The 130,830-nt window shown below is 47.1% G+C and overlaps 1 protein-coding gene across 2 annotated transcripts; it reads left to right on the forward strand.

Annotated features, from left to right (window-relative positions):
* The first annotated feature begins 10,347 nt into the window (after positions 1-10,347).
* Positions 10,348-89,253, forward strand: LOC144172789 (cytochrome P450 3A31-like). 2 transcript variants are annotated; one of them, XM_077701393.1, is made up of 14 exons: positions 10,348-10,552; positions 59,651-59,750; positions 60,003-60,055; positions 61,222-61,318; positions 64,583-64,708; positions 65,624-65,861; positions 72,466-72,596; positions 74,459-74,552; positions 79,120-79,183; positions 84,047-84,155; positions 85,867-85,958; positions 87,710-87,850; positions 88,572-88,734; positions 89,150-89,253. In XM_077701393.1, exons 1-14 carry the CDS (start codon positions 10,473-10,475, stop codon positions 89,237-89,239), a joined length of 1,578 nt encoding a protein of 525 aa, XP_077557519.1. In that variant the 5' UTR covers positions 10,348-10,472; the 3' UTR covers positions 89,240-89,253. The 2 variants fall into 2 exon arrangements, with proteins under 2 accessions (XP_077557519.1, XP_077557520.1); XM_077701394.1 differs by lacking the exon at positions 10,348-10,552 and adding an exon at positions 53,645-53,866.
* Positions 89,254-130,830: the final 41,577 nt, after the last annotated feature.

Genomic DNA, 130,830 nt, shown 5'->3' on the forward strand with positions numbered 1-130,830 from the left:
TGGCGGCTTGTAAATAGTTCGACTCATTACGTAAATATATCGGTTATCACTTGATGGTAATGTCATCTTTTCTTCATTTACGTCAATATGTTATTGAACGTGCGCATCGCCTGGCGAGCTATGTGATGGATAAATTACGTCATACTGGAGCGAAATATATTTCTTCTAAAAAGACCAAATTCCTTTTAAACAATCTCAATAAAAATTCGACTGGAATTAGTAATAAGTTTATGCAGCCAAAGTCACGCCTGGCGAACAGCTTAGTCATCAAAAATAGACGCAAAGCTGCACAGTTTAGGCGGAATCAAACAGAAAATTGCCCTCAATTGAAGGCAATACATGTATGATCCAGAAAGCAGCACCAGAGGATAGAATAAACGGCAAGAGACATCTGATGAGAATCAGCCGGGCTGCAAGATGCACGAAGGCTAGTGGCCAACCGCACTTCTTGTATTTCTCGTTTTACTAATATTCAAAGTATGATAAAAGAACGTCATCCTAATAGCATTGTTATTTCGAACTTGTACTGTCGATATATTATACAAACATGAACTTTGCTGCACCCACAAATGCACAATTGAGAAAGAACAGTCACTCTAGATACCACGCGCTAACACTGCAACCAGACAAAACAAACGCGAGATCCTTATAAAAAATACTACACTTTTAAAGACGACAGTTTTTCGTAGGCTACTCCAACCTGGAAACTTGGATCTCTCTGTCTGTCTGTCTGTCTGTCTGAATGGTCTCGATTCAAGCACGTCATCAATAGGTTTAAGAAATATTGAACAAGACATTTATATAGGCGGCACATCTAAAAAAACTGAGGCCTTTGGAAATTTTTATAATAGTCAGCATAGTTGAGCACGAAGACAACATTACGCATATTTCAGGCGAAACTTCAACAGGTAAGTGATGTTTCCACTGCTCTTTTAATACAAAATACATGGCTCTGATTTCTGCTATACCAAAAAAAAACACGTGTTAAAGAACAGTTTACTGAGAAATACAAAACGCGCTCCAAGCACCTGCCCGGGGCGGCAATCCAGGAAAACCAACAGTAACAAAAGGTTTCATTAGATAACGCATGAGTGCTCCAATGTACTAAAAGTAAACTGAATTGAGCAAACCACCCAAGTTTTATCCTGAGAGGAGCGAGGAAGGAGGCTAAAAGCCTGAGATGCGGGCGGGAAAGGAAAGACAGGCATGTACGTGGTAGCGGTGTATATATATATTGAGAGACGACGGTTGGCGTGGCCGTTTATTCCAACGCCCGGGCCAGGGAAGAAAATCAAGCGGTGATGATGATTATTTACAGGTGATGATGATGCCGAGCCCATCGTGGCTAGCACCCATGATAGTGGGTGATTACGACGAAGAGCCGGTAACATAACCCAAAGTACTGGGAGTGTAGTCACTGGGTCTAACATAATTTCCCCTCCGCGAGCGGAAGCGGCCTGCTGGCCGCGAGTCAGTCGGTGGTACGGCGGTTGAATGGCTTCAGCCGGGATACATGAACGATTTCAGTACCACGGCGACGGCGGTCTGTAGGCGGAGTTACCGGCGTGATGCGATAATTGACAGGAGAAGTCTCTTCTTAGATTTGGTATGGGCCAAGAAAACGGTGGAGGAACTTCTCGCACAGTCCGGGGACGCGAACGGGTGTCCATAGCAACACCTCATTCCCGGGGCGGAACCGCACAGAGCGATGCTTCACGTCGTAGCGGGTTTTCCGTTCGTGCTGCCGTCGCGCGAGGTCTCGACAGTGGGCGAGCCGCGAAACGTACTGCTCATTCGATGGTGCATCGAATGCGACAGGAGCGTAGAAAAAACTGGATTCAAAAGTAATCGATGGGGAGCGGCCAAAGACGAGAAAGAACGGTGAATAGCCGGTAGTCTTTTGCTTTGCGGAGTTGTAAGCGAAGGTTACAAAGGGTAGGATAACGTTCCAGTTGCGATGATCAGGACTAATATACATGGAGAGCATGTCCGTCAGTGTTCGATGAAATCGCTTAGTCAGACCATTCGTCTGGGGATGGTAGCTGGACGTTGTTTTGTGGGCCGTGTTCGAAGCACGCAGAAGCTCTTCAACAACGGTTGAGAGAAAAACCCTGCCGCGGTCGCTCAGAAGGACGCGTGGAGCTCCATGGCGCAAAATACTGTTGTGCAGAATGAAGTCTGCCACTTCTGCGGCGGTGCCAGAGCGAATAGGCGCAGTTTCGGCGTACCTAGTCAAATGATCTACGGCCGTAACTATACATCGGTACCCACATTGGGTCGCAGGTAGCGGTCCATACAAGTCGATGCCCATGGTCTCAAAGGGAGCCGAAGAACAAGGAAGAGGCTGCAGTAGTCCGGTCGGAGGAGTAGTCGAACGTTTGCGGTGCTGGCAAGAGGCGCACGAGCGGACGTACTTGGCCACAGCTGCAGAAAGGCCAGGCCAAAAGTAGCGGCTACGTATTCGCTCGTATGTTTCCCAGCGGTTGGCGCATCGTGATATTCTTCGAGGATACGACGTCGAAGTGGACCAGGTACTACAGGGACCCATTTGTTGCCATTGGGATGGTAATTTTGGCTGTAAAGGACACCATGGAGGAGTTGAAACTTGGCGAGTTGACGACGTGCACGGCTGGTCGGAGGTGGCACACGGCCGTCGAGGTAGTCCATGATGGGGCGGCAGTATGCGTCTGCTCGCTGTAGCGAGGGCAAGTCACCGTGTCCAGCAGAGCTAGGGAAAGTGATGGGTGCCAAAGGGACATCGTGGTCGAGGCTTTCCTGGAGAGCAGTCGACGGAGAAGACAATGGGCAACGAGACAGAGCGTCTGCGTCCGTATGCTTCTTTCCGGACCTATACGTCACGGAAAAATCATATTGTTGGAGGCGGAGAACCCAGCGACCAAGGCGCCCAGACAAGTTTTTCATGAAAGATAACCAGCATAGTCACGGCCATGGAGGTAAGGCCGGAATTTTTGAACAGCCCAAACGATGGCAAGGCATTCCTGTTCTGTAATGGAGTAATTCTTCTCTGCGGGTGTCAATGAACGACTAGCATAGGAAACGACCCTCTCCCGGAGCTGAGCATCACTTTGAAGAAGAACAGCGCCGATTCCGTGGCCACTTGCGTCTGTGTGGAGGATAGCGGGCTTGCTTTCATCAAAGTGGCAGAGTACCGGGCTAGACGTTAAGGCGGCTTTCAATGCCTCAAAGGCTTGTTGGCACTCATTCGACCAAACGTAAGCTACGCCGGACTGTAGGAGCTGGTTGAGGGGTGCCGCAATGGTGGTAAAGTTCCGGACAAAGCGACGGAAATATGAGGCCAACCCGAGAAAACTGCGCAGATCTTTTTGTTGGCATGGACGCGGAAATCTGACAACGGCAGCGATTTTGTCGGGGTCGGGTCGTATCCGGTCCTTGCTAACGACATGGCCGAGTACCTTGATAGTTTTGGTCGCAAAACGACATTTTTTTTAGTTGAGCTGAAGTCCAGCATTGGCGATGCACGTAAACACTTCGTCCAAGCGTTGGAGATGCTCAGCAAATGTCGAGGAAAAGACAACCACGTCGTCCAGATAGCAGAAACAGGTCTTCCATTTTAGTCCTCTGAGCACTGAGTCCATCATCTGCTCAAAAGTTGCCGGGGCATTGCACAAGCCGAACGGCATGACATTAAATTCATATAGGCCGTCGGGATTAGCAAACGCCGTCTCGTGCATCGGTATCTGCCAGTAACCAGAACGCAAGTCAAGGCTCAAAAAGTATTCGGCTCCTTGAAGGCAGTCCAGGGCGTCGTCGATCCGGGGCATAGGATACAGATCCTTTTGGGTAATTTTGTTGAGGGCCCGATATTCTACACAAAAACGCACGGAACCATCCTTTTTCTCCACCAGGACGACTAGGGAAGACCAAGGACTGGATGAGGGCCGAATTACGTTACGCTGCAGCATGTCGTTCACGTTCTCCTCAATTACTTGCCGTTCTGATGGGGAGACCCGGTACGGGCGGCGGTGAGCAATAGTTGATCCATCAGTTTTGATGCGATGCGTAGCTGCAGGGGTGCGAGGAAGCAGCTTTGAATGGGTATCGAACGAGGCACGGTGCTTGTGTAAAAGTTCCAGTACTGAGGATTTCTGTGATGGGGTAAGGTCCGGACCGATGGGGGGGCTGTTGGGGGGGGGGGGGTGTTGAAGAAATATCCCTGAGTTTAAACTTTACAATGATCCAATCGGAATTTGAGTATTTGAAGACAGCTGCTGATGGGACATGCTTAATCTATAAAAGATCTGGGGTGAAGCTACAAACTGGTAAACATAACAAGATGGGGCTAGCCATACCTTCAGCTTTTTTTTCAATGAAGGGTACCATGTACAGCAAAACTGTTCGCTGTGAAGTATTTTTTTCCGTATAACCGCACTTTACGCCGCATCCAGCAAAACAGTGTGACAGACGCTATACGTGCAAATTTGAGTGCTGACTGTCCACACTGCCTTTTCCGTTCTTTAGGTAACAGTCAGAAGCCCTACCCAATAATGATGTAAAGATATGCTCTGGCTCATACCAAGGCAAGCACAGTTTGTTGCTGCAGCCTTGGTTGCTTTTCGTTAGCGACAAATTCAATCGGCTGTACAGATGTATTTGATTGCGTGTAACCAGGAATTCTATCTTCTATTCGTACATGGGCCGCTGGGAGCGGCCTGTAACAATTTTACCGCTCGTCGCTGCCACCGAGAGTACTTGTCTGCTGTACCCATTACGTTTCCCGCGTCGTTCGTCCCTTCGGTTGCTTTCTAATCTTGCCTTGCACTGTCCCCACGTAGTTTTACAACTTCAGAGGTTTTCGCTGCTGTCAGCAGTCGTTTTACACAACGGGGTTTCTGTCATCAATTGTCGTATTAGCGGGATGTGGTTTGTCGAAAAGATCGGCGGGTGACAAACAAGCGTTACCAAACTAGCGGCGTATTTCATTTCTTTCGTGGCTACTGTGGCTTGCGTAGAAGAGTTAGGGGAGGATCTGCGATAGCTTTCCTTGAGTCAAATAGGGTAGCTTTGGCTGAATCGCTTGTAGCACTAGCATATTTGGCCATGTCAGCCAGATCGGTGCATGAGAAACAAGCGCTATAACTGCCGGAGTGTCTAAAATACCATAGCTTGAAATGGCACTTGTTGGTTTTTTACTTCTGCGTGTAAATCATCTTCCTTGTCCCGCCTAGAGCTACCAATGTTCCGGGTCTAAAATACGACCAAAACAAGACACAAGCAACAATATTCGTTGACACCGTGCACGTTAGCCTCGTAAAAGAGCGATTTTTCTCTCCCTGACGCGGATGCCTTGCCCAGACACCGGCTTTTCGCCCAATCGATCATTTAGTGCTCACGCGTTGAAATAGCCCTTACGCTAGAGATCGAACCCACGTCCTTGTGCTGGGCAGTGTATGGGTTGTAGAGTTTAATGCGCCGACGCTGCACCTTGGCTACAAGTCGCGCCGTAATGGGTTAATGTTGACCCGCTGGGGATCATTCACGTGTGCCAAATCTCGAACACACGGGCGTTTGTGAATTTCTCCTCCATCAGAAAAGCGGCCGCCGCAGCTGGGAATCGAACTCGCGTCCGTGGGTTCAGCAGCACAACACCTTAGCCACTGAGCCACCGCAGCGGTTGTGCGGCCCGGTGTAACGACCTAGCCCCTTCTGTGAGTGGCAAGGCATACGGTCGTTGTCGCTTCTGTTTGGAATTTACTTCTCGTCGACATTGGTTCGATGGAATGGTATGGTTTACACTCAGCGATCTGGAATTTACATTGGGTCCAGAGTGGCCCCTGTGCCAAGCAACATTTTCTTAAGCAGTGTGAGGGGGGTTTTGAAAGCTGAATTGTATGAGTGTAGTCTGTTGCGTAGATAATTGTTTAATTTTATTAAAAGGTAGTGATGTCGTGAATAACATGGTTGATATTTTCAAATGCTCCAGGAAAACAGGGTATGGGTTGTGTTTCACTTGCGAAGTGTCTGCGAGTGGGCAAATTCAATTTTTGGATTTTTCCCTTTCGTTCAAAGATGACCACATGTGCTGGGAGTTCGCTCTCCAGTCAAAAATATCCTTTCTTTGGGTCATTCTAAAATTATAAATTCTGGCAGAGCAGTCCCCATTCATAGCTAATGGTTGACAGGCGCAGACGGAGCACGCACTGGAGAAACGAGTAAACACCGAACAGGTCCCAAGTGTGTGCCAAACACAAGAAAGTGGGGAGACCTAAGAAATTGTAGAACTTAAAGCAAAAGCGGACAGTTCTACAGCAGCATGTCACCACTCGCGATCACCCTACTGATACCATCTGTATACAAGAAACCCACGCCGTAGCAAAACCGCCCGGATACGTTGCTCAGATCGCGAACGACTTCCGCGACGGCGTTGCACATATTAGGGGAGGTATCGTCGCGATGCGACACATCCTCACAGTGGTTGAGAACGATTATGTCCTGATGGAGGTTATTCCGCTAGAGACTAATAACGATCGCAGTATATTCGTGTTAGACGTGTTCTCCCGCTCGTGCTGGCGAACCTCCTCCGTCAAGCTACCGCAAAATCGGCTTCTTATCCCCTCGTCATGACAGGGTATTTAAATACGGTTCACTTCAGGGGGGTGGAGCGGGGGGCACGCGTAGTCGAGCAAATCGGTGACGGAGCTCGCCGTTTGAATTGAGGAGGAAAGCCTCACCTTTCTTACTAAACCGCACGAGCCCACAATCATCTGAAACAGTGTGTCGATAGATACATGCCCGGACGTAATTTTTGACAAAAAGTATGCTGCCCACAGCTTATGATGGAATTTATTGAAGAACCTTGGAAGCGGTCGTGTGCGCATAGAAACTGAACTAGGCAGTTCCTCGTACACGAAATACCTCGGTACAGCACGCATCGCGGACTGAAACCAACCCACAGATAATAGGAAACTGACTCCCGCGAACCTCATCGCAGACATCGGGAGCTCGAACCAGACTTAGAAACGACATCATGCATCAAACTGCAATCATTCAGACCTTCTATCAAACCCACCTAATGGGCACTCGACTCCTACATGTATGGGACGCCGGTCACAGGCTCAGTTAGAGAAGGAAGAGGCAAAAGCAAAATCGGAAACTCAAACTGCATTTTGCCGCCCTGACAACGCAGGTGATGACATGAACTGCAGAACTGTGCAGATAGCTTGCTGAGTAAATGTGACAACATCATGGGAACATTTTGTACATCCCAAAAGCAAGACAGAAACGAACAAGGCACTAAAGTGGATCTTTCGTCAACATCCGGGTAGCAAGAAGTCCTATTACAGGAACTCGGGGTCATTACCAGCGTGCCTCCTGTTCACCCACTGTTATATGAGGGACAACCCGATTCTACCCTGAACTGTCCAATCTTAGAGGCCGAGGTGCGAGCCACCCCACAGCAATCGACGAAAAAATACAACCCCAGGAATGGGACTTAAACCAATCAGACCCTAAAAACCCTCGGCCAATATTTAGTTGCCTAACTGAAAGACTACGTGAGCACGTGCTGGGAACGAGGTTTCCGTGCGTAAATGCATGCCGTGGAAAGAAAGAGAAGGTAGTGTGATTACAAAACCAGGCAAAAAACGTAGTATAAAACCCTGAGCTCCATTTGTCTTACATTATGCACAGGAAAACTTATTGGCCGCGTTGCCTTAAAAGATTGCAAAGATACTTCGATAAAGGAGATTGTATACCCCATACCATGTTCAGCTTGAGGTCATACTTTTAGACGCAGGACATAACCTCCTCCAGATAAAAGATGTCTTCAAAAAAGCAGGCACGTCCCATGGGCCATCCTAGTGCATAACCCGAACAGGCCTTTGTTAATATCAGCCATGCAGCTGTCTTAGACCCTTTCAGCCCCGGAATTTCGATTTTGATGAAAAACTGCTTTTACGCGTGTTTTCAAACAGTCGTGGAGATCACATTCGTAGACAATTAAAGTGAGCTGATAGTGCAAGTATCCAATAATTTAGAGGTATGTACCTAACTAAGTTATATGGCAAATAAAGCTTTTCTGTAAAGTAAAAAGAAAACTTTTGCTTCCCTAATGGCTACAGCATCCTGAGCCAACATGACAAAAAAATAGAGCTGGTTGTGCCAATATTTATATATTTATGGACGTTTGGACAAACCAGGATTTTAGTTGCCTTATTCACCCGTCGTCATTGTCGGTGTCCACTGGTACTTCTTTTTCATGGCATCCAGCTCCACGAGAAGGCAAAATGGTGATGTCTATCGCAAGAGGTATCCGTAAGAACTCTGGCCCAGAAAACAAAAATTTTGGTTTTAGTTTCAAGCCAATAGAGAATATTAGTGTGGTGTCTTCAGATGAAGACCCACGGCCGAAAGGGGTATGCGACCTGGTCACAATCGCATGCGGTAAACGGATGCACGCGTATATCCGAGACTTACTAACGGGGTGTAAAGCAACAATTAGGATTGGGGACGTGACATCACAGCCCATGACTATTGGCATCAACGTCACTGCTCAAGGGGCAATGCTTGCTCCGCTTCTGTTCAATACTGCTTTCATTTACTAACGTGATTTCTGGGCCAAATAACAGATCTCCAACACGAACTCTATGCTGACAACAGCACGCTGTGGACTGGCAACGCATGCATAGTTGAGATGCATGGCATATTGGAACAGTCCTTAGAAATAGTACGCGCATACGCTGCCAAGTGAGGATTGTGGTACCCCAGAAACATCTGAGCTCGTTCTAGTTAGAAGAGGGCCATGATTGAATAACTTCTCTGAAGGACAATCGAAATTGTGTGAGATGGTGTCACCATCCGGCTCCCCCCTTCCGTAAAAATCTTGGGTATGACTTCCCAGATGACCGCAGCAATTCAAAACTACAAAAACTAGACTTCACAACCACCCAGATCACCCGCAAGCTCCGTAGAACGAGCAGACTGCACGGAATGAAAGACCATGACACGGTACGGCTGCTAAAATGATCTTTCGCATTGGGTACGTCGCTACATACGCCGTACTGCAGCCAACAGAAGCAGTAAGCTTCTGGAAAGCGTTCAGGCGACCCTTCGCTCTACCGATGAGCGCGTTCACAGAAAAAGTACTCCCGTTAGGACTCGGAATTTTAGTGAATGAGCTCATCGAGGCCGATTTTCCAGCGCAACAAAAAGGCCTTGCCACAAGCATGACCGGTCCGAAATCGCTCATTCAAGTTGGTTACTTGAACCCGCCACAGTAATGATCTAAGATGGAAGACATGCCAAGCAATAGCCGAGACAAAATACGAGTGGCACTTTTTTCCCTTAACATGCGCCCGCGGTATCCCGAGGGCAGAAGAGGAGCCAGAGCCAATGTAAGTGGTACAACGAATGTCAACCAACCTTGAAAACGCCGTAGCGAGTCTGACACTCCGACTCGCGACAACGTTGCAGTCAGAGGAAGCGGCCATAGCACCGATAATTGCGCACGCCGACGCAACTACCATACTCACATATTTCGAAGCGGCGTCCAGATCATCCATGATTGGAAGAGCGCACTGAAGCTGCTCCGGCAACGGCCACCCAGGTGAACAGTCACAATTGTTTCGAAACCCGGTCACCCCGTTCTCCGTGGGAACATCGTCGCACATACAAGTGTTAGCTGGCGGGGCCCCACGGGACGACCAGCAGAGGGGGAACGAACCGCTACGTACAGATCAGGCAATCAGCCAACTCTTTCCGATCTCCCGTGGGGTGTACCGATCAGGCCACGCTTGACTCACGAAAGAGCAAGAAACAATGCTCAGACAGATATAAAGAAACACGTTTCTTCCTCCCACCCCCTCACACGCCGTTTCTCGCTCTCTTTAATCGTTCACGTGCCCTCGATCTATAGAGCCTTCTCCACTTCACCAGTTTTGGCCAGCACTTGCATATGGCATTTTGTTTGTTACTTTAGGCTTTTCTTCGGCGCCCGTTGAACTAAAAGCCTTTGCGCAAATAAACCCAGCCATCATCACATCAGCTGCCCTTCCTTGGCAGCGCTTAGATAGCTGCGACTAATTTACAGGTAAGGGCTTCTACGACGTTATGTAAACGATACATGTGCAGGTGCTTAGTCGACCCATCTGCAATAGGTGCCAAAACACGTCGTACTCAAAAGGAAGTCGCAATCAGCTCATCTCAGGCCTTCTTACAAGGGGATGATGACACGATAGAAGGAAAAAGAGCCAAGTCCGGCATCGGGCGAAATGCGTTTCGGCAAGGACATATGCAAATAGCGATAAGAGGCGACGATCATTATTCACATTGCGCCAGATATAAGGGCTTGAGGTCTCACATGCGTTTCCGAAAGCATTAGGAAACACGACTGGTTTCGTTAACAGTTCGGGTATATATGCGGACACGTTAAGCATGCTGAGGCTCCACTTCGTCCGCGAAAAGAAGACGACAGGTCGACGTGAAACGCTGTCAAGATGGAATACATTGGCTACTGGGCGTGGATACTAGCCTTAGCCACCTGCGTAATCTACAGCATCAGCTGGTGGGTAATCAGGTGAGAGAGTAATTGACGTTTCGTAGCGGCAAAATGAAATCAGTTTTGAGGCGCATCCGAAGCGGAGATGATTTTGCTTTGTAGTACTCCCTCGTTCTCGAGGATTTCACCAAGACACGACTCACAACGATGCGGAACCGCACTTTTTGCGTGTTACTTCTGTCCGTCGTTTTTTCGGCATCACGTCTATTTCAAGGATCTCCAAAAGCTGAACCAACTTTGGTCACGGAGCTGGTAAGCCGGGATTAACATTTTTTACCATGATCACGTGAACGAGCCAAAATTAATGCATCCCGGGATTGACAAGCTCGCGCAACCGTCGCTTTTCACGTAGCATTGACTTCCGTTCATTTTGGTAAGGAATGGATGTTTGAGCTGTTTGCAAATGCTGTTCTGAAATATTCCAAGTAAAGCACGGAGGTGTAAACATAAAGTGGCATAACCTGACATTGACCCGCCTTTTAGCTTTCCCCTTTGTTATTAATAATAAAAATCAAATTATACGTATTTATATTTACTTGCTAGCTGTCGTACATCTCCAGGACAACTCCTAGGTGAAGTTGCAGGGGGTGTTTAAATAGCGTAAAGAGATATACGCACGTGTTTCTCCCTGAGCCCGACATATCCGTACAGCAACCATTTTTGTTAGCAAACATTTTCATCCCAAAATTTCACCGAACATATTCCGCTCAAGGAAGTGAGAGCTGCCATTTCCCGTTGCACCTAATTGATCTATAGAGACACAGTTTTACTTTTTTAAGTAGAAAAAAACGCGTTGTCCATTTTAGCAGCAAGAATTTTTATCTTGAGTTCTATCCTTGCCGATCTTTAACTATCATCATCAGTGACATGGAGAGGGGGAAATGCTAGCCAAAGACGGGTGAGGGAACGCTATGAGTAGGCTAGGAGCCCACGAGGAGAGTGCGCGCCTCAACAAGCTAAGCTAATGGGTTTTCAGGTGGGGTAGAGGGGGTGAACGGACGTAACTGTCTGGCGTAGGGTGCCGGCACCTTACCAGGACCGTGGGGGTGGGAGGGGAGATAAAGGAGGTGATAGCGGGAAGTGTTAGGAGGAAATTTAACTATACCATGAGGTACAGTTTACGAATGGGGGAGGGCGGCAACTGCATTGCGAGTGCGCGCAGAAAGGACGGCGAGTGAGAGGGGTGCCGGAAAGGCGCAGGAAAGAGCAACGGCGAAAGGGCAACGCCGAATTCCCCCTGCCACTGACCTCGAAAGAGATAGAGGTCAGTGGCAGGGGGAATTCGGAAATAAGTGCTTTTAGGGGTACCTCATCTCCGGTGGTTATGCCGGTGCGCAGGCGACACCGCCGGGGCCCGTAGGGAGGGTGAGAGGAGACATGTTGGCTAGCAGAGTTGGCTGAGTAATAATAAAAACAACCCAAAGATAAAAAAATGGAGAAAGAAGAAAGGAAAAATGAAAATGGTTTGAGCGTCCCGCAGAGGTAAGGGGGGAGAAGGGGGGGGCGCTATAGTGGCGCGCGGCCAGGCCGGTCTCCTAGAGGAAGGAGAGGACGTGGCGGAACGCTTCTACGAGAAGAATGCGGGGAAAGCGGGGGGAGAGGATGACCTCTGCTGTGCTGCATTTCAACCCCGAGGCGACGGTAGGCGCGGGGAAGTTGGTCCCTGTGGGAGTTGTATGCAGCGCAGGTCGTGATGCATTGTCCGGCCGAATCGAAAGCGCCGCATTGTGGGCGGGCCGGGTTGTCATTCTTTTCGTCAAGCTGCAGTCACCCGTTAGTTAGGTCGCAACCTGTACGCATCCTGCTTAGCAGGCAGCATTCCTGTTTGCACAACTTTCTGCAAGGGAGGCGTACGGGTGCGTTGCTGGAAACGACCCGCTCGACCGGGTGGTGTTTGCGCAACGCGTTGTAGATGGTTCTTCGGGCCTCGTCCGGAAGCGTGGCGGCGTTGTAGAAAGCAGCGCCGGCCGAGCGTGCGGACTTGTCTAGCGCGTCCGCGGCCTCGTCGTGCGCGACGCCCACATGTGCGGGAATCCATTGGAGCCGGACGTTGCAGCCCCGGGTGGCGATTCTTGCGAGTTTCGCGTACAGCGTGTTGACGATGGGGGTGGAACAGGCGTTGGAGGGCCGCCATGGTGTCGCAACAAAAGGTGGCCGTGTTGTCTCCCGGCTGCCGCTCCAAAGCCAGTTCCGCCGCCAGGCGCAGGCATGCGAGCTAGTCGGTGGTGTAGCTCGCGGAGAAGGGTAAGCGGCAGCTGCGAGACTTGGTCGCCTGGGGGGCGATGCATGCCGTGGCGGCGCTTGCAGGTGGCCCGGGAAGTATATTGAGCGTCTCAAGGTCCTACGAAAGGAAAGATCCAACGAGACGAAAGGTCCAACCGCGCATATTCTGTCTCTGTGGATATTTCGTCTCGTTGGACATTCAGGCTCTATTGGACCTTCCGGCTCGTGGATCGTTCGTCAGGTTGGACATTCAGGCTCGATTGGACCTCCCGACTCGTGGATCTTTCGTCTGGTTGAACATTCTGGCTCGATTGGACCTTCCGACTCGGTGGATCTTTCGTCTCTTTGGACATTCAGGTTCGATTGTACCGTCCGACTCGGTGGATCTTTCGTCTCCTTGGACATTCAGGCTCGATTGGACTTCCGTCTCGGTGGATCTTTCATATCGGTGGATATTCAGGCAGGCTCTTCCGTATTGTATGATCGTCCAGAGCGCTCTACAATCACCTTCACAACTCAATTGAGCACGTAAAAAGCGAGAACGTCTGCGTTTCAGGTTCCAGTATATAACTTCACGTGAGAAGTACACGATAGTTTAAGTTTAAATGTACTCCCGGCATTCGCCTTTCCACGTTGTCAGGAACGGCATTTCCGAACAACAGCTTCAGGAAGATGAAATGACTAGTTTACGATATATCGACTGAAGAACGCCCACAACAAACAGTTTTGCGGATGCGCTGGGTTCTTCTTTATGCCTGCGTCTGCCTGTGTTCGGGGGTGCGAGATTTATTAAGTTTTCCTTAGCAAAAACGCGCCAGTCTCCTATCTAAAAATGATATCTTTTTACGAACGAACTCAAGTTCTTTCCTGCCGCATGGACACGTGCAGCACTTAAGCAAGCGTATTTGAAATCTGCGAACTTTCACTTCCTCAATTGTGGACTTTGCTATTTTCATTTAAAATTTAGGCGGGTTTGCGGTAGTGCACAAGTCCCCTTTATACCATTCAACCAATCTCCCTGTTTCTATCTTGGAGCCTAAGTATATATAAATATCAGAAATTTCCCCAGTTTATTGCGCCACCTTTCGATCATGCGCAAGACTGTTCGGCCTCACCAGAATGAATGAATAAGGCCTGGAAGTCTAAGTTTGGTTCTTCGGTGATTGTTCAACTGTGTTAAGGAACAGATTAAGTAAAAAAGGGGTGGGATATTGACCCGAAGCGGGACAGTGTAGGGGAATTATGCCGCATTCGTACAAAAGTGTTGCTCTCCGTCCTCAATTTCCCAACCACCAACCCTGCGGTGTTCGGAGGGCGGCTGGGCAAAGCCTGTCGAGTTATTTATCGCAGCTCCTAGACGAAGCTCCGCGATTCATTTTTGTCCGCTTCTTGTAAAAGCCGAAGGCACATATTTGTTGTAGGATTGCGGCGGCACGTTTTAAGCGGTCTGTGGGACGTCTGAGCACGCATTTGACGATTTAGCGGTCGGCAATACCTGCGCGATTTGTGTTGGCCATGGTGTCGGCCGAGGGTTGCGAATACCCGCCAAATTCTTCAAGCTGTGTTCAAAACAGCGCAAAAAGACGGGACATGAAACGACGACGCAAGGCGGTGTTTTTTGCACGTCTTTTTTGCTGTTTTGAATTCAGTTAGTATGCACCAACTAGCCCAAACCACCGTTCTAACGCAGTTCAAATGTGAAGGAGAACGCATCTTTTTCTTTTTTTTTTGGGGGGGGGGGGGGGGGGGGCAGGGGAACGAAAGCTGGAATATGCACCATTAACAACACGATTGACCACAAACATATGAGAACCACGTGTGATGCTGTTCCATACAAATCACCTTGTGTATAGAAGTGAAATTACCTAATGGAACGGTGAAGTGATTCATAAACATGGCGGGATTACTTGCGGAGATTGCAGTCTGGAGTCCCTAGACAAGGTTTCGAGCACTCTGGGACAGGGATATGGACACACAATGCGGTTCTTGCCTTTTCGATATACTACTGCAGTGCCCTAAAATATATTCTTTTTGATGGGGTTGTATAGCTTGCAGGAGTGCCGAATGACTGACCGGGATGCGCTTGAAAATTCCGCTTGAAAAATTTGATCTTGAGAAAATAGGCTACGGTCGAACAGCAGGCGACGAGCGGTAAATGACCGATACACGAGTTACTATGTACGTTACTTGCGCTACTCATGGCGCTACGTGAAGATTGAAACTTTCGCGGATCCCTTATTTCCTGTAACGTTTGGCAAACAAAACAATGAGTAGTACTTCCATAAAAGCCTACCGAACGTCCAGAATAAAAAGAAAATGCGGGCGCGCAAAGCTCGAACGGCAGACTCAAAACTCTACCCGCACGATAAAGTACGAGCTGACCGATGCAGTGCGCCTTAACTATCAGCAGGGAGGAGTGCTCCTCGGCAAATACAGGGCTCACTTTGGGATACAGCTCACTTTGGGACCTTTTTAGTCCTGCATATATTATTCATTTCCTGACTATGCATGCGATCTAGCTATAATATTACTGCGCGAAGGGAAGTCGATACCCGGAAGCGACTTCACGCAGGGCTCGAGTCACGCTTCCGTTGAGAAATAAGAAAAGAAAAAGATGTGTACGCTATTTACGTGGTCGTCGTCGTATCATATTTGAGCACAGCAAGTTACACGGCAGTATTTGGGCATCTTCGACAACGATAAATGCCGGCGTGTGCGTCGGTAACCCCGGGCTATCATGTATACAGCGGTATCCGGAGATCCGGGAATCCCCCAGCATGGCGGAAGCGACCGCGGTTCCCGCAAGAGGGCGCCAGTATTTGCATAAGGTCTATAGGTAATGTTTTCTCTACTGCATTCATCATTTCGCGCTGCAATTATCATTGCATTATGCGGGAGTTTAGAGACTGCGTGCAGACAGACACTGACGGGCCGGCGTATTTTCGTTGGCGGGGTGTTGACATTTCACCGGTAGCTTGCACGCACAGTGCCGAATCCGCTGACTGTAGGCCTCATGCGAGCGCCCTCTTACCACGCACAGACGAGCAAGGCAAGCTCTGAATTTGCGGGAGAAGCGCCTCGCAGTTGAGCATCTCTGGTGGTGCGGAGGGCATGCAGCAGCCACTGCGAACGCCTCTGCCAGTGAAAGTTACGATTTTAATAGTGGCTGGCAGCCTTATGTGACCTATCATGCAGCCTACAACGACATCCAACCAGCGATAATGTTGGACATCAAGCCTGTTGTTGCGGGGAATCAAAACCAAAACTGGTTTGAACAACTCCCCGAAAACAAACTACAACAACTACATTCAGATCCCTGTGCTTGTTGCTAATAGTACTAAAGTTTCTTCTAAAACAATAACACTGCCAAACGTACAAGTGCGTATACATGAAGTTTAAAATCTTGGCCATCGTCCCTCCCAGCACATCGCGTCACATTTACTATGAGGCGAACTTGTCTTCCAACACGATTGAACGATCTTTAGCGTTCTAAATTTCATGGAATCGGCATTGCGCTTTTGTCAATGCTACTTTTCTTTAGGAAAAAGTTGCATTGTAGTTCTGTAGCATTGTAGTAGCATCGTAGTATGAATGTAGTTCTGTGGTTTATTTTTGGGGAGCTCGAGACAGTTTCGGTTTCGGTCCCGCAGTTCAATATGTCCATGGTTTCTGACGTTATCTGTAATCGCGCATTGGTGATACTTCAGAAGTAGTCATGACCCGCTAGTAACCTGTTGTTCACGGCAGGAATGGGCCGCATAAACATCCTTGCGCCGCTTCAAGCTAACAAGTATCGTTTCATGCAGTAAGGAAAGCCGAGCTGAGGTGGACGCAGTGGCTAACTATGGTGCTCCAGTTCATCGGAGATGGTGAACCGCGGGGCGTCTCTCCCGCACCTACGGATCTCACCTACATGTCTTTTATCCGTAGTATCCGACGGGTCGTCGGCAAATAGGCCAATTAAACACTGTCGGACAATAAAAGAAAGGCCTCCAGCATTAGGTTTCAACCCACACAGTGGATGCCAACGCTTTGTGCCTCGTCAAATTAGGCTTTGGTAACACGCAACGAGGCTAACGAATAACAAGTACAAGTACAAAAACATGTGACCAGGGGGTCATGGTGACTCGAGAAGTATGGCTAATGCACGATCACAGATATCGTTGGAAACTATGGGCGTTTTGCACGGCGAAACCGAAACAGAAATTTCTTTGAACTCTCCGAAAATAAACCACAATCCGTTTATTCCGACACATACTTGTTGCGAATCGCCTTAAAGTATTTCCTAAAAACATCCTTTACACGAACGCAGGTGCGCGTGCATAACTCTAAAATCTTGGCCGTCGTCCATTACATCGCAAGATGAGTTTGCGTCATTTCGCGTTACTGCTGTAGTTGTTGCGGCCGCCGCAGAACTCGCAGGGTATGTTTTCTTCTTTTGGGCTTTGAAACTCAAATACGGCATTAGCGACTGCATACACGAATACAATTATGTTTATTTGCACCGTTCTATGCAATGCTAACACAAACACAAGTTAAACAAATGAAAAAAAAAGCGGTTGGTTGCGATTTAGCAACCAGTTAACTAGGGCGGGTAGTGTTCATAAAATTCCAACTCATTTTTTTTCTTGGCGTGTGCAATGTTTACATGACTATTCGTGGCCTCCACGTTCACAAAGTTCAATGGGTGGCGAAAAATGAAGAAAGTCACAGAATGGTGTTACGATTCGGCGCGGAGCTCAGAATAGTGTAACGGTATTACTGCCTTTCCAATCATTGATATTAGAAATACATTTATATAAAAATCTCATTTTAAATCATTTTATCTTTACAATAAGGCAACTCATTGCATGAACCAGGTACTGCGCTAGGGAACGCGAAGTTTGTCTTGATTCCCGGCAACGACAGTCACTTTTTCCAAGCTAAAACAAGGCAGCTGAACGATAAAGTAGCATACGCCGAAACACCTATGTAGCACGAGCGCTGCGCACGTTGAAATCAAGTAGGCGTCATAAATTGGTCCGTAGCCCCTCCTCCCACTCCCACGGTTGCCCGTAAAGCCTCTCGGCTTCTTTTGCACAGACATATCCACTTCAACTTAATTTTAACACTTCGAAAGTGTTTGTCATCTTCGGATCACTTTTCGCCTTCCGCCCATGTAATACAGTAGAAGCGTACAATATTTAACGGCTTGATTTAAAACAACGGTGCGAAAGACATGGCTGGTTGCCGATGGTGAACCGATTCGACTATGCATTCCGCTATCTCTTTAGCTGCTTTTGTCTGCACGTTTATTCCAGCCAATCTTAACCTGAATTAAGTTTTAGTATTGGGCCGGCCAACTCAATTGGATAGATCATGCGTTGATTTCAAAGAAAATGGCAACTGCAAGGAGTTTGTTTTTCTAGCGTACGGGTATTATCTTAATAGGATTTTGCGACGACAATCTTATTTAGTGATGCAACCACACTTTGTGTAAGGAACCCAACGGTTTAGACCCTAACAAATGGTAGTACTCGAAATGAAATTTGTGGTTTGTTTTGTTGACAGACGATATTACTGAAATTGAGCAGAACATTGCGGGATAATACGCTCACGCTTGTGCTGCTGAGCCCAAGGTCGCGGGTTCAATTCCCAGCCGCGGCGGCCGCTTTTTCACATAGAAGCGAAAAGCGGAAACTTCCGTGTGTTTGATATTTCGGAGCACGTTAAAGATCCCCAGGGGGTCAAAATTAATCCGGAGCCCTCCACTACGGCCAGTCTCACCGCCTGTCAAGCGTCGTCGCGTTAAACCCCACAATGAATGAATCAATCAATCAATCATTACGCTCACGTGCAACAGGTTACATGGACGCAAAACTGAGTCCTACATGCATAAGGCTAACAAAATTGTTGAAACGTTGAGTGAAGTTTTACGGGGTAAAAAATTTTACACGACTGATTCAAACCCATCGCTATCCGCTTTATCCGAATGAGCTCAGTAAAGTTATTTTATTGTTGGCCATTTCGTCTCGGTGGATCTTTCATCTCGATGGACATTCAGGCTCGATTGGTCCTTCCGACTCGGTGGATCTTTCGTCTCGTTCAACATTCAGGCTCGTTTGGACCTTCAGTCTCGGTGGATCTTTCGTCTTACCGATCACGGGACGGATTGAACCTTCCGAATCGGTGGATCTTTCGTCTCGTTGTACATTCAGGCCACAAGCGCGGGAAGGACCGAGCCGTCCGAGAACAGGTTTAGCTACATGCCCCCCTTCTCCCCGCCGTCGATCGCTTCGTGCGGCTGTGCCGGAGTCCTTGTGGCGGTTCTCGCTTTTTTCCCCGTAGACCGAGCAGGGTGCTCCGAATTTCGATGGAGGAGGTGCGGTGTGGCGGAAGTAGAGCGGGCGGGAGCGGCGGCCTTGGGTCGCCTACGAGCTCCTTGAAGGCCGCCACAAGCCTGCCGGCCGCAGAGCGGGGTCTTGACTCCAGGCGTTTTATGAGGGCTGCTCCGTCGGGCGCGCGGCATGCGCGGTGCACGCGAAGCTGTGCCAGCCACGCGCCGTCCCCGTCAAGCGTTGCGGCGACGGATGAGTTTTTCGGCAGGCCCAGGCACAGGCAGACGGCGGCCGTATGATCTCGCGCGATCTTCTGCCAGTTGGTTTTATTCAGCGAGACGAAGGAGAGACAGTAGAGCAGTTGCGACAACCCCACTGCGTCGTAGATACGGAGCGCCTACTCTTGGGAACAGCCCCTCCCTTTGGCCGCGAGGGCACGAACCGCGCACTGAACGGCCGTCAGGTGCGCTCTGAGGCCCTGTTCCAGCGGCAGCCATGAGAACCGCTTGTCGAGCGTAATTCTCAGGTAGCGGGCGGTGTTCATCCTGAACAGGGGGGTGTTGTTGATTAGTGGCGGTGCTTGCCGTGCCCGTCTAGCCTTGGGGTGGTAGGACATGGGGGCCGTCTTTCGGAGGACACTTGCCAACGTTCAAGCCAAATCGTGTGAGGCGGTCGACCACGGTGGCCAGGCCAAGTTGTGCGGCCTTTCGAGCTTGGAGCTAGTGCTTCCGGTCGGCGGTCGTCCATATTGCCAGGTCGTCCGCGTAGATGCTTACGTAGACGGCGGTGTCATTGTTGGCAGGTTGGCGGGTAGTAAGGCTGCACTTTTAGGCAAAAAGGACTATAGTAGTGACTAAAATACAGCCGTTAGTCTACGCTGGCGATCGTTCATCTTCAAGGGGAGTATTTGTGACAGAGTATGTGCCGTGTGCACAAATGCGGACTAATTGTTCGTCCCCGCCGATCTATAAGGAGTAATGGGAAGACGAAACGCATAAAGTTAGTCGCTTTGCTGCGTCGTTAATCCGCTGTAATGGCGTCGTCGTGACCCTTTCGTGCCTATGTCTGTGAACAGTTTGAGATTTCTAAAACACAAGTCATTGCAGTCAATGGGTCCTTTAGATGGTGCCACGGGAGAAAATATTGACGTTAAGTATAAGAAAATCGCCTAGGGTTAATAGAGTGGCGGGTAAAGGCAAGGAGCGGCGAAGCGTGATGTCCAGACGCTTCTCGGTGGGGTAATGTTTATACGCTGTGTTGCCTACGAATCGTGCGAGGTAATACCGCCCACTGAAAGATTTCAAGCGCGTCAACAGTAACACAAATAATAATGACAATAGCAAACAGTGATTCCTAAGCGTAATAAATATGTATGTGTTTAATTAACAGACGAGAAAAGCGCATTAGTTGCTGATGACAACTGCAAAATAAAAATGCTCGCTACAAGTAAGCGTCTCCAAGTTATCTTTTGCACTGGGCACATAATTGCCTTGTGCAACAAAGCTATATGACAATGCTGCAACCGCTGTAAAACCCGGTTGTATTTCCCAGTCGCAATCCTCTAGCGACGCGAACTTGAAGAATTCAGGCTAAGCAACACTGAATTTGGTTTTGCGGATGCAGGAAAATATGGTCTGTTTCCCTATTCTGGCACTCACACACACGACCCCTTTCACATACGTTACATAGAGCACTTAAAATATGTATCGAACACTAAGAATACACTTGGTTTGCCCTAATTTGCGCGGAAACAAATGAGTCGTCCGATCCCCCAGCTATCTATCTCAACTAGGCGATGAGTTTATTGTTATTTACGAGAAAAAACTATGGTTGTGAGGCTGTACTTAGAATGGAACTGAGCAATAGTCCCAAAAGTTAGCAATGCGCTTAGCGCAAATCGCGGTCACGTTCGCTTTCACGGATAGAAATTAGGACACCAGTTGCAATGAATCCGTCACGTTGTGCACAGCACTCCACGCTGTACACTTGAATATTATCTACCGCTACTTCCATCCGCCAAGCCTTGGTATTGTCTGTAACCGAGACCTTTTTTTTCCGGTATATATCTATGTGCCTGTGTGTCCATGCGTAACAATAAGCCTTGTGGGCGCTCTTGTACTTTGCCGTCCTATATCTCTTGGCCTCATGTAAACTGTACTCGTATTTATTTCTGTAAATAAAATTATTGTTGAAAAAAAAAAAAATCCGTCGGCGTGGTCCATCGGTAGCGCGTCGGGTTCCTCGAGTCATGGAGTTTCATACAAATAACGGGAGAGGAAACTGGCGCAAGTGTCAACGCGAACATGGCAGCGGCGCTTACGCTTCAATGGGAATGATGGGTAGTTCTGGAACCGGATCGCGTAGAATCGAAGCTGGCCTATGGTTGAGCAAACGGTGTTTTTTGACAAAAAACTCTTATTGCCTGGTTCTCCGTTTGGAAATTACATGACGAACAAGAAAGTTAGTGACCAAAAACTGGTTTTGTACGAAATAAAACCGCGCGTTTAAATAAACAGCAGATGCGGAGTCGAGGAGGTTTGTGGAGCAGGTTTGCCATTTGCCGCCAACTACAGCAGGACGCGGACTTCTTTAAAAACTATTTGTAAAAGTTTCGGCGCTTGTATTTTGTAATACTAAGAAAAGTTTTGTGCTCATAAAGAAAAAACAAACCGATGACTGATTGATTGTAGGGTTTAACGCGCCGACGCGGCGCAGGCGATGAGGCGCGCCGTAGCGGAGGGCTCCGGATTAATTTTGACCACCTGGTGATCTTTAACGTACGCCAATCTCGTACACACGGGAGTTTTTGCTTTTCACTTTTATCAGAAAAGCGGCCACCGCGGCCTGGAATCGAACCCGCGACCTCGTGCTCAGGAGCACAACGCCTTAGCCACTGAGCCACCGCGGCGGGTAAGAAACCGATTGCCTTCGGAGAAGTTATTATTGCCTGAATTAGTGACATTCATCAAGCTGCGTTCCTATCAGCCGCCGGTGCCAGTGCCGGTGCCGCCGGTATCAGCCGCCGTAGGAGCCGATGTTCGCACGAAAGTTGGGGCTGTTCCAGGCGATTCGCAACCCTCGTCAACTTTGACAATACATTGTTCAACCGAATGAGCAGCGCCGCAACTCCTAATTCGCAGACAACTTCGCCGTTCAAAGCGCCGTCATTTGTGTTTTAGGGCTCGCTGTGCGGCAATGAATTGGCAAGCTATCCAATTCGCAACTGTGGGTAATAAAACATTTCTACTCATTGCGGCTTCAGTCAGCTTGCGGCATTCAGTTCAAGGAGAAACCTATTTTTGATCGCTTCTCCCAACACCCCGCGTAGGCAAATGCGTTCGTGTAAATCCAAAACGAAAACGAAACTGCCTGCAATCCTTAGCAACTTCCACAAGCCATCGAGCGCCAATCCGAATTCAGAATTACCCATCACGCCCATTGAGTCGTATGATCGCAGCGCCAGATTCCTCTCTAGTTGTTATTGTATGAAACTCTGTGCCTCGAGTATATCCCGGGCGTCGGTGGTTCGATAGGGCTCCTGCGCTGAAGTTTTGGCGACCTGCAGCGCCCCTAATGGCCGACGCCTCTGGCTAGTACAAAAGCAGACGACCCTCGCAGCCCTTCAGGTATTCTCAATTACAATCCAGAGTGAAAGTTGGTTGTACTTAGTTTAATCGCTTTGTGGCGCGTTTAATTGACTACCGTAATTACCCGATTCTAGCGCGCGCCTTTTTTCGGGAAAAATAGGTCGAAAAATCGCATGCGCGTTAGAATCGGATACGAAACCGAAACTGCCGAAACAACGGGAATTTCTTCCCGGCCATCGCCATCGCCATCTCAAGATGGCGCCAAAGCTTTTAGCAACGATTTTTCGGACGCAGGAAGCATAGGCGCCCAGGCTTTTCTATCGGCCTTCACATAAATCGTCAAATCGTTCCACTTGCGCGCTTGATAACAGCAATGGCAGCAGCGGCTCTCTCGCGTTCAAAACGAGCAGTCGACTGAAGCGTGCGCCTCTGGAGAAGCTCGCGGGATGGGCGTGCGAGGGGTGGGCCACGATCCCATCGACCATGGTTGAACGTTCGTTCAGAAGTGTGGCATCACGAACGCGCTTGACGGCACCGAGAACGAGATGTGGTCAGCGGAGACCGACGAGGAGTGAGATGAGTCGAGATTACTTCGGGAAATAAATCGCCCGTTTCTCTCGCATTCATTTTTCTTGCTCACAGAGTTCCGTGCGCGTTACAATCTGAGGTGCAAGTGTTTTCGGTTTTTTTGCCAGGAAAATCGGGTGCGCGTTAGAATCGGGGGCGCGTTAGAGTCGGGTAATCACGGTACATACTGTATGAAATACAACTTAAAGTATTTGCAGAGGTTAACCAAAATAATATCCGCTAAAACAAGCCGAATTATCGGCTTTCTTTTGAGCGGGCTGTCGCGGTCGTCGCGGCGTGGGACAGTATCGCCAGGTCGGGTGGTCTAACTTTCTGACGACCATTACCGTTCTTTCTTCTTGCGTGGGGCCGACTAAGGAAAGTTCACGAGTAGCATAAACACGGAACGATGCTGCTAACTGCAAAAGGTTGCTTCAGTAGGAGCATGCAAGGGAACGCAAGAATTGCGCAGCCGACTCAGCTGACACTGCTGGCCTCTCACCGCCTTGAAAACGAGTGGAAATTGTGTTTTCTATTTCCGCAAACTAAATGATTTTTGCGTAAAGTTTTACGCCGCATGGTTTACTAACGGCTGGGTGCATGTATACTAGTGAGTAAGTGAGGCAATAGCGTCAAATAAACATATTAAGCGCTATTAAAGGACGCAAAACAAGCACCAAATTGTACGCCCGCTGCCTGCAGAGATGTGCACTTCAATATTTGCCAAACATAACACAGCCGCATACACGGCGCGCAGCCCCGAATTTATATACGATCATCACTGACTCTGTTGGTTATCTTCTAGTGCAGGGGTCGTCACTAACAATCTGAGCGCCGACACACCAGTTTGGCCTCAAATGGAGTTAACAGCGAGACAAGAACAGAAAATGGGTCGCTTCCAGTTGAATTGCTCCCCATCTTTACACTTCCCCAGATTAATGTCAAATATTATTGGCGATTCGCTGAATTTTCTCGCTTTCCATTCAAAGCCCCCTACCTCATCCCACCCGATTTTCCGTCGAGCCCTCCGCCGTGTCGGCTGCATGCAACTCGGCCCTACACTTCAAAACGTTGCTGACCCTCATTCTAGCCTATTAAGTGCGAACTGGGAATATATGATGCAAGAGAGTAATTAAGTAAAGTGAGCGCAAACAAGGAAAGCGAGCGGCCTCTCGGTTCGCATGACGTTTTACGGCCACTAATTCCGGAATCGCAAAACATATTTCATCCTTCTGACGCTCGCTGCATTTTGTCACGGAGACACGCAACAAAACGGCAAGCTGACGCTGCAACATGTATTCGTAACGACGAAGCAAACGACCACTGTTTAATGAAAGTGCACGCATAGTGCGCTGGTACGCAAAAGAGCGGCGCACCGGAGCAGACGAGCCTGCGGTCCGCCGGACTCGCTGGCATTTTAAAGCGCGATCATCGCCGATTGCGTCACAATTCTTTTCTGATCGGCGATGGGTGAAAAGTCCTTTACCTAGAGTATTAGTTTAAACTAGAAGTTTCACTTCAAATTTCACTTCAAAGGACCATAGATCGAAGAACCTGGGAGTAGCAGAGCGCTGTCACCATCCCAGCGCTTTCGTCAGTGCTGTAGACGTATTTAGCGCTGCAAAGCTTTTTCCCCTAATGCCAAGTTGATCGGCAGAAGAGATCGAACTCGTCGCGGATGGGCTGGTGGCCACGTCGAAAAACACTCTGGAGCATCGATCTCATTTGCTTCTGTCAACGCGAGATCCTATGGGACCCGCGCAGCTTTGTACTACCCGGAAGTACTGCCCGGAAGCCGCTTGCGCAACGCCCCCTGGGCAGTGAAGGAGGCCTATTGGCGGTGAGCGCGAACACAGGCGGCGCTGCGAAGCGCGCCTCCGTGACGTCAGCTTAGGGATTCTCGCATGTGTCGTCTGCTTCACTCAGGATCGCTCTCCCTGCTGTTTCTTTGCGCTCGGTCAACATCTGATGCTTGTCCGCACCAGAATTGGCGTGTGGGTAGCTTTTTATCATAATAGTAGGCTTAAAATCGCATACACTAGCTCATGGTGTCAAAGTATAGTTTTGGATACCGCTACGGGAGAAACATTGCCGGCGCCACCCCATTCCTTGCGAAGCCGGTCCTGTGCGGAGCGTGAAGAGTCGGAGCTAGGCGTCAGGTTCTCATGTAAGCATTCGAAGAAAAGGAACAGTCAGCTGCTAATAACCGACAACAGCGAAAATGGAAGACGAAAACAAATTCTAGGCCTTCAGGGCTGTCGGCTTTGGCAGAAGGCATCACAATTCCCGGTAATCATATGTAAAGTAAAACAGTTTTTGCAACCTTACCGAAATCTCGAACGCGTTTTGTCACATCACTTTACATTGTCAAGGCAAGAAAGTTTGCCGACATGCACTATAGACTGCAAAAACTGTAGGTTACGTTCCAAATAACCCAGTGTGTATATACGCGCGTGCTGATTCTATACCAGGCATTTACCCAAGCAGCAGAAATTGTCAAGCCCAAGCATGGCAAATCATCAGTGGCCAATGTGTCCGAGCTTGGCAATACCTCGGCCGCCAATATTGGCTGGTGTTTGGGAAAGGTGACAAGCCAACAACTGGCCAAGCCCTGGAAGGCCAATATTGGACAACGCTTGGCAAAGTATCTTGCATTGATAATGCCAATGGGTGGACCCCATGCTATTTTCATGCACATTTTTGGCTTTGTGGCCAGTCCTTATGACCAATGCTTATTTTATGAGTTGCCTCGCGGCCCGGTTTCTGCTTTATACATGCCAGTATACAGGAAATTATTAAACGAGTGCGCATTATTTATTTAATGCGCACTCGTTAAATAATTTCCTGTACAATGGCATGTATAAAACAGAAATGGGACCGCGAGGCACAATAAGCAAACTGCATCAACTTTGCGAAGCAATTATACATACGTGACTTGCCAAAAACAATTGAGCAACACAACACACCGGGTCTCTCTGTGTAGCTTTTTTATTATGCACATCAAATATACGAGAAACCTGGCTTAACAGTGGCAAGAATACGAACACAAACATGAAAGCAAACACAAATAACAGTCGAGAAAAATTTTTAAAAAGCGCTGCTCATGAAGCGCGAACCGATTATCATTCGTTTAACTGCTTGAGATGCCTACAAAACAGAAGCATTCAGGTAAATGAAAACAGGACCCTCATTCCCGGTAATTCGCCGACCTGCCAAGACCACAATATGTTTTTGAACAGCACTATTGTAGAATAGGCCGGCTTGGAAAGCTTGTCACTGCTGCATCCGCCACTTGTTCACGGGAAACACCTCTGTGTCGTAGCGCCTGTAATAAGTAAAAAAGAAATAGTTCACTATAATACTAAATTCACGCTGCTTACTAAATACAGCACCTATACAAGCCTTACCACATGTCCGTGTGAAAATATTCATCCTAAAGTTCTAGCTTGTTAAAGGGGCCCTGAAAGGCGTTTTGAGCACACTAAATGAAGTAGCGCAATCGTTAGATTGGGTCGTCAAGGTCATCTGGGCCAAGTATTACTCTTTTACGCGCAGCAGAAAGCTCACACTTTTGTTGCAAAGTTTGTCGCTTTTTTCTCACCCTTTCCTTCGTGTTTTTGGACGCCGCCATCTTCACATGTCTACATCATCGATTCCCAGATGTTCGTCATGAGCTAGACATCCTGCTATTGGCCGGCTTTTTCACGCACTTCCGGCAAAGAGATGAGTCGTCTGCTCAGCGTCGACTCGCCGGCTGATCTGCCAGGGGAGTGTCGGAGTGCTTGAACATTTTACGACAAACGAAACAAGTGTAAATAAACGCTTAACCGTTTGTATTGAATGCAACACGGCCATAACATGACATGGATATTCTCTTACCGGAGTACGTTCCATAAAGAAAGCGTTGAAGCCCCGTGGCACTTCTTTCGTGCAATCGCAGAGAACGCCCTGAGCCGAATGCCCGGGTTTGACGGATACATTTTTTTCCACTTCAAAACAATCCAGAGATGCGTTTCGAACGAACACAACGTCATAACATGCGTTGCAAGTCTGAACTGCGATTGACAGACGATGGGTTGCCTCCTCCTGCCCGTCGTAAATTCGGCACTCACCTCGCGCGCGGTTTGCGGGGACGAACAGCAAGTCACGTAACTCTGGCGCGCAAGCCGAGATGGCTTTTAGCCACGCACACTGCACATACCCCATGCGAGGTTGAGTCGTACGTCGCTTGAGAAAGATAATCCAGACCATGGGAAGCATTATCCACCCGCAGAAGCACAACGTCGCATTTCATCGCGAAACAAAGGCGTCCACAACACACACACCATCGCCTCCTGTAATGCCAAACGCATCTCACACTTCCTAATGAGAGTGAGTGGTACGCCTGCCGTGCCCACATGTCGCGAGGTGGGGCCCCGAGCTGAACCGGGATCACGCAACCGTAACTGACTTCTGGGGCGGTTTGTGCCTTGTTGCCAAGGCAACCGATGTTTGAGATCGTCAAAGAAAGGCGCTCGCTCCAGCGCTAGAAAGCTCAGAGCCGCACCGGAGCATGTTTTTCCAACGTTTCCGCTCTCCACCACGCGTCGCCCCAAGCTGAACTGGTCACATGATTAAAGCGTTTTGTGCACGGGTTCTGTATCGGTTTAAAATGTCTTTTTCGCATGGCGCCGGCAGGAATTACCACCACCGCAAAATAAGGCCCGGCACCAGCGGGGCCACATCTGATACGGCGCTTTTTGGATAAACAGTGCGCGGTGCATGAAAGGGACCGAGCGCAAGATCCTCCCCAGCGGCTGCGAGTTCGCCGCCGATTAAAAGTCACGTGCTGCACTGCAGCAACGCACACCGCGAAAGGGCAAGGCCAGGCCACCGCACACATGCGGCCAGATTTTTCGTTCGCTTATCCATCCTTGAGCGGAGTGCGGAATTCATGGTGTCAACAAAACTTGCCCGTAGCAGACGGCAGTCGGAGGAGCGTAATGCGGAAGTACGTCACCGCTGACTAGCGCAGCATCATGGGAGGGAGTGCTCGCGCGCCGTCAACAGTTGAAAAGAGGAGGAAACGCGGCGCGACGATAATGCGCGGTTTTTGATTTACGATTTCTCAGCTAATACTCATCGCTTTCACAAAATTCTTGCGGGAGGAGATTGCTAATACATTGTCTTATTTGGTTACATGTACATCCATGCATCGGCGGAAGGTATTTCAGGACCCCTTTAACACTCGCTATGAAACATAAAACGTACTGCACCATTCATTTTTCAATACTGCGTTTTACGGTAGCAGTTACTTGGCTCGTTCTTGAGAAAACAGTCCGGAATTTCGCCGAAAATGGGCTTCACTCTTATTGCAGTAGCGCAAAGTAATATAAAAAGTCCAATAGACAAAGCGACACGCCAGCGGTTCCGTGAAAGTTTGTTGTGCCTTCGCTCACTTCAGCCCCGTCACACGCGGAAGACGCGAACGGAACCCACGGAGAAGACCAGCGATAGTGTAATTACTTTGTCACTCGACAATACCTTTACATTGCTCAAGAAAATAATCAAACGAAAGCTTCATTTATAGCCAGAGTTTAACTAAGCCAGCTTAATACATCCGCAACTCTTATACGGCACACGAGTCTTGCTTCAACGCATGCTGAACGTCGTGAACCTGCAGTGGGAGCACGGCTGCTTCTTCGGAAAACACAAAGCCGGAAAAGGATAGCTAGAACTGGCGTCACACAATTGGAAGCACATGTATGGGACCACTTTTTTCTTCGCAAGAACCACCAACATAACACTAAGCAGCACTCGCGAGCGCCAGTTATAAACGACAGCTGAAGGTTTGGCGGGAACTAGCGCGAGCACTCCCGCACCGCGAAAAGAAAAATGAAATGGTGACTTACGTTTTCAGCGGCGGCCGTAGCAGGCAAACGATGTTATTCCACCAGTCAGGTATACTTCACACAGCCACCGACACCAAAACGCACCTCACAGACACGTACAGGAGTACTACGGCGGTTTCAATACAACAAAAGAGACGGAAACGTCGGACGAGCGCCGCGGCGACGCGTCCATCCACGGCCCCACCGCTGAGAAAAAGGAAGCGGAGAGGCACAACGCTCAAGCAGTTCGACAGACACCGTTGCGTTAGGACACACATATGACCAATTCCTACTGAACGTTTAACACTCTCTCTCACGCTGTTTTGAATAAGCTGCACTTTAGTTTAAGTACGCTTTGGTTCGTGGCACCGTACTGTGGCTCTTTAGGTAACTACTTTTTGCTGCGTTGCGGCCTGTTCACTGTGCTCTAACCGTCTATCCGTTGGGGGACCGCCGCGGGCAACGACCGCAGTGCTGCCCTCGAGTGGTGCTGCTTGCGCGCCGGGTGCGCATGTACACACGCAAAATAACGCACACGAGTGCTCTACAGTGAGACTTCATGAAGCGGTATGCAACAACAGGTAAGGCTGTCGGCATTTACACCTGCCAATACGTTTTATTTAAATGTGATACTTGACACAAGCTTGAAAATGATTTGGAACTACTTTTTTGTTGTGCGCTGCGCGTGAAAACAAATTCAAAAACGTGCAAACTTCAGTAATATTTTGAGTGAACTTGAGTGGTCATTTAACTAACAAGAAAATGCCAAGACGTGCGTAAAGGCACTCATAAATACCTGCGTCACATATAGGCTACTACTATTCATAAAATTTTATGATAAAAAATTACGACTGAATGAGCGCGCTGTCCAGTGTGATTTTTTGCGCACCGGCCAATGCGTGTCCTCAAGGCCGGTCGTATTGGCGGTGAGCGCGAACACGGGCGGCGCTGCGACGCGCGCCTCCGTGACGTCGGCTTAGGGATTCTCGCATTTGTCGTCTGCTTCACTCGAGCTCTCGCTCCCTGCTGTTGCTTTGCGCTGGGGTGACGTCTGATGCTTGCCAGCACCAGCTTTGGCATGTGCGGGACTTTATATCATAACAATAGACATAAAATCGCATACACTAGCTCAAGGAGTGACTTAAAGTACATTTCTGGATACCGCTACGGAAGAAACATCGCCGGCGTCGCCCCATTCTTTGCGAAGTCGGTCCTGTGCGGAGCGCGAAGACTCGGAGCTAGGGGTCAGCTTCTATATTAAGCAATCGTTCGAACAAAGGGAACAGATAGCTGCTAATAACCGACAACAGCGAAACTGTAAGACTAAAACAAATACCAGGCCTTCAGGGCTATCGGCTTTGGCAGAAGGCATTACGATTCCCGGTAATCGTATGTAACGTAAGAGTTTTTGCAACCTTGCCGAACGCTCGTAAGTATTGTATCACCATCACTGTACGTTGTCATGGCATGAAAGTATGCCGACATGCGTTATAGGGTTTCAAGAACTGTAGGTTGAGTTCCGAATAACCCACTGTGGATCGGCGCCTGCTGGTTTTGTACCAGGCTTCTAACCAGTATGGAGGTTTATTGAGCAAAACGAGTCACGTCTACGGTAAATATACGGTAACGCTATGTTTGTTAAGACATGGAGGGATAATTTGGTACATTTCCCGCAGCCATATTTTCCAAATATTCGGATATGCGTCATAGGAAAATTGCACTCAAGAGGAACAGGAGGAGCGGGAGAAGGAGAAAACTCTAACAGAAAAATCGAACTGATTAGTGGTCCGGGTCCTCATTCTAGGACAAATAAGTAAGAGTAATTTTTTTTCCAATTCATAGATCGCCATCCCTGGTTTGTTCTTTAGACCTGGAAGAGTTGAAAAGTGTTTAAGAGAGCTCCTCGGAAATATTCATCGGTTTCGATTCTTGGAACATATGCACGTATACTATTTATTGCGTTCGTTAGCGAGTATGTCAAGCCTTAAACACAGTAACCATGTCATAATTGTTTGGGTTGAGAGTCAGTTCGTTATGATAACAGTGGTTACGATAGAAATTCGGAGCATAAAAGCCACCTTCGAGTATACTAGACAACGTTGCCTGGGGCACCTGGGGTGCGATCGCGGTGGCGTAGCAAAGACCTTCTCATTGTATTTGCATGTGAATAAACAACGCATGTGCGGATATGAACTTTCTTGGAAGTAGCCAAAGGAAGCCAATTCGTGAAGGGAATGTATGCCATGCATACAGCCTGAAGAAAGTATCCTCACGATCTTTGCGAGCCTCCCAATCACCCCCAAACCTACTAATAAGACGTTTGTGGCGGTTAATTAATAATACAATTAATGCTTTGTGCATAGAAAAAAACATTTATCCGAAACAAGTCAATAACCACGAAAAAATAGGCGACAGCCGCTTTACTTCCTGCTGTGCGATGCGCGAGTACGTAACACTAGACTGTTGAGTCGTTATAACCGCATCTCAAAAATACTGCACGGAAGCCAACACATCTTGTATACTTATTTGTGCGATGAACCTCGTGAATAAGTTAAAAAGGACGGGTTCAACACGAGCTTCTGACTGATGCTCTGAATAAAGTTGTACTTTCTCTTCTCGTGTGTTGCAAACTTTTGGGGGATACAGCTTGAAATTATTCAGACGTGTCAGAAGCCTGAAAAAATGACTGAATTAATAAAAAAATACGCTTTTTAATGCACTACAGCATCAAAGTGGGCGATTCTTAGCACAGGCACAGCTGCCCCTCACAAGCGGCGTGTAGCAGACGACAGAAGCGTGAGTCCCTAAGCCGACGTCAGAGCCAGGGGGCGCCACTCAAAAATCTCACCGCCAATAGCGCTCGTTGTCCACGAATGGCTTTTGCTTGGCGTCTGGCCAAGCTATCGGAAACCAAAGGGAAGCCAAGGGGCGTCCAATGATTGGCTATCGGCCTATGCTGCTTGGGTAACCAGTATGGAGGTTTATTGAGCAAAATGAGTCACGTCTTCGTTAAATTTATAGTAACACATATATGTTTGTTAAGACCTATAGGGATATTTAGGAAAATTTTGCACAGCCATATCTTTCCGATATTCGGATATGCGTTATAGGAAAACTGCACTCAAGAGGAGGAGGAAGATAAGGGGAGGAGGGGAAAACTTTGTTTAACAATTAAATCAATCTGGTTAGTGGGCCGGGTCCTCAGTCCAGGACAAGTGAGTAAAAGTAATTTTTTTCAAATCATAGAACGCCATCCCGAGTAGAATAGGATTTGTTCTTCGCGCCTGGAATGGGTTGAAAAGCAATAAAGAGCTTCCTGGAATTCTTCTTTGGTTTCGAGACTTGTAATATATGCAGGTATACTATTTATTACGTTAGTTAGGGAGTATATGATACCTTCAACACCGTAATCATGTCATCATTGTTCGAGTTGAGAGTCAGTTCGTTATGATAACGATATAATTACGCTATAAATTCGGAGCACAAAAGCCGCCTTCGAGTACTGTTGACCACGTTGTTTAGGGCGCGATCGCGGTGGCGTAGCACAAACCTTCTCATTTTATTTGCATGTGAATAAACAAAGCACCCTGCGGATATGCACCTTCTTGCACGCAGCTGTAATGAAAGCCAATTTGTGAAGAAGGGAATGTATGCCATACAAAATCAAGGAAATATCCACACGACCTTTGTGAGGCTCCCAAACATTCCGAAACCTCCTAATAAGAAGTTGGCGACGGCGCAGAAAAATTAATGCGTTGGGCAGAAAAAAAAGCAAGAAACATTATTCCGATACAAGACAACAACGAAAGGAACAGAAGAAAGCCGCTTTATTTCCTGCTGTGCGATGAGCGTTTAGAGGCCGCTGCTTGGTACGTAGTATTAGACTGTTGAGTCTTCATAGGAGCATCTCAAAAATACTGCACGGAAGCCTACGTATTTTGAATACTTATCGAGAAGCTCTGATCGCTGATCCTCGCGAATAAGCAAGAAAGGACGATCTTCTGATCGATACTCTGAAGAAAGTTGTTCTCTATCTCTTCGTGTGTTGCAAACTTGTGGGGATACAGCTTCAAATTATTCAGGTGCGTCAAAAGCTGGCAAAATAACTGAGTCGCTAGAAATACGCTTTTTAACGCACTACAGCCACGAAGCGGGCGATTTCTAGCCCAGGCACCGTTGCCCCTCACAAGCGGAGTGTAGCAGACGACTGCGGCGCGAATCCCTAAGCCGACGTCAGAGCCAGGGGGCGCCACTCAAAGATCTCACCGCCAATACGCCTCGAGCGTCGCGATCGCTGCGCCGCCTGCCGCCGCTTCTCCGCGGTGTTGACGGGATTTGCGCTGCGTGGCTGATAGGGGGTCGTGGAGTATTTTGGTTCTGGTTTGCTTCTTTGCTTCTTTTCGCCTTTCCGCGCCCTAAAAAAACTCGTTAGGGTGACGTCTATTACGCCTGGAGCACGTTTAGGTCACTTAAAAAGCAGCTATGTCTTCGTAGAGTACGCGATCACCTGCAAAAGCTACCCGGAAACGCGGTTCTGCGCGCTTCGTCGCCGCTTTTCCGGGCGTCAGGGACGATAGTGACGATAGCAACATATCACCCCTGTCTCCTACGAAACATCAGGCACAAATGAATTCTACTGTCGCCTCGTTTAGACATGATACTGGCACAATGAGAGGTTGGCTTTATTTTGCAGCATGGACAACGAATGCGGCTTCGTTTCGAATATATACATCGCCGAAAAATATGATTACCCAATCCTGGACAATAACTTATGTCTTTTATAAGATATAAACCCTGCGAAAATGTTAAGTATATTCTAAGCCTGTGCGTCATGTGCCATATAGCACGCCATATAGCAAGAACCAAGGCAAGTTAATGAATCCATGGAAAAATATATGCTGTACAAGTGCGGAATTAAGAAACATAATAGCTCTAACGGAAATGAAAAAAAAAAACACAGTGCAGCTTCTGACATGTTAAAGCGTTCGTCGAAACTTATGCCAGGTAGGGTTCACTAGACCAGCTATAGGCGAAATGCACTGCTATTTCGCGAGACATCGGTGGAGGGGGGGGGGAGGTGGAGGGGGACGCTGTGTACAAATGCGGAGCGTAATCAAGCAATTAACGTTTTAGTAATCACACACTAATCTCGTGTTCGCTTCCCTTTTGTTTTTCTACTTCAACGAGCAGCTGATCGTACGGCGGACGCATTTTTGGAAGTATGCAGGGTGGGCTGTTAAACAAGCGATGAAAGGTGTCGTTGGAAGAGTGTGGTATGTGATAAGGCCCCTTGATTTCAATTCCTGCTTTATTCTGCAGGCTCCCTGTGCCATATTACGATATTTCGAAGAATGATTAGTCGCGGACGCGGATTATATTCTAAGCCCGTCTCCGCGCTGCTCGCCGGGGATATATGTAGCAGTTGAATATTTGCGGGCGCTCACCTCACGACAAGACGACTTTGTCGTGCGCTGATCCCCGAGTATAATTATGCATTGTCCATAGTACTTTTGTTGAATATTTCCGAAATTAACACCGACTGGCTTGTAAATCGTGGTGATCAATATCTGAGGTATAATATTGGCAAACGTAACTGGCGTGCTGTCAGGTATGAGTGCTCCGCTGATTGCGCACAAAACCGATTTAAATCGTAGTGCATAGCCGTAGCATGAACATCTGAGGACCCGTTGGTTACGGAGACACTGCTAGTAAATTCAGGTCAGTGTAACTACAGTCGGCTCCATCATATGCCGGTTCCGCGACGCTGGCCTGTGACACTCACCTGTCGCTTATACAGACCGAATATATCCCACCAAGATCACGTCAGAAATATGTATACTCTCTTAAACACACCCCATTTGCGAACAGTGTGACTGCTCCCCATAAACATGGATTTCAAACACCCGCAAACGGTAAACCTCAGCCGTGAACGTGCCGCAAAAGCAGCGGCGGCACTGGGGAGCCGGACGCGAACTCCCGCGCCTGCTTTCGACACGGGCTGCTAGGGGGATTTCAGTGGCGCCCCTACAGGCCGCGCTCAAGGCGTATAATTGGCAATTCGCTTTTTTTTTTTGCGTTCAAAGCCCCCATCCCCTTCCCACCCGATTTGCCGTCCAGTGCTCCGCGGTGCCGGCAGCATGCAACTCGGCCCTACACTTCAAAACGTTGCTGACCCTCATTCTAGCCTATTAAAGGGGCACTGACACAAAAATTTTGCATCTTGTTTTTTTTTTGTTGCGATAAGTAGCTAGTGACCTACTTATAACCTGTAGAAACCTCATTTGCTTCAGCGTGCGACGGTTGTTTAATTAGAGGCATTTTCAACGCGGCAAGTCGCAGTTTCGGTTTCAGCGAGTGCCGCGAAACGATGGATTTTGTGGATTTTGTGTGAACAAAGCTGACCACGTGACCGTCGGAGGGATATCACAGAGCAGAGCCGCCGTAGCACTGTCGAATCCGCATCGACGGCAGTTTCTGTGAATGCCCCCACGTACTGATCTCGTGAGGCGCTTAATTAAAAAGCGACCGTGAATGTCACGCAGGCGCTGCGAGTGCAAATGCTACCGCGGCTAAAGAACGACGCGCGACGCTCGAGACGGGGGGTGGCAAGAGTCGCGCTGGGAGCAGCCGGCCGGTCTGCCTACAGGTCCGCCTACAGATGTGTTCGGCTTACCACTGCGGCGGATATTCGAGAGCCGCTCTCGTAAGCGGTGCAGATGACAATTTTTAATGCAACCCGCCATCGCATCATTAACTCCTTTCTCATGTAAGCCACCATGGCCGGGACTTGGGGACAATTTCGTGCAGCGGTAACAAGCTATCACTCGAGCTACCTGCGCCGGCCTGGGCCACTTCCCGGCCGTGGCCGCCGCCTGCACAGCGACCGTGCGGCTAACTCAGTGGGCTTTTCGTGCCTCCGGCGCGTTTTCGCATCCAATGCTAATAAACAGTAATAGAAACAGAGTGCCTGGAATCGCTGTAGAACTTTGGTCGCGGCCAGCTGCCCGATGAGCTGACGAAATCACGGCGGCTCCGCCGCCAACGATCGGGTCGTTCGTTCTCGAGAGCAGAAGCTCCGCCCTCCGGCCCTCCGATTGGAGCGGCGAGCCGGGCGAGCCGGCGAAAAACGCCGGCAGTGCGTAAGCGGCAAACACAAACTCGTGACGTGTTTGGATGTTGTTTATTTACACAATACCCTCGGGATGTCGATTGCGCGTGGTCCTCTCTGCTGGCTGCTCGGTCGCGTTTCGCACACTTTAAAATTGATTTTAAATATGTTCTAGGCTGTATTCGCCGCTGATATTTTGCACATGATGTATATGTGTTCCCACCAATCTATATCCGAAGTTATCTCGCCTTCAAAATTTTGTGTCAGTGCCCCTTTAAAGGGACCCTGCAACACTTGCCATCGACTACGAGTAATGTATTTTGGGATAAAGTATATTGTTCCAGAAATCTCCTCCCACAAGAATTATGAAAATTCGTTCACAATTAACGAAACTACGCGCGATGAGAAATCGCGCATAATCGTTCCCTCTCAACTCGACCGCGGGCAACGCGACGAAAGCTGCGCGCTCTCTCCCGGAGAGGGGGGCGGCTCGCGGCGTTCTCTTCGGCGGCCTTCGATATATCAAATGCCGGGTAGTTTTCTCCTTTTCTCCGCAACGCGGAGGGGCCTATTTCCGGTCTGGTGCCACAAAAAAGCAGGCATGGGTGCCTGCTCGCAAGTGCGCGCTCGGGCTCGTAGGGCGTTTTTGAAGCAATAAACGTTTGTAGTCGAGTGGTCCCGTTGAAAGGGAAGTATTGAACTCATCACTCAAACTCCGCGCGCACTCAAAACACAAAAGAAACGGCAAAACTGTACCTACAGGTTCAGGCATAGAAGAGGTTCGTACACAGCGATGACGACGACGGAAATGGGAGAATCTACCCGCGAAGTTGACCAGTGACAGCCGATCGGGCAGCCATGGCCTATGTGACGTCCCTCAGGCCATGCATAATGAGGACAACTGAAGAGAGAGCGGTTTGTTTTTCCGCGTCTTTCACATCGATTTGCGCGCTCACCGCTTCACGTGCACGTGTAATATTTGGCTCAGGTATTCCTGGCAGTGTAATCTAAACGTTGCGCAGGTTTACTTGCACTGCTCAAAGAGTGTTGCAGGGTCCCTTTAAGTGTGAACTGGGAATATATAATGCAAGAGTGTAATTACGTAAAGTGAGAGTAAACAAGGAAAGCGAGCGGCCTTTGAGTTCGCTCAACCACTTTGTTTTGCCTCCGCTAATTTCGGAATCGCAAAACAGATTTCACGCTTCTGACGCTCGCTGCATTTCGTCTCTCAGACACGCAACAAAACTGCAAGCTAACACTGCGCCATGTATTCGCAACGGCGACGAAAACGAGCACTGTTGAAAGTGCACGCATAGTGCGGAGGTACGGAAAAGAGCGGTGTACCGTAGCAGGTGAGCCAGCGGTACGCCGTACTCGCTGGCTTTTTAAAGCGCGATCATCGCCGATTTCGTCACTCTTATTTATTGCTCGGCTGTTGTTGTAAAGTCTTTGTCATCTGGACTATTTAAACTAAAAAGTTTAACTTGCAATGGTCAGTGAAACCTGCGAGTGGTAGAGCGCCGTCACCGTCCCGGCCCTCTCGTCGACGCTGTAAACTTCGCTGCAAAGCTTGTTCTCCCAATGCCAAGTTGATCGCCGGAGTCGGGGATGGGCTGGTGACCATGCCGCAAAACAATCGGGAGCATCGAGCTCATTTTGCTTCTGTCAACACGGGAGCCTACGGGACCCGCGCAGCCTTGTACTACACGGCAGTACTGCCCGGAAGCCGCTTGTGCAGCGCCCCCTGGGCAGCGCAGGAGGCCTATCGCTGTTCGTGCCGGCGTTTTTTTAGATGCAACGCACCTCATGCTCGCCCCTCTGTCCTTCCTGCGTCTGTCAGGCGTTGTCCGCACAGCTGCGCCCCTCCTCCTCTCCTCTCTCCGATAGCGAATTCTCTCTCCCAAACAGCTGCGGGTTGGCGCAGCGCGCTCTCACTCCGTTGCTAGGCGCCGGTGGGCGGCGCTGCGCATGTGCAGTACTCTCTCTCTCCGCGCTCTCCTCTCCTTCGGGCGCTGGGAATATAAAGCGGCATGCCGCGCTCCGGCGGTCTAAGTCGACGGTCATCCGCCCACCTTACCTTCGCATGAGAATCCCTGCTATAAGCGTAATCAATACCACGGAAAACGCCAATGGAACCCCCCATGAGATGCGTTGCATCACACCAGGGTTCCCGCGAGGGGAGGTGGGCGTAATTTTCTTTTTTCTGCGACTCTCAGCAGTTCATCCTTGCGGAGTATCGGAACGGACCATCCGGGTGGAGGACTGACCGTTCGCCCCCTCACATTTAGTCCCCAACAGGAGTAATGATTGTGGCAGAGACCGTTTGTTCCCCCAAAGGACGAACTGTTAGTCCTTTTTTGCCAAAGAGTGTAGGTCAATACTGAAAAGAAAAGGGGACAGAACGTTGTCCTGGGCGACCCCTGCAGTGACGGGACGGGCCGAGCTGGTGGTTCCTGACACCTGCACACGAAACTGCCCGTCCCTAAGGAAGGCTTTGAGGTAGGCCCGCCTGTTGCCGCGGATATTAGGGAGTTTTAGAATAGTGGGCCCCAAAGCTCTGGGGCCCTCAAGTGTCTTGGGGTGTCGTACTGGACATGCGCAGAACCCAAGTCGTGTTTGGTGCTTTGGGTTTGCGTCTAGCGCGCACGCTATTTTGCCGAAATAGCGGGCGCCCCAAAGCTGGAGTTTGTGTTCTTGCGTTGCTCTCGCAGCCAGCGAGACTGCGCGTGACCATGACTGAAGCGAAACCTGCGGCTCGTTCCTCGGGTCACCCGATGAACTACGACGATCGCTGAGCTGAATTTGTAGATTCCGCGCGTCGTTCACAAAAATTGCTTGCCACTTTTTGGAGCGCTGGATGTAAACAAACATTTAGCTTCCAGCAGCTACGTCAGCACACTCCAAGGCTATGATTGGCTATCCGGTTTTGTGATGGTATCGCGCCACGCGGGAATTCGGTCCGAGAGTGATTGGATCCGCTGTCGCAAAGCGACGAAAAGTGACGGCCAGCTCACCTTTTTACGACGTCGCACGATGTGCCGAATCACAAGTGGGAATGTGCCTTTAACCGCATATAACCACAGCAAAATCCACGGCTCTGGTTCCTTGTATGTATACTGTGAGACGGAAAACTCTCAGGGATGACTGCTGTCAACGCTTAAGAGGAATCAAATTTGCCCGTACCTATCGCATGAATTCTGTTAGAAAGCTTCACTAGTCATCCACCTCCCCAGAGAGGGACGGCTCGAATTTTTTTTAGGGGCAAAGCCCCTGAGGGGCTGGGGCTGTTGGCGTCTCCTGCCGTCGTCATCGTTTGTCTCATGTAGTCACGATACTAAAACACTCCGACACTCGTTTATGCCTCACGATAGAGCACTTCGAAAGGCTGAGCAACGTGAAAACTTGGGCGAGTTGGTGATGCATGTTGAACCACAGCGCAAACGACGAGACAAAGGACGATAGCAAGAGGACACACGAAGCGCTGACCTGCTTCCATGTCCGAAGGAAGGTGCAACGCCTCCAAAAGAGCGCTTGAACCTCTTGCGGAAGCTGATGGTGGTGCAAACAGAAGGAGTAGGTGCGTGCGCGGCAACAGGCGATAGCGATGAGGGTGACGAGATGGAAGTGCTCTTTTGGAGGCGTTGCACCTTCCTTCAGACATGGAACCAGGTCAGCGCTTGTGTGTCCTCTTGCTATCGTCCTTTGTCTCGTCGTTTGCGCTGTGGTTCAACTTCGAAAGGTATACTAAAAAAATGATAATAAAAAAACAGTGGGACACTGGTTTCTGCCTCGCGCTGGAACGCTTCGTAACGCGCACTCGTTTAGGCCTCTCACTAGAGAGCTGCATACTTCAAAGAGAAGAGACTTTTACAGCACAGCTGTATACCTCTACCCACTCCAACGGTTTCATCTCCGTTGGCGAAAACGCCAAGGTGCCAAGAATACATTCATACACTGCATGCTTTGCCCCACCCCAGGTTTCACGTTAGTGGAGATGTTTCTTCAGAAGCCACAATTTACGAACCACGACTTTCCTCCCTCATGAAGTGGAGGAAGGCGACGCTCCCGCATTGACCCACCTGAAGTTGAACCGGCGTGTTGTCCTCGACAAGCCGATTCTGGAGCAACTCCACGAGCGCAGAGTGCAGTTCGAATTCCTCGCGCAGCCAGTGCAACAGACGCGGTTCCTTCGCCAAGTGCTGCAGAAAGGTGAGAACTTTGCCGGCCAGCGGCAAGTTTGGCTGCATGTCGAACAGGATGGCGACGCAGCACGTGACGCACTCGTGGGCGGGCCGGCTGAGGCCAGTGAAGAAGCTGAGGTCTCGCGACCCCACCAAGCCATTGAGGACCTGGGCAAAGAAAGTGCGACAATTGTGAGGGCAGTGGCACCAACTGCCACGTACAGAAGTGTAAAAGGTTTGATCTAAAAAGCATCCCCCTCGCGAGGGGCACGATCAAATGCACAGCATTTCCGAGGGGGTGCGCCGGCAAGTCGTATGGATTACGTATTGGTTGTTGGTTTTCTTGTTACACGCTGCACGTCATCAAATTTGCGGTGGGCTACAGCGGGGCGTCCCGGCAGCACGAGACGCGACCAGCGCTGCTGGTCTCTCGATCATAGTCTCGATCGCGGGACCTGTGTCGCCATCTTGCGGAGGCGCGTGACAACTTATGGCGGGTCTCTCGATCATAGTCTCGATCGCGGAACCTGTGTCGCCATCTTGCGGAGGCGCGTGACAACTTATGGCGCTTTCGAAACAAACCATAAATGAGTGAAGGATATAAGGCGCTATCGGTGCATCGAAATCCGTGTTGGTTGCGTGGCTCAATCGGTAGTGCGCCCGGCACTTGCCGTTCCGCCCGCGGCGTCATGGGTTCGAATCCGGGCGCCGGAAACTGTTGTTTCTTTTATAGTGTAGTGGCCTGGCTGCGGACTAGGCCGAACGCCGCGTGACATTGTGAGTTACTAAAATGCTATGCATTTAAAAATGGATAAAGCAGGCAATCGTGAAGCGCTTTCTGCCTTCGGAAACAGTCCACGCACACGCCGGCTGCGCATGCCAGCTTGGCACACTCAGCGGCTCGAACCGGCGCAGACCACGGTAGCAGCCGCTTGTCGCTGCTCTTCCGAATCAATCTGATCGCTAAAAAGAAGTTCCACATGCAAGAAAGTAGGTGTTAGTGTGATGAAAAATTGTGCTAGGGATTGTTGTCAGGGCTTATTTTAAAAGCGGCGATCCAATATCTGCCGCGATGCTAAGCCTACGCTGACCGGCAGCGGACGTTCGGCGATCCCAACGATCACCGCGGCGCGCGGTGCGCGGAGCGGCCGAGAGATGGAGCTACCTGCGCGGAAGCATCCATAGAGTTAATACTGCAGACTCGAAGCATCGAAACAGGCAATGCAGATGTCTTGGTCACCGATCGCGGAAACTGCAGTTATAGCTGAAATAAACTTCCAGATGAGAGCCTAAAGTTCCCATCACCCGAGCCGACCCGAGCAACGAAAGCCGGTTGCGGGCTGTCGGGGGCGCCCCTCTTCTAAAACTCGCCTCGCGCGAGCGCCTTGCGTTTGGTTTCCCCTAACTTCTTGGGGGCCCCGAACGCCGGCTTCCACTATTCTAAAACTCCCTATTATAGCGGTTCAGGGCGGCGTGTACGGCCTCGTTGGGGTGGCGGTCAAAAGCGTTTTGATGTCGAGGAGCACAACAAGGGCTACTGTGCTGGTCACCTTTGCGTTTTCAAGGGCGGACACTATAGTTCATACCACAAGCTAGGTGCAGCACTGTGGAGGCTACATTGTTGTCTACAGTGCGCCAACTGAGGGCGCCTAACTCGCCGTGAAGGGGGTCCTGAAAGGCCATTCCCTTCTCCCCTCTCGGCATGTGGAACGGTAGGGCCCCGGTACCTTTTGTCGCTTCCTTCGCGGTGAGTTAGGCGCCCTGAGGGGGCGGGCTGTTGACAAAAATGTAGCCTCCACAGTGCTTCATCTAGCTTGTGGAATGAATATAGGTCTGCGATCGAGTCCGTTGCGCTACGCTGGCGGCGAAAGCCGGTTTGTTGTTTTGAGTTCATGCCCAGTCGCCTCGCGAACTATTCCATGCGCGCGAGCGCCATGGACTGTAGGACCTTGGAGGTAGCGCTCATGAGAATCGGCCTGTATGATGAAAAGATTTTGTGGGATTTGCCTTTTTTTAGATTGGGGGAGATGAGCTGAACATTGAATTGAGAGGAGAGGGTGCCAGCGGACCAGTGGGTGTTGTAACAGTGTAATAGGTGTGAGCGCTCCCCCTCGTCGAGGTTCCTAATTGCTTGATAAATTATGCCGTCCGCCCCGGGCGCGCTTTTCCGTTCGGTGTTCTGGATACCCTGCGCCAGCTAGGCCGCTGTGACGGGTGCGCTGAAAGCCGCTGCGATGTCGTTTGCATACTCCGGGGGAAAGGGGGTGGAGAGCATGCAGGGCCAACGCCCCCTGCAGGGCTAGCTTGTGCGCGTGGCGCCGGCTGCGTGCTCCTTGGCGCCGGTGGGGGAGGGGAGAGGGATGCTCGGCGCCTGCGTGATGTCACGAGCATCGTCCGCTGCTGCTGGTGTTTCGGTCAGGTATAGAGGGAGACATCTTTATTGCCTGCGAGAGGTTACCTACTGTCGCCGGCCTCCTGGGGGGAGGCAGCGTGTTCGGCCGCTGGCGTTCAAGGGCCGCCAGCGCAAGCTGAACGGCCTCCCGCCGTAGGTTACAGTCTGTGCTGGCCACCGCACTGGCAAGGCGTGGTGGGAGCGTGTCCGTGAGTGGGTCTGTCTCTTGGCACTCGTATAACATGTGCACCATGGTAGCTAGATCCGTGCCGCACACCACACACACATCACTTTGGTATACCTCTGGGCATATATGCTTTGCGAGTACTGGTGTCCATATTGCGCGTGCCTGCAGCTGTCGTAGCAGTATTGCTTCCCGTCGGGTGAGATTCCGGTGTGGTGGCGGATAAGTCCTTCTGTTTTCTCGATACCAGGTCAGCACCCCTTTATATGTGCCGACCGGTATCATCCTGTCATTGTCGCCTTCCGTAGGTCGAGGGCTTAGGGCAGTGCCGTGGCCGGTGAGCACATGCGCTGCTCGGTCTGCTTCCTCGTTACTGTTCGCGCCCGTGATCACTGGGCCCATGTGCGCTGGAAACCACCTGATAGTCACTGGCACTAGTCGTTGTGGTAGCGCCCCGCACACCCTACCGCGCACGAGGACACTTTGTTTATAGCGAAGTTCATAACCGCACTACGCGAGTCGCTTAACACTGTTGTGCACTTTGGGTTAGTTAGGGCTAGTGTGATGGCCAGCTCTTCTGCTTGATTGGAGCCCGAACCCGTACGCTGCCGCCGTGTACAGCTCGCCTGAGGTCGCCGCGACCACGGCCACAGCGTACGTGCCAGGGCGGTCTGGGTATGCCGCAGCGTCGACGTAGTATGCACCAGTGTCCGTGGCATATGTAGCGGTGAGGGCCTTTGCTCTGGCCAGGCGACGTTATTGGTTCATCTCTGGGTCCATATGTTTGGGAATTGGTGGAACCTGCAGAGAGCGAAGCAGCGCGCGCGGCAGGGGCGATTGGTCCCCGTCCCGCTGCAGCCTCGTTTGAGAACCTATTCTTTGTAATATCGATCTGCCTGCCTTTGTCCGTGCTAGTCTTGTGAGTTGTGCTGTATGTTGTGCCTCTGCTATTTCGCTTAATGCGCTGTGTATTCCTAGCTCTAAGAGGCACTCTGTATTAGTGTGTGTATAAAGACCTAGTGCCATCTTATATGCTTTGCGTATCAGCGCATCAACCTTTCGGCTCTCCGCTGTTGTCCAGTCGCGGAAAGTTGCGACGTAGGCCACGTGGCTGATCGCAAACGACTGCACCAGCTTCAGGAGGTTGCCTTCCTTCATCTCTACTAGCCTCGTTGCAACCATCTTGATAAGCCTTGCGGCTTTTAATATTTTCGTTTCCAGCTTTGTGATGGTAAGGCCATTGTGCCCAAGCGCATCGACGTGTAGACCAAGGATACGCAGCGTCTTCGTTCGCGGGATGGTCATCCCGTCGTGCGTCCGGAGGTTGATATTGGGTTTATTCTTGTTTCCTCGGCTTTTTCGTTTTGGTGGTATGATCAGGAGCTCTGACTTTGTCGGGGAACACGTGAGGCCCGTGCCTTGCAGTTGGTCTTCGACGTCATCGATGGCGCGCTGCAGCGACGTCTCGATCTCGCCGTCACTGCCGCCGGACACCCACAGCGTGATGTCGTCTGCGTAGATGGTGTGTCCGACATTCGGGATGGTCTGTAGTCGTTTGGCCACCCCGATCATCACTATGTTAAACAGTGTCGGCGAGATCACGGCGCCCTGTGGTGTACCAGTGCTCCCCAGTCTTTTCTTGGGCAGTTCAATGTCTCCGGCTACGATTGTTGCGGTGCGGTCTGTCAAGAAGTCGCGGATGTATGAGAAAGAGCGTTCTCCCATGTTGAGGCGCGAAACTTGTTGGAGGATGGCTGAGTGACGGATCTTATCGAACGCGCTTTGCAGGTCCAGGCCCAACACTGCTCGGTTGTCCATAGAGCTGATTGGTTGGTCCAGGACTTCGTGTTTGATGAGCAGCATGGCATCCTGTGTGCTAAGCCTGGCCCGGAAACCCAGCATTGTGTCTGGGTAGAGGCCTTCTTCTTCTAGGTATGCTTGCCAGCGGTTGAGGAGGACGTGTTCGAGAACTTTTCCTACACAGGACGTCAAAGAGATAGGCCGTAGGTTCTCAATGCTTGGTTTCTTGCCCGGTTTAGGGATGAGCACCGTCCTTGCCTCCTTCCAGCTCGTGGGGAGTTTGCCTACGCGCCAGCACCTGTTGAAGTATTCTGTTAGCGTCGTTACCGCTGCTTCGCTGATGTTGCGCAGCGCCTTATTTGACACCCCATCTGGCCCAGGTGCGACTTGCAGTTGATGGTTTCAAGGACTGCTCGGACCTGCCACTCCTCGATGTCAGCGTCGAGCCGGGCATTGGCTGCGCCCGCGTAACTCGGGAGGGGGGTTGGTGGGGTGGGTAGGAGATATTTACCGTCGATCCGCCGGCGAACTTCGGCTTCGCCGAGCTCTTGCTTTGCCTTGTGTAGGGTGCGTGCTAGGATGTGATGTTGCGTCACCTTTGTCTTGTTTTCATCCAGCAGGTGACGTAGCAGATGCCAGGTCTGGCTTTTGTGGATTTGGCCATCCGCTTCCTGACAGACCGCCTGCCATTGTTGATGGCAAAGCACCGCGCTATGTTTCTCAATTTCGCGGTTCAGCATGGCGATGCGCTTTCGAAGCTTACGGTTGTGGCGTTGTCGCCTTCATCTGCTCTTTAGGGAGTTTCAAGCCTCCAGCAGGTGCGCCAGCCGGCTATCGATTTGTGGGGTCCCTTCGTCCGCTTCCACTCCTGTAGTGGCCGCTTGTGCAGTTGCATTGAGGGTGCGCATCCATTCGTCGATGTTGTCAATGCGCTTGGGCAGAGCATCGAGTTTCTGCCTGTAATTGGTCCAGTCTGTCATCGTTTGCTTGCGGGGAGTCGGCGCTGTGCTGCGCAGTGGCACCGTAATCTCGACGACGCAGTGGTCACTGCCCAGTGTCTCGCCCGTGTTCCGCCAGCGAGCCGCGGCAGCGTTGCAGAATGCCAAATCTGGATTGGTGTTGCGTTGCGTGGATGTGCCGTGTCTTGTATGTGTCGATGGGTCGTTCAGTAGTTGATATTCTGTGTCTAGGGCCTCTTTGTAAAGGCTGTGACCCTTGGCTGTGGATTTCGGGTATCGCCACGCCGCGTGCGGTGCGTTGAAGTCTCCGCACACGATCGCCGTGTTGTCCTTTGCCAATTGCTTGACCTTGTGCATTATGGTTCGGAAACATTGCTTTGATTGTTTCGGGTTGCTATATGTGTTCACGATGAAGACGCTCTCCTTTTGCTTGTGGTCCGTGACGACTTCGATAGCCAGATGTTCGATGGCGCTGTTGTGGAGCAAGTCATGTTCGATGTAAGTCATTTCTTCATCAGGGTGCTAACCCCCTGCCCTGCGCCTTTCCAAATTGTTCTTGCGCTGGGCGGGCTGGCGTAGGAGTGGTACCCCGGCAGGCCCAGGGGAGCCTCGCTGTGCGTTTCTTGCAGGAGAATGAGGCAAGCCGCCGGCTGGCTTGCCTCATGTACTGTTGCAATAGTGCCTTCTTTCCGCGCAGGCCATTCGCATTCCATTGCCACACAACGAGCTCCCGCGTTAGCGTTGTTCGGGCCATGAGGGGCGGCATTCACTGGGGTGATATTGGGGTCCCTCGCTGGGTCGTTGCATGACGTGTTGTATGTTAATATCCGTTCTATGTTGGTCATGCGGACGGTGATGTCCGCTGTCGCCGCCTCCAGTGCTGCCAGTCTTCTATTGGTTGATTCTCGGCCATTTTGGGCTTGTTCTTCAAATCTGTCCATGCGCTCTTCCAATTTTTGGTGGCGTCTTTCGATCGCCCTTGTTACTGTAGCTCCACTCTTTGCCTTGGGTTCGGGTTCTTCGGCTGTGTTTGCACCTGTGTTGCCTCCTCGGGTAGTTCTACAGCTTGTGGTCCTGTGGCGTGTGTATGTGTCGGTTCGTGTGTCTGCATTTGTTCCAGGTCTTGCTCTTGCGCTTGCGCTTGTTTGTGCGCTTGCCCTCGCGCTGACAGTGGCGTCCGCGCTGGGTCCTGGTGTTGGTCAGCAAGGAGCATGTCTAGCTTCTTGCTCACCTCCTGCAGGCCCCGGTCTTGCTCTGCGAGTTGCGCTTTTTGGCGCGCGTTTTCAATGCGGAGTTGGATCATCTTTGGGGTTGGCTGCATTGGGTTGCCCTTGGGTTGCTGCGGGTTGGCTTCTCGCGTCGGATGCGATCCAGCCCCGTCGGCCCACGCCGCGCCCCCTCCCGGGCCAGGCTTGTTTTGATCTCCGCTGCGATGCGCCGCGCCGCCACCCGCCCAGGTGCCGCCAGCTGCCGCCCTGTTGACGTCAGCGTTCTTGTGCGTCATCCGTTTCACGCTGTGTTTGCACTGCTGCAGCGGCGGAAATTCAGCTAGGCCCAATGGCGGCTGCTGCGGAGGCGCAATCTTCGGCCAGCTCGACTACGCCCTTTCGCTTGGTATGCAAAGGGAGAGCTGGGGGCTGCGGTTAGTTGGCGTCTGCGAGAGGGCGCGTAGTAAGCGCCAAGATTTCGGTTGCCCTGCCGCTCCCTTCAGGGCGCTTAAGACCCCCTCCAAGATTCTCCTTCTGGTCTGCTTGGAGTAGCGGCGGAGTACGGCGTCCAGGCGATTGTAGAGTGTCCAGTCTGCTGCGGAGTCGCTTCGTATGGCGTGGCGCTGCGCCTGTTGAGCAGAAAACTCGGATCATTCAGACCTTCACCCAAACACCCCTAATGGGCACTCGACTACTACATATATGGGTGCCCGTCACAGTCTCATTTAGAGATGGAAGAGACAAAAGCATAATCGGAAACTCAAACTGCGTGTTGCCGCCCTGACAATGCAGGTGATGACATGAGCGGAAATGCAGAAATCTTGCTGAGTAAATGTGACAACGTCATGGAACTATTTGTACATTGAAACATTGAGTCGCCAACCCTACTTAATCTATGTATCAAAAAGGGAAGAGAGAAACGGACAAGGTGCCAAAGCGGACCTTTATCAACATCCGGGAAGAAAGAAGACCTATTTCAAGAACTCGGGTCATGTACATTACCAGCGCGCCTACTGTTTACCCACCGTGCTACGAGGGATCAGCCGGTTCTCCCCTCAACTGGATAATATCCGAGGCTGAGTTGCAAGCCACCCCACAGCAGACTACGAAAAAATACACCAGGTATGGACCCTAAAGAACCTCGACCACAACTTATTCGCGTAACTGGAAGACTACGTGAACACGTGCTGGGAACGAGGTTTCCGTGCCTAAATGCACGCCGTGGAAAGAAAGCGAAGGCAGTCTGATTACAAAACCAGGCAAGTAACGTAGTATAAGCACCGTACAATCCATCTGTCTCACATCATGCACAGGAACACTTATGGGGCACATTGCCTTAACTAGTTTGCAAGGATACCTGGATAAAACAGATGGTATACGCCATACCGTGTACGGCTTCAGGTCACACTTTTAGACGCAGAACATACCGTCCTCCAAATAAAGATGTCTTAAAAAAATCGCGCTAATCCACCATGTGAATTTGGTAGGAAAGCAAAGCTGTAAACGTCACCCAAAACGAATACCCACGCGATGTCACTTAAATTTACTCACGTCGCTCTACAAATAGTCAAACCAGGGAGAAGTGAAATGCATATAAATGCACTCTTTATTACTTAAAATATACATTCTTGGTAAGGTTAAGTAAATGCATGATGCATGAACGTTGGTTCCTTGAGTTGTTTTGCTGTAGCACATGAGTGGAAACTCTTTCTTTATAAAATAAAAGAAGCTCAAACCCCGTGTTAAACGATCTCACTTCGTCTCTGTCGCCGCGGACGGAGGCGGCGAGACGGGTGGCAGAGACGGCGAAGGATAAGGAGTAGGAGGAAATGCTTCAGATTTCTGAAAGGCCCAGAGTACGGCCCAGTGGAGTGGTTCCTTCCCTTCTTCACTCAAGCCTATATGCAGTCCGCGGCGCCCGTGCTCTGTCCACCAGCTGAAGCTGGGCAGGCAGTGAGGGGCTCAACAGCAGCATCTCCCATTGCGTTTGTTGGGTACGCAAAGAGAGGAGGGTACTCGCGGCTAAAGTCGCACACCCCGATTATGTGGCGGAGTGTTCCTACTTCTGAGCAAACTTCGCAGTCAGCGTCGTAGCCATTCGGGTGAATTAAGAGACGCGTCTGGTGTGGGAAGGAACCAGATTGTATGAGCCGTTGGGTAGTTTATTGTTCTCTGGAAAGCAAACGGTAAGGCGAAGGTAAGGTCTGTCTCTGAAGGCGGTAATGCTGGGTTATCTCACTGAACGGGACGAGCGGGTTACAGTCCTCGTGCAGCTCCATCACACGGGGGGTAAGAGCGCAGGCTTGTTGGCGGGCGCGTTAGTTGCCCCCATGGAAGCGCGAGCGTGTGTCCAGATGAGCTGAATAGGACCATTTCGGGAGTGGTTTTTTAGCACACGTAGTGCAGGTTGAGACACCCAACACGGCTGGTAAATCCGGTAGGCTTGGGAATCGGTGACTACCAGTGAGAGGCAGCTAAGGCGATGGCTGCCTCTTGCTGCCGTCATGTCTTGGGCCTTGAGTGAGACACACGCAAGAAGGTTGGTTCTAGAGGTAGCCACGATGATGACCTTCTGCTGCCGTCGATGTTGGAAACGTCTGTGTAGATAACTGCATGATCCCCACCGAGGGTGGTATTGAGCGCTTGAGCGCGTGCTTGTCGGCGACCCTCGTCCTGTGAGGGGTTCATGTTTCTAAGCAAATGGAGCACCTTTAGTTCCTGTCACCAAACGTCCGGGAGTACATCAAGCGGAGTGACATCCTGTGCTGCCCAGCCAGTCTGGTGAAGGATGTGGCGATGCACCGCAGTTCTTCTCAATCGGAGCTTCTGGTTAGAAATATGGCCCTCTATCAGCTGTTCTACCGTGTTGTGGAGCCCCGTGCTAAGCAGCTTCTCTGTGGACGCCCTCAGGGAAAGACCAATGGCCTGCTCAACCGCATTTCTAATCATCTCGCTTCTTGGTGGCAACTCGCCTGATCAGTTGTATGATTTAATTTATCCTGTTTTTGAGGCACTGCAAGGATACGTTACGCTTGGTGTTGGCCTGGAAATGTAGGCCTAGGATCCGGATGCTGGGGCTTGGAGTGATGGCCTGGCCATCAAGGAGTATTTGAATGTGTTCCTTGATGTGTATTTTGGCGTGAGGGCGGACGACAAGGCTCTGCGACTTTTACGTGAACAGTGAATCCACATGCTTTATCACATTGGCGTACTAGAACTGAGATACCATGCATTGGTGTGAGCTTCCTTTAATTTTTATTATTCCCAGCGCATGCGTAAGGTGCGCACACTGCCGCTACACATGCCGTGGGCGTAGCGCACACTAGCGCGCGGCGTCGCGTGACACTATCACGTGGCACTCAGCGAGGATGCAGGGGATAAAGCCGTAGATGTGCTTGGTGAATGCATCACCTGTCTCTTTAGTCTCCGCGCGGGCTCGTAGCTAAATTGGTAACACAACAGGCTCTCGCTTTGTTTTTCCGTTAGTTCCAAATTCGATTCGGGGGGGGGGGCAGTAAATTCTTTTGTTTGTTCGCGGGAGTTTTCTGGTGACACCAACGGTCGCGAAAGAACGCTTGTGGGGTATAGGTAAAAAGCTTTGCTTTAAAATGCAAATAGACAAACACCACGGCCCATCCTAGCACTTGACGAGAACAGGCCTTTGTTAATATCCGTCATGCCGCTGTAATAAACCCTCCAGCACCGGAATTTGGATTTTGATCATAAATTGCTTTTACACAGGTTTTCATACAGTCGTGGACATCACAAGCGTAGAATAAAAAGTGAGCTGGTGGTGCAAGTATGCAATAATTTAGAGGCATGTAGCTAACTAGGTAATATGGCAAATGAAGTTTTCTTTTCATTCGAAAGAAAATTTTTGTTTCCCTAAAGGCTTCAGCATCCTGAGCGTACATGAAGAAATAAAGCTGGTTGTGCTAGTATCTACATATTTATGGACACTTGGACAAACCAGGGTTTTAGTTCCTTTACCCACCCGTCGTCATGCTCGGTGTCCACTGGCACTTCTGTTTCGTAGCGTCCAGCTCCACGAGAAGGCAACAATGGTGATGTCTATCGCAGTAGGTATCCGTAAGAACTCTTTCCCAGAAAACAAAAAATTTGGTTTAAGTTTCAAGCTTATAGAGAATATTAGTGTGGTGTCTTCAGATGATGACCCACGGCCGAAAGGGGTAGGCGACCTGGTCACAATCGCATACGGTAAACGGATGCACGCGTATATCTGAGACTTACTAACGGGGTGTAAAGCAACAATTAGGATTCGGGACGTGGTATCACAATCCATGACTATTGGCATCAACGTCACTGCTCAGGGGGCAATGCTTGTTCCGGTTCTGTTCAATACTGCTTTCATTGACTACTGTGATTTCTGGGCCGAATAATAGATCTCCAACACGAACTCTATGCTGAGAACATCACGCTGTGGACTGCCAAGGAATGCATGATTGAGATTCATGGCATATTGCAACAGTCCCTATACATAGTCCACGCACACGCTGCCAGGTGAAGGTTGAGGTTCCCCACAAACATCTGAGCTCCTGCTAGTTAGAAGAGGTCCGAGATTTAATAAATTCTCTGAAGGACCATTGAAATTGAGTGAGATGGTGTCACTATCCGGCACCCCCCTTCCGTAAAAATCTTGGGTATGACTTCCCAGAAGACCGCAGCAATTCGCAAAACTACAAAAAGTAGACCCTCCAACCACCCAGATCACCCGCAAGCTCTGCAGAACGAGCAGACCGCACGGAATTAAAGAGCATGACACGTTACGGCTTGTGCGATCCTCCTCCGCATTGCGTATGTCGCTATATACGCCGTGCTGCAGCCAACAGAAAGCAATAAGCTATACACGCTAATCTGGAAGGCGCTCAGGGGACCCCTCGCTCTACCGATGAGCACGTAAAGAGATAAGTACTCTCGCTAGGACTCTGCAGTTTCGTGGAGGAGCTCATCGTGGCTCATCTGCCGCCTTTACCGGTCAGAAATTCCTCCTTGGACTTGGCCACTTATTCCGCAACAGTTATGACCTATGATAGGAGACATGCCCAGCAACATCCGATACAAAATACGAGTGGCAGCAATTCCCATTAACATGCATCTGCGGTATCCCGAGGGCAGAAGAGGAGCCCGAGCCCTATGTAGGTGCTACAACGAATGTCAACCACCCTTGAAAACGCCCTAGCGAGTCTGACACTCCGACACACGACAACGTCGAAATCAGAAGAAACGGCGATAGCACCGGTCATGGCGCATAACGACGCAACTACCATACTCACATATTTCAAAGGGGCGTCCAGATCTTCCACGATTGGAAGACAGCACTGGAGCTGCTCCGGCAATGGCCACCCAGGCGAACAGTCACAATTGTTTCGAAACCCGGTCACCCCGTTCTCCGTGGGAACATCGTCGCACATACAAGTGTTAGCTGGCGGGGCCCCAGGGGACGACCAGCAGAGGTGAATGAACCGCTACGTACAGATCAGGCAATCAGCCAACTCTTTCGGATCTGCCGTGAGGTGTACCCATCAGGCCACCATTACCTCACGAAAGAGCAAGAAACAATGCTCAGACAGATATAAAGAAACACGTTTCCTCCTCCCACCCGCTGACATGCTGTTTTTCCCGTTCTTTCAATGTTCACGTGTCCCCACCATGTAGTGCCTTCTACATTTTGCCACATTATGCGGGACCACCAACGGAACAAAGCAACTGAAACTATCCCCAACTCTAGCTACCAGAAGTGGCCGGAAAAGAGAGAAAGAGAGAGAGAAGCTCTTTATTAAAGGAGGAAAGGCAGAGAGGTTTGCCAACATGCGTACGTCGACATGATACTCTGCAGGAAGGGGAACAGGGAAAAGACAGATGAGTAGTAAAAAGAGTAGTAGGTGAAAGAGGGGAAAAAAAAGAGAGGGTCATATAAACGGACACGCGGCGTAGCATAGAGTGACCGCTTAAGGGGGGCTATAAAGTCTCGGTGACGAGAATATCTTCAAGATACCCAAATAACGCATCTAGGACTTTTCCTTGAGATGACGGAGAATGCCATGGTCCAAGAGAGAGAGCAGCCCAGCTTTCGCCTTGAAGACCAGCTGTGGTTAATGCTTCGGGCAACGACGGCAGCCAGATATTTCAGCGCGGAATGCTGCTTAAATAAAAGTATATTCTTCCTTTCCTCCTGCGCCTCCACCTCAGAAGATGGCGTTTCTTGATAGGAGAAAAAGGATGATAAGCGAGTCTTGTAAGCGCTTTTATCCTTCAAGCTGCCATGATGGCAACCCAGATGTGTTTCAGAATGGTCAACACTTACAGAGGGCTTTTTGTTTGTTACTTGAGGCTTTTCTTTGTCGCCAATTGGACTAAAAGCCGTTGCGTAGTTAAACCCGACCACCCTCTCATCACCTCTCGTTCCTTGAGAACGCTTCGATAGGTGTTAGGGATTTACAGGTAAGGGCTTCTGCGACGTCATGTTCATGATATGTACAGGCGCTTAGTAGACTCAAATTATAAGAGGTGCTAAAAGCGTCTTACTCAAAGCGAAGTCGCTATCTGCGTATCTCAGGCCCTTCAGAAGGGCATGATAACACGATAGAACCAGGCAAGAGCCAAGTCCGGAACCGGGCGAAATGCGTTTCGGCAAGGACATATGCACAGAGCGATAAGAGGCGACAGTCAATCATCATATCGCTTTAGATAAAAGGGCTTGAGGTCTCACATGTCTCGTCGGCGGCATTAGGAAACACGACTGGCTTCGGTAACAATTTAGGAAGAAGTGCCGACAAGCTAAGCACGCTGAGGCTCCCATTTTTCTGCGAAAGAAGACGATTGATCGACGTGAAAGATGGCAGACATACGCTACTGGGCGTGGATAGTAGCCTTAGTCCCTTGCGTCTTCTACAGCATATGCTGGTGGGTAATCAGGTGAGTGCATAATTAGCGTTTCTCAGCGGCAAAATGAAATACTTTTTGAGGCGCATCCGAAGCTGCGATGATTTTCCTTTGTAGTACTCCCGCGTGTTGGAGGGTGTCGCCAGGACAGGAGTCACAACAATGCGGAAACCCACTTTTGTCGTGCTACTTCTGTCATTTTGTGGACATCACGTCTATTTCAAAGATCTCCAAAGGATGCTCCACTTTGGTCACGGAGCTGGGCTGCCGGGATTAACATTTTTTAGAATGGTGCACGTGAACGAGCCAAAATTAATGCACCCCTGAAGTGACAAGATTGAGCAACCGTCGCTATTCACGCAGATTTGACTTCCGTTTACATTGGTAGAGAATGGATGTTTGGGCTGTTTGAAAATACTGTTCTGAAATATTCGAAGTAAAGAACGGAGGTGTAAACATCAAGAGGCACATCCTGATATTGTCCTGCCCCATAGCTCTCCCATTTGTTATTCACAAAAAAATCAAATTATACCAGTTCATATTTGCTTGCTAGCTTTCGTCCCAATTTAGGCAAACTTTTTGGTGATGGTACAGGTGGTTATTGAACGGCGTAAAGAGATATACGCAGTGGCTCCTCCCAGAATTCTACATCCCGTACAGTACTTATTTTCTTTGCAAAAATTTGCATCCTAATATTTCTCCCTACGATAGTGCAATAACGGAAGTGTGAACCGTATCTCAGATCGCATTTTAATTGGCCTATAAAAGAAGATTATCTTTTTTCCGGTTCATTGTACTGGCATGAAGAAACAAAAACCGAGTCGTTCCTTCCAGCATCGCAGAGTTTTTTCTTGAGTTCCATTCGACCGAATCGTTAACCATCACCATCGGTGAAATGGAGAAAGCGCGAGGGAGAGTTGCGAGGAGGCAAGGAGCCCACGAGCAGAGTGCGCGCCTCAGCAAAGAAATCTGGTTAAGAAGGCCCCGGGAATCGAGCCCTGGACCTTTACATTGGGAAACCGGCTACCCACTCATTCAGACACATCAGAGGCCCGAGGGGTACATGGTTAGCTGTGGTGGGCAACTATAACTTGTTAAGCAAATTGGAAAGAAAAAAGGTGTGTTGGCACGCAGTGCGCACCACATGCAAGAAAAAAACGCCAGATAATAATTAACACAACTATTACTGCCAAATAGGATGATTTTGAAGCGGAACAAATAAATAAACGTAACAGCAAATTTAGGCAACCATAGCGGGTAAAAGTCATTTCGTCTGGCCTTCTTAAGCCGCCTTAGTACAACGCGGGAAGGCCTTGTATAATAAATTTGAAATCATTCTGGGCAACAGGGCGAAAAAAGACTTGGACGAAGGGAACGGACAGGACAGCGCTTGTCCAGTCCATTCCCTTAGTCCACGTCTTTTTTTGCGCTGTTGCCCGGAATGACGCCATACCAACTTGCCCAGTTCACCACTGTATAAATTTGAAAGATTGGACAAAAAAAAATGAAACAAAAGAACGGCAACCTATCGCCCCAAATTAAGCCCAACCGAAAAGACTTAGAACACCGCCGCCGTAGGAAATAAAAATAGCGGAACAACGCTTCCCGTAGTCGGAGTCGACACGGGGCCCTCGCGTTATGAAACCGGCGTATATTCGAGTGCGCCCTAAATTATTTCTTTTTCTTTCGTGGAATTCAATTGAAATAGACAAAAACATATATGAAAGATGAATTTATAAATCTTGGCACATAATATATGGGGTCAAAGAGTAATTGAAAATTCGGTGATTGAAACAATGGCAACAGTTCCAGCTAGTACAGAACAGTGATACACACTGGTTGAAAAGATGGTAGCAATAAGGTATGTAAAAAGTTGTTATTTTCGTCATAGTAGCCTTTTAGTTTACCTAATGTTTGACTAAAGTGCAGTTTGGAAGATATTATCGTCTCAGCGTTTCTGTCTAACATGCGTGTTTTCGATAAGCTGCGTAGAGCGATCAGAAAAAAACTGGTCACAAGGCACTTTATCGCATCGAGTTACAAAGGTGTCGCACACTGTGGGGTGTTAATTAAAGTATTTTAGGAGTGTCCTTTGTAGGCTGTAGCATCGAATTCGAGGCACACGAAAAATCCTTTGGGTTACTAGCGCGGCCGGTGGTATGAGCTTTGCCTGAGTTGCATTAAATGTTGGGTCCTAACTTTATCGGTTGGATTTTGGACGATGGTGGATTGCGGACTCTAATTTAATTGACTTTGCATGCAGAAAGCTTGAATGTTTAGCCATTTTAACCAGCATCTTCGGTGTTTACTCAGTCTTAATATCTTAAGTGCGAAGGTGGCAGAATGTTTTGTTCTTATCTACGTGTCTGAAAACAGCCGAAATATTTGGACCAAATAGTACGTTCAGGTTTCCGCCTTGAGTTTTCACTTGCTCTACGTGCAGAAAAGTAGTAGAAAAGACTTGTGGGATCAAGACGCCTATACAGTGATGTCCAGAGCTTTTGGTACTCGCGTGAAATGAAATGTATGGCCTGAAGAGTAATATTTTGGTTGAAAGATATATGCCAGACATGTTTTCATGTTATTTTTGCACTTCAGACAAGCAATGCATGAAGAACTGTTCATCGGGGGAACGCTTTGCTAGTATAAGTCACATGGAGCAGAGGCCTATTCGAAGGAAACATGCCAGATTTTTTTTTAGGAACAAGGCAGCCATCTCCGTTCATTGTGTTGGAGAATTTGGTATGACCTACCTCATTTCTATTTTGTGGCCAGGAATCAATTGTGAAAAAATGGTTGGTAGTGAGCGCTAGTTTTGTCCGCTCTTTTTCGTCTCGGTATTAGTGCATCGTCGTTTTCGTTTAAAACATTTAAAGCGTTCATCACCCCAACAATTCAAACTCTCAAGAAAACGCTCCTTAGTTGACCATGAACACCCGGTTATTTAAACGCCTTTACAAAACCCTAAAAAAATCTCAATCGCCTTGATCGCGTGCGGCGCAATATCGATAAATATGAAACAATTTTGCAAACACCGACCGAAATTAATGTTGTTAAGCTTCACTTATGCTGTTGGTTTTTCTAGTGCTGATGTTACTGTAACAGGTCCCAACAAGCAACGAGACGCGTTCTCCACACTTGGAATTTACTCAATGCGATGTCAAGAAATAAAGCATAAAACCAATCGCACAATGCAGCATTAGGAAAGCTTAGGAGCTGCTACTTCTATTAAAAACGACGGAAAAGGAAACAAAATCTACGCAATGTTTTGCCAGGAATTGTGGCACAAAAATCTAGAATCGTTGACAACATACCGAACGAGTTTGTGAAACAATATGCCGAATAGTGTAGCCATTACCTTGATATTATATGCAGAAAACCTCTTGAGACTCCGCAGTAAACAGACGATTGGAAAATGGTCGAAGTTCACTAATTCATAAATACCGCGATTACACACCGTCTAATTTCCGACCAATTTGCCTCAACTACACAAGTTGCAAAATCAGAGGACGCATTATATTGAAACACTTCACGTTCTTTAAAGAAAACGAAAACATTTTTACCATCACCCCGCTAGCTGCGATGGCCCACGATCTCGCGCTAGCCATCAACTACCGTGGTCAAACAGACAATGTCCGTTTAGACTTCACAAAAGCACTCGACCATGTATCCCACACCAAGCTATTCTCGAAACTGAGGGCCACTGTCACGGAGGGACAAGTTTTAGCATGGACCAAAAGTTTTCTATGCCAGTGGTTGCAGTACACTTTTTGCGACCAAGCACCATCCAACGCAGTTTTCGTCACCTCAGGTGTCTCCTAAGGATCCGTTTTAGGTCCTCTCCTGTTAGTCATTTTTATTTATTTACAAATGCTGATGTCTCACAGTTGGAGGCATGGCAGCAGTGGGTTCATAACAGTGAATACACACTAAACTCGTCAATGACCTCATCGGCAACGTAGCCTCTCACACTAAACGTTTTGCAGATGACTGCATCATATAAAAAGAAACTGCAATCCGAAATACTAAGACATTCTGAATAGTTGATAGGAAAAAAAATTACGGAATGGTGCGATACCAGGCCAATGTCCATTACCAAATTAAGTTCAGATGACAATCACAGCAAAAAGAATCTCTGCTACTTCCACTGCATTCTTGAAGGTAGTGTCCGAACTGAAGTCAACCAGCACACATATTTGGGCGTGTCTCTAACATCAAGCCGTCATGTGGATAAACACATCGACATCGCCACTTCGTATTCTCTGACCCAAATATTTCTTTTTAGACGACGCTTGCGTCTCGCATGGTGGTATACCAAGTTGCTAGCCTACACCACGTCCGCGGGCCAATTCCGGAACATGCCAATATTGTATGGTTGCCACACACGATGGCTAAGAAATGAAATATAAAGTGTCAAAACAAAATACATGAGGTTCACCTACGACAAATAAAGACTTGTCCTTAAAATAGTTTGCGCGGGTATTCCAACGCTATCTGCCATAGCTAATCTTAACAACGCATGGGTTCGAGCTGGTTGGTAATTCATGATAAGTCTTTCAAGCGCCAAATAATGACAGAAGACGTAAAAATAAAGACATGCGCTTTACGTAATTTACAACCGTGGTCTAAGTATGTGGCGCTTGGAACTCTTATATTGGAGCAAATTTGGCGCGCTTTAAATTCCTACACCTGTTAATTCACACTCGGTTGAAAATGAACTCTTCTAAATATTTATCAGTTTCCAAATCTCGCACTCACGCCACAAACACTCGTACACACTAGCAGAGTATTGTTTCCTAAAGCTAGATTTGAATACCCTGTTTTTCCATTTGCAGTACAAGAATGAAACAAACCGGACCCATATATAACTGCCACAACTTGCTCAACTTTCTATAAATTGCTGGTTAATATCCCAACCGATCAAATTGGCTAACCTTAAACACGTTTAGGGCATTTCAGGCCTCTACTCATTACACACTAGTTATTTTAGTTTAAAAGTGCCTTCGTTTTCAACGTGGCATGCCTGGCAATGGTATTCTTGTTTGTTTTGTTTCATTTTGATCGTGCATTTCCGTGGTCAACCCAGTAACTAGATTACGCGGGTTTGTGTGCAGAGTAATCAAACGGAGCTGCTTGGTAATTGCAAACGTGTGGCACCTTTTAATGTACAGTTTTCCTCTTGTTTGGTTTTCTTGGACAGGGTCAGGCCCAAGATGTCCTTCTCTCTTGAACTGCTTTAATGCCCACCTGCTACTGTCTCACTAGAGACTGGCAGTATGGAAAATAAATAAACAAAATACATAAATACATACATTTTCCGTCGTAAACCAATACACCATCTTTTAACCCAACATGAAATATGCGTAGCACTTCTACTTAAGCAATGGAGTGAAAAAGCTGGTTTTGGTTTATTATATACTTTGTTTCTCAACGTTAGACTTGGCGCATTCTTCTCCGTCCTGAAAATATATTTCAATTTAGCAAAGACATAGAAAAAAATACGCGAAACGCCAAATAATTTGAGCTTGAGTGTGAAAAAACGCGATTTGTAGCTGCAATCATTATATTGTTGCAACCCGACAATTTCCACGCCAAATTCCGGCTACGAAGCTGGTATAGTAACGGAAATATAGTCACGGCGTTTGAAATGTTGCAAAGCCAATTTTTTTACGACCAAAAAACAATACCTTGGGAGTCCGACCTCAGCGCAATAACGATAACTTTTAATGGCACATAAACTGCTCGTATTTACAATTGCCGTCACGTGGTATTCTTGCGATTTGTAACAATAACGTACCAGCCTCTTTTTCTGTGCAGAAAGCGTCGAGAATGCTTCGATGCATTTAAGGACACCGGAATACCTGGACCACCGATTCAAAGCCTCATCAGAGGAAATGCAGACTCCTTTTGGAAGCCGGTGCGTGAACGAAGACGTTTCTGTTCGCTAAGTATTTTTATGCGTCGTATAAATTTGTTATGGCAACCACAGCCCATACGTATTTCTTTTGTGAAAACGGTGTCAAGCAAAAACATTCTGTTTCGACCGCAATTTAAGAATGTCGTACAATGTTTGAATAGCGCTCCAAAGAACAGCATATTTGCATAAAATCGTATATTTGGTTGAAAACTTGACGTCATGCTGAATCATGATAACTATTCATCCTTCCAGACACAGATCGACAGTTTACAGCAATGGCTAAACAGATACGGCGATGTCTTCGGGTGAGTTAGCTAGGCTTTCTGGGTTATTAAGTAAAGAAAACAGTGTTTGGGCAGTTATTACTGCCTACGCAGTTTCGATGCGAAAGAATTAAAGCTTCATTCAGGACACCTATGACAGATATGTGCACTACTGCACCGAGTTAGAGCTCCTGAGCATGTGTAAGATGTTATCTTTGGGGTAGCACCAAGTACTTAGCGCTGGGCTCTCTTCGCTTATCCGACGCAGCAAAATGCGGAACATTTTACGTACAAGCACCGTTACATAGATGTGCATAATTTTTTATTGTTGCTTCTGAAACCTTTAGTATAATGTCTTCTGGTGATCATGGTAATGCGCGGAGAACCATGAGCGTACCTTCCACTATTTTTTCAGCTAATCGTATGAAATTTTGCTCATTGTATAACACATTCTTCAATATCAAATTTCGAAGTTCATCATTTATAAGGATTTCCTAAGCTTTGTTCGCGCACTGTTGCCTCCAAAACTTTACAAAACATAGGCAATCTAGTTTTTATCACCATATTATCTGCTGATGCTCAGAAATGCAACTGCTTGTCCTGGGGTCCAGGCCTCACTGGGTTTGGTGGCAACATTTTGGCAGATGAAAGGGTGGTTTTCGCTGCTTCATGAACTTGTACTACCATAAACTTAAAAAACATTTCGCGCCATATTTACCGCTGACTGGAGGTGGCGCAAAGCCCTGCCAACTATGCTGAATCACTACATGGCGCAACAGTTCTCCTAGGTAGAATAAATCGTATATAGTAAACGAAAGTGGCGTGTGATCGTTTGTTCACTTTCCACAACCTTCCACATTTATACGAAGCCGTTTCTGTACATTCGTTGTGTTTTTCTTTTCTCTTTAGATAAAAATACTTCCCTTTGGCAGTGCTGTTACTGTGCACAGAGGATAGAGGCGGCACACGGTGTAATAAAAGTTTCATTATGGTAGAAACAATTTTATTGTTTAATTTAACCAGTTCAAGTAACTAAGCAGAATGAAGGACGAAACGGGCATCACTCTTGTGCATTCACGGTAATCTAGTTAAAATTCTGTAGGCTTTTGTTTATATTTAGGTTATCTTTATGTATTTCAGTGTTACCACATGGCCCTCGCATTGAAAGGAAGGCATTGTATCTTTCTTCCCTTCCGATATACTTACAGCTTCTTTTTGGGCACCGTTCCCATCGTTGTTGTGAAGGACCTGGATATGATAAAGGAAATTTTCGCCAAGGACTTCAGCAACTTTGACGCGCGGGGAGTGAGTACTACTTCTCATCCTTCAATTATCTACAAACGTGAGCTGCCTGTTTTCCAGAACGATGGGAAACGAATCGGGGTTACAGGTTTGTATGCCTTTCAACGCTGCCGCTTTACTGATGGACCTGCAGAAAATAAGAAAACGCGTCATCTTATGTTGTTTAACCCCCTGCTGTTGTCGGTAAATGAGAACATTCTCTCTCTCCTTCGAACTACATTATTTTTCTGCGTAACTTTCCTTAATCTTGTCATACTGCGGCACTTTACGGTGTACTTTATATAAGTACCAAAGTAATCAGTAAAGCCAGTGTTTTATACAGATCACTTCTAAAAACCTTTCAGGGTGTATTGCAGGGAAGTTGTCAAGGGTAGAAAAACTGATTATGCACTATGAGTGCTGCTGAGAAGCAACCGTCAGAAAACGTTGCTCGTATAGTAAAGTGAAAAACAAAAGCAGGGGGCGTGGTAAAGTGGACGAGGTGCTCATTCATAAAACTACGTGAAAATTTTCTTTTCGAGGGGATTGGAGAAATGTTACATTTAGCCCAGGGACGTACTAACAGGGAGATTAAAAAAATTGCGTCCTTTTGCGTTGAATCAAATAAAGTGAGAACGACCTCGTACAAAGCTGCGGGCGCTGCCGAGATTTGAGAGTGCATTTCCGCCCTCGTGCAAACTCTAAATCAGCATCTTGGCGGCACTCGCGTTGAAAAGTCGGGGTTTCAGACTCGGGTGATTCACAAAGGACAGTGTTGGGTGGGGGTAAAAGCAGGGTTTCAGATTTCTCTTATAATCAGATGACAAGATCCACTGTCGTTCGCACCCCCCGCAATACAATTCGTGATATAGAGCGGAAGTGAGCTCATTATTTTGAGCGAGATGTCACGTTGGAGCGCGTGTTTACTGTAACAGGGTAAAAAATCTAAATAATAAACCGAGATTACCCAGCGCGTCCTGGTGAGAGAGAATCCGCGAAGACTTACTCCGTCGGCCAATCCAAAAGCTTCGAAGTGTATTCGAGACAGATCTGAACTGTAGGCGTGAGATTAGCCCTGATTGTGAAAGGAGTTGTGCTTTACGGCTCTTATATTTCATGAACATGGGTCATTGGACCAAATCTTGTGAGGATGTGGGGAATGTCATTGGCTAATTATTTATTGAATGCCAAGCTTTACGAATTGGCGCAACGTACGTATGTTGAATGCTCGCGTATACAGACAGAGACCCACGATGTTCGTGCAAAATCAGACCATTTAGGCTGGTCCTTTGCCTGAAGTAGGAAAATTATTGTGCTCCCGCTGTCGCCATCTCCACCAAGCATGATCTGCAACATAGTTTTGGAAATCCCCTAATTACTGGTATGTCGGAGGCGATGCACCTTTAATGTAGGAGTAAATGGCGACAGATGGCTACCATGAATCTCTCTCCTAACGCCGTCTATTGAGTAGGAATCGCGAAACACCAGTGAAATGCACTTGCTACTATACGTGTCTCTAAACCCATGGTGAGCTGCGACTTCAACGTAGGCCATCTTAGACTCCGGCCTTCTTAACTGTGTTAGAGTGGGAATGGGGTTCCAAGGACTGATATATTTAGTGGGCATCGGTTAAGAAGGCTTGCTATTGTTTCTCATTTATGGATCGAAATCCCCAAGTGACATCATAAACATTGTCTCCCTGGAAAAAAGTACTTATCAATATAAGAGTCACGGCTTGTCGCCTATAATACATTGTTTGCAAGGGTGGCTTTGTACTGCTGAAATTATTTGAAAATCAAACTGAACAATCGCTGATGACGCTGTTAATTGTATTACCAGCAGACTTCACGCTCTGGCGATTGGAACAAGAGAAACGTTAGTGCTAGGTCGAACGGTGTTTGAAGGCCCTGAAGTACTCGAAACAAACGTAATCAAAATGAGAATGACCACCTACTCATACCGTGCGTGCAAGATGCATAAAAATGCACTTCAATTCCTAATTTACGAAATAGAAAGATGACCGGCCAGATAAAAAATTGTGTATTGAAAAACAGCACAACCACAGTTCAAATGCAGCAATGATCATTTCTGAGTTTGCCCTACGATTTGTGCTGTGTCCAGTACCGCTGTCTACTAATGATTGTCTTCAACGTATCGCACACTTTACTCAGCCCTGCGTATTGCTTATCTGTGCTCAATCTATTAGAAACAAGGCCAACACATTGTCGCCCAGAGCCATCAGTGTCAACCAAATCCGCCGCTGGTGGGTTGAAGGAAGCTTCGCGTGATTGAAAACCTGTTCTGTTTCGCTATTAAGTGCAACAAGAGATGTCCTATTCACTGGCGGCACATTATTGTCTGCATGGTCAGCAAAAGTTCCTCGGCATGTACGTTTCATATTTTCCTTGCAACGACCTGCAAGCACTGTGAAGAGAAAGTACCGTAAAACACGCCAAAGGCAAAGTACTGAAGGGAATTTGAAGACACTTTGGCCATTACTAGGGGGCGAATAAAGAGCGCTAAATAATATAATCAAAAGAATCAATAAAAAAATCAGAGGAGATTCTTCTTCAGAATAACATGAGATTTTCAAGATATGTACAATATTTTACTCTACAAACGTATTATTTGTGTACTTGTGTTGTTGTGCAAATTGCGGCCTTTGCAAATGATATAAGCTGGCAGTAATACACGACCTATCTATACGTTCTAATACAATGCCCGTAAGGCGGACATCGATGGTTGCATTTGACTTAGCGAAACTACGCACTATTTCAACCTTCCATTACTTCCTCGAAACAAACAGCCACGGATGCAGCCGCCGCTAATGGCTGCTAGTGCCGATGTAGCAACAACCCAGACGCGCGCCAACAGAGAGACGACTAGGCCTTTCGGGTAGGGATGCAGCGACAGTGCGCAGACGTTCCGTCGGCCTTCAAAGGTGGCGCTGCAACGCATATCGGTTACTGCTTTCGTGCTCCGTTAACTTCTCGCAGCTGTACACTGAACCACCTCTGTGGAGCACGCTGGGGCACATTCTTGGAAGAGTAAGGTTCCTGATGAAGCTGTGTCATTTTCTGTACGATAAATTGTTCTTTTCTGATAAGGTCGTTGATGGTGCACGAAAAAAGCAGGTCAGTGCTTACCGCAGACCTCATCCCAAACTTCCGCGCGAATAGCTTCACACCCAAGTAAGCCTATTCCATTCCCCCACATAGCGCAAAAAACTTGTTGCTTTTCAAATATTGCATAGAGCACTGACTGAAGGGTCTCTCATCTCTCTCCCAGCACATGATGCGGATGTACGAACTGCAGTCTGTCTTTTCTGAGAATGTGATGTTCAGCAAAGGGCGTGCCTGGAAGGACACGAGGAACTGCATGGCGCAGTTCTTCACGCCGGCAAAGCTGAAAATGGTACGGCCCTTCATTTCAAAGTTTTGAGACAGCCTCTAAAGTGTTCACAGCTCTAGCGTGCTCCAGAGCCCCTTGCTGAATGACCTCTTGTTTTATGATACTTCTAAAGGAAATATACAAGGTAACAAATGGTAGTGCTCCGACCGTAGTGTGGGAGGCGCACGAGCAGGCACAGTTGTCTGCAATATTGAAATCCTCTCCGAAACCGCGAGTAATGTGCAAAGAAGAGTAATTAGGCCTCCCTGACTCACTGGATTATTTCGGAAAAGTTCTGCACGTTCATGGAGTGGTCCCTGCGCGGCGCGTTTAGAGTCACTGAGAATTATCGAATTACGATTACAGTGTTTTGCTTAATTTGCCAACTAGCAAATACGGAATTTGAAATAACGTCAATTCACCTTCATCTTTCTTCATTACACAAAACATAGTGGAGGTGGACGCCAAATATGAGCGCCTGACTGACAAACAGGTCTATTTGACACTTTTTCGAAGCGGAGAAAGCCTAAGGTGCCAGTATCGATTTATCAAACGCCACTTATCTTATGCCCTCACTGTGTCCCAAATATTTCATGAAGCCGGTGTTTGAGGAGTAGCGGCAGATGAGCGAAACAATATGCCCTCGGCATTCTTGCAAGAGGCATAGCTCCCAATGAATGGCTAGGAAAATCCTATTTCAATGAAACAGACATGTTGAAGAGAGGATTGAAACTGATAAACAGTTCTGCGTGACGCTTCGTTCGAAGTTCGAAAGCGTGACTGACGACTACCGATTTCTCAAAATACGCTCAATTTGTGCCCTCACTGTGACGCAAATATTTCAGCAAGCCAGTATTTGAGGAGTGGCGGCAGATGAGTGGAACTACACGACCGCGGCTAGCGCCCTTCTCGAAAGTTTTACTTTCCCCTTGCCCGCAGGTGCTGCCTTCTTTATTCGATGCCCAGAGCCAGTTCATAGAGAAGCTAAGTGTCAACGCCGAAAACGGGGATGAACTGGAAGTCGGAAGCTACTGCGAGCAATTCACCTTCGACGTCATTTCAAAAGCAGCCTTCGGCATCGACACGGAAGTGCAGCGAAACCCGCAGAACACCCTATTCCAAACGGCCGTTGCTACAACTCCAAATCTCCTGGAAGGATTTATGTACCACGCTTGCCGTAAGTGGCTTCTTCAGCACTGTTTAAACACACTCCCTGCATGGTAATTAGTCGTGCACCGTTGATAATGACTCGAAGAATATTTATTCGTCATAAAATACAAAACGGATCTCCGGGCAAAAGTTACGAATTGGAGTGTTTTGGCGCTGCCTTCATTCCTGTGTGCGTCTATATGAATTGATGTTATAAAATGGATCAGACAAGGGAAGCAAGAGTCACTTACGGAGTAATATCGGTGATATTAAGTGCTCGCCGCTCCTCGTTTATTTCCTTACTTTTGTTACGATTCAGCGCTGTTTTGCAACATTAACCTTACCGCGTCGAACATTGGCTGCCAAGCTCCATTAAGGCTGTAACTTGTCGATGGGGGCTCAGAATAGCAGAATTAGCTATAGAGTCACCGTCTTGCTAAGCAACGCCACAGGCATCATCATCATCATCATCACCAGCCTATCTACGCCCACTGCAGGGCAAAGGCCTCTCCCATTATTCTCCAATTGCCTCGGTCCTGTGCCAACTGTGACCAATTTATCCCCGCAAACTTCTTTATCTCATCTGCCTATCTAACTTTCTGCCGCCCCCTGCAACGCTTGCCTTCTCTAGGGATCCACTCTGTTACCCTTAATGACCAGCGGTTATCTTGCCTTCGCATTACATGTCCTGCCCGCGTCCATTTCTTCTTCTTAATTTCTACTAATATGTCTTTAACACCAGTTTGCTCCCTGACCCACTCCGCTCTCTTCCTGTCCCTTAATGTTACACCTATCATTTTCCGCTCCATTGCCCGCTGAGTTGTTCTCAATTTAAGTTGAACCCTCTTAGTGAGCCTCCAAGTTTCTGCCCCGTAGGTGAGTACCGGTAAGATGCAGCTGTCATACACTTTCTTCTTCAGCGACAATGGTAGGCTGCTATTCATTATCTGAGAATGTCTGCCATATGCACCCCACCCCATTCTGATCCTTCTAATTATCTCTGCCTCATGGTTTGGATCTGGGGTCACAACTTGGCCTAAGTAGATATATTCGCTTACCACTTCCACTGCCTCGCCACCTATGTCAAACCGCTGTGCTGTCCCGAGGTTATTGATCATTACTTTAGTTTTCTGCATATTAATTTTTAGTCCCACGGTTCTACTCTGTTCGCCCAGTGCGGAAAGCATGCTTTGCAATTCGTCCCCCGAGTTACTTAGCAAGGCAACGTCATCAGCAAATCTGAGGTTACTGAGGTATTCTCCATTAACCCTTACACCCACCTGTTCCCAATCCAACGTTCTGAATACTTCTTGTAAACATGCTGTGAATAGCATTGGAGAGATTGTGTCTCCTTGTCTGACACCCTTCCTTATAGGTATTTTACTGCTCTCCTTATGGAGGATGATAGTAGCTGTAGACCCATTATAGATATCCTCTAGTATTCTTACATAATGCTCATCTACCCCCTGGTTCCGTAATGCCTGAATGACTGCTAGGGTTTCGACCGAGTCAAATGCTTTCTCATAATCTATGAAGGCTATATATAGGGGTGCCACAGGCATGCCTGTACTCAAAAAGACTAGTCCAAGAAGCTGTGGTGGTCTAAAGGGGAGGGGGGCAAGATAGGCAAGTGCCCCCGCCTGCCACCGTCCCTCCCCCCCCCCGTTCACGAAAGAGGTCCTCAGCTTCTTATTTTTTGTTTTTTTAAGCATTCCACTTGCGCAAGGTTAAATCCCATTTGTGCAAGGCCGCAAACGTGTTGCGACCGCCAGAAATGCGGGCTCTAGCCAGTCGTTGCACCGCCTAAGGGGCGCCAAAAACCACTCTGTCGCTAAGTGATTTGTGCGTTCACACAGCATACGCGCACACGCCTACATGGTTACCTCCTCCGCAGAATTGGTGCAAGGAGGGTAGCGGTTCTTTATTCGCCCCCCCCCCCCCCCCACCGCCCCCCCCCAAAAAAAAAATTCGCCCCCCCCCAAAACCAATCTTTGGGACCGCTACTGCCAAGAAGGTAATTTCAGGGTGTGACTCTTGCAGTGGCGTTGGCCCCCGCATCTGATCACAGAAATACAGGCTTGTCGAAATAAAATATATTTCGTAGCAAACAGTGACTAGAACAACCGAAGAAGCCCGAAGGAAACTCTCGATGCGCTCTGGTAGACTTGAAGAGCGCAGATTGGAAGTCATGTTGGCGTCACGTGACTCAGAGGGGGAAAATGTGGTGCCAGGGTAGTTCCGGTAATGTTGTGTTGTCTGCTGCAGTTTCCGCGGCCTGAAGAACCTGTGAAAACAAGTTTAAAATTGGCGCATTTTGCACGAATACTGCGAGGCTGCGGAAAACAGCACAGCTGGCGGCCTTTGCACCTTCGTCGGAAACCCCCGCTGTCGCCCCCTTACTTCGATTTCTGAACTTGCCACTGAAAGTTCTCCATGAGTAGCAGGCCCGGATCGTTTCGACAGCAGGGTTTCACATAATATCTCCCAAAGTGGACCGCGTTAGCACGAGCCAGAACCAGCGGCCAAGAGCAACGCCTACGCCTGCTCCAGGAATCAAAAGGAAATGTGCGCCCCGATTGTAATGAAAGCCGACGCCCGTTTCCTAAGTCGAGGGACCCAGGATCGATTCTGATTACGGGAACAGTGTTTTACATCGAAGCTGTCAGCCTCTCGTTGGTCGGAAAATTTCGGGTCGTAAACAAAAACCCCAAGCAGGACCCAGCAGTTCTCTCCTAAGACGCAGAGCGCATGCGTCAGGCTAATCGGGCATACATCATAGGGATCAGTATACACTTAAAAAAAACAGAAAACAAGCATCTGAATCGCATAGGATGATAAGGTGCCTATGAACAATAGGACCCCCAGGACCCCCTACTCCACCACGTTTTCCTGGTAAAGATTATATTTGCAGATTATGTTAGAAGGCTAGGCAGGACTAGTGTAACTAAATAGAGCAATTCTTTCCCGAGACACCAAGCCCATGCGTCAAGGTAGGCAGGACCCAGCATTTGCTGCCAGAAAAGTTGAGTGTAAGCGACAAGCCTGCCGAGACATCGAGGAACATTGCATAGCTTCCCCCGTCAACATGTGGTGTGGTTTACAACTGCTTCGATGGAAATACACTTTGGCAGGCGGGATGGCGACCATTTTTTTCTTTGGAATGGGCTGCACACGTTGCTCTTCGCCGCGGCTGCTAACCCCGTACCCGTCGAGACTTTAGGGTGACTGAGGTGTTAGGTTGCCGATTAGGCGACGTAAAGGTCACAGTGTTAGATTCGCGGGACCTGCCTAACCAATTTATTTCTGGAGGCTTCGAGGTGTTTTGCTGCGAGGGACCGAAAAAGCGCGGCCAACAGCTCCACTGTTAAAAGCTGGAACGCAAGATTTGGCTCATCTGGCTCGCAGCAGTAGTTCTCGCCTGATATATTATACGTGTGCGCGCGTGAAAAACGGCCGTGGGTATCCTTAAATCGACCCAGAAGTGATTTGTAAACAGTCCGGAGACTCTCGACCATGTTGCATCCACACTCGCTGCTTTTAGATGACATTATTCAGTAGGAAAATCTATTCGAAAAGGATGCCCTCCTCACTGCATCCGCTTGCTGATTTCCTATGACTCTTCGTAGGACGTCAAAACAAGATGGCTGTGCATGATTGCGCTTTTACGTGACGGAGTGTGGGCTTAATGTGGCGCACGGCTTGCTCACCCTCTGCCACAACCAGTTGGCGAGGCGTTTTGTCAGCCGGCCACCGGCAGGTCATCGCAATTTATTCGGTCACTTGAAACTAAGCCACGACACGTCTGTGCCTGGAAGGGTGTGCCTTTAGTTTGTTAGTTTGTAGACTGTACCAGCAACCAAGTCTGCTCCACAGAAGCACACATGCGAAGCTTCGTGGAATAATACACTAGCACAAAATCTAGGGCCAATTCAAGGTGGAAGAATAGTCAACGCAAATAATAAAATCTACCGAAACTTTACCGTACATCGTAAAACCAAGCCGCGGTTAAGAGCGTTTTGCACTGTGGGAACAAGCACAGCGTCCAGCAGCACTACCACTACCACACATTTTGGAATTCAATTTCCGCCAAACGAATACAGTTGCTAGGGGTGAGCTATTTGTGGCAATTTGGGGGACGCTTGCTGCATGAGGGGTATTCAAGAAATAGTTATCTAAGCTGCTTGGAATGATACAAATAAATAAATGTATAATTATGCTAGAGATTATACTCAATATATTTCCTCCCCTGGCTGCGCTGGCCCATGGGCTAGTGGCCTGGGGAACTAGGTTCACTGTTTTTTTTTGGGCAAGTTGGAATCCACGATTGCGCACATTTTTTTAAGTGTATTTGTTTGTGTTTCACAACTGTTTTCTATACTGAATTCACCATTTCTGCGGCGTAACGTTCATTGTATTACGAGCGAGTTACCAGAACGCGTGCAGACTGACACTGACCCGCTGGCGGGTTCTCGTACTCGTGGCGTTGCTATAACCACCGTCTGCTTGCGGCCGAAGTCCCGAATCAACCGACGGCTGGCCTTGTGCGAGCACCCCACTTACGGTAAAGGCACTAGCCAGGCAATCCCAAAATGACGGGGAAAAGCGCATTGCATATGAGCGTCTCCGGTGATGCGGAGGCCGTTCATCCAATGCGTACGCCTCGTGTAGCGATCGTTACGAATCCAAGCCGTGCTGCCAGGCTTATCTGGCACATTTTGCAGACGACAACATGGTAGAAACGCGGTATGCCGATTACTGAGGTAACGTGAATGCCCAGCGAATGATAACGTCGGATTCGAAGCATGTTGTTTCACACAACCGAAACCAAAACTTGCTTGACTTGTAATCCTGCACATTGTCCAACCACGCAGCACCTTGCATGACCGTCAATGCTTTGTTTATGGTAGTTTTACTGAGAAGCCGTAGACATCTACCAGCCAGGGGTTCTGTCGCGACCGTCGTCGTCAACACAAAACTCCCGTGAACGAATGAATTACTGGCACCGCCAGGAATCACACCTGAACCCAAATGAAGTAACGAATCGACAGCTGGTCGTCTTACCGAATAAGCTGTGCCCACACAACGAGACGAGGGGGCAGACGGTGCATTCATCTAGCACAGCGGCGGGTCTACCGTATGAGCCCGTTCAAAACCCTCGGGTGAAGTGCAAATCGCGTAATGTATGATAACGGCGTTCACGTGGTTTAGATTAGCGATGAACGGAACAGCATATGAGGAGGGTGTGTTCGAGGAGGGCGCTCTTTGGCGGCGACACAAGAAACAATAGTGAGATGGAGACAGTGAGAGAGGTGACGCCGTAGCCGCACGCGCCGCCCTGCTCCTTATCTTTCGCCAGTCGGTCCTCTCGGTTTTCTTTCTTCCGAAGCTGCTGCGTTCGGTCGTCTCCAAGTTCAACAGACAATGCGAGGGTAGAAGTTGTGGGCGTCGTTCACAGCTTCGCAGGGCAACCACCTTCACAGGGTGAATTGCTGCCAATTTTTTCTTCTTCCGGGCTTTATAAAATAAATATCGTCTCAGAGATCGGAAAAACGATGAAAATTTTGATTAATTCAGCCAGATTTTGGAGTGAAAGTAAAAACAGGCGCTTGACTAATTCACTTCAGTGTCCATTTAACACCTTTGAGTTCTCTATGCTGCACACAAGGCGAGCACAAACGTACAGTTTCTAGTGGTAGTCGATTTACTGCCACTGTAATCGGTGGATGTTAAGCGGGGTAGTATTACTCGGCGAAATGATTTTCCTGGTCACTAGGCGAGTTTTAGGTACGACGGTTCTCCGCCGACGTTATCAGTAGTGATCCGTGATGCAAAGACACAGTACGCAGAAAAAACTTGATCAGCGCCAACCGTCAACGCCAAAAACAGCACCATGAAGCTACGAATGAGCGCTCCGACAACAGGAATGCAAAATGAGGGAGGCGTGGCGGTTGGCTACTTACCAATGCTAGTACGACGTAGGATAAAGTAAGGACACGTGTGTTCAGCACGCGCCGCGCCTATGAATAGTGCCGTTTTGTCCCGCCTGGAGCTGTCCACGATGAGTCGTTTTCATGTGTCGCTGAGTGTAGAACTGTTGCTCTACTATAGCTGTCTTAGCTGACCTTCAGCGGTTGGACAGCATGGACCGTGAACGCAGCAAGCCGAACGAGCAAGTAACAGTATAGCGTGTCGTATGCAGATACGTAACATATATGTTCGCACAGCCTATTTTTACTCGTCAAAGCATGACATCTGTGCTCCGTTCAACCAACTGCTTTCCGCGCTTGAGGTGCTGCACCTGACAAAAGGTAATTAGGTCACCTTCCAGTTGATATACTTTGACATCGTTGTTTGCGCTTCTGCGTTGCTAACTCGTGCTATAAGGATATCGCACATCTCGCCCTGTGCGGCACCCTCTGCAGAAACCACGACATGAAGGGCAGTGTAATAATTGCGCGGAGGAAAGCATGGACACATTTTGTGTGCGATCTTTGTCAAAGTGATTCTTATTTGACCGACACGTACAATACTTAAGAAAATACTTTGAATACCAAGTAAATCATTGTTAATAAAATAGATAGCTGGTGGTACTTTGACGCCATGCAATGATTGTAATTATGTTACTTTTTCAGAGAACCTGCACAACTGGCCGTGGTTACTGAAGGCACCCCTAAAGCTAATGAGTATGCTGATCAAAAATCCGTTCGCGGAAATGGCCGACAAGTCAAAAGCCGTCATCGAATTCCGGTTCCACAATCCTGAGGTACTCCGCTGTATGCTTGACAACCGAGAATTTTTTTTTGAGGAAATACCCACAATAAATCACAGTGGGTTAAAATTTTTCGATAACTTTTACATACTAAAAGATGAATAGTTTCTACAGGGAGCAGCTGCAAATCGGCGTTACACTGTATGCAACTGTATCCTGGGTTTCACTTGTGGCTGCTTTGCTAAGAAACATCGATAAAGCATAATGTGTAAAACAGGTATTTTGATGCGGATGCATTTTGGGGGTTTTTTTTCAGTTCGGAATAAGGTGGCAGAAAAGTTACCTGGTTTGATGAAAACCACAGACAGTTCATATCTTTATTCTTCCGGGTTTTCTCGAACTTTTTAAAAACTGTTTTTAATTGCCGTAACATTTAGTAGGATCTTTCTCGATTCAGTGCGGTGTGAGAGCGAAACCATTCGGCGAGGAACTGAAAAACGTAAGTGTTCACTAGTGCATTACCAATGCTACGGAAGGCCTAGCGAGGCTCCCGCAATAAAGGGACCTCTAAGAACCGGAGGGAAGGGGCACATCCCTAAGTGGCAGTGGATAGCAGGAGGGCTGTATTTTGCGTGATCAATGATAAGACTATTTTCCGCAAGTATTGCGCAAATTCCTACAATTCCATTTGAGTCAGCCTGCACGTTAAGGAAGGGGTCCTGATGGCGTGTGTACTTGTAAGCATAACATATTTAAGCTAACCGATGAGTGTTGTTGGTTCTAATTTCTAGAATAGTGGAACTCAGGGCATATGTTCCCGGGTTTTACAACGGACCAGTCGAGTCCTGGCAAAATCCCCGTAGCAAAATCCATTAAAAGTCTTAGTTATCCGACGCGGTTCCATGCCTGACCCGCATTATCCGACTACCCACACGAAGGGCGCAACAGACCAACGAACAAAATGAAAGTACCGCGGCCCTTCTCCGGGGACCCAGACCTTGCTCAACCGAATGTTCCCGGCCCAGCTTTCTTCGCTGTCTCACCTTTCGTTTCTCTTCTCTCCAAACAACACCCTGTATTGCTCCAAAAGGGGACACCTCCTTTCCACAATTGCCTTCCCCTCTCCTCGCTGGCTTCTCGAGTTGAGCAGCGTTTTGAAGGGCAGTGTGCAGGCGATGATTTTTACCATACATCAGAGGATCACCGAGGAGGTTACGCTGACAGGCTTAGCCTTCCACATGTGTTTGTCGTGGTCCGGTGAGCCACGGTTCGCCATTACTAGCGGGAATTGCGGGAATGGACTGCAGTGCAGCATTTGCTTTAATACAGCGTGGTTGGCGCCTGCAATGCATTGTTCAGTGCAAGTGTACTTTTTTTAGTGGTTAGGGCTTCCGAGCCTCGCAAAGCATTTATTTGTAGTTTCCTGCAAATCCGACGTGCGAAACTATTTTTAAGCGTAATTGCGGTTCTTAGCATTTTACGACGCTCCTATTTTACGAAGCATTCTCACGGCCCCAAGAAAGTCATATAATCACGGCTCTACTCCATTTAAAAAGAAAAAAAAAATACAGCGTTCAATTAAGCGAAAGTTAGAAAGCGAGAACCGTAAGCAACGCCCCAAAACCGAGCCGAAAATTTGATGTTCTGGTCAGCAAGCTATACCATATGAAACAGTGTTTTCGGAGGATTGCTGCAGGTAGCGATGAAGGTACGGCCAAATTAACGTCCGGCCGCCAGTTTTGCGGACTTGATAGGCACTTTGAGTATTTTGTGACGTTATTAAAAGCAGCCGAAGAAATGTTTGCACTTGTTTGAACAAGAAACCACTAAGATCTGTTTATCATCTTCATTGAATCTGCTCAGGTAAATCCCTTCTTTGAGCGTATTTATACTAAATATTCCGAACTTATTTGCAGGTGAACCGGCCCGACATGGCTCAAATACTTTTGGACCATAAACTCGGCCGAAGGAATGGTGTCCGCGCGGAGGGCTTAGAACTGAAAAACCCGGGTAAATTGACGTGCACTTATATGATACTCTCCGCAGCTGAGCGGACATGCCACTCTTCGCCCCCTCATTTTTTCAAAACGATTTCGTATTAGCAGAAGGAGTACTTTATGTATTAATAATTCTACGACAGTCAACAAGTGGCTGCACAAAATAGCTTTGTGGGCCAAAATTCCTAACATCTGTTGTATGTTCTCCGTGGCATTTTGTGATCTGTGCTAATGGAACTCTACCACACTACTGCCCTTGGTTTGTGTTTTTCAAGCCCACAAAAAGCAGAGGTGTTGTCAGCGTGTCGTTGCACCGCACCCGTTATCACGGTCTCCGCGATAAAAATACTTGAACATAACATCGCACATTTGTGAGCAGACTTTCTCTTACAAAACAAACTAATATCAGTCAACGAATTCCGCTGGGGCGTTCGTACGCTTAAAACGACCGGTCGGAACATTTATTACTCAATGAAGCTTTTCATCATGTTTGTTGAGGAAATTTTTCTAAATGATTCATTTTGAGGTCCCTCGTCTTTTATTGACACATTGATCAACACATCGCCTGTCACCTGCAATACCGCTGGTAGGCGTAATGGTTGCTCCTAAACGTCGCTGAAAATTGCAGTTGGCGTGTACCAGGGAAGGGCCAAAAGACTAAACACTGTAGTAACCTCAGACTGGTAGTAATATAATAGCAAGTTAAAAATTTGCTAGGGAATAAATAGCGCGATAGATTACATTTCGAGAGACAATTTGTCGTGCACTGAATTACGTATCACGGTGGTTCAAGAAAAGAGTAATTAATTTCTGCTCCACTTATATTTAACCCACGGAGCAATGCTATCCCATCCCAGAACCCATGTTTCTCGATGGTGGATAATGTTTTAAGGTTCTCTCAGTAGAATCGCATGGTTCATAAAATAAGGTGGGATGTTCTGCTTTTAGAGGTCATCTGTGCTTCCATGTGTGTGTTAGTAGGGATGTTGCTAAAAAGTGCTCAGCATTTGCGAATGTATTTGCATCCTTCTGTCCACTCTCATGCGTTCACACACCCCCATGGATATTGGCGTAGATTCTATGTCGCGAGGTGCGTGTTAATTCTACTCATTGTTAAAATTAATTCGTCGTTTGTTTTTGGGTACAGAACCTCCTGAGCTTCCCACTGACTTGCACTGTAGTACTAGAGGGTAACCCTGGTTAAAAAAACAATAGAAAGCTGGAATCTGAGTACGCATTGTTTGAGAGGGGTGACTCAACAGCGTTCCACACTGAGTTTTTGCGTGATTGTAGAGTAGGTAACACGCTTGTCTATAACGCGCGAGCGGCGTGCTGTGGACTGCGCGGGAGACATCTAGTGATGACGCCTGATTTGAGACCGGTAGGAAATGAGCATGCGCGACCCGCATCAGCGCGATGGCTGTTTTTCTTGTCGCGGTATTGTCACCTTGGCTCCCGTATCTTCTTTCGCCGTGAAAAGCGCTGCCTGCGCTGCCGGGCCGGCAAACAATAGCAAAGATTAGCCATTGTTAGTCCAGCGTTGGCTGCGTTTAATTAAGTGCAACGCGCATACGACAGGCGATGTGACTGGACGGTGTTCAAGATTGGAATCAAAACCAGTGTAGGTTTCGTTTCGGTTAAAGAACATGCTGGACATCCAGCGTTATTGTTGGCTGGGCATTCTCGTTATCTCAGTAATCACAATATCGCACGTCTGTCATGTTGTTGACTGTAAAATGCGTCACATAAGTCTTCCAGCACTGCTTAGAATCGTAACGATCAATAGCCGAGGCGTACGCAGTGGATAAACGCCCTCCGCGTCACCGGAGACGCCCAAATGCGAGGCGATTGGCCCCCACCTTCGGAGCTTGCAGGGACCATTTAATGTAATTTAATTTCATTTCATTCAAAATACCCCTAAAGGCCCTCACCGGGAGGGTATTACATAGGGGGCGAAAAACATTGAAAAAGAACAATGCAAACAAAGCTAACAACAAACAGGTTATAGGCAAAAGAAGCAGGTACCAATTGGTGCATGACAAAAAAATACATGTAGAGCAAAAAGCATCTGTACATCATCTGTACATGTTCAGCAACAGCATCTTACGATACATGCCTGTATCGTAAGATGCGTGTTAGCGTCATGCCAAGGGTCGGCTGATTCGGCACAGAGCCCGCAAGAAGTCGGTGCCGCAAGAAGTGTGTCAGTGTCAGTCGGCACGCGTTCTGCAAGCTTGCTTGTGGAGCAGTGAACGTTACAGCGGCAAAAGGGGGAATTCAGTACAGAAAAAATTACCCAGAAACAAATAAATCAACTTCAAAATGAAAACAAACATGCACTGTGCGGGATTCAAAATAGCGAACAGCGAAACAACACACCACATGTCCAGATCACTCGGAAATTATCCAGCGTTGGCAAGAAGTGAAATATAAAGTTTTTGTCCTATAGCCTGTTTACATTTTGTGGAGTGTTTGCATTCCAAGTTGCTTAGGTGACTGTTTATTGAACAACGCTCGGCAAATAAGCGTCCCCTCAATCCACACAAATATATGCTCTCTAGCGGCTGCATTCCTTAGGCAGAAAAGTGATCGCAGAAGTGTTCGCTAGTTCACCCAGATCCAAAAGTGCTTCCCGCATCTTCGTGTTACGCTCATAATAAGTGTTTTGGTAGATTTTCAATTCCGTAGTACCTATATTAACTTCGCTGACTCTTCTCGCGCCTGAGGCCAATTCCTTAGGTTTTTCTACTGGCGTACCAGTCAGCCAAGCGTCGTAGGGGCGCGTGTTTGAAACTACTTCTACTTATAGCTTGATGCGGACTACAAACCAAGAATCTAAAGGCACATTCTTCTAAGCACAATTTGTGTCACGGCTTAGGTTCAACTACGCGAACAAATTTTGACTACGCGCTGGCGGCTCGACAACTAAACGCTGGGCTGACTGATTCTGTTACAGGGTGAGTGAGCCGTGTAGTACCGCAGTCAAGCCAAACCATCAAAATTGACCGTAATGGGATACGCCATAAGAAATCGGCAAGGAGGGCGCAGAGAGGACAGCGCTTTGATTTTATTTCGCTACTGAATACAGGCGCGTAAACGCAGCGAGAGAGCTCGAAACATGGCTTAGAGGCTCGCACTGCAATTTGGGGGGGTAATTCTGCAATTTGTACAAATAACTTTAATGTACCTTTGAATCTTTCTTCAATGAGTGCGGAGTTTCCCGCTGCAACTGGGCGGTGGCTGTATTCGTTTGTAGCTCTGCACGTGCTGCGCTCTTTTGGTAAAGAAGTATTTTGTTGCTCACATGGAAATCTGAGTACCATACTTTGGGGGACAGATGAACTTTTGTACAAATAATGAATGCCAGGTAAACAAACCACGTTTTACATTGTCCGAGAACGTCCCGGAATTTTATGTTTATAAATGTTTTATTCGTTATAACTTGACAATCTTTCATAACTTTTCAAAGCATTCTTCCCCTATGGTTCACTAAATCGTTGAAGGCACCCTGGAAAGCTTCAACGGGAACTTCTTTTAGTGAGGGCGTCGCAGCTGCTTTTGCCGTGTTCAATGCCCATGCCGAGCTCCTTTCGGGGATATTTTAATTTCTGTCCCTTCTGGTCACGCCGTCTAACAATTCTAGGCCTGTTTCATAGCGTCATGGAGTCTTGGCACTTTAACAAACGCTCTTCCTTCAACTCACTCAGCAGAACTGTAGTCACCATTTTCCCGCAGACTTTCCTCATTTGAAGATCCCCGTATAAAATATGATAAATGATTATTTTGGGATTCCCCACCCCTAAGGGATCATTTGAACTCTTGTTTTCCGGTACTAGTCCAAAACATGATGTAGGTTTTGTATCGAGTCATCCGTTTGTGATGTTGACGGGCGTTCCGAGCGGCTGTCGTCGTTCACGGACACTCAAGCCTCCCGGAATCCTTTGGATTAAATTAAAAATTGGCGTTCTTTCATCTCGTCTTCACCGAAGGCTTTCCGAAGACTTTCGAGCGTTCCCACAGTTTCTACCCAGTTTCACACAAATCTTTATTGCGTAGCGCTACTCCAAAAACCGGTGCGTTTCTTTCTCGACGACCCCTATGCGGAAGGGGACCTGAACTTTCCGCTGCAACCGACACCGGTCTCGTTTCGAATATAATATCCATTATTAACTTTCCTGCCCGAAGGCCCGCCCCACTTGGCGGCGTTGCTGACTACAAAAAAGCACTTCGGGATCTTTTGCGATAGACCATGTATCCCAGAAATGGGCAATATATATATATATATATATATATATATATATATATATATATATATATATATATATATATATATATATGTATACACTTCAATAACTTTTTATATTCATCATGCTTAATTATAGAAAAACGGATCCCTAGGCAAACATCGTATTAACACTCCGACGTTTTCTCGTCGTTTCCTGTTCGGACACAGGTTGCGTATTTGTCGCGTTTTTTTTTCTTAGTTTTCTTCAACACACCATAAATATATATTTATGTGGGTGTGCCTTGTGCATTTGTTCTTCGTTCGGTTAACATTTTTGTCCTTGATTTTTTCGTAGAGCCATTTACTCCAGTCACGATGGATGCAATTTCCGCCAACTGTGTGTCCATTTTTTTGGCCGGGTAAGTTCATCTGTATAATTTTGATACGATGCATCCCTTCTTCAAAGGGGAAGCTCCTTGCCTGTGAAGCGTGTTGTGCGACGTGTTATCGTGGTATCTCTATGGAGCTGCCAATTTAGAGTGACACTTGCATCGCAATATGCAGTGTAATTTTGTGACTAATGTTTGAGGCGACTGGGAGGTCGAACTAAGAAAAAGTACACTGTTGCAGCCAGTTGGTGTTGCCGGGAATATGTATTACCCGTGAAAACAAAACGCGGACGGTGAAAGAAGCGCACAGGACAATTTCTACACTTCAATAGAGAAATTTTACTCGGGGAACATAACACATGCTATAAGGAGGGGAGGCTTATATTGAACAAAGGAAAACAACAAAATTTTCCGTCATATTTGCGAGCACCCCCACACAACCCGAGCTATGTGTGAGGCCTGCGGCCTTTTAACCGAAAGTAGACTAAGATTGGCGAAGTTGCAAATCGTGAAGTGCAAAGCGGGATTGATGCGGCTAGACTGAGGAGTTTCTTGAAGGACATGTGAGTACATGTACGCGTAAAGCCTAAATAAATGTCTGAACCAGCGACAACGAAATATTTTTAAGACAGCCCTGGTGCAATGCCTTCAAATTTGTAAGTCAGGGTCTTTTAATATAATTTAGGTCACGAGTGTTTCAGTCTTGATTTAGGTCCAATGCTTTGTGTAGACATAATAAAAAATAAAACACCGTCAAATAAAACAAATAAATTACCGTCAACAATTATCAGGTTATTTGCCCTTGTCTTGAATTAAGTATTCAATATTGCTTAACCACAGAAAGCCCAAATATATTTTCAAGCAGACAAAAATCCCAGAACCGGTTGTACCTTTATAAAGGGCTAATATGACTTCGTTCATACAAATATGAAATATTAAACCCGTCACATCTTGTTAAACGTATCATAAACAATAAAATTGGCTCTTCTGCTGCCGACTTCATTGCCAGCTACAGTCATTTGCTCGGTGGTATTCCAAGAAGCAGCCGCGTTTCTTGTTCAAGCACAGAGTTACGTCGAATTTCGGGCGCACAGCTGTGCTAAGCACGTTAGCACTTGGTATACAACTCCTGCGTCGAAGTCGCTTGCTCGCCACAAGTGAAAAGTGCCCAACCCCATCTCTTCGAACGTCATCCTGGGGCTGACTGGGCATGAGTTTTACTTTATTTTGTTCACAGAATGCGAATGCAGACTTGTCGGTGGTCATCTTGGCGCTTTTCTTGCGAACACCAGGCTGTCTGTTAGGCTGGAAATGAAGGTTAAAAGCCGCGTAGAGGCCGCTCCTTCAACTGATGGCTCCGGCGACAGTGGAAATTTCAAGTGTTCCTTAAGCCGTTGAAGATATTGTCGCGAATGCGACATAGAGACGAGCCGAGACACGTTGAACGCTATGCCGTGCACCCAGAAAATAGGGGCCCTTTTTTATTCCACGCTTATGGCGTTCGTGGGTTCTTGCGCACCGGCGCCGCGTCGCCCTCACTCATTGGTTGTCAATCAGCCCCAGCGCCATCGCCGCTGGGGCGCCGCCTCAATAGAATGGTGTATGACATACATGTACCCGCGGCTGGAGCGAATGGTGTACTTGTATGTCGACGCCTGTTCTACCATTTCACGATAAAGCAGGCAGGCGTCTGCTAGCACTTTAGCGTTCACATTAATATTGGTAGTACGATCATTACTAAAAACAAGAAACAAAATGCGAGCCTTGCAGGACTCTAGATGTAATTGAGGAAGTAGCTGATGTCTCATTGTTAAATTCCACATACTGTGAATAGTCAACCAAATAATTATTTATTCATTAAATAGTATTTTAATTTACTTGAGTGCCCTTAAGTTCGTAGCTTCTTGTGTGATGCCTGATGGAATGCTTTGGCGAAGTCGAGTAAAATCAGGTCAGTTTGTTTTTGTTCTTAAATGTAATGCGGTACCTGGAGGGTTCATTGTTGTAATGGGCTTTTGGTTGAAAGACCTCGACAAAATCCATACGGTTGCGATTACCAAAATCCATACGGATGGAAAAACACGCTTGTTTCCTCTACGTAAACGATTACGTGCTTAAGAGTTATGGACCTAGTCATATAAAATCTATTATGGGGTTTATAGCACTGAACCTACAGATGGACTGTGAAAACCTCCTTAATGAAGGGTTCCGTAATAATTTAGACCTTTTATAGAAGCACTTTTACTATTTTACCATGCTTCGAAATTTTCGCTTTCCATCTCCATCTGGAAAGCAGCAACCGCAGTTCGGATTAAATCTGCGTTCTTGGTTTCAGCAGCCCGATGCCTTAGAAACTGAGCTCCCGCGGCGGTTACCAAACTTTGTAGCACCCTGCGTGGCGCAACGTTTGATTGGGGGAATGCCTTGCATGACTTTGCGATCTGTCCCTTCTTAGCGATTCGTGACGTAGTATTTCGCGTCACGTGGAAATGAAAGTGAAACAATAGAGATATTACCACTTTCACCACTTTTGACAGCCATCATTTCCTGACGCGCTACAAAAGAGACCACAGCTCTACATAGTGAAATCTTTCAGATAAAACTAAAAGTAATTTCGGTTTCAGTGTCTTTTTAAAAAACCGCCGGGAGTGTAATATTGATGGCCCGCACAGCAGCACAATGTTTGCCAAAATTTTGTACCCCATGCTAAAAGTGCAAAGGTCGGCAAAACGTTTATGAGCGAGCTCCTGCCTCGAGCGAGGCTGAAACGTTTTATTCTGCGAAACTTAGGCAAACGTGTTTTTTTCTCACTCTCATAAAATACCTCTTCACACCTAAAAGTTTCCCTTATTCTTTGAATTCTTTGTGTTCCAGAAATGTGAGGTGTTTCCTAGACCATTTCTAGAAAGATTGTAGATAACCACAGCAAGTCATCGGTCTGATGTTTTGATTTTCGTGAATCGCAAAATCTTAACCAGGACAACAATATAAAATAGCAATACACCGTGCGTTCGCACGTGCTAACGTTCAGAAAAATGTAGAGCCTGAAGTTTCGATATTAAATTACTGAAACCCGTCGTTTATCAGGTTTGCCTGGTACTACTCGAAACATCTTGGAGTCAGACCTGCTATGAGTCACCTCTTTATGCATACAATGTGTCCTTTATCAAGATCCTCTATTGTTCTGAACATGTGGCGGATTCAAATTACTTCATCGATTGTGTATTCATTTATTTATTAAAAAAACCCTAAAGGCCCTCTGGGGAGGGTATTAAATAGAGTAAAGGGGGTTACACTGGTGTCAGAAAAACTACAAAAAGAACAAAATAAACACAAGAACTAAGAAGGCAAAAATAATATACATCGCCTGAGTGCTAACAAATATAAAAAAATCGGAGAAACTATGAGAACGGCTATTGGTACAGTAACTAAAATGAACTACGCAGAGTATTACTACACGGAATATTACCACACGTGATTTGACAGCGCAAGAACTGAGTGAAGGGAAGCAGTGAAATGATACATTGTACATTGGTATTTTTCCTCAAAGCATTAGTAACTTTCACGGTATTCGGTTAAGTAACAATATTTGATGGTAGATTATTTCGGTAAATTGCGGTACGAGAAACAAATGATTCGGAAAAAGCAAGGGTATGAAATGTGATGCGTTTGATTTTGCATGAATGACCTCGACGCAGCAAAATGGCTGCGGCTTCACAAATAAATTCGTTATGAAGGGACACATGGTAGCATAGTTTACGAAATAATGTTAAGCGAGATATGTTGCGACGACGCGACAAGGCTTAGAGTTCTGCACGATTTTTTTAATGCTGTTAGGCTAGTATAGGCTGAGTAATCAGAAAAGATGAAGCGGACAGCATGGTTTTGCAAGGCTTTTAAGTCATTTATTATATATGCCAGATGAAGGTCCCAAATTGCTGATGTGTGTTCTAGTTTAGGGCGTATTAGTGTAATATATGCTAACTTACGTAAATGCGCGGGAGCATGTCTGAGGTTACGTTTGAGAAAACCAAGTGAATGGTTAGCAGACGTGAGGATATGGTTTACGTGAGTATTCTGGTCAAGTTACTGGTTCGATGCACGCCCAGCTTTTTATAGGAGAAATTTCGCTCCACGACGCTGTCTTTTAATATACAAGATGCTGAATTTTGGGAGGCTTGATAAGTAAAGGATACTGCTCTTGTTTTAGCAAGGTTTAGAGGCATTAGCCAGGTTGACCACCATGTGTTAATAGCGTTTAGGTCAGATTGAAGAATGTCGTGGTCATGTTTAGATTGAATTTTACGGTATAATACGGAGCAATCCGCAAAAAGTCTGATGTTAGATTTAACGCAGTCTGGTAGATCATTAATATAAACTTTAAGATAATTTATAGGATCATTAACAAGATCACTAAATAATAATTAGCAGCGGCCGTGAAATGCTTTCCGTACATGAGATCGAATGTGGTGGAAACGAACATTGATGCAGTCAATTTTACGGTCTTGGTGTAGGCAAGAATATCCGACGCCGTTATATACTGCTAGAGCAACATATTCGAAGTGCAAGTGTTTGGTACCACTACAACAAGCTCTTGGTAAACAAGAATTTTTAGGAATCGCTTACCTTCTAAGTTAGTTGTCAGGGTTATGCTGTGAGGATTTCATTCAGTAGGGAAGACTGCAGTTACGGTTCCTGCTCAACACGTGCATTTTTACAAACATAGCAGCTACATCCACTAACCCGGTTGGATGCTCACGGCAGTCGCACATTATGAGAGCAAAACCATGTGTCTTGCTGCAGAATATTTGCAGAATTGTTATGTGCCCAGCTACCATGCACTGGGCCAGAGGGCGTAACTATGAATTTTTCTACCTTCTTCGCGATATGCAGCTATGACACGACAAGGTTGGCCTTGACCTACTGGTTCTATCTAATGGGCAAACACCCTGATGTTCAGAAGCGCATGAGGGAAGAAGTTTTGAACGCTTACAAACTAGAGGTGAGTCGCATCTTAATGCCTTCCACACAAAATAAACTACAGTTTAAGCTGTATTTTCGAGAGTCGTGGAATACAGGTTAAATCCACTGGAAATACAAACCGGTGAATTGTGACTTGATTGGATTGAGACTTTGCTAATTGGGTTCATGGTTCCTAAGGACGGGAGAGCGACGCAAAATTGGGCACACACGAGGCGAAGGAAAGGACAAAACGGCGCTGACTTACTAAAGTGAAATATCATTTCTACAGGTGCCGTCATACGTAATTGGAACAAATATTTGGGAATATCCCAAAATATTGGTCTTACTGGCTTTAAAACAGCCATTACCGTTCTACACGAAGCTTTTTCTAGTAGGGAAGGCTCTTTTAAATGCACACCAATGTAGCCACGCAGTAGCTGCAAGAAATTCCTGTACATTTACGAGCCTCTGTTCAAATTCCTTTTGAAGGCACCTGTACTCTTGATGTCTATTGTGTAAAATTAAAAAAGGGTTTTCGTATTTTTCACCTTCCCGGTTTCTTCTAACATTTTGGTATACATTAGCAAAACTGCAGTGCATCTTTCAAAATAGTGGTGAGACGCTCTGTTTTACTGCATCATGGGTGAAGTAAGACATACAGGAGATTTGAGTGACAGCTACTTGCAGATTGAACGTATTGTTCTGTCCTGTTTTATTTGTGCTTTGAGCACACGCACATTTCTATGTTTTAAGACACCTGCGGTATCAGTGGGCGCAGCCCACGCAAGTAAACAGGTGCACCATATTGCTAGATAAAGTATTAAATACACCGAGTCACCGCCCATTGTAAAGCCTAGTTTCATTCTGTTTCATCCTATAGTCAATTATTACATTAGCAGAACTTAGTCCAACTAATTCTTTAAAGCAGTATTTCAGTTTCCTATAACGCAATGATATATCTATCGGCATTGTTCCCTGTACCTTTTACCCCGTGGAAACTCCATATATTCTATGTTTGCACTGGGCGGCAATATTTTTTCCTCCTATGTATTTCACAGTGCCGTCACTGATTCACTGCAGTGACGGCAGTGGCTTTCTTATGGCGCGGATGTATTTCGTCTTCCCCAAAACATTTTCTGTATTGGACACCAATGTTCAGCTCAGCGAGTTTAATGACTCTGGTTTAAAGTTAAATACGTGAAAATGATCCTAGCAGTGCGTGTTTAATTCTTGTGCTCTTTTACACCTTATAAAATTTGCACTAGTTTCATAGAAAAACCTGTTTTGCGCAACTAATTTTCTTCGGAATTCTTCAACTCCCCTTAAAAATAACGGCATACCAACAAGTCAAACAAAAAGAATTACTGAACTTCCTTCACACGTTGGCTGTAGTTACCTACACTCTAATTATTCGCCACAGGTGCTTCACCGCAGCGCACATATGGACCAATGAGCGGGTCCAAATGGGCGAAGTCGTTGAATGTGGAGGCTAAGCGTGTAAAAAAAAAACACAAGCTGCGCTTACACAATCGTTCACGGACGCGTCTTCGTGTTGTTCGAGCGCATTTCTGCTATAGCCGCCTGCTGTGGCTCGTCCGTAGCCAATTTTTCGCATTTGGTGCCACTGATTGGTCGTTCTGGGGCGTTGTAGTGAAGCGTACGCGTGAAAGGTATTAAAGTGTAGATGTTCTAATAAAATCTTTTGACTCCATGTGCAAGGTATTTTTGATACATACTTTATTTGTTTCCAGGGTGATCACCTGTCTACGGAGACTCTGACGAGCCTGTCTTACACAAACCAAGTCATTTCTGAAACACTCAGATTGTATCCACCTGTGATCACGTAAGCTATTTGATAAAATGTTTTCGGATTGTTTGAGATATAACTCCCCAGAACACAAATTTCTAGAGTAATGCGCTAGACCTCGCGATTAGGGTGCAGCAAGTGTATTTAAGGGAACCCATATAGTGTCGCTTTTAACAGTGGATCTCTGTAAGCTTCAGCTTGGTCTAGCTCAATGTAAAAAAATGCCCCGAAAAAGATGCACGTGGTGCCTCCTGGCGAGAAGGGAGAGCGCGAAAGTAGCGTTCGTCAGATAATGCGGCGGGCGCGCACTAACCTCCCTGCCTAGCCTTCCAGCAGGGCTCTTCTTTATTCGGTATGAGCTCCCAGCAGTATCGAGAGCTAGCCTCTCACCCGGGGTCAACTCTGTTCGCCACACGCGCGGAACAAGAGAAGGTGCGTCGGCAACACAAACAAACCCTCTGAGAGCTGTAGCTGCTCTTCTGTGCCCTTAAGACGATTACTTTGCCGCCCCCACCATCCCAGAAATAACATTTTGGCTACACCTATTTCCCCTCGAAGTTCCGCTTGTGCAAAGTGCCCGGGGCACTCTAATACATTTCAGCAGGCTCCGACTGAACCCCAAATATCCCACCACGAGCTTTGCGAGAGAGGCTCAGCCAAGTCCACCAGCGATTACCAGCGTCAGCGGGTCGAGAGGGCTGTTCACGCAGCGCGTGCCCATTGGGTCCTGCAATAAGGAATCTACCCTGAAGACTCCAAATTTATTCTCAAATTCGGTGATATACAGTGCCTCGTGACCCAGCGCGGAGCACTTCGTTTACGCCCCCGCGAAACGTTGGTCGGTGAAGCCTGCATCTAGGGAAGAACAAGTAGCGTCGCGCGGATGCCGTCGTGTCGGTGCTCGATAACATATGAAACGACTATGATGGAACCTCGAAGATCCCGTCGAAGGCGGCGCGCCTAAACGGAATCAAAGAGTGGAACATTCCGAATGCCGGCATTGTCGGGCACAATACTGACAGTGGATCCCGGTCGGTAAGAAGCTAGCCCGACCTCCAGCACCGCTGCTTCTCAAGCCTTGCACGGTCGTGTGGGGTGCAACAACCGGGTCTCCGACGAAGGAATGAAGGTCGCGAGCTCTGCTGTTTTTACAACCTTGCATCACTAGTGCAAGCCGCGCAATTTTTTTCTAATTACAAATCAGCAAAATACTACCAGACCTGCCGGTATGTCCCGTGCGATGAAATGTGGCTTAGGCAGTAGTGTAGCCATCATTAAATAATTAAGTTTCAGGCCAGCAATGTTCTGATGCAGGTTTGGCACTGAGTCTCCTAAATGCTAAATTATGGATGTAAACATAAGGAACACTTCATGGCGTTCTTGTAAAACTAATGTGACTGCTGCAGTAGTCCGTAGAAAGAACAAGTGTAGTGACTTCCCTCCACGTAAGGCGTTGCGCTGCTGAGCACAAGGTCGCGGGTTCGATTCCCGGCCGCGGCGGCCGCTTTTCTGATGGAGGCGAAAAGCAAAAACCCCCGTGTGTACGAGATTTCGGCGCACGATAAAGATCCCCAGGTGGTCAAAATTAACCCGGAGCCCTCCACTACGGCGCGCCTCATCGCCTGCGTTGCGCCGGCGCGTTAAACCCCACAATCAATCAATCAAACTTCCCTCCACGTAAACGTTGCTAAATTAAAAGTACTCTCTACACCTAGCCTTTGAAAGTGTCAGTTCTTTCTGCTTGGTTCGGTTTTCTTAATTAACATTACTTCATTTATTCGGCGCAGATTCACGACGCGAAGAGCCGAGGACGACTGGCGTCATGGCAGGTACCTAATCAAGAAAGGTACCTCAGTTATGGTGCCTGTGTACCATATACAGCGCGATCCACTCTACTGGGTTGACCCGGACAAGTTTGACCCTGACCGGCAAGTGAATTTTTATTTTGTTTTAGCAGCGTCTGTGGGTCAAGGTCACCATAACGTCAAGCGATTTATTATGACTCAATGGGCCGGAGTTCGGCATCACGTATCAATGAACGTTAAGTGCTGTTTGTTAACATCAAATTTCCCTGACGTCAAGGGTTCTGTAACAGCTTCGAAGAGATGATCCACCATCTCGATTTTATCTCTTGAACATGCAGCATAATACGCTCAAGGAGGGTTCTCCAGTAATCACGAGAATTTTCAGAAACTAGATACTTCATCGCATACTCAGTGATTTCCACGTGTCGTAAGTAAACACGTGTTTTTTACGGATAATTGAGTGTCAGACACCTAATTCGATTTAGTTCTGAGTGTTTAATGATCCCTGAAACGGCTTCAAGCAAACTAACAATTCGTACTTCTCACTAGGAAAACCAAGTATATTGTCGGTAAAAAACTCAGGTTGAGCGAAGTGGTAGCGACAATTTGGGATTCCTGTTTTACGTCAACCGAGTATAATTTAAACTTGTAATAAATAACCTCCCGATTTTGCTATGTATTCTGTAGAACTGAACCACAGCATCAGTGTCGGTAGTATCTTGTGACCACGTGAAAGTATGAGCAGGTGTCAGAAGTCGCAGGGGAGATACCCCTGTATGCTTTGCGTAGTTCTCTGTGTTATTCACTTAAACAATGTTAATTTCACGTGTCTCTATAAGCGCAGGTTCAGTCCAGAAAACAAGCACTTGATAAACCCCCTCGTCTACCAGCCATTCGGCATCGGTCATCGAGTGTGCATTGGTCAACGGCTGGCACTCCTCGAGCTCGCATCGGTGACAGCGGAAGTGCTACGTCACTTCCGGATATTGCTAGGCCCTAGTCAAAAGGTAATTATTCCTGTTTCGTTAAGCAAATTTGAAGATTTCGCATTTGTAGGTAGTCTGTGTGGTTTCAATTTTGGAGGCAACACCATTCTTGAGTTATTCACATGCTTTACGAGCTCTTTTGAATGTTCGGCACGGATGTACAACTATTACACATAAATTATTAGGATTCAACGACAACGCTGGCGAAGTAGTCAGAGCGAAGTATCCATGAATCACTTGCACGGGTACACGGCTTTACTTATTGGAAATGGTTTCTAATGCACGCGATTTCAATTCAAGTTGGGTAGCTTTGTTGAGGCATGCAGGCCAAAATGTGTTCGTGAATTTAGGTATTTCGTGGAATTATCAGTAGAGTACGTTAAACTTCAACGTCGACTTGGAGGCCTTGTTGTGACGTTTCAAACTGCTATTTCAGCCCCATCTGGAGTTGAAAACAACCGCGCTGTTGGCTGTCCCACGAGACGATGTGTGGATACAAGTCCAGAAGCTCAACACTGTGAAATAAAAGTTTTTGTCAGTTATCTCTGGCCTGGCCGTGGATGATTGTACAGCTGTTTTTCCTTGCCTCCCCCATCTCCAAGGATGGAAAATAAAGGAAATATTATTATTATAATATTATTATATTATAGATTGTGGGTCTTTATGGTACTCAATGAAAGAGTCAAAGAGCTATTTACATGTAGCATTTAAAAGTGTTTGTCAGGAACCCTTGAAAAAAGTGGAATCAAGTGTGCTCTATGAGACTTGGAATATATATTTCTTGGCCCAGTTACGGGTAATAAGAGCGTATATTCATTTTTTACTAAACGATGAAGAAACAACTGCACAATGAATTTTCTCTGTAGCTTGGCTGAAGAACGTATAAACTTTGACTAGTAGAACAAGGACGAAAAAAACAACAAAATAGGACGAAGCGCCTCGTCCTGTTTTCTAGCCTTTCTCCTCCTTGTTCTACGAGTCAAGTTTATGCGCTCTCCACTCCTGCTATGGAGAGCCAACTAGCCCCTACAGATGCCCTGTAAATTTGCTGTATGCGCCGTGTGATACAGGAAAATAGCGACGCAATATTAACTAACATTTAACGGGAACCACACAGTTTACGCAACTATAATAAAGGAACCTTATCTGCCAAACATAGTCTTAATACTGAAGGTCTGACGTGTGTTCTTTACATCGCTCTACGTAGTAAACGACGGTTGAAGAATTTAAATTCCTCAAAAACACTAAACACAACCATATACCTCTTTCAAGCAGCTTCTTGAGTTCTCTTTGTCCCAGCGAAGGTCCCTCTCTAGATTTCGTTCCTAAGGCGAAAATGAAACGCTTGAAAAAACACCTCAGAAGTCTTAACATATTTACTAAGAAACGAAAAAAAATTGCCTGGCGATTACGATACTCCCTAATGCGATATTTGGGCGCAGCAGCAGTGTGCTGAGACAGCACTCACTCATGGGTACTCTCGACGGCAGCGATGATGAGCCTCTGTGTCAGCGGCGGGAAGTGCATCTCAGGAAGTTACCGCGAGCTGGGTCTTAATCGAACGCAAATCCTAGACACGCGCACGTCCCCCTCACGTTTTTGCCAAGCTTCGCGCCGTCGAGCGCCTCGTTCTGGCACAGAATACTGCCTCCCTTCCACCTCCCGCACACTTCCAGCTCCCTCCGCCACGGCTAATCGGCCTCCCCAATCAAATTTCTCGACACTCTCCTCATTTGCTTTCTTCTTCCACTCGTCGATCTTTCCATCGTTGGCTCGGAGGAAAGAATACCCCTGAAACTGCATTGATGGATACTCAGTGGTTGTATCCAGTGGCGTGGCGCTCATTCCGCAACAATGTGTGTTCGCCGCCATGCCGGTGCCTGCGGGTCCGCGTTCTCCCCCAAGTCTGCGGGGTGCCCGCTACGCACTTTGCATGTTAGCAGAAGAGCGGTTTAGGCTGGTCATTAGATCGGCGAGCATATGCTGGGAAACCTTGCCGAGCGATAACGTAATCGCATTCGCCAGCTTTGTCTCACCGCACTCGTGTGGGAGTCGTGTCGCCATCCGTCGGAAGCGCAATACAACAGGCACAAGCACACCGTTTAAAACACGGCGCAGGGTGCCTCGCCCTACCGCATGGAGTGACGAGTGTGGCAGTTTTGACGGTGCATATAGAAGACGTAATGCCATAACGACAGAACCCAAAAGTCCCGGAAGTGATAACTTTATTCAACTTCATTACTTGCATCGCACACGCAAGACTACTCAAGCCGAACGGTGGCCACCGAACGACTTCAAAAATTTTGAGCAAATGCCCGTACCGGTCCGCCCTCCGCCACTCTTGTAGATTAAACGGAAGGCCGTTAGGAACACGTGCATGGCACACACTTTATTGGCCGAGTGTTCATTGCTCTTTAGGGGAGAACGACGACAGCACGACGAAAATTTGGCCGTGTTTTCAAGAAGAACCACACATTAGCCTAGCCGAACGCAGAATAAGCTAGATGTGCCGCCAGCTTCCTGTTTGCCCAGTCTTAGCGCAAATAGCACGAACCTTCCCCATTTTTCTAACAGCAGAGCTGTTTACGCTTTTACTTCCTCCTTGGAGCCTTACCAGAGAACTCTGCCCAGTAGAGCGCACGTGAGTATTCGCCTCGTTAGGAGCGCCCAGCGTAGCCGAGGTATACGCGTGAACTTGCGCTACGTGAAGGACTCGCAAAGAATACCAAGAAAAAATACCGAGCGCACGTGGGTGTGTGCCCTGTGGGGAGCGCCTGGCGCCACTCGACCTTGCAGAACTCTGTGCCCAGCGTTTCTGGCATGATCTCCCGTGGGTTGTTCTCTTCGTCAGTTCACGCACGTTCGTGTCAAAAATTGGGAGCACAGACGCTGCGTCCGCGCTACTGTCTCTGAGTTTGTAAAGCCGCTTGCCGTGGGTTCTAGTGCGTGCTAATGCGGTACACTTTAGGAGAGATGTGAAAGCCTGCGGACAAAACTATCAGGGCCACCCAGTCTTACAGAAACTTCAGCGGAAAGTACGGAAATCCTTGTACAGTGCAAGAGTTGGGATTCCGACGAAGGAAAAGGGGCCTCCAGCTCTGCTGGTTGTCCTACTCTGCACCACTAGTGCCACCTGCGCCAACTTTTTTCTTGTACAAGGCGTGTTTGAGGTATTCCGGAACGTAGAATGTGTCGCGTTAGTGTTGGCTACGCGAAGCGGGTGGCTGTTCTGTTCATTGTTTGGACAACCTTGCGCTGCACTTCAACCAGAACTTTGTTACGAGCGAGTACATGTCGGTCAAGGCTCGAAGGCTGCAAATTGAGTGCCGTAGTAGGGGTGTTATGCGGCCGCGTTTGTGAGGGCAGCCATGGCAGCAGTAGTTTGTTCAACCGAGCTCAACAGCATTACCTCGACGTCAAATACTCGTTCTTGCAGCGTCGTACATCCTACCTGTCGCAAGACACCAGTGAAGTCGCCGGCGCAGATTATCCCATTGGCATCTCTAGTGCTTGGGTATCGGTCACAGATTGCGGAGCTCTCCACGAGCGATTTTCCCTTCGGCTGATTGCCAATAGCTGTCGCTATTCTCCTGAAACAGTGCTTTCACTACTAGGCTACCGTTTTATCTCAATTGGCCAGGTTGTGACCATCAACAGCTTCTTCCGAAGCATTATTGGGATTTTTTACTGAACGAATCCACCGCCAGAAATTTGCTGGCGCAGCTGCGTGGATATCAGTGTTCGCAGGCCTCGGCGCTGCAGGCTAGGCATTTTTTGTGCCGTGCCGCTGTCTTTCGCAAGTGCTGCTCTATTCTGAGCTGGGGATGCGGGGTTCCACAGGGGAAGTAGAGCATCACCACTCAATGTCGGTGCGATTATTCATATCTGCTGACGTCATGGCTGAGAATGGGGTATGTGTAACAGCACAGACGACGGACGCAGAGGCATGTTTTTTTATTTTTTTCTGTAAGATGCGGATGCATGCGTAGGCACTACGGCATATCATGGTGGTTTTCAGAGATACAAAGAAATTGCCCGATACACTTTTATGTGACTGCCATCTATACTGAGCCATGTGTGGTAACTTTCTATATTGATTCAGTAAAGACATACACAGCACTGGAAATAGGTCTAAATTATTTCTTTTATAGTTTGATTTTGGGTAAGTCTGAAGAAGCAAAAGTTAACCTTTGTGGGAACCCGACCTTAGCGCGCTGCCTCACGTTCGGTTTCGCCGCATTGCCTGCTCCTCGCTGGAACTTGCTTAGCGAGACGTCGGCGAGGGGGATCTGCGTCCTCTCCTCGTCTTGTGGCCGGCGAGAGCACCCGGGAAGCAAGCTGAGGGAGGTTGGGGTTCGGGAAGCGTGGCAACCGGATACACGAGGTGACCTCCTTCCTTGGAGGATAGGGCAAGAAGACTGCGACACTGGCTGTCATCGGCGTCTCAGCGAGGCAAACGCGAGCGCGCTTAGGCGCCCAGGAGATGACTGTTGTCCCTAAGAGTCAAACCTCTCGATTCCCTGAAATTGCCCTGGAGAGGAACTAGTTCCTTATCGTGAACCAGCTATCCTGCATGCTCTGTGTATGTGTATTAATCAGTAATAAATGGCAATGAGCAAACACACTTGTCCCTTTCTTTGTTCCGTCAAGCTACGGCCCGCCACGGCTGGCGTGGCACAGCGCGTAGCCGCGGGGTTGGAGATAGCTTGCTACCTTGGCGAAACAAGAAGATAAAGGCTGATTTGTACCTCTTGTCGCAGCTATTGGTATTAAATGGGAAGACAACTACCCTACACTTAGCCCTGCAAATCGCATAAGTTAAAGCTTGACACCCCTTGTCATTTAAAGTGTTTAGCGATAGATTTGGTTACACAGGCAAGCATTACCCTTAATTTTTATATAACTTGTTTTTGGATACTTTTGATTAGTAGAGACAGTCCTTTTCTCTACCAATATTTTCTCCTCAGGGGGCCTACAGCCAACACTAATTGTGCAACGTTTACAAGCAAATTATACACTAATTATGACAAGTAAATAACACTCAGCGTACGCAAAGAGTCGTCCTAGCGGCCGATTTCAGTAGGAGTTTTGTCAAGGTACCTAGAATAGATTGACAGCTCAAGCGGATTCACCGGAAGGGTTGCTACCAAAAATTGAGAATTTTTTGTGGACGCGGCTTTGTATGAAAACGTCCACTGCATGAAGTCATTCACCACTCACCGTTGAACCAAGCCGACACACGGTTCAACAGTGAGTCGTAAAGCGTGTTAATGCACACACAACATTTCATGACCAGTGATTATAACTTAGAAAAAAATCACGCCATATCCACGGAATGAATGATGATAAGTTGGGCGAAGCTTGAGAGGGGGAGATCATCGGTAACCGTAACTCTCCCGTGAAAGTTCGCCCATTACATCATTAAGAAAGACGTAAGACTGTGTGCGTACATTGTACAAATCAACTTTTATTTTCGGAGTCAATGCTCCCAGGCCCAGACCTGGTGAAAGACCCCGCGCCATCGAGGACTACCCCGCACCTCTACCACAATTTGTCACGTAGGATGGGACACAACGGTAAAGAAAGAACTTTTATTTAGGGCGAACTTGTGCCCGAACAAGACGAGAGGAAACGAGCAAAGGTCCTTGCGTCTCATTCGATCTCCGAGAACGACTGCCTGCGTTCGTGGCGTGATCTCTTGCGTGATCTCCCCCTCTCAGTGCACGTGCGCTCGCGCCTCCGTTGGCGAACACAGACAAGCTCGCGCTCCCGGTGCCGAGTTTGCGCTGCCGGTTGCAGCCGGTTCTTGCGCGTGCAACGCGGCCCACTTTGCGACATCTCCGAAAGCATGCGGTGGTCACGTACCACGAGACACAAGGGATGGACAGACCCATGGCTTTAGGAGCTTCGCCCCTAAAATGAAGGAAGCTAACACTTATACCAAAAAAGATGAACCAAAGTTCGTGGCAGCCGTGAACAGGCAAATCGGCTCCAATCGTGAACTTAAATCATCGTGATCGTCATAAAGGTTTTGGAAAGCTTCGCTGCCTTGAAGCATTACGCGGTAGTGTGAGCTTACTTCATTTTTTGCATCGAAGGCTGTTCATAAGGCCCGATACAATCACCAGCACCACCCGGACCACTTTTCTCCAGATTCTCTTGTCTTGGTGTGGTACGCTTCACAGCAGGTCGGCCCATCGGAGAAGCTCTTCTTTCGATACGCGAGCCCATATCGCATCGTTCGCCAAGTTGCTGACGTGACAAACGACGTTGTTCCTGTTGGGGCCCAACCTTCACATGTGCACCTGCCGATTGATGTCATTCACGTCTTACGCCGAAAATCCTACTAATCTCGCGATCGTACTACACCCGCTATTCCTAACCGCAACTAGCACCGAGGCGGCGCTTCCACTGCAGGAGGCGTGCTGTCACATACCCTTTTGGAGGAAGCATCCCAGACGACGAAAAAAATAAACGTTTGACCACGTGCGGGAATCGCGCGTGGACGACGACAAAGAGAACGCTTTGTGATCGGTTGGGCCAGCCTTTTCCTGCGGCACTATCTGTAATTGGCTTACCATTTTGTATATCATCATCGCCATTTTGCGCATCTACATCATCGCACAACGTCTCCGCGTCAGCTTGTAACACTGACTATTAGTGCGTTTGCGAGTGGTACACCTGCGTCACTCACGTGCTGTTTCTTCGAAGTTGGAAATCGATATGCTCGCACAAATCCTAATACTTTTCTGCCAAATAAAGTACCCACGATTGTATTTTACCGCGTAGGTAGCCTACAGGCCGTACCGCAAGAATATTGAAACGCCGCGCTCATGAGCGTTGATCAGCGCTACACACGTATGGTAAACGTGGCGGCATGTACTTCCCAAGGCCTTCTTCCCTGTGGCGCCACCTGGATAGCGTATGAGGCCTTTAGGCGTAACAGTTTGCTTTGAGGACATACGACATAAGTTGGTATCTGCAGCGGGAGACATTTATAAAAGTTTTCCGCTTTCTCAAAGGGTTGATGACGTTCGACTTCAAAGTGTAATGAAAGCCTACGGCCACGCCGTTGCGTCGCCACGTCATCACCTCAGCTAGTGCGCATTAATCTTTGCGCACGCGGGTTATGAACTCCAAGATGCATCTAGGCCAGAGTGGCCACATTCTCCTCCCAGGTGCCGGTGTTGCATTCCAATTTCATGTCATGCTCAGGTGGCGTCCTCACGCGCTGCTCGAGAGCGGCTTCACGCACTGTCTACCTAAATGCACTGAACCGGCACTTTCGGGGGCCTGAAAACTGCCAGTTGCCAATAGGCGTGATGGGGATGGGGATAGATGCGATGGGGATAGATATGCTTCAATGCGACAAGGGAGGCACGTATGCTAGCGCGGTTGTAGTGTCATCTCGGGCATAGCGCTAAAAAGCTTCTTGTTCTGGTGTTCCCAAAGCTACTTTACTGCGTGGCACCGGTAAGCCGTCATGTCCGCGGAGATTCAGCGCCGAAATATTTCTTACAGCGCGGCTTCAGTCCACATACTTCCATAAAAAGACCCTGCACCACTTTCGATAAGCGCTTTCACTGTTTACTTCGCGTCTGGAACCAGTGCAAAAGCTATAGTTATCGCCAGCACGGAGCGGCGCTGCATGATTTGCTCGTCGCACCAGATATGCATTCCATTTTTGCATTGTATTTGTGGCTTTTTTTTAAGTTGCTATCAAAAAGCGCACGCTGCTGCAACTGAAAGAAAACGGCCAACAGCCGGTACATGGCCTTAGTGACGTAATTCGAGTCGGCGAATCACGTCAAGACCGGAAAAGAGAGAAAATGTTTTGAGGGAGTTTGCAAGTTAACTGATGGGCATAGAGCAGTAATATTTGGCTGAGGTACTCTGCAACCCCCTAATATAAGTACTGGATGTGTTGGGTAACTGCGTTCTGTCAGTATTTATGATTTCAGAAAAAATTTGAAAAAAGTGTTAAAGTGTCCCTCTAACAGAAGTTGTTTTTCGCTGATACTCTCAGCTTTTCGGATGGCTCCGTCCAGCTCCCAACTCCCGCAACTTTGGAATGAGCACGAAACATTTATGAATTCTGCGCAAAAAGTCACACGTTAGCGCTCGACTGTGCAATTCTGAAGGGCGACGCTAAATGTCGTGACCAAGGTTCTTTGGCGTTATACTACTTTGAAAATTGAAAACGTGAAGTTCCTTCGGCCTCTCATTTCATGCCTGACGTCATGACTCGACCAAAAAGGTCACCGTGGCTGGTCCAAAGGCCGTTTGTGTTGCAAAGAAAGGGATTAACGGTTAACTGGCTAGTAAATGTTTCTGCGCAAGTGCAGCTCTGCTATATTTACGTCAAGCATCTGTTACTTCGTTTTTCAACTGTGGTTAGTGGTTTTTTTTATTTATAGTTCCGGCTTTGATGCTTTCACTGCTGCCTTTTTCAAGCTGCCATGGTTTGGACGTCATACGAGGCGGGTTTCTTAAGAAATGTACGGCTGCTACAATTGTATAGTTGGTGCTTTGATGTGGAGCATTTATTATCCGGCCCAAGTGTCAACGGAACCAATAATACATCGAGTGACACTGTGGAACAGGAAGCGAGCTTCCTGAATCAGGTGACAAACTCCAGTATACTTATATTATAAGTGAAATAAAATGTTGGATCGGGCTGTCCAAGTATTTACATGAAATGACAACCGGTGACCTCCAGAGTAACACAGTGGATGCGGAGAGACGGGATTAGAAGAACGGGACAGCCAATATTCGATGGAAAAGACCAAATATTAAAATTTCACGATAAAGAATGGACCCAAACAGCGCAGGACGGCAGCGGTTGGAGGTCAACGGAAGGCACCTTCGACTTGCAGTGGACCTAAATAGGCTACAATTTTTGCTTTTAACGATGTTCTTGATAATGATGATTGATTAGTATTCTTTTCAATGCAATCAGAAGAACTAATAAATTGCCTAGATGACAAAAAAGAGCACACTTATACCTTAATCATACTTGGAAGTTTATTATGCTAGAAGGCTGAACTAAAATGAACCATTAAATAGTGTGAGTGCTGCAACAGAATGGCATTTTATACGGCTACAGCAGCAGTGGTTTGCGAAACTTGGTGTTTAGATGTGCCACGACTGGTGCCACCTGTGTTTCACCTTTTGCTTGAATTCGTACACCACAATCGCCATGAAAAACTGGTAAATTTGTAGGCCACTCTGTGATTGCGCAGCTGCTGTGCCTCGGGAGGGGAATAGTGAGCACTATATATCAAAGCTGACCGCCTGAAACAAATGCACTAGCCGCCTCCCAGGAACAGGCAGAATGTAAACGCATATGGGCTCGTTTGGCTATTTCATATTCTTTGCCCTTATCCACGAGGCTAGCAACAGTATTGTTTTTGTGTTCTCTTGTAATACATAAAGGCGATTTTACATTACGAAGGCGCTGGTAGTGAAGTTTGCTCCATAATAACATTTTGAGGGAAAAGGTCAACTTGCTAGAAATAAATCTAGCGGGATTACGAGGCCCGAAATCTTTTAAAATGTTTCTGCATATTGTATGTCTCGTGTTTTTTGCGATCACTTCTGGTAGTTTAAAACAACTGCAGTAATACAGCTTATGGTTTTACTCTAAATTTGCACCAATCGCGACATGAGTTCTTGCTGTTCAGGGTGTTTTACATCATCATTATTATAAGAAACATTACGGCGCATCTGGGCCATACATCAAGCGAACTATTTTCACGGGGGGAGGGGGGGGGGGGGGCGGGGGCGAGGAAGGCGTACACGAGATGTAAACACGCCTCGGCTATGAAGAACTCCGTAGGGTACGTCTACACAATATCATTAAAGCCAGGTTGGGCCTTCAATGTCCTTCGCAAAGAAAGTGCGTCGGTTTTTCGATATCACTGTATGTAGTGCGGGTGTTTCAATGCACACCGGTGATTAAGAAGCAGGATGTACTGCAGGCGCGATTTGCAGTTATCGTTAATATCTGGCTCAGTATACCCGTAACCAGTCAAGTGTGATGCAGCCAAACGCGGTTTAAGTAAAGTTTCTTGATCACCCTCTGATTGTATGGCCACCTGATGTGCCGTGATTACGTCATGCCCACATGGTCCATCGGCATCACAAGACTCTTCAAGAGGGGTCAGTGGTTGGGCTGCGCTGAAGTTCGATAGTGAGAAAGTATGTACTTGATCAGAGATTTCCTCACTATTCTTAGGTTTACTTGCCGCCTACGCATCGCCTTTATTTCAGGATACTGTAGACGACGCAGCGAGGTTTGTTTTTTAACTTCTGCTCGCGCCTCTTTTATTCCGGCATGTTATTTCTTACGTCGGCTAGCTCTTTGCCCACTTAGAGCTCTAAAGGAGTTCCCTCGTGCTAGAGATCTTGCTCCTCAAGTACCTGCTCTCTAAGATCGTCGCCGTTTAGGCTTGATCGTTTCCTCAATTCAATTAGCGCTGCTGTGTCCACGACAGGGTGTTTAAGGGTATACACAACCAAATAGTCTCGTTCTGTCGCGGAAGCCAATTATCGCCATGTTCGGGAAATATAATTAATACAACAAAATGAGGGAACGAGACTATGCTTATATAATTCGAAACCCAAATCAAAATCACACAACAGGAAGAGACCAACTACAGAGCAATGTGGAGCTGCGACAATGCGGCATATAAAACGGCAATTAGTTCAAACAGGGGAAAAAGTCTTAGTCGGGAAAGAGAGAGAGAAAAAACTTCGTTTAAGAGGCGTTCATTGCGAACTCCACAAAAGACGGAGGTGGTTCCCTCTTCACGGGAATCCATATGCTGCTCTCGCCGCCTGGCTCTGGTGATCTGCCATGCATACAGTCGGGGAACGATGGAATAAGACACAATACGAAATGGCTACCGGCCAAATCGGAAGTAGCTTTAAAATGACCGGGTGAATGTCATGGCCGCAGTACGTGCTACGAGCTCCCGTCGCATAATAGCGGACGCAGCTCCCTTGAGATGGCGCGGTCTTCTACTGATCAGAGTGGTTTCTTGGGCGAGTTGGTCATTCATCGTGTAAGTAAGCGCAAAAAGGACAAGGATGAACGAAGTGAACGGGACACGGCGCTACTATCAACTCATTTTATTTTCACTATGATGTCCGATTTTTATACCGGAAGATACACAGCTAAAGAAAGAGATGTCCGGGACTTTAAAATGATCTACTGAGATCTACTGATCTACTGAGATCTAAAGAGATCTACTGATGTCCGGGACTTGAATCTCTTACGGAGGAGATTTCCTGGAGGTTGTAGTTGTGAAAGACCTCTTGGAGCACAGCACGGGTCCGGACGCCTCACCGCCTACAGTATTTTCAAACGAGTGGTCCGGTGCGTAGACCCGGCACCTAAAGAAATTGTGTGGTCTCCGGGGCATCAGGGTCTGAGAGGTAACGAGGCCACACAAGCGGCTGCCCGAGCGCTTACCCACCGGGCGCCTCACCCATGCTCTCCCGGCTCGGAGATTAGTAAACCACTTCTGCGGTTTAGAGAATCGTAAAACATTACTGCGATAACCGCCGGCTTTACCGAGCCCCTGCAAAGGGTAGGAGCAAGGTCGATGAGCGAAAACTGCGGCGCCTGCAGACGAACCCATTTATGTGCCCTGCAGTAGCAAAGCATTTCGACTGTGAAACAGATGGGTGATGTCTGCACATTGGGGATGTGTCCGACACCTTCCACATGGTGTGGGCATGCCAGAGCAACCCTGCCTTATCCCCCAACCCTCCCCCTACCAGAGAGGCATGAGAGGCAGCCCTGCTCAATTGCTCGGGGCTGGAGTCTCAAAGGGCACTAGCTCAACGGACGCGAGCGGCGGCCTTGACCAATGGCGTCCCGAAATGGGTACTGCACCTGTGCGGAGGGCCACAGGCCCTAACTTTTTTTTATTCTTATCAATAAATAAAGTTTCACTGCGCCTCATGCTCCGTGCATTCCGGTCACGTTTCACCCTCCGACACCCTGTTCTGCCTCGGTGTTCTCCACGGGATCGCTGCTGCCACCCTCCGCTCTCGCTGGCCGCTTCCGATCGGCCCGCGGCAGCGCAAACTCGTGCTCTGGTCTGGAGCACTCGACGCTTTCGTCGGGTGAACAGCCTTGGCGGCGCGTGGCTTGCGTCTCCCTTTTTGTCGTCATCTGCGGTTCACGTTTTTTTCTTCTCGTGGTGGTCCTTCTTGTCGGTGCGATATCTTCCCATCAGATAAGCCACCTCGCAGGCCATTCACGTGCATGTGAAATACAAGCGATATCGCAATGGATAATATTTTCGGGGGTCCTTTACAGCTTCGCTGTCCGGCCACTTACACAGGGAAGATTCGGGGTATTTTTTTCTTGTCAGGTGGAGGACGATCGCTTGTGCTTGAAGAACTATGCATCTCTTCTCATAAAATTTTTCTCGTTCCTCTTTGCCCGGGAGTGCTACAGCAGCTATAGTCCTCGCCAGTAGAGAGCGTTATTTGATTTGCTCGTGATTTGCTCATCTCAGCAGATAGGCCTTAGGGCTTGTCCCTTGGTATGTTTTGACTTCTTCGGAAAAGTCATTGAGTGTGGCCATTGCCGAAAGAGGAAGGCACACCGGATGCTTCTGCTGGGATAGTAGGCTTGAATGCATTACGGAAAGGTTGATCCGCAAATGGAAAAATTCCCAAGAAGAGACTGACTTCTACCTGTCTGCTCCCACCTTATGGATCTTGAGTGTTGCATCCCAACCTTCCACAAACTCAATGGAAGCTCTCGACTGGCCGCGAAATCCCTTCAATGGCATCAATCGAGAGCACAAACAGCGCCGAGACTGATAAAGGAAGGAAAAATTGTTACCTTTCTGTCGAAGGACAACGATGATACAACGCGAGCTTTAGTCGTTGAGTTTTCATGTTATTGTTAAGTTTGATTGTTTGCTTGGCTCGGATTTAGAGCTGGTTCAGCGAGTTCAACGGGATCTCCTAGGAGAGGGTGGTACTCGCGAATCACGTCAAACGCCTTGGTTGGCTGATCGTCCAAACGATGATGATGATGATGATTATGAATAAAGACCCGGCCTGTGTATCAGGACGTCGGTTGTTACCAATCAGCTTGCCTGCGTTATTCTACTTATTTTCACTACCATTAACAATCCTAACGCGTTAGCCCCCTCACCCCAGTTTTAAACTCCCATCGCATGCCCCCTTCCTGCCCTTGCACACCTGTTTACCCCCCCACCCTTTCTGTCCTAAATTCGAATTTGGAATTTACTCTTCCTAAGTCCCACTCTCTTCCCTACTGTTTTTCTACCACCCCTCCAGCCACCTCTTCGTCACCTCTAAGGCCCTGAAATTGAGGCTCCTCGCCACACCAAATCCCAATCCCCCCGTCGACGTCATTTCCCCATCGTCCCGCCTCGGTCGTATCTCTGGGCAATCTATGCAAATATGCCCTACGGTCTCCCGATTCCTGGCGCGGCATACACAAGTGTGGTCGTGCTGCCTGTAGTTAGCCGTGTATTCCCGTGTTCTCAAACACCCCGCCCGTGCTCCAAGGAGAAATGCACTTCCTCGCGTATTTCCATAGAAACCTTCTGTGATGAATGGCCACGCGAGCGATTTACCGCGCAATTGAGACAGCGGAGTTTCAGTAACGACGACGGTGAAGAGGAGCGCGGGTTTGTGATCGCGGAAGCTCGAGGTCCTGTCACTAGGCGCTTCCGCCCTAGGAGTCTGCCACAGGGATGTTGTGTCTGCCCTCCATTCTTATGTTGTGGCGACAGGCAGGTTTTCCTGCTAGCCAGCTAAACATTCACACATACCTCATTTTTCTTCCTGAATCTACTTTCATATTATACATATTTAAAAAATTCTGTTGCGTATTTCCTTTCTAAATTTTGGGATCTAAAATAATATAGGTCACATCCTCATTAGGCACAAAACTTCTTGGCCAATCCCCCGCGTGGGTATGTGCCATGGTGGGAGGCAACCAACCAACCAACCATGGCGGTTTTACCTGCAAGACAGACCGTGTTGTCCTCCTAGACGGCTCCATTCAAGAACTACCGAAAGCTAAAAAACAGGTGCACACGACGTATTTGGTGAGCGCGATCACCGCAGCCTGCATGAGCCGTCACACCTACGCCCTGATTCTCGGAAACGTCCCAGGTGTCAGGGAACCTCATAACCTTGATCCTGACTGGATGGATGCGAGCGTCGGCGTCAGTGGAACGGGTAAAAGCAGCATAGGACGAACACTGCCTTCGGAGCTTTGCTACCTGATGTCCCGAATTGCAACTACTGAACAACTGCAGACCATACGTTTTAACTTGCCACCGTTCGGGCACTCGTTTCAACCTGGCTAGACTACCCCAAGAGCAGCGCAACGACCACACTTTGAGGTGTTGTTACCAAAAAGTAAGGAGGCAGACTCGCACCCCCCGAGGTCACCAGTACACTTTTGTCGAAAGCGAGGCCCACTAATATAGCGAGTGTCAATTTGCGACACAAAAGACGTTGAAGCAGATAGTAATGCCTAAGATTTTCAGGGGGTCAATTCTCCGAGCCGCACATCAGAGTTTCACTTCTCGACATGTGGGCAGTCGCAAGACTACTCAGAGAATTTCAGAGGTGTTCTATGGGCCGGAATTGCGAAATGATTTTAAGCGGTTTGCGCGCTCATGCAGATCTGCTGCCGCAGAACGACCGACCGACCTGAATGTTGCTGCTGCATGTACGCTCAACGAGGCGGTATAATGCAAGCAACTGACTTTCAGAGTTTGAGAACCAACCCTGCTTCCCATTACATACTTCATGCGTGTGCAACAAGGGCGGCAGCCATCGACTGAATTTATTTTTGACTGCCTGCTCTACGTGGGTGCGCTGTGACCCGTGGCCGATTTCGGCTCCTGACTAGTGGCTACGAGAATAGTTGTTTGGTCCCCTAACAACTTTCTTAAGGTGGGGGTGATGTGATGACTGGACACGCGAGCGATTGACGGCACAATTGAGACAGCGGAGCTTTAGTGACGACGACAATGAAGAGGGGATGTGCACGTAAGTGATCGCAGAAACTCGAACGACGACGGCTCACACCCAACCGGTGGAACAGGCTGCGGGTACGTGGAAACGACCCGTTGTACGCTTGTCTACAGGGCACCTTGAAGTGGTTGATCAACTCCATCCGTATTGCATCCGTGCGTGCTGCGGTATTTTTTGGGACCTTTCCCTCTGCTTTTCCCCACTTGAGCTTGCGCCATCCTATCTCCAGACCTTTCGGCCTTCACGTCGTGACTGTCCTGTGGCGCTGCGTGGCCGCTCTATCAAGAATAAAGAATTTTTCAGAGATAATTTCATGCAGGTATGCCAATTTATGCCTGCTCTCAATTGGGCATCTGCCCCGCTTCGATTTCTATAGTACCACCTTCTGTATGTCCGGTTCGCTCCCCTGATGCCCGCACATGGTTCCAAAACTTTTTTGGAGCATCTCCACCCTTACCTCGTATTTGCGCCACCCATCGATCGCTGTCCCCTTTATTTTCTCCTGCACCCACAGTTGCACTTCCACTTTTCTTTGGTTGTATTGCTCCCATATTATAGTTTTGTTGAGCCTGTCTTATTCCCCCATTTTTACAGGATTTCTTTCTCTTTCGGCCTGTATACTTTTGACTATAGCCGCAATTTGTTCACTGCTTATCTTTGTGTATTGCCCCCGTCGGTCCGCTTTTCGTCCCCCGGTTTACCAACCTTCAACTGTATACGCTTGTGGTCACTGCCCAGGCTGTGACCTCCTTCCTCATCTATGCTCGTTCCATCCAACCGTGCATAATGCCCCTCCGAGAGGTGGCAGTAGTCGATACTGGGCTGTCGCTTGCCGCATTCCCACTTGATTTGACCCTCGCATATTGATTCCCTATTTACTGTGATAAGTTTCTGTTCCTCACACATATCAAGCATTAGATGTTCGTTGTTGTCTCTGTGCACATCTAGATCTTCAATGTGGTGTTCATGTCCCCTACCAATAGTACTTCCCTGGATCGTTTCAAATCCTCAATGTCCACTTTTAGGCACGCCACCAGGTTTTAGTTTTGTTCCTTACTCTCCTGAACCGTAACCCGGTACGAAACTCCTAAAGACACCTCCATACCCCCTACCATTCCTTCAATCCAAACATGCTCGTTACAGCCTTCTTTCACTATTTGGCAATTTGTCCCCGTCGTATAAGCACATAAGCACACCTACTCCTCCGCCTTTTTTTGGCCCAGCCCTCCTACTGCAACCTTCCCATACATACTCTCCGATTACAGGGAGGTTCTTCTAGGTCCCTTAGGTGCGTCTCGTCGCGGCATGTACTCTAATATCTTCCTCTTCTAGCGGTTTACGAATTTTCACCCGTTTCTCTTGTTTCCCGCCGCTCTGCATGTTTATGTACGCTGTCTTCAGTTCTAACCCTCTCTTATTTGTACACCCGCGTATCCCCTTTATCCGCCCTGCACCCACCTGTACTGACCTAGCTATCTCTTTGCTACCCGTTTACGGGCGAGGCACGTCCGTTTACAGGCGTGCCTCGCATGCGGCAACCTTGAGTGTGCGCCGTTACTGGGTACAACGGGCTCCGCGAGATTGAGATACGTGGTCATGTTGAGCACACGACGTGTGTTTTAGGTGCCGAACTGTCCCCACTGAACGCAGGGCAATGCCTTGATTCAATGTGAGTGCGATTAACACCACATCTGGTGACACCCCCGCCGAGCATCGAGTTCCAACGTGGCAGGCTACACACGCCGGTGTTTTTTTATTCAACAAGGTGCGGGCCCAGTTGCGCACGCCGGGCCATGTCTGTGCCAAAGCCCCGAAGATATGGCCGTTTGCAATGTTGCGAAGCGAAGAAATTGACCACTAAGCTTTTCAGTGAATACCGTCTATAGTGTCGGCCCAGGACTCGATGGAAGAAGAGCCTCGAAAATTTGGTGGGAAAGGGTAGACTCAGATAGCTCTCTATAGAACCGGGTAAAGAGTTTTCGGAAAGGCCTTCGTCCTTTATTGAACACACCAGTTAACGCATGATGATGACGATTCGATCCAATATATGCGCGTGTTGACTTTTATTAGTTTTAATTGTCCGGGCCCCTATATCTAACCCCTGCTTACGCAATAAATCTTCATTATCGGCACTGTCTGTGTGGTACGCTGCCTCCTTGTCTAATGCCTGGTTTGCGCCGGCGATGCCCCATATTGGGGTGACTTTCAAATTAGTTTCTAAGTATGCCCGTCGGTGTGGCTCAGTGACTAATGCACTGTTCAGCCGATCGTTAGGAGACTGTTTTGATTTAGGCTTGCGCTATTTTTTTGGTGAAGGAGCTGAGAAACAAAAACGCCCACTTGTCGTAATTTGGGTTGAGGTTTAGAGCTTCTGGTGAATATAATATTTCGTAGCCGTCGCCTATAGAGTTCTTCATAGCTAAGCGCAGTAAAGAGCATGCACGCCTTTCCCGTCCCTCAACAAATAGTATTTTTCAGTTACCCACGGCTAAAATTTGTTCGGTAGATGTATGGTACCTGCTCCACTATACGTTTGCTAACAATAATGCCATTCAAAAGTATTCTGTACAGTAAATACGCCTGTCGTGATTGTTTGAAGGGGAACATTTATAAGCTGTATTACTAAGGTTGTTTTAAACTCACAAAACTGATCCCCCAAACCACAATACATTAATTACGCGTAGAAAGTCATTAAGATTTTGTGTTTCGTAATTACGCTCATTTCATCGGTAGCAGGTTGATCTTTACACTCAAAATGTTATGATAAACCAAACGTCACTAACAGCTGTACCGTCTAGCAAATACTGCGCAGCCGCATGACAGATTGTTTAAATATACAGTAAAGCCCGCTGATATCGAACAGCACGGGGATTGTAAAATAGTTCGATATAGCAAAAAATTATATAGAAAGTGAAGCAAAACCACTTATGTGACAGCAATCTTGCCGACACAGTCACGAGCTAACGCTGAGCACTTACCACCCTGCAGTTCACTATTGATACCACACAGTCTCGGAAAGAAAACAATAATTTATTTGGGCGGAAGAACTGCGTGAGTGTAGCCTGCTTCTTGGAGCACAACGCGTTTGTGGTGGTTGCTGGTTCCACGGTATATAAACAGTCGACAAGCACAATTCAGCTGCCCTCTGTGGCACTGCAGTTTCGCCATAGCAGGGCCACGGCAGCGACGGCTTCGCTCGGGCTCGGAAGCGGTACGGAGTCGTCGGCATCTTCGGCAGAGCGGAGACAAGCATGGATACAAGCGAATAACGGCGAACCCAGCGAACTGAGCAAGTGCGGACAACGAGTGGCGCGGACTTGAAGTTGGGTAACACCGCATGCAACCTGCAGCGCCCAATGTGGCGCGCTCGGCTCCAACGGCATGCATGCCTGGATCTGGTCCACTATGCCACGGTCGGTTTGGACGCGGCCGAGCTCGCACGGGAGTCGCAAGCGACACCCGCGCCACCGCTGCGCGCACATGTATTGCGGGAAAGCCTGCGGCTTGAGAAAGGAGAGCGGAAAATCCAGGAAAAAGAGTTCGATATATCCATTGTGAGCGAAATCGCGTTCGATATAAAAAGTTTTAAATGCACGTCATTTTTACCAGAATTATACAAGGATTCGATATAGGCAATATTTCGATATATCCGTGTTCGATATAAGCGGGGTTTACGGTACAACTCCCCTCGCGCAATCGGTGAAACGTATGCACGGTTTTGCAGCGCACTTATTCCTACGGTGGTTGCTCATTCCTCCTCTCTCCTGTCAGTATTCGTGCATACACGAAACGCTACATTTATGTAGTAGTGACAGGCGATGTTGTTCAAGCGTAACGACAGAGGCAATCCATCAAGCCAAATCGATACCCTAAAATAAGATGAACGCACCTGCAATCTCGTTGTACAGTTTGCCACTAAGAGCGGTCTAGCGCAAGTTATTAGCGATGACCTACCCCAGTGAATTACTCAGTGCTGAAGTATCCTCCTGTAGAAAAATGGATGCCGCCTCTCAACAGCCGCGAACTTATGACCTACGAACTCCTTGATCCATAAAATCTCTCCCCCCATTCTCCCAACTTCTTCCTGTGACCTTCGGCGTGCCCTTTTTGAATCAAAGATTAAGCAACAATGCAAAAGAGAATAAAGGCGTTTTTTTCTCCTATTTTGTAGCCTGGCTGGTGCGTCCAAGTAAAGTATTTGTTCTCGAATCATTGTTTTAACAATTTGTGTGACAAAGTAGCGATAGCCACGGTAGGAGAACAAGCTGCTCGACATCTTGAAATTTAAGGAAAATATTGTGCGCACAGCATGGACGCTTGACTTTATTATCGCAGGGCCAAGGCACGACGTGGCTAACAGCTGCTTGATAATCTTTGAACGGGCGAAGTGAAAAAAAAAAAAACAACGGGAAGGGAGAGAGCAGATAATACGATCCTTCTAAAGTGTAATTTAAGATCACGAAATTGCACCTTCTTGCTCCGAGGAACTTCACGCCAAGAAAATTAGACCTTTACCTCTCAGTTGCACAGCTTCATGAGCCCGATAATGGACCAATTGTCCGGGGTCCGGGAGCATTTATTCAATGATATAGCTATAGGAAAAACCTGTTACTAGGCTCTCGAAAGCCGAAATATTTTTGATAAATATTTCTAGGCATCCTAGAAACAGTGCGTAACGGTTGATGGACGCCGATCGGACTGCCTTTTTGCGACGTGAGGTGTGTCGCGTTGAGGTATACTGAAATATTTGCTGTTTTGCTGAATATAAAAGTAATAATACGATAAAAATCGTATTACCGGTGCCTAATATTTGATTAAATAGGGGAAATTGAGTTTAGCCTAAGAGTAGGGTTTTTTCACCCATAATCACGATGAATTCAACGCGGTCCTTATTAAGGACATGTCGAATAAATGGCTAATGGTGCCTGGTACAGAAAGATGGCTCCTGGTTTGCAAGACTTGCTGATTGATTTCGTGGTTTAACACGCCGAAAGTTTCCCTGGAATATGAGGCGCGCCAAAGTGTAGGGCTCTGAAACAATTTCAACCTTTTGCAGGAGCTTGATGCCGATGAGTTGGTGAAATATACTGAAGAAACCAAACAACAGCGCCCGTTTGTTGCACTGCGTTCTTTTGTCTCACCTTTTGGTTTATGTTTTCTGCAGTACGTTCCCCCACCTCGAGATCTATAACCTGCGCCAAAATTTTACGTGCCATTTAGCTTCTTGCCTGCATCTGAAAAGCGGCCACCGCGGTCGGAATCGTTCTCGCATCGTTGAAAACAGTACGACAATGACTTAGCCTCCACCGCGACTTATGCATGCAACATTGAAAAATTCTAAAAATTCACCACCGCTATTCTGTTCTTGTTAACATCACACTATACTTCATAAATACAACCCTTAATATTTCGGTGTAGCCATAACAGCAATATGTTGTGGAATAAACACAGAAACAATAATTGTCCTTTCGGCAGGTAAGGGCCATTTTTCTTGAGACATAAGCTGGAAAATCTCTAATATATATTTAACCAAAACTTCAATACACGTTCCACAATGAAGCCCTTTTATAAATGTAGCAGAAAAATTGCGAAAGGATTCAAAAGAAATTTCTCGGTTCATTTGTTTTGATTTTTCAAGTTCGACTCTCCCTCTAATTAATAGGTAATAGCAATTTTTAATCTCCTCATGTTCAAAAGGAAAGAATCCGGAAAGACCGGTTCGCGTACCTTTTTAGTGGGCAAGTAGCAACACAATAATTAGGGTATATTCCCCATTCGGTGAACCAGGAAACTCACCATGACCCGCCAGTCCCTTAAAACTTTGTTTCTCTTGAACGAACGTATATGCGCTCTCATTTCTGACAGTCTTGACAAGTTAAAAAATCATTATCACGACCGATGCCACTGAGCCACATTTTTTTATCATGCTGTTGGATTTGGATCCACAATAATCTTGTTGCTTTACGTTGTCTTGCGTTAAAATTCTTCACGCTGCGCGGACCTTAAGTGTTCTGCACGAAAACAAATAAAAATTTGCGCATGCACCAGTTCACAGCGGTAACCAGCGAATATTTTTCCGGCTGGGTGTTATAGTAGGAGAAGTGGCGAATCGCCAGCTGGAAGGCCTAGTGCTTATGAGGCACAGCAGTCCTATTTTTATAGCATTCACTTTGTCCAACGGAATAAATTGTTTTTAGAGCGTGACAGAAAGTCATATATGCCTTAGATACTTTGAAAGATGTTCAACTCATGACGTTGCATGGAAATGAATAAAAGCACCATGGGTACTGGTGGCAACCATTTTTTTATTCAATACAAAACATTTTCCTACTAACCAAACAAAGCATTATTACTGCTTCCAATAAGACCTTCTTTGGAAAATTTGAGGCAGTGTCAAATTCCCATTTTAGAGGCTAAGATGTATAGCAATTATCAAGAGGTTATTTCTGAACTCCTTATATAGAACACCCATTTTAGCATGCAACTGGGACGTTATTACAGCGGGCGCAACAAGACTGGTGCCCACCCTGATCCCTCTGCTACGCAACCTGAATGATCCAACAGTTCTCAAATACACTGCGCTTTCACACGTTTCCTTCTTTCTACAGGTATTTTGACTAATCTGAGGCGGAAGCTTTTCAAAATTAGTGATTCGTGTCAGTCCCGGTGGGCGAAACCATTAAAAGTCGACAGCACAAATTGTCAAAAAACATTTCACCTATTAAAAAGTGCGTGATTTCCTGGCTTTGCTATTTGTCACCTTACGTTTTACGGAGACAAAAAAGCTTAAGACAAAACGCTGCTGGCGACAATTTTAAAATTTTTAGAAATTTTTGAACCTCTCGCCATTGCTTGTTAACACAAATATTACAAAAAGAACTTTTGAATTGTATTTTTACGAAAAATATTTTATATTTGTTTTAACACTTCACTTTCGATGTTAGAAAATTTCAACAAATTAGTAGTTCAGTGAAATAGAGGAAGTCGCCCAGAGTCGTATTACTACAGATCCCGCTCCCATTCATAGGAACGTGCTGCCGCTTTGGGACTAGGACAAACTGGTGCGTAGTCTCGAGTACAGCATTCAGGGTACGGTCTCTCCGGCCACAAAGATTGAACTCCTGGAGGATCAAACCTCGGACACCTGAAATGAAAGCAATCAGGTTTATTTTAACGCATTCATGTCACGGCAACCATAGCAGTAGTTTATTCCTATCAATTCGGAAATAATTTTCCGCATTGGGAGGTAGTAAGCTGAACTTATTTGACTTGGGCTGACCGGCTTTTCTTTCAGTACACCTTTCCCTTCCTCCCTCAGAAAATATACAAATTCATTTGATTCAATATTCAATATTTGCAAGCGTTCCCACGTGTCCACATCGCGCTGTGCTTGGGAAATATTTTTAGGAGCAAAAAATAACCAAAATGAGCAAAAATAAGAAAGATAACCAAATAAGCCAAAAAACTTGAAAGTAAAATATGCTAAAAAAGATTTGATAGTTTTGCTCTCCCTCTTGTAATATTGAAATTAAAAAGCGCAAAAGAATGCATGACAAAGAAAAACAGTTCCAACGGTAAGCGGCAAAAGCTAAAGTTCTTCAGTTAATAATGTGTGATTTCGTTTTTTTTTATATGAATCCAAAGTAGCTTGCCCATCTGTCATTGCAATGCCCCTTGTTTCTTCTCGTGTGTTCTGAATGTGGCCACCCTGATGGTCAGAAACGCAGTTGTCTTATTGTAAGGTAAACCCAAAAGGCCAACTTCACGCAAGTTTCACTCCGGACAACTTTATTTTCAGCGTGGAATACGTGCCACCGAATCAAATGGTACATAAGTGCTAGCCCCGTGATATGCCTTGATAATAATTGAAAAGCGTTAAGCATAGTTTCCTAGCCCACGATGCTGCACCTGCCGAGGGATTGCGTAAACAGCCGTGAAGCGCACCTGACGGTCTGGCCCGCCGGATGCTTCGTCCTCCTGCCATCCACGAAGCTGTAAGAGCTTGTTCAACTCCGCTGTCAGCGCTCCGCCTTTTGAAAACGCGCGCGCCCAAGAACTTGCGCGCAGGCTTGCTCCCGGGCTTCTGGCCATAAGGCCGCTCTCAGGGAGGCTGCAACATAAGTACATGGAGGTCGTGTGACCTCGCTCTTTTCATTTTCGGTTTTAAAATCGGTGATTTTTGCAGAGCGCTTATATATACGGCGTGCGTGCGCGTACTTCTACTGTCATATTTAGCTTACAGAAGTTTTTTTAGGGAAGCTATATGAAAACAGGGTCTTTACAGCACCGAAATATTGATTCCAGTTGGCCTTTATTCGCCCCTTTGTTCGAATACGTGTAATTGTACGGTCAAGAAAACGGCCGCCGATGTAGACAGTAAAACGAATACATCAAACGTTCAGCGGAATTTGAGCTAGGGCCTTTATAGAAGAGCTCGAAATACTTCCACTGCGTTATCTGTACGCCCTGAAAGTGGTATTACAATTTATTACAAGCATGGATCGCAAGATCCCGTATCAGTCGTTCTTATTCACAGGAATTTACATGCAGCACTGGCCGTGGCTGCCCTCCCGACAAGGGTGAGCTGGTCCAGAAGGCGAGGGGGCAACACAGCACTATCGCTCACTACTGTTTGGGGGAAACAGATTTGTGCAGGCGGAAATTATAGATGAGGCCCACGTTCTCCAATATTGCTCCCGAGTTTCCTTGGCTGTTGGCACAGAATCCGCATCCAGTTGAATATTGCCTTGGGGACATACACTTCAGTTGGGTTTGCTGAGGGTACGTATTTCAAGAAGTTGGAGATTCATTTCCTGGTGCCTTCTGGGTTTTCGCTGTGGGAGTGGAAATGTTCTACTAAGCTTACAGTGCTGAGTAATCTGTGGATATGTATGAAGTGGGTTGGAGACCCATTTCCTGGTGCCTTCTGGGTTTTCGCTGTGGGAGTGATATATTTATGAGCAGTAGGCGAAAAAGGACTTGCGCCATTAATTTATGAGGAATTTCCCAAGCTTCATTCTCAGTGGCGGGACTGAAGTTGATCTATTCAAGGACTTTTCTTCTCGCCTGAGTTATGGCTAGTCTTGACTATAGCTTTGCAAATGACCTTCCACTATACCTTTACCGTTTTTCGCAGGTCCATTCCCCGCAACCTGTAGGCAGCCACACTCACGGGATTGCTTACGGCATGTTGTGGTGGATTTTGTATTAGGTATCAATTATAGGGGTGTCTTTCTTGCCTAAAATAAAATATGAAATCGTAGAACAAACGTGATATTTCCATAGCACAAACACACTTTGACGCTGGGCCTCGCCCTGTACATCGGACACGTTCATTCGATTTTATTTTGCGTTACTTTTGTTTTTACTGATCGAATATATATACATATTTACCACTGTGTCAATACGTAACTTTGTCTTTGGTGCTCTTTGCACTAGTTGGCCTTGCGCCATTAAAATTAAACCATCGTCATCATCATGCTTGCTGAAATCATTGACGCCCCTAGTAAAAGAAATGAAAGCGGAAAAATTAAATAAGTTCCACTCAACTTGAAAGCTGTCGGAAGTGAAGAGCAGTGGTTCGCCATACCGGCTGTGGCGCCCTCTGCTAATTGTCACCACCCCTCGCGATTTTCGCCTTCCTGTATCACTCCTTCCTTGATGAACTGAACAAAGGTATGTCCTTATGAACTGCGATTTTCCCGCCTTCTCAGAGCTCGCGGGCCCTGTTTTTAGAACCGCACAAAGGGAGTTCTGTTTTTCGTGTGCTTGCTTTGATCCTGCACGTGATGGAGCCTTACTTGGCAGTACGGAAGGCGTCGTTAATTTAGTTTCCGGGCACCTTTTTCGCGTACTATCTTCAAAAAACAACCAAACAAGAATTCTTAACTAAATGATGCGGGAACTGCTGGTTTAGTACCAATATATTGGACCAAATGTTTCTGCTGTATTCTTTGCAGTAACGGCGACATGCATGACCAGTGCCAGTGGTTCCAGAAGTTTCAAACGGTTCTGCGTATATAAACCTCTTGCTCATGCCTCTTATATGCTGGCTGGAACGGTGAATTGAGGGACAAGTGGGTATCTTTCCGAAGATTCTGTTTGGGTGCCTAACGCCGCATGAATGTATTTGGATGCGTCCTGCAGTTGCCCCTTCAGTTGCCTCTTCTACTGAACGCTTCGGCGATCTGTTAATGCGCAGATGAAAAGTTATGCGTTGCAATGTTTCTGCTGTGGCGCCGGTGTTTTTGTAGTGCATGATTGATATACGTTTTTAGTGTCTGCAGTGACGCCTGGATATGTTTCCATATCTGCGTGTTTTACAGTACCGTTTTTTCATTTTTGAAGATAAAGCATATAACGGAGGTATTTTGTGCATATTTTTACGTGATTAGGCTAGAGAATTAGTGTGTTCGCGCTCTTTAAATTGGGCTATCTTCTGATCTCAGTTTTTTAAGTGTTTCTTTTGTTGTGAATTCAACCCTGCTTGGAGGTGGGTTCTTTATGTTGTCCGACTTGATCTCTTTTACACATGTTGATGTAGTTTCTAACACAATCACGGTAGCCATGTAACTGGGCAACAGACTTTGCCAAGACTCAAGAGCTTTTGTCTGTGTACGCTTCCAGTGCCTTATTGATGCTAAATAAAATAAAGCCGTTCCACTAAATGTGAAAGCTGTTGGAACTGTAGAGACGTGATTCGTCATAATGGGCTGTACCGCCGTTATCCACTTACTGCTACCACCCAATGCAATTCAAATTTCCCACCTTCGCAGTGCTCGCGCGCCCCCTGCCTGAAACTGCGCCAGCGGAAGTTTTGTTCTCTTTGTGCTTTCCTCCCCGCACGTGCCGGCCTTTCACTGCCACATTTTACGTTTACTATCGTAAAAATCAACCAAACGGGCGTCCTTAACTAAAGGAACGCGGGCGCTGCCGCTGGTTAATTACGTATATTTTTCCTCAAATGTACCTTTAGTTTCCTTTGCGCTAAACAAAGGAAATATGTATGACAAGCACCAGCGTTTCACGAGTTTCGAACGCTTATGACTATATAAACCGCTTGGCTTTCAAAGCCTCTGGGGTACGCCGCAACCAACAGCGTTACTTGGATTGGATTTCACTGGATTGGCTACACTGGCCGAGGTTAACCAGTTTCGCGCAGCTCCTGAAGAGTCGTGCTGCACAGGCGCAAGGATTGGATTTCATCGGATTGGAATGGTTTTGGATTGGATTTAATTGTATTTGGATTGGATGAAAAGCAGGAGTAAGCATGATAATCAGCTAATCCTAGACAACCGGGAAAGCTAAGAATAACCAGCTGAACCTCAGCTCACGCTACGTATATCCTGAAATAGCCGCTCGGCTTTGGATGCCTCGGGTTTAGGCCGCGGTGAAGGGACCGTGACAGGTTACACCGTAACGCCGTGGTGATATGCTTGGTTCCAGCGAGCGAGCTAGGGCGACAAGGCGAGCGCCTAAAGTGTTCTGCACCTAATAAATGATAGGATTTGAGTTGTAATACCGTATAACTCAGTCACCGCCGTCGAGGTAGGGTGGCAGGCCGGGCCGCTAAAGTTCTCGGCCCGTAAAAAGACACGAGCACGGGGTAGCAGCAAAAAAGTTCGCGAAAGTATTTTGCGGCAAAAACAACAAAACCAAACTAAAAAAAAAGCGGTTACGGCGTTCCACTAAAGAAGTCTCTGGTATGACGAGGCTTTCGCCTTCAAAGCAGGTAAGCAGTTTTACGCACCGCGGGAAAATTATTTATCTGAAATGGCTGTTGATTTCCTTTAAAACCATGTAGCACTCATTATTCCAGTTGGTGTTCCACCGAATGCAGCTGTACCGATCTGCTGAACCTTCACCGCACTACTAACTCTTCCGCTGACACAAACAAGTGGACTAATACCGGTCAATACAAAAACTGGCCCATTCCGTCAACAAACAGACCTTTTAGACACTACCAGGCTTAGTTTAATTGGTCTTTCCATCCATCTCCATCCTTTTGTTTCATTGAGACCAGTGGTCTTCCTGCGAAGCTTAACTTCTACAACGGAGAAGGAGGTTCTCCGGCGAGAATAACGCAACCTTGTTGCATGTCAGCAAAGAGAATAATTACAGAATGTTTACAATAGGAGTACATCAAGGCTCCAGACAAATTTTTTATCCTGCTGTTCTTGTTGTTCTACACAAAATTACACGTTTAACTTAATTAGAGTTGACAAGACCCGACACAGCGAGCGTTGCATTCTAACAAATTCTTGCTACTACTTTTATTCCGTCCTCATTGACCCATGAACCCCGAGTCCTTCCCTTTCTCTTGTTATCCCAAATGGGCGGTAAGCGCAGTGCACGTCCTAGTGTAATTTAACATGTTTCCATAACTGCTGTGGTGTTCGTGTCGGCCTGCAGGCAGAAGCGCTGCACCGCGAGCCGTACCTGGAGGATATAACAGCCTCTCTAAATGGCGCGGCGGATGGAGTATGTTTAGATGTTTAGGCAGGTCCTCTAGCACCTTCGTATCGAAAAAATTCTAGCCGAGTGAGTTTTGCTGTTCATCCGGAAGCTTGAGCGGAACCTAATTCGCTTGGTGTGAGTACGCACAAACGCCCTCTTTCTGACGCATCTTTGATTTCTCTACGTTGAGTCTAAGATCAATAGAAAGCGCATCCTGTGCATAACTATTGCACGCAAGTGGGTCTCTTTTCCTGTCTTGTGTCCAGTGATACCTCTGCTTTGCTTGGCGGCGCCAAGCCTTTGCTGCCGCGTCTAAAATAAAGCCAGATGGTAGCCAAAGGATTTTAGTCAGAATCATTAGATCGCTCACACGGGCTTTCACTTTCGCCGTCGTCCTTCTGGTACAGACCCCGTGGCGTCTTTGAGACCGTGCCTTGCTCTGCGGCAGAGCCAGTTTGCAGCAAGAAAGTCTATTTTTACCTCATTGACTCTGCTCGACCTTCAGTGCATTCTGCAATTGGGACTGACCATCGCAGTATGACCACGTTTCTTTCTTCTGTGGGGGCGCGGTTCCGGTAAGCAACCAACGCTTGGTAGCGGTAAGCAACCAAATCAAACATGGATGAGGTTTCGGCAATTTTCTGTTTAAAAGGCGCTGAATCTTGTCTAGGGAGCGTGTTTGTTGCGTCTTTTGTTTCCACCCGCAAACTGTTCGATGGAGGGTGAACAACAAACGTTAAGCTTAAATGTTTATTTTTCTTTCCATAACGTATATTCTTGATTGATTTGATTGATTGTAGGGTTTAATGCGCCGACGCAACGCAGGGGATGAGGCGCGCCGTAGTGGAGTGCTCCGGATTAATTTTGACCACCTGGGGATCTGTAACGTGCGCAGAAATCTCGTACACACGGGCATTTTTGCTTTTAGCCTCCATCACAAAAGCGGCCGCAGCGGCCGGAAATCAAACCCGCGTCCTCGTGCTCAGCAGCACAACGCCTTAGCCACTAGGCCACCGCGGCGGGTAACCTATAATCTTGCTCCGCGGTTGTCGATCTTGTTTGCTATGTCAATACAAGCACGTTGTCTTGTCCTGGTGGATATTTTAGGAGAGCCAAGCGTAGCCAAGCTATGGCCTAGCCAACTGACACGTTTTCAGTCCAAGGGTTATATACTGATTGCCCTGTAGCTGATGTCCGGCAACTCTACAGGTCTCAATATAACGGTAGCTTTGTAGCCGCAATAGTTGCGGTGTTGCCTGGTCGGTCTCGTGACTGAACCAAATTTTTTGGTTCTTTATGAATTGTATGAGCTTATTTTGGCGATGCGTATGGTCTAACTATAAGATTTAGGTCACCAGGCCACAACAAGGCCTCGCTGGCGGCCCGGCCTCGATGTCTTTTCACATGGTTTAGCAGTGGTGACAAAGATTCTCAGCTTTTTCAGTGTGTGTAAGGTAAAACTATTCCAATTCTAGCGTAGGTGAAACCCCCTCACTTCTAATGGGTAGGAGCTGGACGGGGTTAAAGAAGTTGCGGTAAGCACTGGCCCCTCACAATGTCTCGAACAAACTGTTCACATTTTTTTCATTTTGCAGAGTATGTAAGCTTTTTTTCACGTCCTTGACCTCCGAACGTTTTTTGTCATCGGTTCCAAGTGACGCAGATTTATTGTTGTCCGCGACAGGCATGTCATTGTGTGGGCGAAGTCGTTTGTTTCGCCTTTTTACTCTACCTTGTTGCTGGCGGGGTTGGTGTCGCACGCCACGTTGGACGTAACGTACTCTTCCGCATTCTCTTGGAAAAATGTCCCTGGGGGAATATACTTCAGGGCCTAGCGCTATCCTCAGTCAAGGTTGAAGAAACCTTCATGTGCGCACAATGTTCAAATCTGCTTTCGATTCGTTTAGAAAGAGTGTGATGAACGTTACATTTAAAGTTTATGGATACTCCATCAGAGGATCATGGGTTGACAGATGCGAGCGCTCCGAAGCAGTAGCAGTGCTCCTCGCGGTAGAATCGTCGGGATGTTTCGTGCGGTTGTAGCTCGTCGCCTATAAATTCTCCAGTAGGCCCTGGCATTCAGTTCGCTCAATATTAAAAGCTTCACCATCCTTTCCTAATGTAGATGAAAGAAGAGCGGAAGGTTTCTCATGTCCAAAAAAGTTTCAAAGTCGGCCAAACTTCGCTGAACGTCTATCAAATCGATCGTAAAATATTCAAAGAGCCCAATTCGCAAACAAAGACAAACTCCTGCGAAAATGTTTTGCGCGCTAAGCAAATGCATCTGCGATCGATCTAAATGTATACCGATACGTGGTTTATGAGATAAAGGTACACTGTTGTACTTCTTATTCATGATCGATGCATGTATTGTCTTATCTATAACGGCCCGTTTTTCACGATTTTAAAGCAATCGTTTCGACACAATAGAAGCTCATGTGCACGCAAGCGCCGTGTGTCGAGGGATCTGGGAGCTTATTAGGGCGACCGAGCGGTTTATGGGGAAAGGAATTACTTTGTTGACAGAACGCCATCGGCCCCACTAAAAAAGCTTTCGCTTTAAGAAGGAAAAACCTGCATATTCTTAATGACAACCCAATACGTCTATGCCCGCAAACTGACCTGAGAGGGGTCACCTAAACGATGAACAGGTTGCACGCCTACGGACAAATTTGCCATTGGCTGAGAGCAATTTCGCTTGATTGAAGTGCCTTTGGTTGGAACGTTTATACCGGGCGCCTTCGGGACGTTCAAGTGACCGGGCAGCCGGTTGAGGGCACGGCATACGCTTTCTTGGTACTCCAACATTGCGAAGGAATACTGCTAAAGTTTTTTGAGTTCAAGTAGGTAGTTCATTTTCTTGTATAGCTCAAAATGTGCAGGTGTCTTCCTAAAAGTCGTACCGAGATGGTGAGGGGCTTGAAGAAGCTAGGTCGTTGCTTTGAGCAGCATCACAATATCGTCGAGAGGGACCCGTAGGTGTCGGTCTAGCTCATTCATGGTAGAGCGCTAGATGCCGGCGTTCTCACTGGTTTTATGCACCAGAAATGGTAACAGCAGAAAACAGCACACAAAGCCCCCGATTACTACGAACGCCTCGTTTCTATTACTTTTATTTTTCGTTTATTTGCTGATGATTCCCCGCACGCGACCCCTTACCCACATAGTCTCCCTTTTTGTGCTCTAAGCCAACTTAGAGAAAAACTCGGTGGATATCGTATCATAGATTCAACGCTAATGATATGCATCGGCCAAAATGGTGAGGATTTTTTGAATTATAGAATCGCGATATTCATTACGAAAACAAGTGAGGAAAACACTGAATGGTAAACAAAAACGGGAAACAGATACAAACCAGAAAGAGAAACTTGACCAACGAATATGTGCAGCACGCAGCCGGAGCCGTGTCGGTAATAAATGGGGGGAGAGGGTGGCGCACCACCCTAATGAAAGCTGTGGTAAGTACTGTGGCCCCAAAAGACAGTAGCAGAGGAAGGGCAATTGGGCGCCGAAGTCGTCCCAGCTGTATTTCTTGCAGTCTCGATTACATAGTCGACATAATAGAATGAAGGTTCACTTTCTTGATCGAAGGCCTACTGTATAGAGGCACTCATACCTTGCCGAAGTTGGCACTTGTCATTGAACAGAAGGTACACCGCGGTGAAAGCAGATCGACCAAATTTCACATGCGCCTGAGGCGTTCAAGCTCAGGGTACGCGTTATCCTGTACGTTTAGGCGTTTTGAGGGACCAGATAAAAATAGAACCAGGCCGAAACACACAAGCGATAGGGGGAAAGAATTTCTGTTATTAGGACTGCGGGTGCAATATTTACCAGGGATCTGCAGCTGCAGTAAAAGCCACAAGACTGTGTCCCGGCTGCCATAGCAGGTACATCTCAAGTACATGGGGGGGGGGTGACGGCAGAAGCATACAAAGATTTCACCACAGGAGAATTTCGGGAGAAAAAGCCCTGTGCACTCAGAGGGAGTGAGTAAGAACCATCACCAAAATGTGCATTAAGGTCGCGTTTTCCAGCGACAAGGAAAGTGTAAACTTTTGTGTAGAAATGATTTATGTCAGCCTGCGATCGCTTCGAAAATACCAATTCAACGCAGGTGACAAAACACCCGTTCATACGTTGTGTCTTTTTGAGAAGCATCGGTTCCAATAAACACAAAGGATGTGTAATTAACCTGGAGAGTAAGATAATGCTGTTGATGTTGTGCGGAACGTACCTTTCTTAGCAAGAATGTAGTGGGACGTAGTCTCTACCACTTCAGGTAAAATATACAGGACGAGGACACAAAAAAGGAGTGTTTGGTCCCCAGACTGGAATCTGGGTCGCCCTGCTATTCGACCTTATTCAGTCTTTTTTTTTTTTCAAAAGTTCTACGACGCACTTCGTCGCCTTTGTACAACCAGGCTTCAAAATCCCAAAGTTCTTTCAAAACATCTAAGGTACCACGTTATTTCTGCTAAGGAAGCTTGGTTTTTTTCGAAGACATTTCTTCGTTTTCTGAGAATCCGCTGAGTCGTCAAGACACACGTTTTGGGTTTACCATATTGTATTGCGGTATCACAACAGGGGACGGGGTCGTTGCGTTTATAATATGCACTTCTTTGTTTCGAGAAACCCGACTAGCACTGTGACGGAGCTCAAAGTCAGAGGTTAAGCGAGCGTATTTCATGCGATATATTTTCTTCGAAGACGAGGGAAGTGACGCTTGCTGGAGACTTCTGTCGTCTGTCAGGGATAAAATATATGAATGCATTTGCACCACCTACTGGTTGAGGTAGTTTGAAAAGTCCTTGAATCTCCTTCAAGCGATTGTCAGCGCTAGCCTAAGGGTTCCAAGACAGCTCTGGCTGAGTAGTATTATTAGGGGAGACCAACTCAGGGAAGTTTCACTTCTTGAAAGCATTTCTTCGGTATTTCAAAACTTCCTTCGCTACGTTAAATAGCGCAGTATATTTTAGGCAGTCAAGCGCCAATTTATTCTAGTTAGTGACTGTTTTAACTTCTGTATTGCATACTTGTGCAACCCGCCGCGGTGGCTCAGTGGCTAAGGCGTTGCGTTGCTGAGCACGAGGTCGCGGTTTCGATTCCCGGCCGCGGCGGCCACTTGTCTGATGGAGGCGAAAAGCAAAAAACACCCGTGTGTACGAAATTTCGGGGCACGTAGATTCCCGGGTGGTCAAAATTAGTCCGGAGCCCTCCACTACGCCGCACCTCATCGCCTACGTTGCGTCGGCGCGTTAAAGCCTACAAACAATCAATCAATCAATCACAGCATACTTCTGCATCAGTGCGCAAAATTTATTTCCAGTTCCATTTGCTTCGCTACGACGTGCTCCTTCGACTTGCTGGATATTTTTCCTGGCAATTAATCCTCCCTATTTGCTTCGAAGGCGCAAGCCTGGTGGTACTTACGAACCACTTCTTTACTTTACCACTTTACTTCTTCATATTTCACTTCACCTTTGGTTCTTTTTTTTCGGCGCAAATTACGTGGACAGGCTTCTTTATTGCTAAAACGTGTTTGTGTTTCTTTCCGCACTTCGATTTATTCTTCTTCTTGACAGAACGTTTCAACAGGCCACTGTTGACACAAGGCACCGCTCCTCGGGCTGCAGGCTCGGGTAAACTTTTTCTCAAGTGCCACCATGCGTACTTGCCCCATGGAACCCACTAACCTTACTCCAAGCGCCGGAAAGGTGCAGAGATAGCACAGTGGTATTGCATTTGTTTCGTAACAGAGTGACCCGGGTTCAAATACTCTAAAGAGTTTTATGTGTTTAAATTTATGCTCTGGTATTTTTGTATTAGAGAACGACAACAGCAACGTCTATTTTTGCAGAATGGGTAATTTAAGACGTTCACATGGAACCATTCATATCGGTCATTGAGAGGACACTGCTGCGCTAAATGCTTGATTTTGAATATCGACTTTCTTGAGATACACGGGTCTACATTCTGTGCCGTACTCTTCCAAGGGAAAATATTGCGCTCGAAAAGTTAATAAAACCAATTTCTGCCGTAGACTGACCCGAAAGGTTCAAGCTATATTTAAAGCCTTATGGTCTGTGCTCGTGGGCACAATGGTTATTGCAGTTTTAACCAGTGAAATAGGCAGTAATGAGGTGTGCGGGCTTGATACCCCATTCAAACCTGCGTCATTGACACTCGCGTGTATTAGTGACGTTTGCACACGTGAAAACAAACTACATTGCAGATTAAGTTTTTATACAAACCTGTAGAGAATTTGGCACAGCGCAGCATTACTTCACTGTCTTCGTCAACGTTTTCAATAAAATTCAAAGCTGACCCTCCTTTTAACCTTTAATATTTTTTATGCCGTTCATACAAAATTCCGAAAATTTAAGGTCCTGTGAAGTTCGTACATGCGCACCCTTTCGATATTATTTGCAATACCTCAATACTCATTAAAATGCTTTATCGGCTGTTTTTATCAGGGGTTAAAATAAATTCTAATTATCACTCGTAAATATTTGGAAGCTGTACTGCGTGTCTAATAACATTTGAATTGCACAGTTTTTTTGCTTAATCGTATCGCATTCACCTCGGCTCCAATCACTGTTGTGTGCAGTTCAGTGATGCCAGCACCAGTTACCTTTCCTACCAAATATCAGGACTATAAATAATTGGGTGAGCATCTCGCCCTTGACGCGTAAGTAGGAACGCTGAAATAAAAGCCGAAAACGGGGTGATAGGGATACGTAACGGTCCTCCGTTCTCTCTAACGGTGTTTCTATTGTGATTTTTATGGTAGCATGCTAAAGAATAAATATTTGCCGGTGCGTTAAACCCAGGAGTAGCAGAAAAATTGGGACAATGAGCCCATGTTTGTAATGTCGTAATGTGCATTCCCGAACTTTTGTTAACAACACCATTTCTGAAAAAGTGTTCAGACACGATTGCTGATATCAAGGTCAGCATAAGCTACTCTTGCATACATAAATGATATAAAAACAATTTAAATAAATATTTCAACCTAAAATTAGTAATTTGCATCTTTCTCAGAACTTTACGCGGAAGCTTTTAGTTCTCTTACCTGACATACCATTAAGTTATCATCACCTACATGCCCTTGTTTGAGTGTAAATTCAGTAATTTGAAAGTTACCGAACAACAAGAAACGATATTTTTCTGTTAAAATCTTTTGCTCGATTTTGTTTGAGTGTGAGTGAGTTGAGGCTTTTCTGCCTTGTCCTATCGTAGCACGTCCTCCTCATACGGGTGTTAGATGAAATAAAAAGAAATTGGAAATCTTTGTTACCCTTCAATTTCGATTGTCTGCAGTTTTGCTTTGCAAGTCCATTTTTCACATGGTTTAGAAACAGACAACGTTTCTTGGTCCTTCAAAATTTTTCCACGAAAGTAACATCTTCCTGTAACAAAAAGGTGGTTGTCGTTACCATTATTGGTTACAGAAAGCCCGTGAACAGTCGCAATATTCTGATTTTGAACAAAGTAAACTGTTGATTCTTCTCATTCACATTTATCGTAACACTATTAGCCGGAAACGACGTCGGGCATTGATTGAAAGCAGCTTTTTAGTAAGCGTTACATGCATGACAGCAATTCTAGAAAACAGTGCTGAGTGAGCAAAGAGCGCTGACATGAAGTGAAAAGTACCACCCAAACCCTGGCTAATACATTCTTTACCTGCTACGAACATCCCCATAAGTGAAAATTTGCGTATGAACAACTGTGTACAAAGAGCAATTAGGTATATACTAGTGCCCACACTCTCGTCTGTCAAAATGTGCAGGCTTATTACCTGAGGAACCTCTATATACATACTACAGCTCTGTTTTCAAGCAAAACAGTTTGGTTGCATGCCACCGGCAACTTTCTTCAGTGCATATATTGTGCAGTAGATTGACGAAAGATTATAGGGGCGCGCACGCCTACAACTATGGCATGTTTCTTATATTGATGGCTTTTCTTCCTAGCTCCATGAGGGTCACCGCTTATTATCGCGTTGAATGCACTGGACAGCTTATGAAAATGTCAACTGCATCCTTTATTATTGTGCATGGTCATTGTATAAAAATCAATACCTCACCATCTTTTTATTTTTTCTCTGATGTTTGAAACTTGCTACATTACGAAGTTACGTTTCCCAAAGTGAGCTCGTCGTATACTGTTGAGGACAGCAACAACTTTCCCACGGAAGGCGCAGCTCTTGAACGTCGACATCCGATGTTTAACTATTTAAGAATAGTACTCCGTGCAAACCGAAGAATACAGGACCCGCTTCCGTCCAGAATCAGCATAAACACGTGCAGAGTGACATCGACTGTGCCGGAATGAGAACAGCGAGCCAATTTGAATTGCGTTTCCTCGAGCCAAAACAATAAATTCTGAGGATTTTTTTCTTAATGGCTCTGTCGTTCTTCAATGGTGAGGTTTAAGGAAAACAAAAATTTTTAAAACAAGAAACGACAACTCTTGCGAAATTTTGTTATATTTAGTTATGGCATGTCGAGGCGTTTGCCCTGCGAGGGTTTATCTCTCAGCACTCTTATTTCCGGAACCAACGAAATGAAACGAGAACGTTCTCGATCAAAGAAGAAGCCTCTAATCTAGTGAAAACAGGGTGAACCCTCTCCCTATCAAACAAGGTTGCCCGGCGGGGAAAGTCGAGTACGTCTTTCACAAAATACAAAAATAATCGTGCTTTTAAAATGCAGTTTGCGAACACCCAAAGCAATCATCTCACTTCTACTACCAACACCCTATTTACTTCTTGCAGAGGCTTCGTATGACGCACAGAAAGGCAGAAAACTCTACTATTGTTCCTATGACTGTGATGTGTTTTTTGTAGGGTGTACGTAACGACGGTATTAGGAAAGCAGCAATATAAATCTCGTCATACTTGTGGGACGCACTTTTCACACTGGTGTTGTAATGCTGTACAGTTAGCAAAAGTAGTTAATCATAAAACAAATTGATTTCGTGAGGTCTAGGCAGATCATTTGATTCTGTGTACTCTATCAAGGTGCGGTAAACGTTTTCCCAAAACTATAATTGATACCATGTGCACATACACTCGATCAGGCTACGATGCGTTGTGAACTCATCAGAAATGGCTGTTAGCAATTCAACAGGGATGGTGATCGCCAAAAAAAGAGCCGTTAAAGAACAATTTAACATTATTATAACATCAGCCTTACAGTATAAATAGAAATGAATGATTTATGCTTATCTTTCCGTGCCTTCGTAAAAGACCAGCGAACCATCAAATTGTGTGTTCCAATCAATCGGTTTGGGTCTTGCTGTTCGTCGAACGCGTGCACATGCTGCGCACGCTAATAAGAGCAATATTCGCATTTTTCCAGTTTGGAGCATAATATTTTCTGGAAGATTAGGGCAACACACATTTAGGTGCATTTATTACTACCATGAAGCTGTAGTAACAGTTTTCTACAATTGACACTGTCGTACATCAAACACTTCTATGGGACAAATGGAGGATGATAATCACGCTCTCCTCAACCGGGTTGCAATCACTGCGCTCATATTTTATAGTGCACGGTATTACCCGGTGTTACATTGCATAGCACATATATAAAATGAATCAGGTTAGTTGAAAGAAACCAAAAAGCAAAGCAAATTCTCTATCCGTCGGTGTAAATAAATGTTACGTGGAAATAAATGCTGTGTAACTGAAGAATATTGTTACTTTTGTATTATTACTCTTAGTATTAGTTGTATTAGTGAAGTGGTAATAACGATATTGTTAGTGATATAACCTTCCTCAACAAGTCATTTAAACAAGTAGCGTTCACCAACTCAAAATTAAAAAAAATGTGGTTAATGCCTCTTTTATAGGAATCCGTAATACAAGAAAGTGAAATGTTCCTTCACACGAGGATTTATTGTGCATCTATATGAACTTGCGCATCGCTATTTATATTCCGTCGGTATGGCCCCGTTAAGCGCATAAACGTTTTACACTGGAATTTACGCACCGGAACGTTGCGTAAATCCGACTAAAACCACAGCCTCTTGAAAACCATGCGAACGCCACGGAACCGAAACCGATACCGAAAGCAGTAGGTGGCGGAGGGGGCCTTAATTCTCCCCCATCCCGCATCCAGGAAGACGCTGGCATGGAGACGCCAACTTTCGGCATTCATTAGTGCCATGATGAACTACTTCGCTCCACTTCTCCTAGACGTCAGTATCTCCTTGACGGGATTTGATTTAAGAAAGTAGTGGGAATGATATAAGGCTTGTTCGTAGAACTACCAGCGCTTCAATTCGTAGCTCAGTGGACAGAGCGCTGTGTGACTCCCGTTGCGGCGTGAAAGTTTGTGGCTCGAATCCGGGTGCAACCGCGTCAGTGGAACTTTTTCTGGTGACGTCATTCCCGCGACAGAAATGACGCAGCTCAGATCTTGGTGTACGCGGGAATAAACACTTTAGTGTTAAAAAAGGGTCCCTACATCCACAACCAAAATAAATAAGCTGCCTGTGATGTTCAACTGGAATGCACAAAATAGTCAGGCAAAGCATGGTTAAAGTTCCTCCAAGTGTCCGGGAAAAAGCAAAAGAAATGGAAACTTTGCTAGGCATTCCATTTAGCTGGCATTTGTTGTTTTTGGAAATGGCACCGCCACTCCAAAGTGGTAGTTCGTTGGAGAAAAAGTGTCCGACCAGGTGGTTCAATACTTTCTTTATCCTGACTAGGTAACGAGGCTATACAGGCAGGCGGACCTTTCTACATATTCAAAATCATGCTTCTGAACCTTTGGGTAACGGTATATAAAATATTTCATTCAAATTGCTACTCACTGGTAAGGGAAGCCGTGAGAAATTATAGGGCGCATGCCGCATTCTAGTTTTCGCGTTGGCCACACACAATTATTTTCTTCGGCTATACGGCTTCTACACCATTCGCAACCAACATTTTGTGGTAATTTTATAAGATTTGGTCAAAATGCCCAGGCAAGAATTTCTTGTTTGCTTGCGTTTTTTGGAGAATCGAAACTGATGCTTCTTTTCCTCTTAAACCGTGGAACGGTGCTTCACACACGTCTGGTACAAGGCATGTTCCCTGGCGCTTGCACGTACTCCACAGTTGCTCATTCACTACTTCAGGTTTAAAAACCGCTTCGTTTTCTATATGTTATGCATGCATTCTTGCCTTCAATCGTCCCAAAGCACTGCAATGCCGCATATACATTCCTAAACTAAAAAGGTTAGTCAGAATATAACGTTTTCTCCCGTTACATTTACCGCGTCAGACGTCGGGTAGGCCTAGTAGCTACATATCTGACGCTTTACTTGCATTCCCAATTAGGGCGGAAACACTGCTACTCGAGAGTCTGTTTCTGTTTCTGAGGCTCATCTGTTTCTGAGGCGTGTGCGTGTGTGTGGGTGTGTGCGTGCGTGTGTCAATTTCCAAGGAACATCTTTCGCGGCCCATTCAATGTTTATAATGAGCACTCCATGGTTTATTCACTGTAAAGCTAACCAATCGTTTCCGTTTTACATGTCATTGTCCAACACACTACTGCCGACAGGAGCTAGTTTGCGGGCCTCTAACCCTGAACTAGGTTTTGAAGTACAGGCCGAGATCTTTTGTTGTCGAACGCCGTCTTTGCGCCGTAAAAGGTTTACTTTTGGGAAAGAGCCCGGTACGGGGCGGTAGCCCCTTTTTGTACTGAAGAGTGTGAATAACAATACAATTTGCAATAAGCGGTTTTTACCGTACCTCTGTCTGGGTATGTTACACCGTGCTGGCTTGAGAGTACTCGTCCCGATGTCTTGTTATTAACCCACTAGAGGTCGTGCGCTGAAACACTGAACACTCCGAGCTTCTGTCTCGAGAGTGGGAGCCTTGATTCAGGACGGTGCGCCTTCTGGCTTCTTTTCCTTAAAGGGGTGCCATGGCAAATGTTTTATTGCAACGTTGCATGCGTAGGCACCCAAGGACTTGCTTTTGTTAGTGCAGGAAATATAAGCATGGCCAAACGAATACGCAGAATAAGGAAGGGCGGGGCATGGTCATCTAGTAGCAGGGATGTGCAAGGAGGAACTGTTCTTCAGAGCACCGGAAGACAGCAGATGTGTGGAGGCACATGGAAGGAACGAAATAAAACCAAACCCAGAACCCAAGCAGGACACAGCCTGCGGTGGCGAAGAAGTAGTGTCTGTGATCTATAATGGCAAGTTTTCACCTAAAGTGGTAGAAAGTCGCTTCAATTAGAGCGCTGCCAATGCGAAAAGAAAAAAAGAGGGCTATTGAGTGTTGGCCAGAGCCTGCTAGTCAATCAAACGTGTTTTTAAGATAGTATATTCTGGTCGAGTTAAATATCTCTTTGGCTACATATCGCACCAACGGTTCACTTGGAATTTAAGCATTTGTTTCTCAGAAAAGTACGTTCGTTACGGAGGTGTCATACATAGTCACAAATAGTGTTTACATAATCAGTTCAGCTAATCTTTCTGGGGATATTTTTTTATTGAAAGCGTTGTGTTTCACAAATTGCAACAAGTTAAAAAAAACTTTATAGATAACAAAACGTCGTAGTTGCTCAAGGGCTCTCATATTTTTCTGTTTTAATTGCATGGAAATTTTTTGTTCATTTCCCAGTTCAACTTTATGCACTTCGAAAGGAAGATTCAGGTCCTGCTAGCAACTGCTTTCTCGTGCAGTCACTCCCTCAAGAAAACACCCCCAAAAGAAACGTTGACTTTAGAATTTATCCAGATATGCAGAATATCCACGTCTACAAGCAAACGCTAAGAATCTGTCGTATGACAGCGCCTTCTCTCTTCGCATTGTACGGGTAAAAATGGAGTGGTAACAGCGATTTGAACACTAAAGTTGCACGGGGAGCGTAGAGACCACACACGCACCTCTGTGTATATGCGTGTCTGTCTCGGGTTAGTGATTTTAGTCTCTTTTATGGTAAACCAATTGATGAGTTTTGTTCAAAATGAGCCAAATACACCTAAAGCGATGTTGTGAAAAACCAAAAGTTTGTTACCTGACCTAATATAACGCAGCCAAAGTTATTATATGATATGTTTCTCCCGTCGGCGAGGGGTACTTTATGGGCAAAAATAATTTAGTTTTGCTATTAAGTGAAGAATATTATGATGAGAAGTTTGGATTTGACTCGCATTGAATTTAAATTTTTTGAGTTGATGTGAAAGTCCGATGACGTGTTTTAAATTGCTTCAAGAAATGGTCCGATAGAGTTCTGGGGGAAAAGGCAGTGCACATATGCAACAGTCCTTTAAGAACAGTCGAGCTACACACAAAGAACAGGTGAGTCTTCCTGGCAGCATTAGCAGCTGTTTTCAAATTCTTCCGTAGGACAAGTTTCTTTCGCGCACCTGAAGACACTCACGATGTAAGCCTGTTCTTCATCGCCTTGCTATAAATTTCCAAAAATGTTTTACAAGAAGGCTGCTCATATCTTTTTCTTCACCGCGATTAAGTTGATCGTACCCTCAGAGGGGGGGAGGGATTTGCAAAGACTTCTAAGCGGCAGCTATTTGATTAGGTACACAAACGGCAAAGAGGCCGGAAAAACTGCAAAAATAACAATATTTACTCCATTCGGAAGGGGGAGACGAGATGTCATGATAATTTCACATGTCCACGTTTCGTTTCGGTAACTTGTTTTGTTCACATTATTGTCAACGTTTATGAACATATCTTTCGCCGATCGGTTAACTTCACTCTGAATTCATTATAAGCCAGCTCTGATAAGTCTGAATTCATTATAGGCCAGCTCCGAAAAGCAAAAAAAGCACTTGGTAAAAAACCAATGAAACAGTCCGAACAGCCACTCTCAAAGCAAACCCATATTGTGCAAATAAATTTGGCTCATTTTAATCCGTGCCACAGCAGGATTTGGCTCATTTTCAATACAAACAGCGATCTGCGTACTTGGTGTGGAGGGCATTATATAACCTATTTTCTTGCCACCTCTTTCCTAGAATAAAGCTCCTGAGTTTTTCTTGTCACTGCAGTTTTACCTTAGTTTCGGTTATGGGATTTGGCTGATTTCTAGAAAAAAAACGCTTCAATTAGCTTTATCGTCGGTGCCACGAAGCGCTCCTGGACGGTACGTTTATGGTTTTGCAGTCCTGCTAAACCAGTGCGCAGACGAACGGCTTACTTAGCGTGGATTAAAAATAAAAGGGCCTACAAGGACAGCAGCAAAAATCTTAAATAATATGTACACCAGAAAGTTCTGAATTTACTATTTCCCAGGCTAGGTTAGCAAGGGTTCCACTTATTCGATAAAATTGTCACCTTACATTACCAAGGCCCCTTATTGAAGCATAACACAAAATGTCAAACTGTCGGCCAATATTCATCCTAGACTTCCAAAATTGTTTAGGGAAATTTTTCACAGGCATTCAGTATTGTTGCAAGGCACCGCGTTACCGCAGAGAGTTAGTACGGGTATAGAAAAACCAATCTTAAGCAATAAAGACAAAATATTAGACAACCTAGAAGAACAAAGATATACGATTGGAATATTTCGCGGTTTTAAAAATGCTTTTATTCCATTACGCAAATTATTTTAATAACGACGATAGCAAATTATGGAATTA

Source organism: Haemaphysalis longicornis, unplaced genomic scaffold, assembly GCF_048455015.1.
Source record: "Haemaphysalis longicornis isolate Haplotype H1 unplaced genomic scaffold, Haemaphysalis longicornis Haplotype H1 scaffold_26, whole genome shotgun sequence".
NCBI classification, from domain to species: Eukaryota; Metazoa; Arthropoda; class Arachnida; order Ixodida; family Ixodidae; genus Haemaphysalis; species Haemaphysalis longicornis.

Excerpts from the sequence above, each read along its gene's own strand:
- LOC144172789 (XM_077701393.1), top strand. The coding sequence starts at position 10,473 with ATGGAATACATTGGCTACTGGGCGTGGATACTAGCCTTAGCCACCTGC. Across the intron at positions 10,553-59,650 it reads ATCAGCTGGTGGGTAATCAG|AAAGCGTCGAGAATGCTTCG; the intron begins GTGAGAGAGTAA and ends TTTTCTGTGCAG. Across the intron at positions 85,959-87,709 it reads TTGTATCCACCTGTGATCAC|ATTCACGACGCGAAGAGCCG; the intron begins GTAAGCTATTTG and ends TATTCGGCGCAG.